General features: G+C 44.3%; 2 protein-coding genes across 5 annotated transcripts in view; one reads left to right on the top strand and one right to left on the bottom strand.

The window, feature by feature from the left end:
* Window positions 1-53,202: 53,202 nt before the first annotated feature.
* On the top strand, window positions 53,203-129,555 carry LOC146871132 (uncharacterized). 4 transcript variants are annotated; one of them, XR_014980575.1, is made up of 6 exons: window positions 53,203-53,291; window positions 56,527-56,643; window positions 110,474-116,724; window positions 117,115-117,700; window positions 121,760-121,900; window positions 128,896-129,555. XR_014980575.1 is itself a non-coding variant. In XM_085650296.1 (5 exons), exons 4-5 carry the CDS (start codon window positions 121,418-121,420, stop codon window positions 128,914-128,916), a joined length of 504 nt encoding a protein of 167 aa, XP_085506422.1. In that variant the 5' UTR covers window positions 53,203-53,291; window positions 56,527-56,643; window positions 110,432-116,724; window positions 117,115-121,417; the 3' UTR covers window positions 128,917-129,555. The 4 variants fall into 3 exon arrangements, 1 of the variants encoding a protein (XP_085506422.1); XR_014980553.1 differs by having other exon boundaries at window positions 110,432-116,724; window positions 117,115-121,900; XR_014980559.1 differs by having other exon boundaries at window positions 117,115-121,900.
* A 7,962-nt stretch (window positions 129,556-137,517) lies between these two features.
* LOC146871131 (carbonic anhydrase 4-like) overlaps window positions 137,518-144,179 on the bottom strand; it is a 122,976-nt gene continuing 116,314 nt past the window's right edge. The window contains exons 4-6 of the mRNA XM_085646165.1: window positions 142,881-143,029; window positions 137,961-138,031; window positions 137,518-137,879 (exon numbers count right to left, since the gene is read on the bottom strand). Coding sequence (XP_085502291.1) covers window positions 137,843-137,879; window positions 137,961-138,031; window positions 142,881-143,029 — 257 coding nt within the window. The 3' untranslated portion in view covers window positions 137,518-137,842. The remainder of the gene's footprint in view (window positions 137,880-137,960; window positions 138,032-142,880; window positions 143,030-144,179) is intronic.

Here is a 144,179-nt window from a genome sequence, read left to right as displayed (position 1 = left end):
AAATCACCCCCAATATGCAGGTCTTGTGGAGAAATATAATGGAACGCTTAAGTTGAAACTAGCCAAAATACAGGAGAGCACAGGTCTGAAGTGGCCGGATGCGTTACCATTAGCCCTTTTGTCCACAAGAATGACCACACATACGAGGACTGGACTATCTCCTTATGAGGTAATGTTCGGGCGCCCTGCCAATATATCGGGAGTCCCTAGGCCAAAACGATTTAGTGAGATAGAGTATCCGATGATGATAGATTACCTGTATAAGTTAAATAAAAATCTTCGTTCTATTCATCAGCAGATCGGAGAGTCACTGCGACCACTTCCAGAGAGTCCCGGAAATAAGTTGCAGCCCGGCGACTGGGTCCTGATCTGAAATTTTATGAGGAAAAAGGCTCTGGAGCCCCGTTGGCACAAACCAAGGCAAGACCTCCTTGTAACGAGGACTGCGTTGAAGGTGGATGGGAGAAAAATTTGGATACATGCCCACCATACCAAGAGAATACCGCTGCCACTCCCTTTTGATCGATGGGTCCAAGAAGAAATCGGAGGTCATAACTGTGAGCATGTGGCGAGGTTCATCCCTTTTTCAGATGCTCAGCTAACTTGGATGGAGACAGAAAAAGAGAACGAAGATGTGTTATCGGAAGCTATCCCTCCTGAATTAAGGGCAGCACAAGAGTCCTCTGACACTGAACAATGAGTGTTGGAGTCTGGGAGTTCTGTTGAGCCTGATCCTCCGTTGCTTTTTTCTGATCAGTGACTGGGTCTGCAAGATATGATCTACGTCCATGACAAAAGAAGAGCACCAGAGGGAAATAGAGAGTTATGGATTTGAGTTTATGGTAAGAGCACAATATCTGTAGTGATTGTCACAAAAGAGAGGCACTGGACCACTGCTTTGAACATTTAGACTTTCGAGTGAGCTGAGGGTGTTTGCCCGAAGGGCACCCCAACCGACACAAAGAAGGATTGGATTACTGAGTAGGCCTGGACTGTGAGGTCCCACGCGAAGGAAGTTATCTGTTACAGTATGATGGACAATAGAAGCCTATCAAAGAGGCCTAGAACGGACTTTGGTGTAGTTGCTCATTGAGTGAAAAAGGTCGCAAGTGACTCCATCATTATTGTGGAAAGTAGGTGTTCGATATATTCCCGTTTGGGCGAGTTGTCGTGCAAGAGGAGCAGCCTCTGGTGGCCCCGCCCTTAGGTCAAAATGATTCAGGATGGCCTTGTTGGACAACTAAAACCAAAGTTGTGATGTTATTCTGCATTTTTGTTGTTATGATTATATTGTTTGGTGTGATATTTTATTTAGATGCATGTTCTGATAGGGACTACTCCTGATCCGCCTGAGCATTCGTTTGTTTCCAGAGCTCCACATAAAGAAAGACATAGGCAGACGTATTTTGGAAATGCTTTTCTCCAGATGCTCCATGAAGTACACCAAACGACTAATGCGACAAAGTGTTGGATCTGTGGTTTACTTCCTTTTATGACTCATAAGAATGATCTCCTAATATCCTTGCCTCTGTCCTATCTAGGGATTTGTGAAGCATGGTTTCAGCTCCTTACTGTAGTGTATACCCACTCACATGCAGATACTGCCCAACGGACTAAAGAAGATTATGAAGCAGTGTTGGAATACATAGTGATGCACCAGGGATACACTCCAGGAAAAGGAGTGAAGACAGGTACTTTGCATCCAGATGCCTGTATGAATGTTTATGAGCAAAGTGCAAACATTTCCTGGGTAAAAGAAGAGATGATAGAGTTCCAAGGGTTTAATTTAACAGAGTATGTTAGATCCTTTCATGAGAGAAATAGTCCAGATAGTGAGGTCCTACCCATTCCAATAATCGATTCACCAGCCTCATTTTGTGTAGAAGGGTTTGGGACTGTTCCTGGGGGGAAGAGTCATTGTAATTATATGTTTACATTGACCACGACAAGTAGTCCACCCTTGCTTACACTCCCAAATGTATATTTTGTCTGTGGGACACATGCTCATGTATGGCTCCCTAGGGGGTGGGCAGGACGCTGCTATGTTTCTTTCCTTTTACTCCCAGTTTACTTAGCCCCCTCCAATTATCATAAGGATCATAAGTTGCAGCAAAAGGGTACCTCATTGTCGTAAGTAAAGAGGATTATCAACGCTGAAGATGTTGATCAGACAGATACCACGATGCAACAATTTGCTGATGCTATGAAGGGACTGTTGCCTCTATTTGGACCTATGTATAATAGTAGACAAATTCGCCATCTTGCTAGAGTAGTGGAAGCTGTCATTAACACTACTGCTGGTATATTCACAAATATTACAGCTGAGCTTCAGGCGACCAGGCTCATTGCTCTTCAAAACCGGATTGTCCTTGACGTCATTCTTGCAGACAGGGGTGGAGCCTGTCGTGTGATCGGTAGCAGCTGCTGTGTTTACATACCAGACCACGCCCCTACCGTTTATTCAGCTATTCAGAAACTCCATAGGTTAGCCTCTGAAATACATGAAGATAACGGTACAGGGTCTTTGACACAGTGGTTCTGGGGCCTGATGTCTGCATGGGGATGGAAGATTCTAATGAGTTTAGTAGTAGTTGCAGGGATCATCTTCACTTGTTGCCTTTGTGTGAATTGGCTTGCATCCTGTTGCACTTATTGCATGGCTAAACTCACCCCCTCTGTTCCAATAAGTGAGTCCAAAGCCAGGGATGTAATTATCATCCTGAAAGAACTTCAAGAACTGATGGATATCGATGAAGGCATTTTCGAGGACTAAAGATTCGAATTCAACGAAATCTCGCCTTAGTTCTGTGCAGTTGTATGACCCTAGGTTTCCCCTTCCACTACGTATGGTCCAGACCCTGCCTGACAGCAACTATACTTCTATATTTTGCTTATAATGTCAAAAGGAGAGTCTGTAGGTTTCAAAATAATCATAGGGCTATGCCCCTTATGTTACGTTATTTAGATTAGCCTTGTATAGCTAAATATAGCAGTGGTAGTCATCCATATTGACAACCCACTGAGCTATAATAATAAATATGATGTTTTACAGAACACGTTAGTCTTGGGTGGGTGGCAGCAATTTTGTATGCTGGCCGCCATCTTATATTATGGTCATGTATAAGCATGCGGTGAGCTCTAAACTGCAAACGAGGTAGGCCCAGACAGCTGCGCCATGACACTTGTTGTTCACTTGATAAGTATACGCCCAGTTTTGTTTCTTTTATTCAATAAAGGGGCGCTGCCTGGCTTATGAATAGGCCTTTCCGTGTCCGTAAGTAATATTCTATTTGCAGCACCTCTCCTACATTGAGAGGAGCAGGGATGCAGCTGGCTGACCTTCGCTAATAGATACCGTGTCCCCGTCTAGGGCAGGTGATGTACGCCCCTCTGCCTCCCTAAAGTACGCATCCCTAAAACCTGTAACTTTCCATGCTCTAGAGGTTTATGATGTGTTTAATGTATTATACTGTGCTGCGCTTCATTATTGAGTAAGTCCATTAGCAAGCATTGCATGCTGCATGTTGTATTTGGGCTCCTCTGCAGAGTATAGATAATGAACTGCTTGTTTGCATTCTCTACTGGCTGACCGACTCTTCATTGATATAGGTAAGGAACAGAGGTGGTTTAGTAACCCGAGTGACTCTAAACGGGTTTCTTCCTTCACCTCAAGAACAATTTTTTGGGGTGGGGATTTCAACTGTATTCTAGAAGGGGGTGGAAGATACGGGGCCAGGGCTGGGGAAGGATGCATGGATGATGCTGCAAAACTACTGATGGAGACGGTGGGTCAGGCTTCCATGACAGAAGTCATTGGGTCCATGGGGGCGAACGCCAGGAGCTTCACCTGAAGTCGCCCTGATGGCTCCTAGCGCTCCAGGACAGACTTCATCTTTACCTCTCAATCAGTGAAGATCAGGCAACATTCAATGGTGAGAGTGCATTTCCCTGACCACAGAGCTATCCACTTCCAAGGGGAACTGACGTGCAAGTTCCTGACAGGTCCAAGCACGTGAAAACTGAATAGCTCTCTGCTGGAGAAAGAGGGGGTGAAGGAGGAGCTGAAGGAAACATACATCCAGTGCCAAGCCATGAAAGACACTTTCCAGTCCACAGGGTAATGGTGGGAATGGGTCAAAGGCAGGATCCAGGATTTTTTCAACAATGTGGGCAGGTAGGTTGTAAGAGGGAGAAAGAGGGTGTTCAGTAGACTACAGCAAGAGCTGCAAGAACTGCAGGGCCTCCAACTCCGGGGATGGGACGTCATGAACCCTCTGGAAGAAGTCAATGAAGAACTGAGCGAGCGCTTTCATGATGAATCCAGGAGGATCATTTTCTATTCCAATGTGGAGAACCTGGAGAAGGGGGAAAAATGCAACTACTTCTTCATTAGGAAAATCCACTCTGCGCTCACCCCTCTGGTTCAACTGTGAAATAAGGATGGAACCTTCTGTGACACAAGGGAGGACATTAGGAAGGTTGATACAGACGTCTATGGAGACCTCTACTCAGAGGAGAGGTCATAGGGAGATCAAGCTGAACATTTTCTGTCTGGTATCCCAAGAACTGTTTCCCCAATAGTGAGAGAATCCCTTAATGCCCCCTTCACTTTGGAGGAGATGCACTAGCAGTTAAATCCTTTCAAGTCAGGAAAGACACCAGGTAGTGACGGTCTCCCAGTCGAATTCTATGCCTCACTGTGGGACCTAGTGGGGCCAGACCTCCTGCAGCTATATGAGGAGATGGAGAGGGAGGAACTCATGCCCCACACTCCAAGGTAAGGAATGATTTTGCTCTTGTATAAACAGAAGGGGATTAGATGTGATCTCATTAACTGGCGCCCCATCTCTCTCCTGAATGTAGACTACAAGAGCCTGGCAAAGACACTGGTAGATAGACTGAAGGGCGCCATGTGAGAGTTAGTTCACCAAGGGCGCAAGGGCACAGATAGCCTGGCACTGATCAGGTACACGATCCAGTACATCACGGACCGCAAGATCTGGGCTGCCCTGGTCTGTCTAGATCAGGAGAAGGGAATTGACTGCGTCTCCTATAAGTTCATGGAGAGGGTACTGCATGGTTTTGGTCTGGGGGCGAGATTCTGCGGCTACGTTAAAATAACGTATAACGACATCTTCAGTTCAGTCATTGTAAATCGTTCTAAAACAGACCCCTTTCCTATCAGGTCTGGGGTAAGACAAGGCTGTCTGCTCTCGCCACCTCTGTTTGTTTTGGTTACAGAGCTACTCGCTGAGTACATCAGAAAGAACCCGAACATTAGAGGGATCCTGACACCCTGCGATGCGAAGAAAAAGTTAAAGTGTGCGCTGTACATGAATGACGTCACCCTTTTCTGTGCGAATGGGAAATCGGTCCACTCCATCCTGGAGGCGTGCTAGGACTTTGGCAAGGCATAAGGGACGAGAATCAACTGGACAAGTTGCAGGCGAAACTCTTCAGAGATCTGTGACTGGGGGTGAGTGTCTGAAAAGTTTCAGCGTTCCGTCCATCATCTCCTTTTGTTTGCTCTGTTCGCCTGAAGTTGGCAGGGTATACCCAGACGTTGGTCCCTTGCTCACTTTGCCACTGGATTCAAGCTAGTACGGCTAATGAAGGGTGTTACCCAAAAACCGGTCCCAGGATGCTTGTTTCTGGTTCAGGGAAGACCTGACTTGGCAGTTCAGGCTGGACTGTTCCCATGAGGCACAGGGTCAAGACTGATTTGCATATAGTTGGGTCTGAACTGAGGTGGCGAAGTGAGCTAAAGAATGATGGATTCAACCAAGTTCTGTGACTGGGGGTGAGTGTCTGAAAAGTTTCAGTGTTCCGTCCAGCATCTCCTTGTGTTTGCTTTGTTCGCCCTAAGTTGGCAGGGTATGCCATTGCTGGAGCAGAGTTTTCTATTGAAAATTTATTGAGATTTAAACTCCAGTTTATGTTTATATGTCATAATTAAAATTACAGATAATTAATTATTAAATACTAATTTTGTTGAAGTTTCTGATTAACCAACTTTACTGATGAAAGAGTTACACGCGGGAATGCATTTATGTTGCTTTATTAATACGTGAACTAAGTTGGTGAGCGAATTAATTAAATATGTGTGGCTAAAGTGCTGTTTGTAATGTGTTTGCGCTTTAAAATAACGTGCTTTTAATGCTTCTTTATGTTGCAGATGGCTAGGTAATTACATACACATAAGGGTGTTAGTGGGAATTAACACTGTATAATCATTACGATGTGGTAACGCTGTTTTGTGTTTCTTTTAATTAAGATGGTCCGTTTTGGCCTAGACAAAGATGGCCGATATTTACAGCCTGCATTTGAGTAGATGAAATACGAGGAGAGGCCTCGCTGAATATGGTTGGAAATCACTTGACCTCGGCCTCTGACTGTATTAAAAGTTTCCGTGAGGACAGCAGCTCTGGGCTTGCCGCCAGCTGCCCTTGGAGAAGAATAGAGCCACAATGAACTCTGATAAACTTGCAGTGGCTTCACTATGATTCCGAGGAAGAGCATTCATGAATGTAACTTTTTTTAGTTTGAGCTTCCTTCTTCCGTGTTTTTATTTTTGAGATTTTCGAGAGCGGAGGTTTTCTAAATGTTGCAAGTCAACATCCTTTCCTGCTAGCTCTGCTCAATGGCTCAACGGACGTTTAGAGTTTGTTTGTTACTTTCAATATGTTAGTTTTCCTATAAATATTGTTAGGCTAGAGAGGGTCTAAGGCCACTTCTTCTTGAACCTATGCTCGAGAGGATCGACGCGGATTGAGAGGACGGCGACTCGGGAGACTTTACTGAGAGACCTGTCCTGACCTATTTACGACATTTAGCTAGAATAGGTAACTATGAGAAAAATGATTTTGCTATTGATTGACTTTCATTTGAACTAATTTAGATAAATAACCTTTTTGTTTGAATCACAGTGTCGGGTGGTCATTTCTTTGTCATTTATTGAGTTTCAAATGTATTCCTAATGTTTAAAAATCATGACTCAAGACAGATCTATTAGGTCGCATTGACCTCGGATTAGATGCAGATTGTTTAGGATTTCTCTCGTATATTCAGTGTGGATAGAGTAATAGAATGAATGTCAGTGTGATGGGCCCTAGCGTATGATGAATGTATGTGCGTATGACTGTGGAATTACTCTGTCCGTGGAAGTAGGGAGAATTTATATGCTCTGATCTGCAGCAGTTTCCTGGTAGCAGTATGATGGTTAGATTATTGTCTTGATCTGATAGATTGCTTGTACATAGGCTTTTGGATTCATTGATTTATTGATTGATGTTGATATTTGTATTAACACTATATGTTGAAGTCGTCGTATTGAGTTATATGTAGTGTGTACGGCTTCTGGAACGTAGGGAGCTGGTGACGGTTCCGTAGTAGGGCAGAGGGAAGTGAGTGCTGCTCTCGGGAAAGACGGGATTGTTGGCCCTGTACGTATGCGGGGGAAAACGTGTGACAATTGAAGTTGCGCGTCACATTGTCTGGGTTCGGAATCAGTGACATCATCGTGTGTTACTATTAGAGACATATTTACAGTATAAAAGGAGTGCGTATGGTAGCGAAGGTTATCTGTGAAACTCTGGTCTTAAGTCCCAGGGATCCGTAAGGTTTGCCGTTAAAGCTTACTGCTGGAGAAGTAATAGGTATTTTCTGAGCTTGTTTGAAGGACTGGGCAGAGGTAAGCGCTGCTTGGTTAACGTGTGTTATAATTCTGTAGTGGGACAGATTATTCGCTGTTCTCGGGAAAGGCAGGATTCTGTGTGGATGTACTACATTTTCTGGTGTGAAAGTGTGTGAATGTATGAGCATTTGGTTGATTGTGAGACTCTTTGGAGCATTCCAGGAGGAAACAGTTAATGGATGCATGATAGAAGGGCAGAGTATAGGGATGTGCTACTGTGTCAATAAAAGTAATAATTCCGTAGTAGAGCAGAGGTAAGCGCTGTTCTAGAGAGAAGCGGGATTCTTGTGAGAAAGACTTTTCTTTACTGTACTGTGGTTAGCGAAGCAGACAATGGAGATGTTTATATGTTGTAACTAATAGATTTTGTAGAATCTGAAACGAAGTCTACTGAGAAGGTTTTGTAAAGGAGGGGTAGACGAGTGACAGGAGACAGGAGCAGAAGCGACTGCAGCGACTACTGACGTCAGAGACAGACCGCGCTGTGATTGGACAGTGGATTAGAACAGTGCTCACGCTGGGATTGGTGCGTTGGTGTGAGCCGCGCAGGGATTGGAAGGAGTACAGGGTGACGTAGACGCTCCAGGATTGGTGCGTTAGTGTGAGTCGCGCTGTTATTGGATAAAGATCGTACAGTTGCGGAAGGGACTAGAAAATAGTGGTAAACGCTAAAATGTATTACCAAACGGAGGAAAAGAAGAAAAAATCCTTGTTCGGTAAAATTAAAAGATGGTTCGACAAGGATAAAAACATAATAACTAGAGAAGGTGAATTGCTACCTCCGACAAGAACTCCTGCATCCTTCATGGTTGCGAAATATGGGTATCATACCTGTATATGGTTGGACAATTGGGCTAAGTACACTAAGGATGATGGTGTTTTAGCGTTCCCGGAACATGGTTCATTTAATCTGGCCGTGTTGAGAAATTTAAGGGAAAAGATGATGTGTCTAGAGCCTAGACCAAGGCCGACACAGTTTGAGGCGTTGGTGGAATGGGAAGATGAGGTGCATGAGCGAGAAAAGCAGAGGAGTGGAGGTAATTATAGGTATATTTTCGGGAGAAAATATGATCGTGAAACTCATCATGATCGAATGAGGAGATGGCGAGATGCTAGTATGTCAGAGGGATTATATCCTATGAGAACTGTTAAAGAGAAGGAAGGGAGGAAGGTTACGGAAAAGGTGCCTGATACAGAAGTGAGAAGGTATGGGGCTAATGAATATGAGGATGAGGTCTTGGATGACATGATTTATAAGAGACCACCTCCAAATAGACCAGAACCAGAAGAGAGAACACCAGTTGCTACTCCCATAAGAGATACTTTACGAATTGTTAAAACTGAGATTGTGACACCTGATTTGAAAAGTGGTAGCTCTTTCACGGAAAGGGAGAGAGAGAGAGAGCGAGAGAGAGAGACTCAGATCGGGGATGAGAAAACAAGAGAATTAGCCAGAACGACATCTGAGCTGACAGAGAAAATTAGAGAGCTGACGAAAAATCTAGAAGCTGTTACAGTGCCTGTAACCAAAGGTCCGGTTGTGCCTATTTTTGATAAACAAAGAATGGGTGAAAATGGTTCGACAGTTCCCTATGTAGGAAATGGTTTGGTTGGTTCTTGTTCTTTGGAGGAATCAGGAATGAGGACGGGAGAAAATAATTTGAGACAGCTGAGACATGACACATGTAGTGGAGGATCAGATGTACAGCCTAATTCAGGATTGAGTACTGGTTGTTTAGGAGGATCAATTTTGGAACCACAGAGGATGGCAGAACAAGTGGGTGCAGTGAAAAGGTCTACAGAAATAACAGCTGAGGATTTGAATGATTGGTTGAAAGTTCTTCAAAAGAAGGATAAAGGTTCACAGGCAATTGATGTAGCCAGGTTGCGCATAGAATTGAAGGAGCTTATTGCAGGAACAATTCCTACGGAAATGTTAAAAAATCATCATGATGGACAGTTGTTATTCATGTGCAAGAGTATCACCTGGAGGGCTAAGAGTACACATGACAGGTTAAAAGGAATAGCGAGTGAACTAGGAGTTGACATAGATAAGGTGAAAGCTTTGCAGAAGCCTTACAGAGTGGATTTCTCTGATAAGGATATTGAGAATCTAAATGATGTTGGAAGAACAGGGCAGATTAAGGAAATGATTGCCTTATTGCGAAAATGGGGTGATGTGGAAAAATGGAAGGATAGATGGTACAAGAAAAGGGAAGATTCAGTGGACAGGACTTATTCAGCTTTTCCAATGAGAGAAAAAGAAAAAACAGTGGATGCTTATCCTATGAGAGAGATTCCTGGAGGAGGATATGTACATGTCCCATGGACTAGACAGGATATTTTGTCATTTACGAATGATTTCCCTCGACTGAGAGAAAAGCCCGTTGAGTGGTATAGGCAGGTAGACAGGTTTGTGAAATTGTCAAAAGTGCTGTGGATTGATCTGAATAGTCTGTTTGATATAATTGTTCCAGCAGACTTGTGGGCAGAGTGTAAAATAGTTGTAGATTGGCCTGCTAAGGAGTACCCAAGAGATCCGAAAACAGGAGCTCCAGACCCGGAGGTCATGATGAAATATGAACAGGTTATTGTGTTCCTGAAAAATAAGGTACCCCCGAAAGAGACAGACTGGGTTAAGATAGATCGAACACATCAGGAAGCGAAAGAATCAGTTCATGCTTTTTATGAAAGGCTGATACTGGCTTTTAAACAGTTCAGTGGAGATGAACACCTGGGTGATAAGGATTTGAGTCATTTTGTATACAGGTTTGTATATGGCTTGAGACCTGAAATAAGTGAAAGGATTCGAGAGCACACAGTTGATTGGCAAAGTAAAAAGATTGATGAAATCTTGAGACATGCAAAGTACTTCAGTGATGAGATTGAGGCAAAACAAAGAAAGCTGAAAGAAAAAGCAATGTGGGCACAGGTGAAAGTTGCAGAGAGACAAGAAGCACAGCTGGTGGAACAGGCAAATAATCCAGGAAATAGGCCTAGATACGGTACAGGAAAAGGAAAGGGAAATCTAGAAGAAGCCAAGAAGAAGTTCCCATGTCACAACTGTGGACAATTGGGGCATTGGAGATCCGAGTGTACCAATCCACCATTAGTGAGTAATGAGAATAAATCATTGAATCAACAGGTGCAGAACGAGGGGTGTAATCATCAGCAGCAACAGCAGAAGGTTGTCAGACAGCAGAGTCAAGAGCCAAAACCGCCTTGCCGCAGAATAGAGGGTCCCAGAAATATAACCAGGACTCAGGATTCTACAATGATGAGCAGGTAAACAAACCGAGACGTTCAAACCCGGTACAACAGTACTGGTTAAAGAATGAGGGGAGTGAGTCTGAAGGGGACTATTGACGGTGCCGAAGAGAGGAGGAACAGTGCATACTTGGTGCAACTCTAGAAATAGACCAGGCAGGACCATTTGTAGATGGGAAAATAAATGGGGAGAGTGTTACTTTTTTGGTAGACACAGGAGCGACGAGATCAACTGTCAGGTCAGCAGATATAAGAAATCTTCCTCTCTCGGACGAAGCAATCCAAGTGGTTGGTGTAGCTAATACACAGATTAAAACTCATCTTACCGAACCAGTAAGGGTAAGAATAGGGAAACTTTCAGGCATGCACAGATTTGTAGTCTGTGACACTAGTCCAGTGAACTTGTTAGGTAGGGACTTATTGTGTAAGATGAACTGCACAATTTTCTGTACTCCGGATGGAATAGCTTTTGAGACACCAGATGAGGATGTTCTATACAGGATGACTCTAGATAATAGAGAGAGTGAGATTGTTGGAACATATGCTGTGTTTAATCCAGATGATTTGCCTCAAGAGTTAAGACACACAGTAAAAGCAGCAGTTTGGGATTTTACTGGAGAAGATGTGGGATTGATGAATAATGTGGATCCAGTGAAAATTTCAGTGAAAGAGGGAATCGTTTATCCTAATATCCCACAGTACAGATTGACACCAGAGATAATTGAGGGAATAACCCCTATAATTGACAAGATGATTCAACAGGGTGTTTTGAGGGAGTTACTGAGTAGCCCGTGTAATTCACCGATAATGGGGCTAAAGAAACCCAATGGGAAGTTCAGGATTGTACAAGATTTGAGAAAAGTTAACAAAATTGTGGTGGCATGTTGTCCCATTGTGCCAAATCCGTCAGTGATTTTGTATCAGATTCCTCATGATGCTGAATGGTACATGGTAATTGATTTGTGTCATGCTTTCTTTTCAATTCCATTGCATCATGACAGCCAGCCGATTTTTGCATTTCGGTTTGGACAGCGTATTTTGGCATGGTGTCGTATCCCACAGGGGTATACAGAGAGTCCTTCAATATTCAATCAGTTGTTGAAGAAATCATTAGAGAGTTTGATCATGCCTGAAAGCTCAGTACTAGTGCAGTATATCGATGACCTACTTGTGGCATCGAAGACACGTGAAGCTTGTGAAGTAGATACCATAGCTTTACTGAATCATCTGGCAGATGGAGGGTTAAAGGTATCTCCAGCCAAATTGCAATTTTGCAAGAAAGAGGTGCATTATCTTGGACACAATATTGAAAAAGGTCTGAGAAAGGTGACCGATGACAGGATCAAAATTATCAGAGGAATGAGGGCCCCAATGACTCAGAGAGAAGTGAGGATGTTTCTGGGGATGGTGGGTTATTGTCGTCAGTGGATAAGTAATTTCTCCCTGATAGCAAAGCCACTGATTAAATTGACTAAAAGTGAGGTGAGAGACCCATTGGAACTGAATGCAGAACAAATGGCAGCATTTGAAGAATTGAAGAGCAGAATGTGTGAAGCTCCTGCTTTGGGAATGCCAGACTATGAGAAGGAGTTTGAGTTGTACTGTAGTGAGAGAAATGGATGTGCACTTTGAGTGTTAATTCAGAAACATGGACGACTGAGGAGGCCAATTGCGTACTTCTCATCAACACTTGACCCCGTAGCTGTGGGTTTGCCAGGTTGCCTGAAAGCAGTAGCTGCTACATGCAGAAGCTTGGAACAGAGTGAGGGTATAATAATGGGATATCCTGTGAGGGTATTCGTACCTCATGATGTGGCAATTCTTTTGACAAGAAGCAGAACTCAATATATGTCACATAGTCGACTGACTAAATATGAGAAAATCATTCTGGGAGCATCAAATGTGACCCTTGAGAGATGTGTGAATGTGAATCCAGCAACATTGTTACCGGATGCTGAAAATGTGAATGTGGGAGATGATGTTGATCATGATTGTTTGGATGTGCTTGATTACTGCACAAAACCCAGACCAGACATAAGAGATCTGCCACTACCTGAGAGTGATCATGTGCTGTTTGTGGATGGATCATGTCTGAGAACTGATGATGGTGTGCTGAGTGCAGCATATGCAGTGTGTAAGGTTTCAGAAGTTATGAAAGCTTCGCCTTTGAAGGGAGTTAGATCTGCTCAAGTAGCTGAATTGGTGGCATTGACGAAAGCTTGTAAGATTGGGAAGAATTTGAGAGTGACTGTAATGACTGATAGTCAGTATGGATTTGGAGTAGTTCATGATTTTGGCCAACTTTGGGTGCAGAGAGGTTTCTTGACGTCGAGCGGAACTCCCATAAAGAATGCTGAAGTGATTGGAAAGTTGCTTGAGGCGATACAGCTGCCTAAAGAACTAGCAGTTGTAAAATGTGCTGCTCATGGACAAGGAGATGATTTTGTTACTCTTGGTAATCGATTTGCTAATGACATAGCACAGTATTGTGCAAAGAACAATCATTCGATTAACAGGGGACGAGAAAGGGAAATGTCTTTTTGTTCTGTGATGTTTACTAATGTCCTGGAAACATGGGATGAAGTGAAACAGTTGCAGGATGAAGCAGGAGATGAGGAAATGAGAGATTGGATCAAGGCAGGTTGTGCCCCTAGAGAGACAGATCATGTTTGGATCTATAGAGATGGAAGACCAGTCATGCCTAACTCGATGCTATCAACAATGGCAAGAATGTATCATGGCCAGGGACATCTGGGGAGGGACGCTATGATTAGGTCCTTTAAACAAACCTGGTACAATGCAAAGTTCAGGCTGATTGCAGAGAGCATCTGTCAAAGATGTTTGATTTGTCAGCAGTTCAATACTGGAAAGAAGACAGTGGTGAGCCTAGGAACAATAGGCAGAGAAGGAGGTCCTTTTACCAGAATGCAAATAGATTTCATTGAAATGCCCCAAGTGAATAGATTGAGGTATGTTCTAGTGGTAGTCTGTTTGTTTTCAAGGTGGGTGGAGGCCTCTCCGACCAGGAGAAATGATGGTATAACAGTGGCAAAGTTACTGTTAAGAGAGTTGATTCCTAGGTACGGGTTCCCAGTGACAATTGAGTCAGACAGAGGTGGACACTTCTACAATGAGCTCATGGGTTTAATTTGTGAAGCATTGAGCATACAGCAGAAGCTACATTGTGCATACAGACCAGAGGCTTCTGGTGTTGTTGAACAGATGAATGGCACAATCAAAAACAGAATTGGTAAGATGTGTTTAGCCACTGGAATGAAATGGCCTGATGTCTTGCCTCTAGTGCTAATGACTATTAGGTCTACTCCAGATAGAACCACAGGGTTGAGTCCACATGAAATATTGATGGGACGTGCGATGAGACATGCTTTTGTTCCTGTCAACAAGTTGATGACAATAACTGATGACATGATTTTGGATTACTGTAAAGGCCTGGCTGACGCAGTTCATTCTGTGTTTCACCAGGTTGGAGGAGACGCCACCACACTTGAAAAGAAGCAAGCCCATGATCTGAGTCCAGGGGACTGGGTGAGGATAAAAGTGCACAGAAGAAGAAATTGCTTGGTTCCAAGGTGGGGAAGGCCAAGACAAGTTATTTTGACTACGACAACTGCAGTAAAGTGTGCTGGTGTGAAAAACTGGGTTCATGCAAGTCATACTCTGAGAGTTCCTAATCCAAAGGATGGGACTGGTAAAGAGTATTTTGAAGAGTCAGATTCCAGTGATGATGCGGAGACTGAACAAGTGAGAAGAAAAAAGAATCCTGAAAGGGGGGAAGGAGAAAGAGAGTCAGGTGATTCTTTTTTCTTTCCGAGAGAGACTTCAAGGGAAACATTGAGAGCCTCGGAGGAGAGATCGGATTCTGTAAGAGTGCCTGAAGTTCCAACAACGAGTGGTGAAGAAAGAGGAGAAAGGAGTAATTCCACAGAGACTACACCTGAGTCAGATGAAGAGATTGAAAATCCACTTGAGATTACTCCTGAAGAGGTAGGGTCAGAAGAAGATAGAGAGGGACAGATTGCGGAAGACCCCCGAGGAGGTGTAGGGAACATTCCTGATAAGCAAGGTGAAGGGATAAGTAGACAGCAAGAAGGTTGCGTGTCGGAGACCCGAGGAGGGACGGAAATAGGGAAATCTCAACCGGTGGAGGAAAAGTCTGTGGAGCAAAAGAAAATTGTTCATGGACCAGAGGCAAATGAAACAGAATCAGATGAAAGTGAGAATGAGAAATCAGAGGGTCGAGTTCTGAGAAAGAGAACTTGGATCGGAGAAAGAAATAATAAAGAAGTGAGACCAAAAAGGAGTGTAAGAGGAGATCTTTGGCCTAATAGGATAAAGAGGCTAAGGTACAGACTGACACGAGCAAATTCATCGAAAGCTGAACAGGTGAACGAGGTGTCCAGTCAGAATCAAGCAAAGGGTGAAAAACAAAAGGAAACAAAAGAACCAGAGGAGATCAAGAGAATTAGAAAACCTAACCAGAAGTATAGGTCACCGGAATGGACGTACGTGGCACTGTCTGAAGAAGAAGAGGCAGAAGGTCAAGGAAATCCAGAGGGGACCTTACGTGAAGTGGTTGAGGAGGAGAAAACTGTTGGAATCCTGAAAGTTATCTTGACTGACATTGGAGAAGAGTCAGATGCTCAGGATATTGAAGATCTGATACAATTTGATGTTGCTGAAGAAGAAGTGAAAAGTGATGTAAATCCAAATTGAGTAAACTGAAGGAGTCACTTGGAAAGAGTGAAAAGAAGAAAATCTGAAATTAGCTGTTTGAAATAATCTAGAGTTCTAGAAATTCAGTAGTGGAGTAGTAGAGGCTAAGTCAAAAGACACTGCCAGAGTAATAAGATGGCTAACACAGAAAATAATCAAAGTAGATGTGCCTTCTTGAAAAGATGGTGTAGAATGTGCTGCTGCTGTACAGGATTATTAATGCTACTATGGGGTGTACTTGCTTTACTGGTTACTTTTAGAGTTACAATAGATACTTTTGGAATACATACTGAGAATGTGACTAACATAGAGAAGAGTTCACAGAGAGTAGTTCCAACTAGAATTAGTAACATTTACATACATAAAGATAGGTCAATTAATGATTTTTCTAGCAATGTTTTTTCAAAGTTGTCGTACGAATACGTAAAGACAATGGAAGTTAGGGATTGCTACGTTTGTATGCAATTGCCTGCATCCGTTTCAGAAGGAGTTACTTATCATCATTTACCAGCTACGTATGGGATTTCATGTAGTGTGTTAAGTAGTGTTTTTTATTTGTTAGGGAAGATAGATTATGAGATGTCTAACAAAGATAACATTTTTGGGCAATTGCCTATGAATAAGAAGCTGAATCCAGCTAAAGAAGCTAACATTTTTGGTGAGATTTTTATTGAAACAGAAGAATTAACTTTAGATTACATTTTTAGAAACAATTTAACTTGTAGTTTGAAAGAAGAAGAAAAGGCTTTCCTAGACATGGTAGAGAAAAGGAGAGTGAGCATGCATGAAAAGGCAGGGAAATTTAAAGTGAGTGAGACAATATGGGATATTGAGATGGGAAAGGAGTTGAGGAATGGGGCCAGTCCAACTTTGGCTTTAGATGCACCACAGAAGGGTAAACTATGCATTACCAGAAGGAAATCCCTATATGATAGTTATTTTGTTGGGACTAGTGAGTGCCATGATACATACTTTATTGCAACAGGATGGGGATTCAAGGGAGGAGAAGATCCAGTTTTCCCGGGAGTGTATTATATTTGTACAGGTTGCCTGACCATTGGTATGGCACGTGTTATGTTGGCCTGGTCTTTCCAAAGATTTTCCATATAGATAAAATAGAAGATGCAGAACAAATTAATCTACTAACACGTTTTAAGAGAGAATCTTGGTCAGAAATTGTAGGTGATATTTTTGGAGCTTTAATTCCAGCAGTGGGAATTTCATTAAATGCATATGGAATTCGGAAACTGTCAACAGTGGTAGATCGCTTATCGACAAATACCGCTGGAGGGTTTCTTTTGGTAAATACGGAGATGATTGCCGTACGCGCCATGTCTATGCAAAATCGACTTGCCCTTGATATTCTATTGGCCAAAGAGGGTGGAGTTTGTGGAATGCTGAAGGTTCAACATTGTTGCACTTACATTCCTGACGAAAGCAGAGATCTAAAGATCTATATCAAAAATATTACTGATTTGCATGAAGAATTAGTACCACTGGAAGCTGAAAGTATTTGGACTAAAATAGCTAATAAGATAGTTGCTGTTAAGAGTTTTATTGCTAAGATAGGTAGTACCATTATTGGTAAGATATTATTTCCTTTGACATGAGTGATTGTTGTTTTATTGAAATTAAGATTGGGGTGTTTGTGTTGTAAAAACAGGGGAGGGAAAAAGAAAATAATAAGACAGAATACTGAAAAGAAACAAAAGAGGTCAAAGAGAGACCCACAAGAAATAGAATTAGAAGAATTGAGGGAGAGTGTTTACTTGGAATCGAAGAGGGATGATGAAAGAGAGTCTGGTGTGTAGTGTCATAAAAAGACATTTCAATTTCTCCCAAGAAATGGGGACTAAATTGTTTTTTTTGGTTTGGTTTTTGTGGTGATAATATATCACCAAAGGGGGGATTGCTGGAGCAGAGTTTTCTATTGAAAATTTATTGAGATTTAAACTCCAGTTTATGTTTATATGTCATAATTAAAATTACAGATAATTAATTATTAAATACTAATTTTGTTGAAGTTTCTGATTAACCAACTTTACTAATGAAAGAGTTACACGCGGGAATGCATTTATGTTGCTTTATTAATACGTGAACTAAGTTGGTGAGCGAATTAATTAAATATGTGTGGCTAAAGTGCTGTTTGTAATGTGTTTGCGCTTTAAAATAACGTGCTTTTAATGCTTCTTTATGTTGCAGATGGCTAGGTAATTACATACACATAAGGGTGTTAGTGGGAATTAACACTGTATAATCATTACGATGTGGTAACGCTGTTTTGTGTTTCTTTTAATTAAGATGGTCCGTTTTGGCCTAGACAAAGATGGCCGATATTTACAGCCTGCATTTGAGTAGATGAAATACGACGAGAGGCCTCGCTGAATATGGTTGGAAATCACTTGACCTCGGCCTCTGACTGTATTAAAAGTTTCCGTGAGGACAGCAGCTCTGGGCTTGCCGCCAGCTGCCCTTGGAGAAGAATAGAGCCACAATGAACTCTGATAAACTTGCGGTGGCTTCACTATGATTCCGAGGAAGAGCATTCATGAATGTAACACTTTTTAGTTTGAGTTTCCTTCTTCCGTGTTTTTATTTTTGAGATTTTCGAGAGCGGAGGTTTTCTAAATGTTGCAAGTCAACATCCTTTCCTGCTAGCTCTGCTCAATGGCTCAACCGACGTTTAGAGTTTGTTTGTTACTTTCAATATGTTAGTTTTCCTATAAATATTGTTAGACTAGAGAGGGTCTAAGGCCGCTTCTTCTTGAACCTATGCTCGAGAGGATCAACGCGGATTGAGAGGACGGCGACTCGGGAGACTTTACTGAGAGACCTGTCCTGACCTATTTACGACATTTAGCTAGAATAGGTAACTATGAGAAAAATGATTTTGCTATTGATTGACTTTCATTTGAACTAATTTAGATAAATAACCTTTTTGTTTGAATCACAGTGTTGGGTGGTCATTTCTTTGTCATTTATTGAGTTTCAAATGTATTCCTAATGTTTAAAAATCATGACTCAAGACAGATCTATTAGGTCGCATTGACCTCGGTTTAGATGCAGATTGTTTAGGATTTCTCTCGTATATTCAGTGTGGATAGAGTAATAGAATGAATGTCAGTGTGATGGGCCCTAGCGTATGATGAGTGTATGTGCGTATGACTGTGGAATTACTCTGTCCGTGGAAGTAGGGAGAATTTATATGCTCTGATCTGCAGCACCTAGACGTTGGTCCCTTGCTCACTTTGCCACTGGATTCAAGCTAGCCTGGCTGATGAAGGGTGTTACCCAGAATCCGGTCCCAGGATGCTTGTTTCCAGGTCAGGGAAGACCAGGCTTGGCAGTTCAGACTGGACTGTTCTCATGAGGCACAGGGTCAAGACTGATTTGCATATAGTTGGTCTGAACTGAGGTGGTGAAGTGAGCTAAAGAATGAGGATGGATTCAACCCAGATCTGTGAATGGGTGTGAGTGTCTGAAAAGTTTCAGCACTCAGTCCATCATCTCATTGTGTTTTCAGGCCCACTAGTAGCATTTGATTTACAGGCCCTGCACACTCAGTGCACTTTCTAGGGGCTTACCAGTAATTCAAATATGCCAATCATGGAAACACCAATCCATAAAATCCAATTTACAACACGAGCACTTAGACTTTAACAATGAACAGTAGTGAGAAAGTGCACAGAGACACTAAACCAGCAAAAACTGGGAGGTCAGAAAGCAAAAAAACAGAGGAAACACGCCAAAAGATGCCAGGTCAAACACTGCTGATCTGAGCTCTGTTGATCCTTGGGTGATGGCAATTAACTGGATCAAGAAATTGTGGAAGATCTGTGTAAAGTACGGTGAGTCGATGAGCAGGTAGGATAGATTAATTTATTGGTAAAATCATTGGAAAGAGGCGTAGCACGACCAAATACAAGGAAGTACAAGCTTAACTGTCGACCCTGGAACATGGAACATCAAACGTACAACGCAGGTACAGTGTTCCATGTTCCAGGCAGGGAAGACAAAGGAAAGGGAGGATAACAAGGGAAAAGGAGGGGAGAATGTATCACATCTCACCTCTAACACAAAGCAAAAGAAACCTAATGATCAAGATAAATATCTACCAGGTGACTTTTTGGGATGAACATTATTTTTGACTCTGGACGCTATAGATTGTGTAGACTGAGAAGTATCACAGGAAACATTATCAGAATTGTGTAAGAAAGATGAATCAGCATTGTGTAAAGTTTTGCATTTTGCAACCCATCTCACATTCCATACTCTACCATCCTGGGTAATGACACTGTTCCTACAAACGTTCATAATCTTAATAGGATGGTAGAACTTGGAGTAGCCTTTTACCAAAAAATCTGGTTTCTTGATCCTGACCCATTCTCCTACCTCAAAGTCGTGAACTTTGACCTTCATTTTGGAATGACATTTTCATTTTGTTTTGTTTATTTTCCACGCGTTTGGCAATAAGGTTAACAACAAGAGTGTCATTGTTCATATTAATCTTCTTTATCCACCATGGACAAATGTCAGAAGAAGGTTCCCTGCCTTTCAACAGTCTAAAAGGACTTACACCTGTTACGGAATGTGGAGTGATGTGATACATCCACAACTTTCTTCTTACTACATCCATCCAGGGCTCAGAAGACACACTAGCTGATTGAATGCCATCCTTAAGAACACGATTAAAACGTTCTACCTGACCATTTTCTCTTGGTTCGAAAAAAATCTTTCATTTCGTGTGACGTGAGCTGAATGCCATTATCTGTTACAATCACTTCTGGGGACCCCTCACGAGCAAAAACTTCCTTGAAAAAGGTAATAATCACTTGAGATGAAGCATTTGCTACAAACTTAACTTCTGGCCACTTAGAGTGGTAATCCACTATGACCAAAGCAAAACGAGCATTCAAAGGCAATTGTTTGAAAGGACCTGATACATCAAAAGCCACCTTTTGCCAAGGGTAAATAGGCCATGACACAGGATTGACAGGAGCAGAAGAAACTTGGAGCATTTTATCACTGCTAATACAAGCCCAGGCAACCAAAAGTTAGCCCTAATAAGCCGTTTCATGGACGACATGCCTAAGTGTCCTTGGTGGGAAAGAGACAAAATCTTATTTTGCATAGTGACAGGACGAATTACCTTACCTCCTTTGAAAAGTAAACCTCCAATTTCTTCAATCTCAGAAGATATACGACAAAAAGGAGCAATTTCAGCAGAAGCAACTCTTTCCTTGGGACATCCTTTTTTTATATACTCAAAAATCTGCTGACACAAAACATCATTATTCATCTCCATTGTCCACTCACGTTCAGACAGGTTCATAAACTCATGAGAAACAAAATCCTTTATAGTGGCAATAATATCCACATCCTGTTCAACAGTGGAGACACATTCGTCTGAACATGGTAACCTTGAAAGAAAATCAGCAGTGATATTGCTCCTTCCCGGGACATATACAACTTCAAAGTCATATTCCTGTAAGCGAGATGTGAGGCGGCTATACGGGCAGTAGAGTTCCAGCCGCCCCGGGGGGATAATATTCCAACAAGGGGCTTATGATCAGTTCTAAGTGTGAATCTGCTTCCCCAGACATAGTTACGAAAATGTTCGATAGCCCAGATACATGCTAATAGTTCCCTTTCAATTACGGCATATCTCCTTTCAGTTACAGAAAGAGTCCTTGAAGCAAAAGCCATGCACCACTCATCTCTCCCAGAACATTGGCTAAGGACTCCACCAAGTCCATAAAGGCTGGCATCCACTGTAATGATACATTTCTTATTAAGACAAAAGTACATAAGAGTAGGTGCATTAATAATCTCTTTTTTGATTTGCCTGAATGCTATTTCTTGTTCCTCTGACCAAATAAACTCAGATGATTTTCTAGTTAATTCTCTGAGAGGCGCCATTTTAGTAGCAAAGTTATGTATAAATTTGCTATTATACTCGCATAAACCTGCAAAGGAAAGAAGTTTCTCTTTATTGTCAGGGGCCGGTGCGGTTATGATGGCATCCACTAACGCTTTTTATGGAACTACACCCTCACCAGAAAGAGTATGGCCTAAGTATTCTACAGATTTGCAAAAGAATTTACATTTAGCAGCTTTAAGCGTTAGTCCACTTTCACTCAATCTAGAACATACTTCTTTTAGGTGATGAGAATGTTCATTCTCATTTTTAGAAAAGATGAGAATGTCATCCTGTAAACACTTAACAAACATGCTCACGTCTTTAAAAATGTGATACATCGCTCTCTGAAATACAGATGCGGCCGAGGCTAGGCCAAAAGGCATCCTTGTAAATTGAAAAAGCCCATGAGGTGTGATAAAGGCAGTGTAATGTTTGGAATCATTAGTGAGCTCAATTTGATGATAGGCTGACCGAAGGTCAAGAGTAGAAAAGACACAAGCACCATCTAACATGCATATCATTTCATTGATATTGGGAAGAGAATGACAATCACTAACTAAGTTAGCATTTAACGCCCTCAAATCAACACATAGCCGAATACTTTTATCAGGTTTATGGGCCAAAACAATGGGAGAAACCCATTCAGATGATTCGATTTCTTCAATAATATCATCTTCGATCATGGTGTCCAATATGTCCTTTAACTCTGCTCTAATACTGATGGGGACTCCTCTTAACTTTTGTTTTACAAGAACAGAATTTGCTTTGACCTTGATCCTGTGGCCAAAACCCTTGAGTTTACCTAACTCGTCAGAGAACACCTGTGGAAATAAATCAGTGACCTCTGTCCTAGGTGGTGATAATGCAAGTACAGAAACAGGTTCTTTACTTCTGGGATTTAAGACAATGCCTAACTTAGCTTGGTCACGCCAACCTAAAACATTGACACCTTTGAGTGCTATATATAGTTTGATGATAGCTGAATTGCCTTTAAATTTGATAGGTACTACTTTGAATCCCATAAAATCAATCTTGGAAACATCAAAATTGAATGCAACAATATCTGGTTCACAGAGAAAATTAAAATCGACCAGTTCTCCCAGGCATTCTGAGCAATAATCTTGTGTAATTATAGTCCAAGGGGATCCTGAATCTGCCATAAGTTCCAACTCTTTTTCCATGATATATACGATGCACTTGGGAGAACAGATCTTGTCAGATTCAGATATATCAAAGGTATCTTGAATTGAAACTACAATGCCAGACTCTTTATCACCACGAGAATGATTATCTGCAGAAAGATCATGTGAAACACAAGAAACTTTTCCTTTACCTACATTGGAGGAGGAAGATGAAAGTTTTTTATAATCTGAATTAGACTTAGGCACATTCTTACACATCTTAGAAAAATGCCCCGTATGTCCACATGTGTTACATTCTCTACCAATAGCAGGACATTGAGGAAAAGAAGCTATATGATCAGGGTTACCACATCTATAACAATAAAACTGTTTCGATTTATTATTTATATTGTAATTGGAGTTATCTTTCGATGCACTAGGGTTAACAGCACTAACTTCACTAGATGTAATAGGTTTAGTTTCTTTGTAAAGAGATTTAATCAATTTCTCCGATTGCTCTAAAGCTTTGGCTGTACTAATGGCCAACTCCAAGTTGGGATCACCCAAAATCCACAATTGTTCTTGAACTTTTTTACTTTTGACGTGGACAATTAACTGGTCTCTGATCATTTTGTCTGTAATCAAACCAAAATTGGAATGTAGAGACAATGCACGAAGAGCAGTGAGAAATTCATCAAAACTTTCATTTTCATCTTGAGCTCCAGTGTAAAATGTAAATCTATTAAGTGCTACGATAGTATTTGGTTTAAATCTACCCTCTATGTGCAAAACGGCCTCATCATATACATTGTAATCACCACCAGACCTGACAGGAGGAATAGTCCTGTATACTAATTGCCCTTCTGAAACTAGAGAGTGGAGAAAAATTGTTTTTTTTATTTCAGCTGATATTCGCTCTCCATTTATAGCTTTAAGGAAAGTGAAAAACTCTTCTTTCCATCTTGTCCAAGGGATAGGTGGTTCTCCTTTCGATTGTAAAAATTTAGAGGGTGGATCCGATGATCTGATAAAATGTTGATCCCAGGAAATATCAACATAAAACAAAATATACCGAGCAATTAATCTGGAAAGTTACAATTGTATAATACTAAAAGTCCAGGTGTGCCCGTCACCGAATAAAACAGGCTTATCTATTTTGTAAAATTAAATCTGGTACGTATACAGTAAAATGTAAATATAGCTCATCAAAAGTAAATGTCACTACACATTCAAGTTATGCGTGCACATCATAGTGTGCGATTGTTGAGACTAGCATGATGTATAATTAACAAGTTTACACCAAAGCAAATAATCAGGTGTGCACATCACCGTGTGCAACTATGGTCGATAAATAGACTATTGTGTCACAAAACATTCAAGACAGATGTGCACATCATCGTGTGCAATTGTTGAAATTAGCATGAAGTGTACTAAACCAAAGTAATCAGTCAGGTGTGCATATCACCGTGTGCAATAATGGTAGTGAAATAGACTTTTCTGGTTTGAGAAATACATAAGATAAATTCAAAAGTGTTACATCAAAAAATAAGTTTACCGCTGCATGGGGTAAAGCTGAATTTGTTGCCGCTGCCGCTGAGTTCCGTGTAAATTAAAAAATGAAAGTAGCGGTAAAACTGAATTTGTTGCCGCTGAGTACTGTGTAGATGATAGAGGCTTCCAATCTTCACTAAAATGGCCGCCGGCGTGATGACGCATGGCGTAGCCAATGCAAGGAAGATACGTAGGAGGAGCGATGAAGTGCGTCTGAGGAAACCACTGTGCTGACGAATGGAGAGCGTCACAGCCGGTATCCTAGCAATGCCAAAGGGAAGATGATGACGTCTCTAGAAGTGTCGATTGTGTCTAAAAACTCCCGAAATTGATCAAATTCAGTGGAAATCGCAGGAAAACAAGAGGAAGATCGGGGTTTTCCCAGGGTGACACAGCGAGCAAAGCGGTGAAGCGCAAAGCAATCAGCGGCTCCCACTCACGTAGAGGTCGGGTCCGGAAACCTTCACAGCACCTGTGCCTCAACAGAAACGTGGCAGGTGGAGTCTTCGGCCATTCGTCGCCAATTGTAAAGTACGGTGAGTCGATGAGCAGGTAGGATAGATTAATTTATTGGTAAAAACATCGGAAAGAGGCACAGCACGACCAAATGCAAGGAAGTACAAGCTTAACTGTCGACCCTGGAACATGGAACATCACACGTACAACGCAGGTAGTGTTCCACGTTCCAGGCAGGGAAGACAAAGGAAAGGGAGGATAACAAGGGAAAAGGAGGGGAGAATGTAACAATCTGCTATACACAGATTAAAAAGTAAGAGGGCTAGCACACATCCTTGTTTGAAGCCCCGTGATGTTGGGATTTTCCTGGACAAATGACAGCCATCCCCTTGCTTGATTCAGATCCAGTTGTTGGTATGCCACTGAATTATAGGGTCTAAAAGGTTTGAGGGGATTCCCCACTTTTTTAGTTTGACCCAGAGCGCCCCTCTCGGTACACAGTAAAATGCCACCTTGAAGTCCACAAAGCAGCAGTGTAGCAGTGAGTACGAGGAATTTGCCCTGTCCATAAGAATTGATGAAGCTAGTAGGTTAGTTAGTGTACCAGACCTTGCTGTGAAACCTGGTTTATTTTTTGGGGAAAACTCATTCAGCTCCAATCACTTTTCAAGTCCTCCAAGAGAAGGTTGGCATAATACTTCGCCTCGTTGTCGAGTAGTGAGATCAGCCTGTAGTTACTGAGGTCTGATCGAGAGCCCCCTTTGTGGATGGGATTGATTATTGTCCCGCGCCACAAATCTGGTATAGTTGAGCTCTGCAAGCAATAATCACAGCTTGGTTAACCATCTAACCCAAAACAGTGTTTAAAAGCGTCTGTGGTTAGCCATTGGGCCCTGTAGCCCCATCTGTTCTTGGCTTAGATATTACCCAATCCAAATTGCTTGACAAAAGATGTATACCTGAAGCAGAAGAGGGCTGAACCTAAGACAGATGCTCAGTGTAATTTTCAGATTGACTTACTATACTACAAATGGAAGAGCAGGCTTTACCTTCACTTGCTAGGAAATGTCTCATTAGAAACGTGGCCCATTCTGACTGTGGGGTTCGCACTGCCCAAACCACGTCTTCCATTCATTTGTTTGTTCACCAGGGCCCAGAAGATTTTAGAGTTGGGCTGCCTACTCGCGCATGGGAGAATGCACTAAAACCTTTGAAATCTATTTTGTTTTTCTACATATATTGCCTGTCAGTAGCTTTTCTGGGCTGATTTGAATAAGGTAATTAACTCTGTGGCCCCTGGTTGCTTTCAAGCTTCTCAGGACCTTGTTGTGTGCTTTCTTTAGGGCCTGTGTTCGTGTCAAAACGACACTTGATTTTAGGCGAACGTGTCGATGGGCTGGCCATTGAAATTTAGTGAGCAATTGAGTACAAAGAGTCGACCATGCCACTATCGGAGATCTGGAACCTGACTTGGGTTGGACAGTAAACTGTTACGCACTCTTCAATGACAGTGCTACTAAAAGAGTGACTCAACTTTAGGCGTTGTAGATTTCAGAGTAAACTCCACGGCTCTTCACCCTTGCAGGTACGTGGTATGCCAGATTGGGGACAATGGTGATTATCAGAAGATAATCACTTTCTTTACAAGGAACAATGCAGCAGCTTTCAATGAATGGGAACATTTCTGTACTGTAGATGGTCTATTCTAAGTAAGAGCACGTTTTACCATCAGTTGTTGTCCAGGTTGGAGGTATGTCTGGTGGAAACCTGCCGTTCACACTGTGTAACCAACACTGTTCCTGGAGTATTTGTTTCAGTTTCCAGTAATGCACTAAATTGTTCTCCAAAAAGAAATGTCACAAATAGCAACTGTTCTTAATAGAGGCACTCTTTTATGGTTGAAAACATTGCTGAAGGAGAATAACTGTATTCACTAGCAAAGCCAAGGCAGCATAAATTATTTTGTATTGTATTTAACCTTTGACTGCTGCTGTACTTATGCAATCAACCATCAGGTTGACAGCGAATGCCCTTAAGGCATTAAAACCTATTATTCTGAAGCTACCTCAAACAAAGAAGAAAATAAAGAAGAAATAACTGTGCATGCCAGTCTATGGGCCAGTTCAATATTTTTGCTACCCAAGGAAAGAAATTGAGTTGTCCAAAATGCCTGTATTTATGCAAAGTTACCAAGAGGCCCCATGCTATGGTTAGAACTGCGGCCTTACAGAGACGCGCGAGCGCCCGATTCAAAATGGCGGCCCCCCGGTCTTCACATCGGCCCGTAAACGATGATTTTCATCATATTTCGGCCGGATTTTTCACTAAAGTGTGCTGGTGGCATTTTCTTCAGGTCTCTACTTATTGGTGAGGAGCTTTTCCGGTCTCCCTGCTAGCTGGAAGGGGTTTTTCTTGTCTCCTGGTTTCTCACTGACTTCTACAAGCAAGCACAGCCCAGAATTCCTGTCAGGTGGGCGGAGTAACATTCTAGGAAAGGGCGAGGCTTCGGCCTGGTCACTCCCACAGGCAGTTATAGTTGCTACACCTCTCTTTTTAAAGGAATTGCTTTATTGTTCATTCTCCACTACATATTTGTTTGTTATTTGGCTGCTTATATTTATTTTAAGTTTTATGGAGACCAAAAATATGCAGGCTCAGCATAATAAAGGGAAACAAAATATTTCTCCTCCTAAAGGTGGTGGAGTCAGCTGAACTTTCCTTATCTTTGTTATTTGATGAGATTCAGGCATTTCGCGCTTCTACTGATACAATTGCGACAGAAATTAAGAACTTACGAAAATATATGGCTAGTATGTCAATGAAAATATCTGACAATACGATAAAAATCCAAGACAATAAAGGTAAAATTGATTCTTTCTCACCGCTTGTGACAAAGATATCTCCTATGTCTAACCTTTTTTCTTGACTTGGAAAATCGCAATAGACAATGTAACCTGCGTATTTTTAATTTACCTGAAGATGTAGAAGGTAATGATTGCAAGGTGTATTTGGAGAACCTACTGTCTGGTCGTTTGTGCATTGAATTCCCTGAGAAATTTGAGATTGATAAAGCGCACAGGATTCCTTCTCATCTTAATCCACATCGTACTAAACCGTGACAAATGATTTTTAAAGTCTTACGCCATCACCATTTGGTTTTGATAAGGAAGGCAGCACGGGAAATTCCCTCATTAATGGTAAATGGCAATAAAATCTTCATTTCCCAGAATTTTGCTAAAGAAACTGTTAAGGTTCGCAAAGAATTCACTGACATTCGCCCATTGTTATGAAGTCTTGGATTCAAATATGTTCTTTTTGATCCTTTAACAGTTTGGAAGGACGGCTTTTCAAAATCCTTTCAGTGACCTGAGGACCTACTTTTTGGATCAACATTCCCAGCTTTCTATGGACACACATGAGCCTGCCACTTGATTTTTTAATGTATTAGTTTTCTGGCTAACCTAATTGTTTATTTCCTTAAAGGGCTCCAATGGTTCAGTCATGATTGCAAAGCGTATGTGCGTTTCAAGATTGTTATATATGTTATGTGTTGTCATTTTTTAATGTTTTGTTCGTATCTCTCCTTTTTCTCCCTACTATTTTTTTCTAGAGCTACTTTTTTTCTTCATATGCCTCAAACTTTATTCCTTTTTCTTCTTTCTATTTTTCCTACCTCACTATGGCTAACATTAATAATTTTAAGCTTGTTTAATTGAATGTTAAGGGTCTAAGACATCCTGTAAAACTTATTAAAATTCTAGATAATTTAGGTAGTCATAAAGTAGATATCTGTTTCATTCAAGAGACGCATATTGATGATACAGTGTTAGCTTGTATGAAGAAAAAGTGGGTTGACTCTATTATTTCTTTTCCCGCGAGAGACAAGAAAAATGGTGTTGCTATCCTTTTTGCAAAAAGATTACATTGTCAAATATTAAGTAAATCCACAGAATCAGAAGGAAGATATATTATAGCAAAAGTAAAAAAATTCAGGATACTCATGTTTTTAATTAATGTATATGGTCTAACAGTTGATGACCCTAATTTTTGGTCTATTCTTAATCATGAAGTTCTCAAGCTGGGTAATGTTCCCCTTATAATTGGAGGAGATTTCAATCTGATACATGACCCTTTGCTAGACAGATTATCTCATACTAAATTTCGTCCACCTAGAGCATTTTTTACTTTAAATCAACCAAGTTGGGGGATATTTGCGATAACATTACCCTACTGAAAACGTGTTCACTTTTTTCTCAAACCATCATAATTCTTATTCAAGATTGGATTATCTGTTAGTTTCTCGAAAATTAATTAATTCAGTTGTTACTCCTAATATCGGTAATATAGACATCTCTGATCATGCATTGGTTTCTATGATATTGCATCTTGACTCAAATTTTAAATCTCAATCTAGATTGCGTATGAACACTAACGTAATTCTGAATGAATATAATAAACCAAAAATCCTAAATGCACTTCAAGATTACTTTCAACTCAATCCAGAAGGCTCTACATCCATGGTGAATCGATGGGTTGCTTTTAAAGCTTATAGTAGAGGAACTTCCATTTCACTTATGGCACATGAAAATAAAACCTTTAATTCCTAAACTAAAGATTTAGACAGACAAATTGCAAAATGTTAAAGACTTTTTATTACTTCTAATGATCCTCAATTCAAAATAAAATTTAAAAAATTGCGTTATGAATTTAACTCATTTTTAAGTAGGAGAGCTGGTATATTCCATTCTCTAATTCTAAAGCCAAATTTTGTTTTAATGCCACTAGATCTGGTAGACTTTTAGCCAACTATTTACGTATTGAAAAAGAAAATACCTTAATAAATTCAATTCACTATCCAAATGGAAAAATTGCATTGTCACAAAAAGATATTGTTAATTAATTTCTAAATTATTACTCTAATCTATATAATAAGCCTCAATTCGATGATTCTTCCCTGATTGATTGTTTTTATTGGCCTGTGGATTACCTAAAGTTCCACAATTGACCAAGGAAAAATTAGATTTCCTATCACTCAAGAAGAAATACAATCAGCTATTAAATCTCTTAAACAAAATAAATCTCCAGGTCCAGATGGAATTTCAGCAGAATTTTATAAAGAATTTTATTTGCAACTTATTCCTCATTTGTTTAAACTATTTTCCTGTTTTAGTACTTCTGGGTCAACTTCTGGATCCTTTACTGAAGCTTTAATTGTTGTTTTACCAAAACCTAACAAAGAGCCGACACTTGTATCGAATTATCGCCCTATTTCTTTAATGAATCAAGATTGTAAACTGTATGCTAAAATTCTTGCAACCCGACTGACTTAGGTATTAAACTCTCTTATCCATCATGACCAATCTGGTTTAATGAAAAACAGATATTCTGTTAATACCACAAGAGTTTTGTTGCATGCTATTGAACAAGCGTCTACTTTGTTCTCACAGTCAGGAGTTCTTGGATTGGATGCTGAAAAAGCTTTTGATAAAGTTAATTGGCAATTTTTATTTCACACTTTAGCTGCATTTAATTTTGGCGATATGTTTATTCGTATAATATCTGCTCTTTACTCTAACCCTACTGCTCGCTTATTTATTAATGGTCAAATTTCAAATCGAGGTGTGGTAACTTTATTTGACTTAAAATATAATCATAAAAGCAGGACATACATACCATACACATACAGAATAAGTAATTAAAATGACCAAAGTGATATAAAAATGTGAGTTTTAAAGTAGCAGCAAAATATTTCTAAAAAGATTGATAATGTAACAAAAAAGTAGCTGTTACTGTCAGAGTCTGTGAATAAAGTAGACCGAGAATTACAAAGAGACCCAGAGAGTGTGAACATTTCATTAAAACAGCTGTCAAATGTTGATATCGATGAAGAATCATCGGGTTCACATACCCTAGACCAGGGTAAGGCTTTGTGGGTCTACAGTTTTGTTTTAGTCACCTTTAGCACTCTTTAAAATTACTACCGGGCCTACAATTTGCTGGTTAAATTTACAATATACATAGTGAATAAAAATTGTAAAACGTATGTTTAAGGCTGGGTTCAAAGCCGCAATGATTGCCTGCCTACAGGACCGAACTCCCAGTCTATTTCATTCTGGTCTCAATTTTAATCTGCGCTGAGTCAAAAGTGCAGGGCAGAGGCATACAACATGCTCCATAGATTCCACCGGGGCCCCACAGCCCCTGCACTGTTGGTTGTCTGATGTGCAACGCCAAATAGGTAAATGTTTCAGCAGGTGCCATTTCCCCAGTCTAAGCGCCATAAATCGCAATTTTAGATACAAAGGATATGTGCAGGGCAGATATGATGACGGTGAAGCCAACTGATAAGAATTAATTACTGCCCATGCATGCTTGCATTTGGCAAGAAAAGCTTTGTCGGTGGTATGGGACAACATGCGAATGTGCTTCTTGATGCTAGTTTTAAAGGCTGTTTGACTGGGATTTAGGTTCCAAAGGTCGCTTGCTGAAAATTGTTGTACACATTCATTGAAGAACTTACTGTAGGTCCCACTTTGATTATTAAAGCTAATGTCCAACCACAACATTGACTCAAGGGACCCAGCTTCAGCCTGCCTTAGCTTATGGCACAGATGTAAATAGGCACCTAAGCTGGAGATTTCATAGTTTAAAAGGACCAGTTCTAATCTAATCTGTGCGGCGGAGGCAGATTTTGGCATGTGAAAAACACTTTTATAGATCTTGGTCACATGTTGATTTAATGTTGTGCTAATGTTTCCCTTGAAAATGTCAATACCGTATGACAGCGTGGGGACAACTTTGGCTTTCATGACTTCCATCATTGGGGTTAGACTCGGACCCATCCGTTTTTTTAAAAGTTTTTAGAAATTCAGTCGAAGGGCTATGGCTTTCATTGAAATGTCGATTTGGTGTTTGGCGAGGGTGCCCCTGGAGTCAAAGTTAACCCCCAGGTATTTATAGGATTTTCCTACAACAAGACCAGAATTGTTGTACGTCCAGCCACCACCTCTGTAATGTTTTCTGTCGAATATAACTACTTGAGTTTTCTTTAAGTTAACCTCTAGGCTGTTCATAATGGTATAACTATATAGTTTATTTAACAATCGTTGCAGCCCTACTCAGGTAAGACTGAAGAGAACAAGGTCATCGGCATACAGAAGGTTACTTAACTGCACACCACCAATCTTAGGGCAGTGGGTATTTATCTTGTCCAGTTCGGCTGAGAGGTCGGCAATAAACAAGTTAAAGAGCAATGGGGCTAGTACACACCCCTGTTTCACACCTCGTGTTGTTGAAATTTTTAGAGACAGATGTGTGCCAGTATCAAGCTTAACTTGTATCCAGGTGTTAGTATGTAATTGAACAATGGCCTCCAGTAGTTTGACCGGGATTCCCCATTTCGTTAACTTTGCCCAGAGTGCTACCCTAGGGACCCGATCAAAAGCAGCTTTAAAATCAACAAAACAATAAAAGACCACCTTAGATGAAATAAGCGATTTATCAATAACTATTGATAATGCCAGTAAGTTGGACGTTGTGCCCGAGTTTGCAGTAAAGCCCGTTTGGTTTTTTGGAATCAGACCTTTCTGGTCAGCCCAGGAGCTCAGTTCTTCAAGTAGGATACTCGCAAAGTGCTTTGCCTCGTTGTCCAGTAAGGCTATCAACCTATAGTTGTTTGGGGACGAGTGGGCGCCGGACTTGTATATTGGGTGAATTACTGCACCTCGCCATGAGTCCGGTATGGTTGAACAACTCAACACGGATCTAAAGAGGGTTGCTAATTGTTGTGTCCAATAGGGAACATTTGCTTTAATCTCTCTACAATATTGGTAAACATTTGCTTTAAACAAGGCCTGTGGCAAACCATTTGGACCTGGCGCTCTGTCTGGTCTCGCTTTTGATAGTATTTTGGCCAGCCTTGCTTGAGTAATAGAGATCGTCTCGCATTGGGGCTGCGTCAACTCTTGGGAGCTATCCTGGCGCTCCAAAGACCCGTCTTTAATCAATGTGGAGGTGTTTGTTGCTAGAGAGTCTGCACCTCCATTGGCCTTAAAATGATCAGTCAAGAATGTGACCCATTCTGCCTCAGCAATGTTTGCACTCCCCTGTCTAGTTGTTCCATTAATTTGTCTATTCAGTAGTGCCCAAACTTTTCTTGAGTTGCTGTTTTTACTTTCCCAAAGAAGTTTGCACCAAAATTGATCAAGTGAAGTTGTTTTTCTTTTTGGTATGCCTGAATTTCAAATCAATATTTTCTTTTTAGAGGTACTAGACGAGGTTGTCCATTGTCACCACTATTATTGTTTCTTGTTATTGAACCATTACTTAATTCCATTAGAAAAAGTAATGCTATTGCTGGTATTAATATTAAAGAGTTCACCATTAAAACATTTACATATGCAGATAATGTACTTTTATTTATTAGCAATCCTGAATCCTCAATTCCTCCTTTGTTAGATATTATCTCATTATCTTCCTTAATTTCTGGTTATAAATTAAATACCAATAAAACTGAGTTGTTCCCTTAAATCCTCATTGTACCCCAGGTATGCTACCTATAAATGAAATAATCTGGCAAAGAATTAGAATCAAATGCCTTGGTATTTTGTTCTTTCCTTCTATATAAAATACAATTATATTAAATTGTGAGTCTATTATGAACTATTTTAATGATAAATTAGCTAAATGGTCTCCACTTCACCTTTCCTGGTGGGGGGAAAATGTACTCAATAAAAATGACTATTGCACCTAATTTTTTTTACTTTTTTACTATGATTCCTAAGCAGTTTCCTATGAAATTTTATAAAACTATTGATCGTCATCTTTCTAAGTTTCTTTGGAATAACAAATCACCTCACATTAGCTATAAAAAACTAAAAATGACAAAATGTAATGGAGGATTCGGTTTGCCAGATTTTTTCAACTATCATAAAGCTCTTATCTTAAAACAGAGCTCTCTTTAGTTTAATCACTCTCAACTTAATAGTCCTCCAACATGGCTTCTTATAGAAACAAATTTAGTATCTCCATATCCATTGTCTACTTTACTAACCATGTCCAATAATGCAACATTATTTAATAAATCTACTATTTTGAAGTCCACAAAGTTAATATGAAATGACTTTGACTCACTTTTTTAGTCATCTATTTTAAATTCTTTAGAGAAATCCTTATGATACAATCCACGATCAAATTTTGGCATTCATGGATTAACGCAGGTTTTTTTTACCTAAAAGATGTTTACCATGATGTTACTTTTATATCGTTTGATGTACTACAGGCAAAATTTCACTTCCCTTTTTCAGATTTCCTTAAATATGAACTTTTATGTAATTCTATACTAGACCCCTTTCCCAATGAAATTCCTACAATTATAAAATCAGATTTAACAATTTATATTCAATCGGTTTCCTCTTTCTCTCATGCTGTTTCATTAATATATAAGAAATTCAACACATTTCAAGGTAATAATATTGATATGATTTCAACTTTTTGGAATGATGAACTTTCAATATCTTTTTCATTTGATACGTGGAAAAAAATATGGTTGAACAATATTGTATCAAACAAATTCTTATATTTTGCTTAAATGTATATGGACCCCATTAAAGTTATTTAAAGCTAAACTCCTTCCCAATTCGATTTGTTGGCATTGTAACTTCTATAATGGCTCGTTAAAACATATGCTTTTTGAATGTACATTTATCTTAAAGTTTTGGAATGAAGTTTGGAGTGTTATACAAAAAATACTTAATATTTCTGATGAACTTTCATTTGCTCTAATGATTTGTAAATCTCTTGCTCTTTCTGAACAGTTATCTGAATTAGATTGTAAACTTTTTAACTTTCAGATGTCAGCAGCTCTAAAGTCTATCACTGCCTGTTGGAAAGATGTCTCCTTATTATCCTTTCATGCTTGGTGGTCTTGGATTATTTTTACTAGAAGAGGTGCCAATTTATCTTTGTCTGGTATTAATCACAATTGTGGCTCTTATCATTCTTTTTGGAAACCGATTGATCGTTATTTATCGTCTTAATTATACTTCTTTCCTATATTTTATCTTATATTGTATTTCGCTTATGTTCAGCATACAGTAGCTCTAATTGAAATTCTTTGTATGACAATTACTAATTGTTTCTTCCTCCCCCTTTTATGTTATGTTTTACTACATTCATGTAACATTGTACCACTTTGTATTTAATTAATTGTTATTTAATGATAAGTCTTTTTAGGGGTACTCTATACCATGCTCTTTTTTGTATTGTCATTGTTTATTAATATTACAAAATTTAATAAAATATTTTGAACAGAACTACGGCCTCACTCTTCCTGTCTCTGTTTTGTGCTGCTTACCTACCTCACCTTCTTCCTCCACACCACCTCTCTTTCTTGTCCTCACCTTTTAACCTTCCACTCCATTTCATCCCTGCCCCTGTCATCTTTGCAGGTGCTGTTATTTCTCTAGTCCATGTACTGCATTTCTTCTGAGGTAATTGAGGCTTGCACAAAGGCCTTGGTCAGTGGGTGAAGGTCATACTTCATGAGCATTTGACATTGTTTCCTTAGACATGACAGTGAAAACTATTACATTTGGCTATATTATTAAAGAAATTGTGCTGCGAAATAGACCAATTTACCCTATCTTTTAAAAACCTTTTCTCAAGGGCAGAACACCTCCCAAACCCCTCCAGGATAATCGTCCTTAGGCAAAGTCATATTTTTTTTATTTTATGCCTCACCACTTTCAAACTTCACAAGCTGCCACTGCTGCTGAGTAGTACTGGCCTCCTCCTAATGGCAAGGTAAGCAACTGTTGCTCTTCTGTCATTCTCTTCTTTCCTTGAGACATATGGCACCTCAAAACATCTGCCAGTGATCACAGAAACCAGTACTAGAAGCAGTGGCAAAATGACAGCAGCTACCACACTGCCAAGCAGTATTAGCCTTCTCCTCACAATTGGCAAACACTTACTCTTGAGTCAGTGTCTTCTCACCCTGAGATGTATGGTACTTGAATATATCTGCCAGTGATCTATCGCAGAAAACAGTACCGTGTGCAAGGTCATAAAGATAGCATCTACCATGCTGCCAAGCAGTACTGGACTTGTCTTGAAGACCAGGCACGGAACAGTTGCTCTCCAGCAAGTCTCTTCTCACACTGAGGAATATGCTGCCCCAGATATCTGCCAGTGATCACAGACGTCAGTAGCCTATGCAGACAAAGAAGAGAGCAGCTATGATGCTGCCAAGCATTATCAGAAAAGCACCAACATGCTGTCCATTTAGTGTCTTCCTGTCATAGTGGGCGCGCAGCTTCATCACACCAGCTAGTCATGCAAAGAGATATGAAAACTGTAATACAAAGCACTATTAGCCAGCTTGATTTCCTACAGCCAAGTTCCTGCTGTCCATCTTATTGTCCTCTAATCCACTCTGCCAAGCATCAGTGAACCAACTATTCTTTGTAACTGCCTATTCAGAGGTCTGTACATCTTATATGTGGTACTGTCAGCCCATTCTTTACTTTATACTAGTTATGCATCACCTTACCCTCAAGTCAGTCTCTTCATAGGAGAATTCCCCAATCACCACAAGAACCATCTGCTACTGGATGGAATTCTTGATGGGGACCAGGGAAACTTTTGGCCTCTTTATATCTTTTCAGCCATGCAGCTGTTTTACCACCCACTCAGTGCCGTCTTTTTTTTTAAAGGAACCCAAGCAGCAGCAGCATCATAATATATGACATGCCTGTCAGCCTCTTGATTTCCTGCCATCAAAGTACTACTTGATACCCACTAGACTCTTCTTATCAGTAGAGCAGTATCAGAATACCAGCCAAAATCTTCATCAATGTAAGTACCATCTGCCCAACTTACCTCTATCTAAACGTGCTAATGCAGAATAAACATATTATTGATTAACACAAGTACTTTACCAGTGATGTGCACTATTGTCTGTAGAAGAAGTTAATGATAGTAAATCTGGAAAAGTTCAAAGGCTCCACAACTGTGGAAATATGTATACCATGTATACAATGTCCAAGAAAGGAATTCTTGCTAGTCGAACTTGATCTACAATAAATAGTACTGGTATCTACATTCCAAGACTGAGTGGTACTCTTAGGATCTAAAACAAATGACAAAGCGAACTTGTTTTGAAAATTTTCGGTCCATCAACCATCCCATTTTATAAGTTTTTTGATATTGATAGTAGCTGATTTTAACTTTGCAAATATATTTCCGATTGTTGTATACTATTTGAAAGGTTCTTAACTGATGCTGCATTATCCTAATCGTGTATCTGAAGATACTATCCGAAACAATGTATGCAGCAGAATTTTCAATTGGATTTTACAAAAATATGTTTGAATACAAAGGACTTCTTTTGTATCTGTAGATGTTTTTCAGTCTCCCTCTGTGACATAAGTAACCAAAAGTCATATTCATGACTATGGACACCCACCCCACCCTTTCATTTGTTTTATTGTATTGCGATACTTCCACGGTACCATCACATGTGGCACTCCAATATACAATGGGTGTGAAGAACTGGGTTGTTGGTTGGAGGGGTGAACTTTTCTCATGCAACAGCCACAATCCTTGTCAGGCTGAACCACAAAAGTCACTAAATTAACCTGTGCTTAACCATCTGGTTGTTTGGACAAACGGAAACAGGCTTAACTTAGAGGCAAGGAGCGAAGACAGAATTGCAGATCGTCATCGATGTAGCAGAAACAGCAGGGCGGACATCGCTATAGTACGAAGATAATGTTGGGTGTCGTTGCTGGAGCTTTGCCAGTCACTGTGGACTGTCATCGCTGTACCGCAAAGGAGAGATCCCCTGTTGCTGGCGGTTGCTGTAGTACAAAGAGTTGGGTCCACCAGAGCATCGTCTTGCCTGGTGTCGTGGGTGGCAAGATCTTGCCACAAATGGGCCTGTTCATGGTCACAAAGAGGCCCAAAAAAGGATTCTCCTACTTCTTCAGAGGCGTGCACTTTGATGCCACCCAAAGGTCAAGGACCTAGGGAGGCACCTCTTGGGGATCAGGGACTCACTCTAGCAGAGCCCAACAGGGTTCCAGAAGGTCGAGTTGCAGGGCCAGGCAGGTCTAGTGCAGCAGGTCAGCTGGCCTCTGGAGCTTGTTGTGTCCCTGTAGCTCAGAACAGGAGTCAGCCACCTGACCCTTGGAGTCACTCTGCCTGGGATGAAGAGAGCAGGTCCAGTCTTCCTTCTCAGAGAGCAGAGCAGGACTCAAGCGGCATAGCAGGCTTCTGGCAGCAGGGTGGTCCTTCTTCTGTAGTATCCACAGGTCCTGGAGTATACTGATGAGTGGGTTTGAGGATCCTTTTTTATATTGGGTGCCAGCTTTGAAGTGGAATAAACATCTGGGGTTTTCCCTGGTTCTGGAATTTCCTGCCTCTCTGCCCAGGATCCACTGGGTCTGGGGACACAAAAGGCTAATGTGAAGCTCTTTGTGTGTGCGCTGAGGCAGCTCTTCAAAATGTAAGTGGTTATGTGCACAGCCTCCTCCCCCCATCTTGTAAACTCCTACTCTTCATTTGTGTTACTGTCTGGGAGGAATACATAAAGGCCATCTACCAACGACACCTAGTCATGTGACCCAGAAAGCAGGCTGCAGACACCAAATGGTTATGGCAAGAAAATGCCATTTTCAGAATTTTGACTTAAAATCAGACTTTGCCATTAAAGTGGATTTTAAATTACACGTGATTAGACACCAAACATGACATTTGCATCTGTTCCCAAACAAAGGACATCACTTATTAAATGTAATAAGGTAACCTAATGTTAGCTTACTGCAGAGGTAGGCCTCTCTCATGCCACTCACCTGATTCTTGTACGCAGAGACAATGCTGGACCTCCTATCTCTTCTAGGGTGGCTTCTGATCAGGGAAATGTAATGGTGAGTCAAACGCTTCCCCAGAAAGGAAGCGGGGTTGGGATAAAAAATACCAAACAGAGAGACTTGCATACCTTTGAGCTCAGCCATCTTTTTTTGGAGTCAAACACACATACCTTCTCAGTCCCAGAGAGCATCGCAGTGATATGTGCGTAATGTAGTACGCGGTGAGATGTATTGCAAATACAAGTAAAGAGGTTATTCAACAAATGAGTAGCCATGAAATATTCCCTTCCCCTTTGATATGTGTATAAACAGTCACTTACATAATAATGCATAAACTTCAAATAATCAACTGATACTTTTGGAGTTGCAGCCCTCCCGGCAGAAGCTATATCGTGTTTTCACATCACACACTAAGGTACACCTTGTTTGTTCCACACTAGGCACAAGGTGTGCAAGAGTGTGCTATTGGATTCACAGACTACAGCATAATAAAGGATTGCACATACGAATGTCACTAGGTATTAATACCAAGGCCTCAGTATGCACATTAAATAACACACACAATGTCTCAATGTTCAATAGATGTCCTGTTTTTTTATTTTCATCATCATAAAAACAAGGCTTTGATTGACATGTTTTCCTTTAGTGCACTAACCTTAAGAATGGTACCTAACCCTGTTTTCTCCTTTGAGATGTGGCGTTGCAGGGATGGTGTTCGCTGCATCATTGGATTTGCAGGAAAGAAGATGTCTCCAGCATCAGAGATTTGCAGAAAGGCCATGCGGCATTGCAGTGATGGAGTTTGCTGCATTGCTGGATTTGCAGGAGAGAAGAAGTCTGCAGCATTGGCTATTCGAAGGAGAGTCGGATTGCAGAAGAAGCTCGGGCGGGTCATGGAAACGCTCAGGTGAGTTGGATCACTGAAGAGGATCCTTACTCTTCAACCTGTGGGTAAGCCAAGCTTTACCTTGTGGTTTGAGTGTGGTATAAATACCGTTCCCAAATGCTGATGAGTCAGCCCAAATATCCTCAAAGTCCTGTGCCTATGATTCAGCTGTTGAATGAAGTTGTATCTACCAGAGAGTGCCACAATCCACAGATTCAAGTTATGTTATCTCTGATCAACTATTGTGAGCACCTAATCTCGGTATGTCTTACGACAATATATCAAATATCACGGACAGTAGAGCCAACACTTTTGCTTTCTCTACAGACGAAGCACAATGCATATATTCTTTGATCCAAGAAACGGATATAACCAGCAATAAAACAGGATCAACTCAAATTAATATCAAACAATTACTTTACATCACGAAAAGAGGAAGTAAACCAGCAGCTACATGCCAGTACACTTATTAAGTACCACAAAGCACAGCGTATTCCTAGAGGTCTAGGAATTGCTTTAAAATCGACTCTATGCAAAAACAACGCAAAATTTACTGAACGATGGTACCCCATCCTAAATACATTTTCTCTTGACTTAATATTACTGATAGTAGAGGAGCTATCTAAATTACTTGAAGAATTTAATAAGGAGATAAGTCAACTAAAAAGTTGAGAAGAATGGGATGGTGTACTAGTGGATATTAATAATCAATTGGATCAATACATGAAGGAAATCAATGAGAGAAAATGTGCAAGTTCAAACGTGATACTATTGATTATAAAATAGGAGAAGTGTATAATTGGGCCGAAATAAATGCTAGACGACGACAACAGAAATCATTCACTGCGAGATCTACTGATGGTGATGGTGAAAGTAGTACCTCGACTGAATCGGTTGACAAGGCCTTAAATAGAACAAATCTTCAAAAACCATCAACTTCAACAGAACAAAACCAATCTACCATAAGTGAGCCTTTTTTAAAGAGAGGTCACGACAGCAGCATTGAACCAGGAGAGGCCGCAAGAACAAAAACAAAAGATCAACCGATTGCGAAATCCCCGAGGAGTCTCTAACCAGCAATTGATCTCCTTTCAAACCAAAACTTTACAAAAAAGGTATTTCATTTGTTCCCACTTACCACTTGAACGAATTTGAAACACGAATCAGTTTTTACAAATTCATGAGAAATTTGCATCTTAGACTTTTTTTATAATATTGTTGAACCACGCCCTGACAAGGAAGACACGTCACTCATGAGTTTGAGAAAAAAGAGTGCCTTTCTAGCTCCAACGAGCCATAAAATTTTGGACTCGTTTGAAATCGTTGTTCTCAAAGATATCCATGACATTTAAAAAACCTACACCTAAGGTTGCAAACTTAACACAAAAAGAACGACGTGCAATTACACAGGTTGCCAATAATCCATCTATTATCTGTTGTAAAGCTGACAAAGGAGGAGCGTTAGTTATTTTAAATGCGGACTTCTATTTTAAGAGCGTGGTTGAACATATGCAGGACACCTCTCCGTATATGAAACTTGGCTTAAACCCGACTGATGAATTTCTAAAGGTCCTGGTAACAATCTTAGACAAGGCAGTTAACACAGGAACTATAATCTCATTAAAGATTTTCCATACGTTCCATATATATCCATGTTGCCGAAGATCATAAAAATTTAGAAAAACCACAATTCTATGTACCATTGATGTATGTTCATTGTACACCTCCATTCCGCATGATAAAGGTCTACAAGCAGTGGAATAATTTTTGAGGAATGACAAAATGAATGAAGATTTGAAAATGTACCTGTTAGAAATGTTGCACTTTACCCTCTACCATAGTTATTTCACATGGAACGGAGAGTACTACTTACAACTGTCTCGAACATCAATGGGAAATTGCGCAGCTCCATGCTCCGCAAATTTGTTTATGATAAAAATTCGAAATCAATCATATCTTTCATAACAATAAATGGTCTCAAAATGTAATCACCTTTTGGAAATACATCGATAATATATTTCTTAAATGGAAAGGCCAAGAATTTCAACTTGTTACTGCCATTCAAGACTTAAACACCATCGATGAATGTATTAGCTTCACAAACACCATAAGCAATGAACATTTAACATTCTTGGATGTATCTATCACCATACAAGGAAAGAAATTGATTATGGATGTTTTTACCTAAATCACCAATTGAAATAATTTGTTACATTACCAGAGTTGTCTTCAAAAAAGTCTTAAACAGTATCTATCATACTCACAACTATTAAGAATCAAAAGAATGTATCCAATGAAGAAAATTACAATATTAACTGCCATAATATTGCAGAGAAATTCAAACAAAGAGGATATCCTGGAAACATTGTTGAAAAAGCTATGGATCGAGCCTTAATGAAAGATAGGAACTAATTGTTACCCGTTCAAAAACCAGCAAAGAAATCGGAAAGAATGGCATTTGTTTCTAAATTCTCTACCAGAAGTTATTCCATCAGAAAAATGGTATTAAAACATTGGCCCATGTTACAAAACGAGGTTGACTTCAGAGGAATTTTCCAACATCCTCCACTGTTTGCCTACCAAAGGTCAAAATATCTCAAGGAATGTTTACGAGAACCTACTACAATCATGCCATCTATTCATAAGGGAAATATACCTTGTCTAAATTGTGGACATTGTAATGACATCATTAAAGGAAACATCTATGAGGAAAAAGAGGCCCCCCTACAAGTAATTAGAGTTCATAGAGAAGGGGGGAAAAGGAAAGAGAATCAAATAGGAAACCTCTATGTAGACCTATATTTCTTTAGACAAGACCTATTCAGGTTCTATCCTGCCAATGCATGATCTGTATTTATGAAATCATAAAAAAGATACAGAAAAAATGTACTTATTTTAAACTCATTTGTAGTTTTTATTATGACAAAATATTTTTTCTTTTTGTGTATTTTTTAACTTTAAAATTATATTTCTAATAACACATTTCTCATTAGTATGTTATTTGAATCAATTAGAAGAACAATGTTTTTGTGTACAAATGAATGACATCTACAAATTATACAGAAAGAGAAACATCAAAAACATATAATCCAAAATGAATGGACATTTAGTTGTGATGACCCCACAACTACAAAAACAAAAAAATATACATCATACACACTACTTCATGCATTCATCAATCATCCTCATAATCATAAAAAGAACATGAGATTCATTCCTGTGGGGGGTCCCAACACTGAGATTTGAAGAAAAGACAGAAAGAAACTGTTTCTGATGACACTCTGTCTTCAAGGACCGCTCCTTACGGATAGAAGCTTGATAAACGGTCTACACGCGTTTCGGTGAAAAGCCACCTTCCTCAGGACCAAGTATAGAAGGAGAAGAATCTCAGTACCCAATATAAAAAGGGCTGGGGGTCATCTGTAAAAATTCAAATGCATATATTTAAAATAAAGACAAGGCAGGAAGTAATTAGTTTGCAAAAAGTTTTGTGACTTCAAATTATAAAAGTGGATCCCGTGTTCACACGACTGCAGGTTGTCTACACCTTCACCTTAGCTAATCCAAGTTAGCTGCCTATAAGATCAATTATGTTTCCTCTTAGGGAGGTCTGGCTAAAGATTATTACGTGTGCAGGGCTATCTTTATAGTGCTGGCAGGCCGTAATGCGGTAAACCCGTAGCCAGAAGGAATTTAAATTAGGACCAAAACTATAAAAGAGGCAAAAGGGATATTTTTACTATTTGATCCAATACACGGCAATGACACTAGTGCTCACATAGAGATCTCTATAGGATAGCAGGATTTTAGCAGAAAAATCAGCCGCAAAGGACTACAAGGGGTTTGGCCTACATAAACGGAGTGTTGTACACTAGCACAAATGCGTAAAAACATCTAAGCAAGTGTTATGTAGGAATGGAATAGAGATCTCTATGTGAGCACTAGTGTCATTGCCGTGTATTGAATTAAATAGTACAAATATCCCTTTTGCCTCTTTTATAGTTTTGGTCCTAATTTAAATTCCTTCTGGCTACGGGTTTACCGCATTACGGCCTGCCAGCACTATAAAGATAGCCCTGCACACATAATAATCTTTAGCCAGACCTCGCTAAGAGGAAACCCCTCAATGAGAGACTCTCCTTGTATGGTCTCTGCTTTATAAATATATCAATCGTGGCTCCAGTTTCTGCCTCCTTTGTTAGACAATAATAAGTGGATATCACTAACATGTAAGCTAATATCACTATTTCCTTTTTTTATCCCTCTATTCCAGATAGGAGGTTATCTGAGGATACACACAAAATTAAGAGACTCATTACTCTTGGGCAGCCACCTTGATGTAGACACACTTTGTCCCCCACTTATATGTGCCTGTGGGATTGGATTTAGTATATGAGTACATGCCACGTCAATAGGGTAAGGAAATCATCTTGCTTTGCCCATTTAACCTGACAGTGACTAGAATAAGTTGTTTCTTATCGTATGTCTATTCTTTCCATCTTCAGTGACGTATCTAGTTTTTGGCCAACCTCAAATCTGTTGCCCTGGACTTACCTGCAGAAAAGACTAATTACATATACAATCTATATAGTTTGTTCGCTAATCAAAGGTAGAATGTTTCTTATTATTAGCATTTTAGAAATTATCCACTTTGGGGACCTATTATATCTGGTTCACTTATGATCTACTTTCAGATCTTTTTGCATAATTGATCTTATAGGCAGCTAACTTGGATTAGCTAAGGTGAAGGTGTGGGTCTTTCTTTCTACACCTTTCTTTACTTCCTTGAATTATCACTCTTAGTTGCACTATTAGACAACCTACAGTCGTGTGAACACGGGATCCACTTTTATAATTTGAAGTCACAAAACTTTTTGCAAACTAATTACTTCCTGCCTTGTCTTTATTTTAAATATATGCATTTGAATTTTTACAGATGAACCCCAGCCCTTTTTATATTGGGTTCTGAGATTCTTCTCCTTCTAGAGAAAAGGAGGCACCCCCCTAAGAAGCAAATAACTACAGGTCAGGGAACAGGGGGGAAGAAACAACAACAAATACATGATATCCCTCTAGACCTCTATTTCTTTATCATATGGCTTATAAAAAGCTCAAACCTGGGGCACAGAAAAACATGTAACTTCAAACAGAGCCATTTCTTTCTTTTTTCCACATTTTTATTTTGTTTGTATCATTTTTAAGTCATTCATTTTATATGTTTCCTTGTTTTTGGCAATTTATATCATTTGTGACATTTATCAATGATTACATATAACTTCATAACCAATCCATACAATTTTTTTGTAAATACAAATATTTTTCCTAAAAAAATATAGAATATCTGCAACAGTATTACTCAAGGGAAAAAATGTTTTTCCTTTCCTTAGCAATAAAATACAACAAAGAAATAATCACAACCGTTAGAAAAACAGGAATAAACAAACTCACCATCCCCCAAATTCACACACACCTCTTCTCATACCTCATGCACAACTCTTGCACTCAATACAAACATACCATCAGCCCCATACCCAGACTACATACACAGCTGAAACCATCGGGGTGAGAAACTCAACCCTCAGATGCTATACTGTGTGTTGGGGCGTCACACACCACCTCGGTCAACGCACGTTTAGATGGCCTATATTCCTTTTCTTGCCATCTTTTTCAGGACCTGCTATTTTGTAATTTTATAACGGGCAGGATGAAGGGGGGAATACAAAAGTTTTTTTGCTCTGCTCTTATACTTAATATATTTTGAATATTGTTGCACCTGTAGTCCTAAGACGCATTGACACCATCCGGTAGTAAATGCAGTTTGTCCACTCTCAATGTTACTGCAGAAAAACTCTTACTCCTTTATTGTGATAGTCCATAATCTGGATAGCATCCAATAAGCGGTTTGTAGCATTCATATACGATGTTTGTTTCCAATATAGTGGGTCCACTTTGTCAAATCAATGTGGTTGTTCCAACTCTAGTAGTAGAGATGTAGCTGAACTGCATATATTTTCCTTTTAATACATTTGATAGACACAGACAACCATAAAGATGTCCCATATATTCTTCTTAATTGATTTGGCGCTGTCAGTCAGTCAACATCTTCGCTTCTCTCCATGACGTCAAAACGCTGCCTATACAGCTCCTTCTATACTTGGTCCTGAGGAAGGTGGCTTTCCACCAAAACGCACGTAGACCATTTATCAAGCTTCTATCCCTGAGGAGCGGTCCTTGAAGACAGAGTGTCATCAGAAACAGTTTCTTTCTGTCTTTTCTTCAAATCTCAGTGTTGGGACCCCCACAGGATTGAATCTCATGTTGTTTTTATGATTATGAGGATGATTGATGAATGCATGAAGTAGTGTGTATGATGTATATTTTTTTGTTTTTGTAGTTGTGGGGTCATCACAACTAAATGTCCATTCATTTTGAATTATATGTTTTTGATGTTTCTCTTTCTGTATAATTTGTAGATGTCATTCATTTGTACACAAAAACATTGTTCTTCTAATTGATTCAAATAACATACTAATGAGAAATGTGATATTAGAAACATAATTTTAAAGTTAAAAAATACACAAAAATAAAAAATATTTTGTCATAATAAAAACTACAAATGAGTTTAAAATAAGTACATTTTTTCTGTATATTTTTTATGATTTCATAAATACAGATCATGCATTGGCAGGATAGAACCTGAATAGGTCTTGTATAAAGAAATATAGGTCTAGATAGAGGTTTCCTATTTGATCATTAAAGGAAACACCTTTATGCACCCAACCCAAGGTACACCCATTAAAATCTACACGACAGCTACATGCAACACCAAAAATGTTGTGTATATGCGAAAATGCCCATGTGGCTTGATCTATGTGGGAAAAACGGAACGAAAGGTTGAAGTACGAATGACAGAACACAAAAACAACATTCGTAACCACTATAAAAAATCACCAGTTGCAGTTCATTTTTCAAAACATAAACATAATGTCAGTAAACTACGATTTATGATTCTTGAAACAGTGCCAATTTATGAAGGAAGAAACAACAAAAAATGATTGCTTCAATGCAAGGCATTTTGGATTAATGAACTTGACTCATATCACCCTAAAGGGTTAAATGAAAAACTGGAATTAACTGTTACCTTTAACATGTATCTTCTGTGTATTGCTTCCTGACATACTATACTGTTTTCTTTAAGAAATATGACTTACGAAGGAGGGCAAGATGGCGGCCGGTGCCTCGGTCGAGTGAGTCGGACCTGTACTCCCCGCGGTGATCCCCCCCATTGACAGGGCCACGAAGATGCCGTCAGCACAGAAGTCTTGATTGCAAGACGTGATACCGCAACCAGCAACCTGTAGCCTGTGACAGAAGAGAGAGGAGGTGTCTGTTTGTAGCTGGGTTTCCCTCCGGTGATGAGTATACTTACGGCGGCGTCCGCAGTGAACTGGGCGCGTGGAGGAGGTTGGCGTTTCTGTCCTCTGTACCGGGGAAGCTGGCGCTCGCTCCTTGCTCTGGCCTTGACAGTCGGTGGGCCCCCTCAGGCTACTGCAGGAATGCCGCCGAAGGTAGCTTCCAAGGTTCTAAATAAGAATCCAAAACCCCGAGGCGGAAAGCAAGCAGTGGATTCTTCAGCCGGTGGTCAGATGAAGGTAACGGCGGTGGCGGGCATCGGGTTAAACGATGGCTTGGGCTCAGGTTCTCCGTCCCGCTTTAAGACCCCTTCGGGTAAATCTTCTTCTGCTATTCCGCCTGCCTCCAGACAAACAGCTCCTTTGTTCAATAAACGAGCAACCAAAGATACGATACAGCCTGTGACTAGATCGGCTGACGGTGGGATACAACAGACTTTGGACGCAGCTCTTCGTGTCATTCCGGAGGGAGATAACTTGGCGGACAAGATGGGAGCAACATCGGTGAGCCTTAGTAATCAGTGTAATCACTCAGCGATAGGAAACGCTCCAGTTGTGGATGTTGAGTTTTCAAATGTGTTGGATGGCTCAACAGGATGCATGCTGGGAGTTGAAGTTCTTTCTTCTAAACCCAAGGATTTATTAAAAACAGTGGCAGCTCAAGATGGTCCAGGTATTGAGCAGGTTGGGTCTAACCCCGATAGTGACCTAGTTGATAACTTTTTCTCTTTATCAGATGGGTCTTCCTCATCGGATGATGATGTGACCAGCAAGGATTGGGCGGAGTACGAGCAGGGAGAAATAGATGATTGTATATCAGGCGGATATATGAATTTGGCCCCCGGTGGTACCGTTCGGAAAAATAATAACAAGATTTTTAGTGGAGAGGGGAAGGGCCTAGGGACCACTCTACTGGATAACATTCCTAATGCTGCTTCAGGGGAAAACTTGGCTTGGGATTATTCATTCTCCACCGCAAAGCTACCGACTTTAGACCATGACGGTTCTGGGAATCCTCCTATGCTCAACTCATCCGACTCTCCCGAACCTATCACGCTGGAAATGATTTACGAGACGATGATCTCACATAGAGCAGAGACTAGGCTTGAGAATGCCAGAACACAGAGCGCCTGTCGCAAATTACAAAACGCCATCAGACGTATAAACAAATCAAGCACTGAGATAGGTATTAGAGTTAACGAAACCGAAAACCGTATCTCAGCCCTGGAGGATGAACTATCAACGCAGAAAGATATGGTGTCTACACTAAAAAAGCAAAAAGATGATGTTACATGGAAACTATCCGATCTTGAAAATCAAATGCGACGGAACAATTTACGCGTTTTGGGTATTCCGGAGGGGACAGAGCGAGATGATCCGAGACAATTTATTATTCAATTATTTACAGAGGCCTTTCCTGAGCTTTCCCAGTGGGACTGGGGGATAGAGATTCAGAGAGCCCACCGATTCCCCATCCACAGAAAACAACAAGCTACACACTCAGGATCGGAATCTGTATATCCTCGTGCTATCTTGATCTCAGTCAATAATTTCTTAGCAAGAGAAGCTGTCTATGATCTGGCGCGCCCTAACCGTAAGAGATTGGCTAAAGGGATTCATTTTTTTGTAAGACCAGACTTTGCGCATGAAACTGTGTCCCGCAGATGGCACCTTCGCCAACTAATACCTATGTTTCAAGCGAAAGGTGCACAGGTGTTCTTAATGAACCCCGCAAAGTTAAAGGTTGTGGTTCAGGGCCGAAACAGTTTCTTTTTCTCAGAAGTATCGGCCAAGGAATATTTGCAACAGCTGGCGCCTGTGAGCGGAGCGGAAGATACTAATGTGGCTTAGAGGTGGCAATTGTGTCTTAGTTATGCTTTTTTTTTTTTTTTTTTTTGGGTCTGGGATACCGCGGGTGAGTCGTTCCGCTCCCCATCACCAGGACCTTGGTCCTATTGCCTCACTATTGGGAGGGTGGGGTGGGTGGGGGGCGTGCAGAGGGTGGGGTGGTGGGGGTTGGTTGGGTGTGGTGGGGGAGGGGAGGTACAAAAAGAAAAAATATGTTCCACAATTGTTTGATTTTTTTTCTGTGCTATTTTTTTCTGTGTGATGTACTTATGAGTGGGTTTCGAAATTTTGAATTTAATGGCTAATTTGAATTTAAAAATTGTAACTTACAATGTTTGCGGCCTCAATAATTTTGAGAAACGAAGGAAGATGCAAATGGAACTAAATCTAATTAACCCTGATATTGTTTGTATTCAGGAAACACATATTTCGTGGTCGGTACGCCAGAAGTTAGATGATTTGGGATATGTTACTCTGGTAGCCTCTAAACAATTAGATACAAAGCGGGGGGTGGCCATACTGGCCCGCCCCTCGTTAGTTAAAACTGAGAGGTTTTTGGCAGATATACACGGCCGATGGGCTATTCTTGATTGTTTAGTCAAAGATATACGGTTTACTCTTTGTAATATATACGGATCTAACCTTGATGAGGCTAATGTTTTTGATTTTTTAAATGGTGAGCTTGCTTCATGGCCCGCACCTGTTGTGTGTTGTGGAGATCTTAATATCCATTTGGATAGTGATTGTGATTGGACAAGCCCTACTTCCTGGATATATAGGGGTCGTAAACCTAAGGTTTTTCAGGCTTTAAAGAACCTGATGGCTGATCATGGTCTGGTCGATGGGTGGAATTTTTTATACCCACAGACACCTGGCTATACTTTTTTTTCTTCACCACACACCAAATTATTTCGGTTGGATTATTTCATTATTCCTGTTGCCTGGGCTGCCTGTAGCCAAATTCAAATTCATCCTAGGCTTCTATCCGACCATGCTCCTGTTGCTATCTCTTTTTCTAACGTGGCTATTTCAAGACAGAGCAAGACTTTCACCTTTGATAGGAAATTACTACATGATATCTTATTTGTGAAGCATATGAAAAAGTGGATCCCGGACTTTTTCCATCTTAACCGTGGTTCAGCTGAACCCGCGGTAGTCTGGGATTCCTTTAAGGCATGTTTTAGAGGTGAGGTCCTTAGTTATGCCCTACATGCACAAAGACTACGCAAACAAAATTTGATGCAGCTATTTAATCATTTACGGAATGCTGAATTGGATCTTATAGCTCAATTACAGGTAGATGACGATCCTAAGGATAGCCTAGATAGATTAGCTTGCTGTAAGGCTAAGATCAATCTTGTATGGGCCCAGGAGATTTCGCTTAAATATCACCTCTATAGGAAACAGTTATATGAGTTTGGGGAATCTGCAGGGAGATGTTTAGCTCAAAGGATTCGGGCAAAAAAACAAATATCTAAAATAGATTCTATTTACAATGATCAACAGGTATTAGTCTATGAACCCCTGGCCATCATGAAAGTATTTCATCAATTTTACACTGATTTGTATAGCCAATCGGATGATGGTAACCTTCCACCCGATTTGGGACTACCTGTATTAAATTGGGATAGGCTTGATTCTGTGGCGGCAGCAAGATTGGATCTGCCTTTTACCGCTAAAGAAATTGAAGGTGCATTATTTAAACTTTCTTCGGGTAAGGCAGCCGGGCCAGACTCTCTTCCATCAGAGATTTATAAGACCTTTTATCAAGAGCTTCGTGAGGATTTATTGATCACTTTCCAAGCAGCTAGATTGGGATCTCCCCCCCAGTCATGGGATGCTGCCCATGTAGTTATATTTCCAAAGAAGGGGAAACCTCCTGATCAACCAGGGTCATACCGCCCAATATCGCTGGTTAATTGTGACGGTAAATTGTATGCTAAATTATTGGCAAACCGTATGGCTCCGCTAGTTGCGGGCTTGGTATCGCCACAGCAACATGGTTTTGTGCCAGGGCGGGGGACGGTCGATCACATTAACCGGGTCATAGCACTTCTCGACGCCGCGCAGGTTGACTCCAGATTTCTGGGTCTCGTCCTGCTCGACGCCGAGAAGGCTTTTGACCGCGTGTCATGGAGTTTCTTATGGGAGGTTATGGTACGCTCAGGGTTTAACCCAGGCTTTCTTCGGGCTCTTCAAATTTTTTATCGGTCCCCTACCGCAAGGATATGTGCTATGGGTCTTAAATCGGAAGAGGTTCAGATCCATAGAGGGACTCGGCAAGGCTGCCCCTGTTCCCCTATTCTTTTTGCTTTTTATATTAATCCCTTCATTAGAATGCTCGATCTTAATTCACAAATTCCCCCCTATATTGCTCACGGCACGAAGTATAGTGTTCTCGCTTACGCGGATGATATAGCTGTCATCACGTCTGATTTAAATACTGCTATACCTACTATAGAGCAATTAGCGGAGTGTTTTGGCAGATATTCTGGATATAAACTTAACAAAGCTAAGACCCAATGCTTATGTACGGACCAAACGGTAGCTTCTGATAGTAGGATCGTGGAAGAAGTGGTTTACTTGGGCATTAAAATCAGGCCTAAGTTGGAGGATCTTATCAATGTTAATTGGATTGATATACTAGATAAAACCAAACATGCACTGGAGTCATGGCAGAGTCTCCATTTAACTCTGGTTGGTAGAGCTAATTTACTTAAAATGATCATACTTCCCAGAGTACTCTATTTTTTTCGTGCTGTTCCCCTTTTGATACCTGGATGTCAGATTCGCCAATTACAATCGGTCTGTGAAAAATACCTCTGGGCCCCAGGAAAAATTCGTAGAGCTTCTCGCTTTATGACACTGCCACCTGCTCGTGGGGGGTGGGGTGTTCCGGATTTTGCTCTTTATCAGATCTCATGTTTACTTCTAAGGATGCGTATCCTCCTGACCGGAGAGGAATTGTCTAATGTGGCAGAAACACCGTCAATTTATCAAATTACGCTGGGCTCAATTGCAAAAAAATGTTTGATCTCTAATATTGATGGTAGCTACTATAAGCGTACCCGGTTTAAAACTATTATTTCGGCTTACAATGTGTGGAGATCTGTTCGTAAAATGTGTAACATACCCAAATTTCTGATATATACTCCCCTTAGGGCACCTTATCTACTACCGTCTATTTTTGGCGATTCAGTCGCACGAGGCTGGTGCTCTAAGGGGATTACATGTCTAGGTGATTTTGTTTCTGACGAGGGTGCTCTTCTTTCTTTTGATACATTAAGACAGCAATTTGATTTATCCAATACTCAATTCTTTAAATATTTACAGATACGCGATTTTCTTTCTAAACACACCACGTCCCTGTCTTCAATCCGTATCATAGATGTTATTAGATTGCAAGCACCTATCGGAATTATTTATAAGGAGCTTATAGCACATCGTAAAGATGATATCCACATAACTAACGTGAAATGGTCAGCTCGGCTTCTATCCACATCTATTAATATACAAGAATCTATAAAAATGGCCCATATGGTGTTGTACTCTGCGTCATTGAAGGCTCAGTTATATAAAACTATTTTTAATTTATACCGCACTCCTGCGGTGATGATGAAATGGGGTAGCTCTTCTCTATACTCTAACTCCGGCGAATGTTTTCGCTGTAAAGCTAGTAAAGCTGACATAGTACATGTGTTTTATACTTGTCCCTCTTTAACACCTTTTTTTAATCAAATTTCCAGATTTTTGGGGTATGTGCTTGGTAAATCGGTATCACTGTCATCGAATTTAATCTTATTGGGTATTGGGGAGGAAGCTACCCAAGGACACCCCCTGTATGAGTTTCGTTTTTTTCTTTTCATTATAGCCGCTATGATACGCTTATCAATAGCAACAGCATGGTTACAACCACAACCCCCGAGCTTTGATAGATGGCGCTCTAAATTACTTAATATGTATAACCTGGAAACTAGTCTGTATATGTTGAAAAAACCACGTAAGAGACGATTTGGTCTTATTATTTGGCGCCCGCTAAAAGATTATTTTGATTTGTAAATAACGGTGTTTGGCTCCGCTATATATCATAACCATGTGTAACTATTTCTTTTCGGTTTTCATGATTGTCTGTTAATTGTTAATGTATGATTTTTGTGGAACAATTAAAAAAAAAAAAAAAAAAAAAAAAAAAGAAATATGACTTACTATGATTTACTTCATTGTATTTTCTCCACCTGGTTTAAACCATGACAACATAAGGTATTGTACTAAACTAGGTATTAAAAGTTCAAACATGTCGCAGAGCAAATGAGTAGCGATTTCCTCGCATTGTTTCCTTTTGTTGTTGACGTTTCAAGATGGCGGGTACAGGCATCCACATTAGCTTTGAACTTCCGTTTTAGTCCTATTTTCTTTTTCACTCTTTTCACTTCCTGTTTCACCCTTTCAACACACCGTAAATACGGTTGGGAAATTGATTCACTCACATGCCACTGCGGGACTTACAGATTGAGCAGGATCAGAAAGGAATGGTAAGAGACCACATGGTTGTTCCCAATCACTCTCTTTTATTATGCACACGGTGCGCGTTTTCGAACTCTGGGTTCAATGACTTTCACTTCCATTCACGCATGCTAAACGGTTTTGCACTCTCAATGAATAATGGATGACGAGTCCCTGGTTGGTTGATGGCGCTCACCTAATTCCAGTGTGTAATAGATCCGAATATTAAGGGTGCTCAAAGGAAGAAGGGTCATCCACCCTTCCCCATTGGTAATCCCTAGAGGTTTTGCACTCTGTTTTTGGACCTCGTTGCGTTGATTTTCTCACTGGAACCTAAACCTTGGATTCTCTTTTTTGATTAAAAATCGCTTTTATCACGCATGTTAAACGCTTCACTTTTGCACTTTGAATGTGCACCTTGCCGTGTTGATGGTCACACAGGACCCTTTTTTACCTTGGTTTCCTTTTTAACTATAAACATCTTCTTTTTCCTATTTCTCTTGCTTTTCAACATCAACAATATTTTTTACCACAAGATATTTTGTTCAAGCATGGATAATACTATGGTGTACGGCCTTTTTTCTGTCCGTTTTCTATTTCCTTACTTATTTTGCCAAACTTCCAACTTTGAATATTTTGAATACATGCTTTTTTATTTACTCATAGGAAGATTTCCCCTGACGAAGGGCTGTGTCCCGAAATGCATTGGGATTGAGTTGATTTACAAAAAACATGGTGTATGCTTTAAAAATAACGTGTGATCATTGAACATGAAAAATGGTGATATAAACATTATGAGAGAATAAAACACTTTATACAAGTTTTTTACATTTTACGGTGTGCCTAGTGGGGACGCTGTTCTAATTTTAGACAGCGCATCTTTTTACGTCAGCTCAAATATCAGCATAGTCATAATGAGTCAGCCTGAGGGCCCTGGGGGATGTTACTGGGTGCATTTTGATGTTTGATGACCTAGGGCCCTGGAGGATAATTACCATGTCAAGAACGTTGTCAAGCAATGGCAATGAGTCCCATGAACAGCCAGGGAGGCATTTAGATGTGCACCTTATCCCGCAAGCCTCCCACAAAAAGGTACAGGCGGAGTGAGAGGTCATGACAGCCTCACAGTAGTGAAAAGCAAATGCATGAGTTTTTTACTACAAGGGCATGTAAAACTTAAAAGTACATGTCTATCTTTTTAAATACAATGCACCCTGCCCTATGGCCTGTTTAGAGGTGACTCATATGTAAAAAGAATTTTAGGCTTGGCAAAAGGTGCATTTTGCCAAGTTCAGTTGGCAGTTTAAAATTAGACACAGCCTCCAATGGCACGCCTGAAACATATTTAAAAGGGCTACTTAAGTGGATGGCACAATAATTGTAGCAGGCCCATTAGTGACATTTACTTTACGAGGCCTGGGTGCATGATATACCACTTTACCAATTTATTATAAGTAAATCCGCTTGTTGGGCGTGGCTTGGCGTCCGACGGAGATGGCGGCGCTCGGATGAGGCTCTCCGGCGGTCTACGGAGTAATCACGCTTTTCGAGTGAGCTAACTCGAAATGACAGCGGATTCGTGCGGATGAAGACCTGGTGATCGTTTGGACATTCATGAAACCTGCAGTTTTTGCCAGCAAGTATGTGGTTTAATCCCCTTTGTGGCCGCGTCCTCTCGCGGCCGCCATTTTGTTTATTACCGCGATTCGCGGTTTTGCTGACACTTCATCAGAACATTTCGTAATTTTTCTAAGTGCCCCCAGCCTGCTCTTAAAGCGTTCAGTATAATATTTTCTTTGTGCTGAAATTTTCTTGGGTTTTGCTTTCAGTGCACCTTGCAAACCCCTTTATTTGAGCCACTTGTGCACTTCATCTTCGTTGCCTTAAAGCACGTTGTTGAGTAACTGTGTTACCTTCTCACTGATATTTTTTTTACTCTCAAGGGGAGTGTTCGTGGCAGAGACTGGGTGCTCTCGCATTGTGTCGTACAGGTCTCACCTAGTGCGCACTTACTGTGCCTTGGTGGTGGGAACCTTCGGTCAGCATTTTATGGGCAGAACAAAAGGGACCCGTAGTTTTACATCCAAGCCACATATTTTTATAAAGAACTCAAAGCTCTTCACGGAATTTTCCAAGCTAGACCTCCCTTTAATGACTGCATCTCACTGTTCAACTGCCACTATGGATCCCTCTTCCGGTGCTACCGGTAAATCCCAAACTAAGCGCCTTAAAAAAGATCCTCCCTCGCCGCCCAAGTCGACTTCACCTGTATCAATGGAGCTTTTACTCGAGGAGATTAGGGCCCTCAGACCTTTTATGGAAGAGACTAATACCAAACTGCAAATCTTAACGGATAATTGGTCCCAACTGGATGCAAGAATTTCTACTATTGAAGAGTCTGTTTCCTCTCTACAAGAGTCCTGCTCAGTTGTTTCTCATCTACACTCTCAGGTCTCCGTGTTGCAGAAACAGGTTGAGGATCTTGAAAATCGCAACAGGCCGAATAACCTGCGTATTTATGACCTGGGAGAGGGAATTGAGGGGCCGGACCCGATCGCCTTTTTTAAATCTTTTTTGCCCAAAGTTCTTCACTTATCAGAAGGGACGCAGCTCAATATTCAACGGGCACTCAGGTTGGGTCGTGACCCATCCCCAGCTAGCACCTCGCAGAAACCAAGAGGTGTCATTATCTACTTTTTGGAATATACAGATCTGATGAAAGTGATTTCTGCAGTCAGAGCTTCTCCGAGGATTACGTGGTCAGGCTCGTCCTTATTTTTCACACAAGACTACGCTAAAGCTACAGCTAATAAACGCAAGGCATTCCTCAGTATGAGAGCTGATCTTCGCTCCTTAGGGGCAAGGTTCGGCCTTTTCCATCCTTGCCTCTTCAAAGTTACGTATAACAATAGAACAACGACATACGAAGATCCAATTAGTCTACAAAGCTTTATTAACTCTTGCAAAACAGTCGCCATGGACTCTTCCGGTCCTTCCTCCTCATGGACCGCGTGAATGGTTCCTTTTTTCTTCCACAGGTTCCTCAGAATTTTTTAAGTTTCTCATTTTATTTAAAAAGTGTGTAGGAATGTTTCTCCGGTAGAAGTTGATTATCTTGATGCTGCTTTTACGAAGTTATATTTTTCATGACTGGTTCTTTATCATTATTGTTGGTTTTTCTGTTTTCGCTCGATCCTTTTGTATGTCTCATTCATGTGTCTCAATGTTGGTTCTATAGGATTATCTTTTATGCTGTCTCTGCAGATGTTCATCGTTGTAATGTGATTTCTCCCCGACTTTCCACTTGGCCGACATCAGACGTGCTGCCTACTCCCCGTGGTTCCACTCCTCCCCCGCATATTCCTGATTCTTCTTTTGTAGGTATGTCTTCTTTTTGTCCTTCATTAGCTATTTTCTCTTTTGTGTTTTTTGTTCTTCTTTAAATGCTAGTAGGTTTTCGTCAGTAGGTGTTTCTCGTTTACTCATTTCACCCTATCTGAGCTTTTCGATTATTCTTTCTGTCATAACTTTTTCTTCATTTCCCTATTACCTATCCATTTGGCTTCCACTTCTTCTTGTCATGACCTCTGACCAACCTTTACTGTTCTGGCTAGTTGATTCATCTTCTCACTCTAACTGAGTCACTGCACAATTCGTTTCCTCTTTGCTCTATCTTCTTTTTATCCTACAATGTTCTTGTTTTGAATTGGACTTTTGCTTTATGGTTGCATTATGTTTTGTCTTTGAATATTTATGCCTTTGAAATTGATTACATGGAACGTTAAGGGCTTTAATTCTCCCATCAAACGGCAAAGAATTTTGACGCACTTAGCCAAGCTGGATGCGGATATTGTTTTTTTACAGGAAACTCACCTCTCTGACGTTGAATCATTAAAGTTGAAAAGAGGTTGGGTAGGGGAAGTTTTCTTTTCTCCAGGTAATGGTAAACGGAACGGAGTGATGATTCTCTGTCGTAAGTCCCTCCCGTTTTTACTATTGTCTCAAGATTCGGATGTACATGGAAGATGGTTGAATGTTAAATTGTCCTTGAAGGGAGTTCCTGTGTCTCTTTTTAACGTTTACGCCCCTACGTGTGGCGAACCCTCCTTTTGGTCCACGCTGGCTAGACAGATTGCTCTCTACATGTAGGAACAATTTCATTTTAGCTGGCGACTGTAACCAGATCTTTGACCCGTTTATAGACAGGAAATCTAGAGTTTTCTACATTCCTAATAAATCCCAGAAATCATTTTTAAGAACCATATCCCAGTACAAGCTTTTGGACGCTTGGCGTCTCTGTAATCCGGTTACCAGAGAGTATACTTTTTATTCCCCATCACACCAAACTCAATCAAGAATTGATTACGTTTTTGTTTCCCATTCCATCTCGCAAACCCTCACACATGCGAAGATTGGCCCTATTTTATTATCAGACCATGCCCATGTTTCAATTGGTCTCGAGATTTTACCTAAGGCCACGGGCCCCAAAAGGTTGCGTTTCAATAATGCCCTCCTTTTGAATCCAAAATTCACTGCCTCTTTTACCACCTTCTTTGAGGAGTTTTTTGTGTTGAATCAAATCCCTTCCATGCCCCTCTCAACTGTATGGGACACTTTTAAAGCCTCAGCGAGGGGTTTTATTAATGACTTTGTTGCTAAGAGGCGGAAAATCTCCCGTAAACTCACTAAGGACCTTCTACAGGACATAAAAAAATTGGAGCACTCTTTTTACACCTCACACTCGAAGCAGTCTCTCACAGCTCTCATCAATGCCAAATTGCAATTTAACAAGAAATCAACAGAGGACGCTTCACTATATTTGTTAAAATCCAGCGCCAAATTTTATGGGGGTAAAAACAAAGCGGGAAAAATATTGGCTAATTATTTAAAAGTTAAACATAATAAACTTACCATTGAATCTATTTATGATGACTGCTCGGACCTAAAGTTCAAAGATGCTGATATTTTGCACGAATTTTCTCGGTTTTATAAGTCTCTCTACACCTCGGAGTCACAGCCCTCTGATCATTCCTTATCCCATTTTTTCTCGAATCTCCAAAGATCTCCTCGCGCTTTGCCGGATCTGGCCCTCCTGGAGTCAGATTTGACACAGCAAGAACTGTCAAATGCCCTTCAGCAACTTAAAAAAGATAAGGCACCAGGACCTGACGGGTTCACAGTAGAATTTTATCAGCACTTCTCCAAACTCATATTGCCCAAATTACATTCTCTAATAAATCTATTTAGTAAATTAGGTAGTTCCTCAGGGTCTTTCTCAGAAGCACACATCTGTCTCATACCCAAAGAAGGTAAAGATCATAGGTATTGTAAATCTATAGACCCATTTCCCTGGTAAATATCGATTATAAAATTTTCTCTAAAGCTTTAGCCATACGACTTGATTCTTACTTGCCTGATTTATTAGGGAAGGAACAATCTGGTTTTGTCAAGGGTAGGTTTATAACTGATAACACAAGACTCCTTTTTAATGTTCTTTCTAAATCTTCACACTTTAAACACTTTCTCGCGGCAATCGCACTCGATGCTGAGAAAGCATTTGACAGGGTTGAGTGGACCTATTTGTTCTATACTCTCAGATCGTTTGGTTTTGGGTCTAAATTTATATCTTTGATTTCTCTTCTATACTCAAATCCACGTGCGGCTATCTGCGCCAATGGCTTGATTTCCTCGTTCTTCGACTTGAGTAGAGGAGTGCGTCAAGGTTGCCCTCTTTCTCCTTTCCTCTTTAATTTAGCTTTGGAGCCATTTCTCTCTAAACTACGTCAAAATCCGAATTTACACGGTTTTCAAACAAAAAATTCTCACATTAAGTTAGCTGCTTATGCGGATGACATCTTACTTTTTATGTCTAATCCTAATGACTCTATTCCTGCCTTTCTGGCGGAGGTACAAGCTTACTCTGAAATATCTGGCTATAAGTTAAACAATGATAAATGTGAGATCCTTCCCCTGACCAAGTACACTTTTAAGGTGGATTTTAATGCCTCAAATTTCACATGGAGCCCCTCCCATATTAAATACCTTGGCTTGCATGTTACCTCTTCAATATCGGACACGGTGACGCTATGCATGAATAGGTGTATACAGAAAATTGCTGATCTGGCGGCTAAATGGCATCCTCTTTACCTATCGTGGTGGGGTCGCCTGGATACTATAAAGATGATGTTATCACCTATTGTACTATACACCATCTCTAACATTCCAGTTCCCATTCCTGCTAAATTTTTTAAGAGGATCAATTCCACCCTTTCCTCATTTTTCTGGAACTCGAAGAGATCTCGAATGTCTATGTCCAAACTAGTACGTCCTAAAACTGAAGGTGGAGTTAATTTTCCCGATTTTCAGGTCTACCAAAAAGCTTTTCTCCTACGTCAAGCTTCTCTCTGGCTGCTTGACCCCTCGGAGAATGACCCCTTATGGATCACAATTGAACGGCTTTTTTTATCTCCTTTCTCTTTCTCTGAGTACCTGTCTTTTTCACGTAAACCGCAGGTTGTGTCCACTCCTATACTGAAGTTGACTTCTAAACTTTTGGCTTCTACGCTTCCTCCTTCCCCCAACACTTTGGACCATTTCTTGAATTCAACAATCTGGCACAACAAGGATTTGGTTATCCGCAATAAACCATTTTATTGGAAGGCCTGGCGACGGAAAGGTTTAATATGGATAAAGCAGTTATTTTCACACTCAAACTTTTTATCTTTTTCCTCACTTAGACAAGTATTCAATTTACCTGCTTCATTTACACATAAATATAATCTACTTAAGTTGGCTGTGATGGATAAATATGTTCGATTATCTGCTACATCCAATGCTCCTACTCCCCAGACCCCTTTTTCACAACTTTTTACCCTGCTTAAAACTAAACCCACAGCCTCCATTATATACAAAACATTACCAGGAAAAGATAATATCAGGCAGAAATCTAAAACAGAAGAAGCATGGGAGTGTGATTTTCAACTCTCGTGGCCAGTAGCTTTATGGAACAACTTATGGATTAAACTGCACAAATCCTCCAGGGCAGCTAGTATAACACAAACGTTGTTTTTTGTGTATAATCGACTTTTGCTTACTCCGAGAGTTTTGCACAGCAGGTTTCCGACTACTTCGGATGTTTGCTGGACATGCTCTTCTCCAAATGCTGACTTATTGCATATGTTATTTTTATGTCCATTAGTAGATAGTTTTTGGAAACAAGTTTGGACCCAAATTAATCTAATTTTTGGTATGAAATTCTCATTCTCCATTACCCATGTTTTCTTAGGGAGTCTTGCACCTTGCTGGGGAAATGTTACAGTTAATGTTAAAATTATTGATTTGTTACTAGCGACTGCCTTTCAGCAAATCACTGTGAACTGGAAGGATTTTGCAAAAATTTCTTATAAGGCATGGTGGTATGCTGTTTGCCACAACCACAGGTTGAAACACATTTAGAAATGTAAAAAAGCCATACATCTGTTAGCAATACAAACAAATTTTACGACAACACCTGTTACTTGCATGTATGCACATTATTTAATGTCTAGTTTCTCAGTCCAACAAAAGGATCAGTAATTCAACACAGCGCCAAAAGCATCACAATATCAACATTTTCAAAAGTATCTTGGTGTAAGGTACGTGATAAGTGCAGGATTTTAGGGATTAGTGCAGGGCGTAGTGAGGGAGGGAGGTTGTGAAAGATTTAGGAACATCCACAATTCAATTGAAGAACCTGACCTGCCAGTTAAATGGCCACAAAACTTAAATTAGATAACACAGACTAAGACAGCAGTTGTACATTCACTGACAATCTCCTGTGTTGATTGAGGAAATGAAAAAGTCGACGTTTCGACCCCTGTTAGAGCCAGCAAATTGGTTTGCTTGGGGTTGGGGTCTTCATCAGGACCGGGGGAAGGGCTTACACCTGGGGGCAAAAGGTCAAAAATAAAGAACCGTGAGGTGTGTCTATGGAGGACCATTACAGTTAAGAGAGAACAAATGTGAAAAATAATTACCAGCATCAGCAGCAAATGTCACGCTGGAAAAATTGGGAAGGGGCCAGTCAGTGCTCCTAGGAGGAAGGAAAAGAGACGAGGAATACTAAAACCATACTTAAAAATCGGGTGTCAGTAAAACCTAAGTGACCAGAAATACTCACCCAAGGTGTAGTATTCCAATGCTCGAAAAATGAGACAAGGGAAGGCTGAATGTATCAGCATAAACACTCATCCAATGGTGTTAGAAGCTGGAAAGAAAGGGGGGGATGGCGTTAATGATCTCCCACACTCCAAACCCGTTGTGAAACAAAGCGCATATAAGGTTACTAACCCTGAATATATTGCGCGGGAAACATGCGAAGCAAAATTAAGTATCAGCGCATTCATGGTACGTCTGCAAACTATGGCGGGGCGTACAGAAGTGTAGGGAATCCCAAATACAATGAAAAAGTGGCAAGACTCACTCGTAACATAGCATTGGGGAAAGGACCACTGAGTACTTGGGCTGCAACATACCTCGAGGGCCGCGCCGTGGAAACTGACAGCTAACCCTGGGTGTCGTCACAGGACTAAACAAATACGGGCCAATCGCGCGCACAACCAATAGGTCGCGCCTTGATTGGTAGGCTTGGGGGTGTGTCAGGTCACGTGTTCATGTGCGAACCCGGCCAAGGGTCTGGAAGTTTAACGAGAGACGGAGAGAAGCGAAACCACCGCAGCTGCAAGCGATAACATACCTCGAGGGCCGCGTAAGTCGGTCTGACAGCTAGCCCTGAGCCGCGTCACCCGATCAAATATATATCGATCAGACGCGTCCTGATTGGTGGAGGATAAAGGGTGTGTAATGATAGCTAAGCTGATGTCAGCTCGTCTAAAGCAGGGACCATTTGCTGGTTCTTGATTCATGATCACAGTATTAAAAAGCAATACATTAATATGGTTACATCAGTAGATGATACGGAAAACAACCACAACATTTGACATGACATATATATCCTTGGTTAACGCTCAAATAGCATACGAAATAGCACAGGTGATTGGTAACACTCAACGGCACCACAGCAGAGGTGTATTCATATAAACACTGCAAATACCCAATGTGATGGGGTTCACCAAGACTTATACTAGACAATTGCAATTGCAGGGGTGTGTCCCATGCTGGATTAGATGTTTAACCATTGTTTATTAATGATATTTGGGTAAAAGTTGCGTCAAGTTCATTCAGGCCACATGTGACAGAGTCAAAACGGTCCATCCACTTACACTCCCTGATGTTTAGGATTGAAACGAGGTCACCACCCCTAACACCCAGTGTTATGGCTTCAATTACCAGCCATCTAAGCGATTCAGGGGAATGGTTGCATGTTTTGAAATGGTCAACCATGGGTGCACCAGGTGTGTTACATCTAATCCTGCTGCAGTGTTGCAATATCCTGCATTTCACTTTCTGGGTGGTCTGGCCTATATAGATCTTGTTACATGGGCAGACTATCACATAGATAACATTCTTAGTATTGCAATTGGTGAGCGTCTTTAAATCCACCGTGCAGTTGTTATGTTGGAACGTCTTTGTTTCAAGAGTCAAATTGCAGGCTTTGCACTGTCCACATTTCACATGACCCGTGGGGGCCGGAAGATGCCAAAGCGATTCAATTGTTGGTCTAGGTTGTGTTTCCAAAAGTGATTTCACCACATGATCGCGGACATTTTTGCCTTTTTTGAAGGCATGCATTGGGGGTTCAGTGAGCTGAAGTTCTGCTGCCACCGCACAAGGCTGCACGGCCATTTTCTAACCAAGTACTTACAATCGAATGTCATACCGGTTGGGCTACAGGTTAAAAACGAACCAGCAATCTTTGTAGACCAACCAAAGTTCAAGGAGGGATTCAGCTTCGTGGCCAACAACTGTTCGCGCCACTGGATGGTCCTTGGAGTGGAGACTGCCCTTGAACAGGTGGAAGTGTTGATGAAGGAGATTGCTGATTTAAAGCGGGACATTTCTACAGACAATGCTCTAACCAATGCTAAGGAGGCTCTTGAACGCCTTGAGAAAACCATCAAGGAGTTTGATGTGAATACACAAACCAAGAAATTGGATAAACTATCTAAAGACGTCCGTTTTTATGATAAAAAAGTGACCTACCCATACCTACAGGAAGACTATTATAAACAAGACCAACAAGGCCGTTTCTTCAACAGAGGGAGAGGGGGTTATCGAGGCTCCCGTAGATTCACGAATTTCTCGGAGTCGTCTGGCTCCACAGGCAGTGAGGGAGAACAAGCAGGGAGCTACACAGGGTACCAACCTCAGGATACTACCTACTACCCACCCTCTGGACCGGCTTTTTTAGAAGACCGACAATGGCGTCCACCCAGGGGAAGGAATACGAATTGGAACTGGAACAGGGGACGCGGACGCGGACGCGGCCGCCTGCAACAAATCCAGGGCTGGGACAGAGCTCAACAACAGGGCATGAACACTGCCCAGAAGCAGGTACACTTCCCTCAGGAACAACATGGGGAAATTCAAACGAGACGTCGAGTCTATCGTTGGTAGGCACATCCAAAGACCCCATTATGAACCTGTCGGATCATATACTTACCGCAGATGAACATCGGATTCTCAGTAAAGGTCTATCATATGTCCCTACAACCTATCCCAATAAATTTAACCTGCAGACTGAGCTGTACCGGTTTTTTCGAAAGATACGGTTACGCTATTTCTTTCGTCAGGCCCCTGTGAGTACAACCACATCGTGTACTGGACTACGCACTCCATCGACATTTACACCTACCTCTCAGATGGTTTCACATCGGATTTTAACCTACGAGAGTACTGTACTAAAGGAGGCGCTTGGAGTATGCTCCACTAGAAAGTATGTCAAACATAATGTCACCTCAGCTGAACGGAAGGCCTTGGGCGATTTGAGGAATAACCGTTCTATTGTCATCAAACCCGCTGACAAGGGAGGAGCCATCGTACTACAGAACGTGGATAACTATAAAGAAGAACTTTACTCCCAATTGAATGATGGCATTAGCTATACCAGACTCAACATAAATCCCACGAAAAAGATCAGCACCATGATCCTTCGAATAACCCAAGAAGGCCTTGCCCAAGGCTTCCTCTCAAACCTGGAGTTTCAGTTTCTGAATCAACCCCAGCCGCGTCTTCCGACAATCTATACCTTACCTAAGGTACATAAAAATTTGGAAAGACCGCCCGGCCGCCCCATAGTCTCGGGGTGTGGCTCAATCCTCGAGCCCCTGTGTAAATACATCGATTTCTTCTTGAAGCCCTTGGCAGAGAAAACAGATTCTTACCTGCGGGACACGATGCAAGTTATTAATCTGATTGATGGGATGCCCTTCGATCCAACCACCCAGATTCTAGTGACAATGGACATTGTGTCTTTATACACAAGTATCCCTCAACAACATGCTCTGGAGGTGATTTTGAAATGTTTAGAGACAAGAAGTCAACCAGTGCAAGTCCCCTCTGATTTTATCATCAAATTGCTCAACATAGCAATGACGCAGAATTTCTTCTTCTTCCAAAATGACTTCTTCATGCAAACGAAAGGCGTGGCGATGGGTGCCAGCTTTGCCCCAGATCTGGCCATTTTGTATATGGACAACTTCGAACAGACTTTTGTCAGTAATATCACCAACCCATTCAGGCAAAGAGTCAAATATTGGAAACGATATATCGACGATGTCCTGATGATTTGGACGGGCAACGACCAGGATCTTGATGAGTTCTTTCTTTGGTTGAATGATAGATCGGCAGACATTCGGTTTACCATGACCAAGGACAAGTCCAGTATCGATTTCCTTGATATCACTATCAAGGTTATGGACGACTGTCTGTACACAACCCTGTTCCGAAAAACTACGGAAAGAAACACCCTATTGAGGTATGGAAGTCACCACCCGAGAGGACTACGTGATAACCTCCCCTTCGGACAGTTTCTGAGGATCAGGAGGAACTGTTCCAGAAAAGACGATTTTTTCACGGAATCCGATGACCTCATCCTCAGACTGATTGAACGCGGCTACCCTCGGAGGCTTGTCAAGAGGGCCCGCAAGAGAGCCTGGTACAATCATAGAGACCTCCTCCTTACCCCCAAAGCACGGATGGATGATCCCAACAGACTTATATGTGTTACGACCTTTAACACCAGGAGTAATGATATCCGCAAAATTGTCAACAAACATTGGCACCTGGTGGCAGCAGAACTTCAGCTCACTGAACCCCCAATGCATGCCTTCAAAAAAGGCAAAAATGTCCGCGATCATGTGGTGAAATCACTTTTGGAAACACAACCTAGACCAACAATTGAATCGCTTTGGCATCTTCCGGCCCCCACGGGTCATGTGAAATGTGGACAGTGCAAAGCCTGCAATTTGACTCTTGAAACAAAGACGTTCCAACATAACAACTGCACGGTGGATTTAAAGACGCTCACCAATTGCAATACTAAGAATGTTATCTATGTGATAGTCTGCCCATGTAACAAGATCTATATAGGCCAGACCACCCAGAAAGTGAAATGCAGGATATTGCAACACTGCAGCAGGATTAGATGTAACACACCTGGTGCACCCATGGTTGACCATTTCAAAACATGCAACCATTCCCCTGAATCGCTTAGATGGCTGGTAATTGAAGCCATAACACTGGGTGTTAGGGGTGGTGACCTCGTTTCAATCCTAAACATCAGGGAGTGTAAGTGGATGGACCGTTTTGACTCTGTCACATGTGGCCTGAATGAACTTGACGCAACTTTTACCCAAATATCATTAATAAACAATGGTTAAACATCTAATCCAGCATGGGACACACCCCTGCAATTGCAATTGTCTAGTATAAGTCTTGGTGAACCCCATCACATTGGGTATTTGCAGTGTTTATATGAATACACCTCTGCTGTGGTGCCGTTGAGTGTTACCAATCACCTGTGCTATTTCGTATGCTATTTGAGCGTTAACCAAGGATATATATGTCATGTCAAATGTTGTGGTTGTTTTCCGTATCATCTACTGATGTAACCATATTAATGTATTGCTTTTTAATACTGTGATCATGAATCAAGAACCAGCAAATGGTCCCTGCTTTAGACGAGCTGACATCAGCTTAGCTATCATTACACACCCTTTATCCTCCACCAATCAGGACGCGTCTGATCGATATATATTTGATCGGGTGACGCGGCTCAGGGCTAGCTGTCAGACCGACTTACGCGGCCCTCGAGGTATGTTATCGCTTGCAGCTGCGGTGGTTTCGCTTCTCTCCGTCTCTCGTTAAACTTCCAGACCCTTGGCCGGGTTCGCACATGAACACGTGACCTGACACACCCCCAAGCCTACCAATCAAGGCGCGACCTATTGGTTGTGCGCGCGATTGGCCCGTATTTGTTTAGTCCTGTGACGACACCCAGGGTTAGCTGTCAGTTTCCACGGCGCGGCCCTCGAGGTATGTTGCAGCCCAAGTACTCAGTGGTCCTTTCCCCCAATGCTATGTTACGAGTGAGTCTTGCCACTTTTTCATTGTATTTGGGATTCCCTACACTTCTGTACGCCCCGCCATAGTTTGCAGACGTACCATGAATGCGCTGATACTTAATTTTGCTTCGCATGTTTCCCGCGCAATATATTCAGGGTTAGTAACCTTATATGCGCTTTGTTTCACAACGGGTTTGGAGTGTGGGAGATCATTAACGCCATCCCCCCCTTTCTTTCCAGCTTCTAACACCATTGGATGAGTGTTTATGCTGATACATTCAGCCTTCCCTTGTCTCATTTTTCGAGCATTGGAATACTACACCTTGGGTGAGTATTTCTGGTCACTTAGGTTTTACTGACACCCGATTTTTAAGTATGGTTTTAGTATTCCTCGTCTCTTTTCCTTCCTCCTAGGAGCACTGACTGGCCCCTTCCCAATTTTTCCAGCGTGACATTTGCTGCTGATGCTGGTAATTATTTTTCACATTTGTTCTCTCTTAACTGTAATGGTCCTCCATAGACACACCTCACGGTTCTTTATTTTTGACCTTTTGCCCCCAGGTGTAAGCCCTTCCCCCGGTCCTGATGAAGACCCCAACCCCAAGCAAACCAATTTGCTGGCTCTAACAGGGGTCGAAACGTCGACTTTTTCATTTCCTCAATCAACACAGGAGATTGTCAGTGAATGTACAACTGCTGTCTTAGTCTGTGTTATCTAATTTAAGTTTTGTGGCCATTTAACTGGCAGGTCAGGTTCTTCAATTGAATTGTGGATGTTCCTAAATCTTTCACAACCTCCCTCCCTCACTACGCCCTGCACTAATCCCTAAAATCCTGCACTTATCACGTACCTTACACCAAGATACTTTTGAAAATGTTGATATTGTGATGCTTTTGGCGCTGTGTTGAATTACTGATCCTTTTGTTGGACTGAGAAACTAGACATTAAATAATGTGCATACATGCAAGTAACAGGTGTTGTCGTAAAATTTGTTTGTATTGCTAACAGATGTATGGCTTTTTTACATTTCTAAATGTGTTTCCACTGTGACAGTTTTTTGTGTACCTAGTTATACCCGAGTCCAGTGGTCTACCGGGTTACCCCATTAATATATAACAACCACAGGTTGGACACTTCCTTTGTATGTCCTATACAGGCGGCAGCGAAGCGGTTGGATCTCTGGTCCCCTGTTACACTTTACCTTGATGCATGTGCCAAACGATGTTCCCAGTTAAAACCATCTCAGCAGGAAGTCCTGAAACCTCCTTGATTTCCCTGTGCGTTCCCAGATTATTTATAATTCTAGTACTTCTATGATTGATTGTTTATGTATTATTTGTTTATTTCTTATCCACAAGTCCGATTTGGTTTTGTGTAGTGCAACCTATTGTACTGTACTGACATGAATTTATGGTTATGACTTTTGTGTTGACACCTTTATTCTTCTTAATAAAATTTTTCTTTTGAACTTAAAAAATAAGTAAATCCGCTTGTTGCAGGGATCCTGCTCATGCACAGAACTATGCGCAGGAAACCAGGACCTCAATGAATTGTGGTGTACCAAAAACTCACCTCAGTACCCAGAACCCCAATCCGACTAGCATCAGTGTCCCATTCGTTATCCGTATTCTCTCGGAGGTCCCAATGTATAGACAACCCAGAACAAGCGACTTAGTGTATTCTCAGGAATGGTGGGAATCAGAAATACCTGTTCGTTATTATTCTCATATCAGTCCACAACAAGAGTAATCAGAGACACGGTAAAGTTTAAAATGTTTATTTTATAAACTACGTGTCCTAAGATGCAGTACTTTGGCTAACATAAGCAGACAAATGATTAAAATTAAAACCATCAGCATTGTTACAATACCATAGAAAATGAAGGGAGAAATCATATTGCAAATGACCGTGGAATACAACCACCCTCCCTTCACTAGTGAGCTAGTATTATTATACTAATAGAAGGTCTCTAGGCTTGAATGGGGAACCCCATACCGTAAATATCAGCTTAGGTGAATCACATCACAGGATCAGCTTTGCTCTGCGTCTGGAAAAGTTCTTCTCCAGAATGTGTGTGTAGTGCATGCAAGCTGCAATATTAAAGGCTCTCGACTTTCAGGTATTTGCAGCTGTGTGCGTGTTATGGCTAGAGCGTGGGCCGATCAATCCTGAACTCAAAAACATACATTGTTTGGTGGCTCAGACTGTTTCTGCACCCAATGTTCAGACCAAGGTCGCAGTGTACGTCTAGAGATGTGAACAACAGACAGTTCCCATGTGAAGAAAAGGCAAGCAAGCAGTTTTCAAATAATAACATGTCTCTGCAGTGTTGTGTGCAAAAGCAGCAAAAGTGGCAAGATGGCGTTTCTAACATCTAACGCGCTTATGCTAACATAACAATGTATGTATCTAAAACGCTGCCTCCACTACACGCTATACCAATCAGGGTTTTACCATGTTTTAGCCAGTATGCACAAGCACTTTGTGCACTTTACCACTGCTAACCAGTGCCAGAGTCCTTTGGCCAACGGTGCAAGCTTTACTTTTTAAAGCTTTCATGATTGCGCTGGACCACACAGGAGCCTTGGGATCTCACGAAAGGCTCGCTGGGTTCCATCAAAGTACCTCAGGATTAATTGTATGAAAAACAAATTGGCCCAAGGAGCACCCCTTCCCCAAGGGCACCTCTACCGTGCATCCTTATATGTCCTTGTTCTTACAAAACACAAGAATAAGAAAGGCAGCCTAAATATTTCTCTTCATGCTGCGGTCAGCCAATTAGATTAAATAGGACCAAAGAGACAGAGGAGAAAAATGTCCTCTCAGCCAATAAGAGTGCTTAGTTTTTTTGCTGTCCTGTGGGGTTACTGCTGTTCTCCCACGGGACCAACTGACCACATATCTCTATATTTTGAAGCTCAATTTCTTTACAAGAGCTGAGCAGATTTAAATCAAATCACAAAAAGCATGTTTTCCGAGTAAAGACACATGTTTCTGCCAAATTTTTGCAGCTTTTTAAAATTGCTTCACAAAATTCCTATAGGAAATTGCATGGGAAAACACATTTTGGGACCGCTCTTTTTCTTGGTCCCTGCTTGACAGATCACCCCAAAACTTTCCAAGAAGGAGCTCAGGCGGATGAACTTTGTTTTTGGAATGTTTTGTGAAGATTTGTCAAACAGTGTCAAAGTTATCAGCAAAGCAATTACCCTCTTACTATGGAAACTCTGACCAAACTATATCTATACAGTGATAATCTTTTCGACTTTATTGACAAAACATGACTCTGGCCACTCCGATCAAAGATAAGTCAGAGAACAAGTGGAAGGGCATCTAGATTTGTGAAGCACTATCTATGAGATCATAAAATTGAAGACTTCCATTGTAGGATTGCACTGACTAAGCACAACATAATATATGCATCTCTTTAGTTTCAGTGTGTGTGGCTACAGGAAACAATATATCATAGCCCCTATTGTATTTATTGTAATTGCATTTATATAGTGCATACTACCCGTAACAAGGCATTGACGCACTTTATGCGGGCCACACACTGCTATGGAACCCAAGGTTAGTCGAGTGGTTATTGGCCACTGGGAGTAGTCTTGAGCTCCTTATGTTTGTTCTGCGTACTCAGCTTGAAAGGGACATGGCATGGGCAGTATGGTACTGTGCAGCATTTACCCAATGTTGCTGGGCACAGTGCTGTCATGAGCCAGAGCTCTGCTTTACAAGTCTCCTAGATCATGATGTTAATTCGTAAATACTAATCTCATTGCAGAATCATATCTCCCTTGGTCAGTATGCATGGGTGGACAGGTCATTCTTTCTGTCCAGTTAATGCCATACCTGGCTGCAATGAAGACCTTTAGGCTGGTCCCCAGCTGGTTTAGTGCTACTTCACTTTAGGTGGTCAAATTCATTATTATAGCTTTATTTGAGCACAGCGTGCAGGGCTGCACAAAGGACGTCTCATTCAGGTCATGTGAGACAGTGTGCATCTGCAGTCCCCCATCTTAATAGCACAGCGACACAGTGCAAATTTATGGGATTATTTACTTCCATGAGATACAGTCTCTGGACAGATGCAGTCATATTCCAAACTGGGACATTATGGAAAATGGAACCTGACTAGTGAGAAAAGAAATGTACTGGAAAGGTTTTGTGCACGTATGTCTATCTTATCACTGCCTTGCGACTTGCAGAACATTTTTGCTTTTTCAACACTCGAACTGTTGAGGAAAAAGGTTAGAATGACTTAGAATGGGGGAAGGATCTCATATTCTGACAAACGTCATAGGCCATGGCGGCATAGAGAAGAATCTGGGGCCAGATGTGTGAAGCTTTATTTCAGCTCACAAACGGCCGGTTCGCAGAATCGGACCATTTGCGACCTGATAAAAGCATTTCGAAATGTACAAAGCCCCATTTGCGATTCAGTAAGCTATTACCGAATCTCAAACTGGGTTTGCGAGTCACTATTTGGAAAGGGTGTGCCAAGGGCGTCCCTTCCTAAGGGAAACATCCATTACTACGCAGTCATTACAACGCCCTTCCTTTACAACACAACTGTTAAAACACAACTTCCTTTACATCACATGCCATTACAATGCATGTCACTACAACGCATGCCACTGCAACGCATTAAAAGATAAGTAATGGAGATTTTTTTTAGATTAAGGGTGGGTATGGGTTTTGGAGTACATAGGAATAGTAATTGTTTCCCTTACACTATCCAACACTTACCCTACTGTTGCCCTAAAAGTATTATGCATTGTAATGGCATGCGCTGTAATCAGTCGCAGCTCCTCGAGGGAGCGCTGCGGGCGATGGGGCGGGGGAGGGGAGGGGCAGGGTGGGGGTAGTAAGCTCCGGCATACGGCCGACCGGAGTTGAGTACATAAATAAATAAATAAAACAAATTACATTGTGTGCGCTGCAACGCCATTTGCGTTGCAGCGTGCAGAATGTAATTTGTTTTATTTATTTATTTATGTACTTAACTCCGGTCGGCCGTATGCAGGAGTTGCCCCTCCCCCACCCCACCCCACTGCCCCTCAGCACTCCCTCGAGGAGCCGCGACTGGCTGTCATGGTATGCGTTGTAATGGATTGCGCTGTAATGGTAGTTTTTAAAAATGTGTTGTAATGGCATGCGTTGTAAAATCATGCAATGTAATGGTAGTTGCGATGTAAAGACCGCGTTGTAAAAGCATGTGTTGTAATAGCATGCTTTGTAACATCATATATTCCTTCCTAATAGCGAGTCACACTGGTATGTAGGAGTATTTTGTGACCTGGAATGTGGTCACAAAACATTCACAGGCAACTCATTTGCAAACAGTATGGGGACCCCAGGGGGGCCCTTTTCCTTTGTGAATGGGAGCATAACATTTTTTAAGAGCAGGCAGTGGTCCCCTGGACTATTGCCTGCTTTTAAAAAAATCAAAAGGAAACTTTTCATTTATCTTTTTGCATACCGTTTTTAAGTCTTGCGCCTAGCGTTGCACTGCAGAGCCGTGCTCGCGCAGCGCGATACATTTAGTAGGTGAAAAACGGGGAATCTAAGCTGACCTAGGAATCGCACACGCTCATGCGTGTGCGTTTCTTTTTGAGCTACCCCATTGGCCTTCGCGTGCGTCTTATTCTAAAAGACTGAACGCAATTGGCCCGAGGCGGGCGCATTGCTCCGCCCATGGCCTATTGGTGTCTATTACGCGTTTGGTGCGCGTAATAGACACCAATAGGCCATGGCTCGGAGTGGTGCGTGCACGCGCACCACTCGCGGGCTTGTCCTCTTTCCACGCATGTCTGAGTAAGTAAATTGTGTTAAAAGTTATGAACAAAACCCCTACCATTTGGCGAGCTCAGACTATAGTTTGACAGTGCAACAGAAAAGTTGGTTTGTTTAATGATAGTTTCTGTTGTGTCTGTGTGGACAGCGCCTGAGGAGTTAAAACGGGAGAGCTGGCTCAACTCTGTATTCAGGCATGGGTGCTGTGTCTATCTGGCACAGCGCCACCTATCGTTGAGATGCTGCAGGCGGCCTTATGACGTCATGGAAGGTTCTGAACTAGGGCTCTGGGGACGCACTTGGGTCACGTGATGTGTCCGCCCCCTCCCCCACGGGACCTAAGCTGAGACCGGCCGCTGCAGCAAGGACCGGACCTCAGCTGTCAGATCCGCTGTGGCAGGGGACGTGCAGCCAGCAGAGTGCATTCATATCCCTGGAAAGTACCGGACTCAGGAGACGCAGGTTCCGGCCCAGGAGAGACAGGACCCGGGCTGACAAGGGACACCTTTTCCCGGTGACCGAAGTCAGACATCCCAGTTCCTTTGGTACACTGGTGGAGGGCAGCGGAACGCGGTCATGAAGATGCACTCCCCCTGGGCTCGCTTTTACTCCAACAGCTGCTGCCTGTGCTGCCATGTCTGCACCGGCACCATCATCCTCGGAGTTTGGTACCTGGTGCGGAATGCGAGGAGCTTTGCATTAGTGCTTTAGTTTACTCCACCGCCAAACACCTGCCATAATGTTGCCTTCTATTATTACACGAATGAGTCACCTACTGCAATAACGCACAAAACTGTTACACTGATGCCTCCACCCTTTACACTACTGCCCCAGCCTTTATTGCCATTTGTTGAAACTTGTTGCGTAAATACCTAGTACAGTTAACTAATGCAGCAACCTATTGTGTTGCAGTATTTATATAGTGCTTACTTACAATCCTAATGTGAGGCGCTGCAGTGCTGATCCACACGGCTGCACCGTGTAGGGTTTGTGGTGGTGGAATGTGTGTTGTCTTTGTTTTGAGCTTATATCAGATATGTTTTCGGGTCGTGTGTGAGTGATCAGAGGTGCATATGTTGTTTTAGGGCGCTGCGTTCAGTGGTGTGAGCAATGACAGGTGTGTGAGCGCGAGATTCGCCGTGGTGACGTGCTATCATCTGTGATTGACTTCGCACGTTCCATTATTATTAGTTTTCAACTGTGTCAAGTAATGAATGGTCTGACAGCATAGCTAGTCGGACCCTGCAGGAGTGGACAGTCTTAGAGTCCATGGGTGAAGCATAAGCATGTTGCTGCTAGCAAACCGTCTGCAGAGCACCACTTGTAATGATTTTCAGCATTTAAGGCATTTCAATAATCTTGTATTTAGAATTATAAATCGATATTTATTTGATTTGTAAGAAAGCTAAGCCTTTACATTAATTTATGTTCTTTGTTGTGGATAAATAGAATTATAATTTACCACTCAAAGGATAGTGACTGTTATTTTTTCACTAATATAGAGTGAGGTATATGAATGTACAGACTTCTCTCCAGAGACAGCGACCGTATATAAGAAAAAGCTAGTTAAATGTAACTCCAGTTGACCCCTGTTGGTATCCTCACAGATTCAGATGCTTTTTAATTAACTCCAGTAACTGAAAATCGCTCACAAAATAAATGATAGCCCTTCCGCCCCTTTGAACGTCAACCCATATTTCAACCAATAAGGTGAGTGGATTGTGTGTAAGCTGTTCACCAGATTTCACCTTTAGATTCTTGAGCACATGTAGGCAATGTTGTCAAACATGTCGTACATCTGCGGGACTAGAGTGGCTTGCATGTGGATCAATGAAAAGTACTAGTGCAGGAGAACTGTACGTTAAAGAAAGCTTATATTTTCCCTTCCATTTTGTCTTCAATATTTTACATTTTACTCTTATGTCGTATGAGGTGGATTCAACCAAATAATCTTTCTCAATAGGGGATTTATGAACTAGAAGTTCACTGAAAGAAATGGGGCTATGCAGAGAACCACATTCCCGCTCCTCAGCACATCCTGGGCATGACAAGCACTCCAGCACATCTCTCATTTTCAACAGGCACACAGCTTGTAGCTAGCTTGGGGAAAAAGTAGCAAGCAGCACACGACTAGAAGGGGTTTGCCTTCTGAATGTATAAACATGTCCAGATTCAAAGTAGTACTTCACACTAACCGATTAGGCTGCTTCTAAGCACTCGAACTTTAAGCAGATAAAGGAAAAGGGGCATAGCCTATATCCAGCTGACCAGACAATGAACCACCACACCTACTGCTCTTGAGGGACTGTGAACCACCAACTAAAGAACACTAAGCCTCCTGAGAAGTCACACCTGCGGCTCATCAGTCCCCTGATAGACTAGCACACTGAAGTGGCCAGAAAGCAATATCGATCGAGGCGCTCTACAACTACTAGGCATTGTTATTTACAATGCCAATAGCTTTTTTTTTGGTAGGCAAGGGAGAAGGAGATTAAGATGTGCTCTCCCTTGTGTGCTTCCTCCCCACTTCCCTCCGTGATCTGCTCATCCATGTGTGCTTCCTCCCCACTTCCCTCCGTTATGTGCTCACCCTTGTTTGCTTCCTCCGCACTTCCCTCCATGATGTGCTCACCCTGTGTGCTTCCTCCCAACTTCCCTCTGTGATGTGCTCTCCCTGTGTGCTTCCTCCCCACTTCCCTCAGTCATGTGCTCACACTTATGTGCTTCCTCCCCACTTCCCTCCGTGATGTGCTCACCCTGTGTGCTTCCTCCCCACTTCCCTCCGTGATGTGCTCACCCATGTGTGCTTCCTCCCCACTTCTCTCTGTGATGTGCTCACCCTTGTGTGCTTCCTCCCACTTCTCTCCGTGATGTGCTCACCCTTGTGTGCTTCCTCCCCACTTCACTCCGTGATGTGCTCACCCATGTGTGCTTCCTTCCACTTCACTCCATGATGTGCTCACCCTGTGTACTTCCTCCCCACTTCCCTCCGTGATGTGTTCACCCTGTGTGCTTCCTCCCCACTTCCCTCTGTGATGTGCTCACCCATGTGTGCGTACTGCCCACTTCCCTCCGTGATGTGCTCACCCATGTGTACTTCCTCCCCAATTCTCTCAGTGATGTGCTCACCCTTGTGTGCTATCTCCCAATTCTCTCAGTGATGTGCGCACCCTTGTGTGCTTCCTCCCAATTCCCTCTGTGATGTGCTCACCCATGTGTGCTTCCTCCCACTTCCCTCCGTGATGTGCTCACCCTTGTGTGCTTCCTCCCCACTTCACTCCGTGATGTGCTCACCCATGTGTGCTTCCTCCCACTTCACTCCATAATGTGCTCACCGCGTGCTTACTCCCCACTTCCCTCCATGATGTGCTCACCCATGTGTGCTTCCTCCCCAATTCCCTCTGTGATGTGCTCACCCTTGTGTGCTTCCTCCCAATTCCCTCCGTGATGTGCTCCCCCATGTGTGCTTCCTCCCCAATGTCACTCCTCGCCATTCATCCTGCACCTCCAAGTCCAACCCTCCTCTCTAGCATCTCCTCTCCTGTACCAGGGCACAGTTTTACACCTCACATCCTCTCCTCTCTTCCCGTTAGCTTCATTTCCCACAACAAGCATTGAAAATGCAAGAGGCCTTGCCTTTTATTAAGCTAAAGCCATTTGCTTTGCTATATAATACCATTAGCAAAGCAAATGGCTTTAACTTAATCAAAGGCGAGGCCTATTGCATTTTCAATGCTTGTTATTTATTGCGTCTTATTTGTAAATAATTAAAGAGCCTTTTCCTTGTTCTTTCTGGGATGTACAGCTGGGTCCCAGGAGGACTGGATTTATGCCAGGTTTTCAGACTGTCCTCGTTAAATATATATTTCATAATATGAATCTATCCTGTGTTTACCCTTACACCATGGCGTGGATCTGCATGCATGTTGGACCATTCTATTACAGTGAATTCTCTTTTGAGAGCTCGTGCAGGATTTAGTGCTTCTGTTTCTAGCTCCACCCACCTTGTCCTTCCGCGCCGTGTGACCTTGCTGCCACTGCTATCAGAGGTGAACCGTAGACGCTTAGGAACCTGATTTCTCATGATACATGGATCTTGCCTGCGGCCCTAACCCCCCCCCCCCCCCTCTCAAAGTAATCAAGATGCAAGGATTACTGTAAAGGCTGTGATTAAAGATCCGTCGCCCTGCTCGATAGCCCAGGTTAATGACGAGCCGCCGGGCTAATGGCTGCAGAGCCGCGCCATCCCTGGTACAGAGCCCGAAGAGTCCCCTCAGCTCCCTTTATCTGCCCCCACCTGCTAACGGCTCGAGGGTCGACCTGGAAGCGGGTTCGAGTCTTGGCAGGGACTCTCAACATCCTGTGATTCTGGGCAAACCACATAATCTCCCCGCGCCTAACAAAATGAATGTGCTCCTGTTCATGTAATGCGCTCTGATACCTTCGGCTCGAGTTCGTGCTATATAAAATGAAAGAAAATATAAAGAAGAGTCATGCTTAGTTTTCTTCTGGGGTGTTTTCATTGGCGGTGGGTGCTGTCTAATAGGAAGTCCTGTTTTCTCAGAAACTATTCTGGAGCCGGGTGTTTACTCTGACCGCTTGTGTGCCTAGCACTACAGTGCCTGTCTAAAATAACTGGTGAATTTATAACTGATGAACTTCAAAAAGAGTGTCCCATTACAAGGATTTATTGCACGAGACCCTGCCGGGCTGGAAGGAAATATAAACACATGGTAATGAAAATATGTGTGAGACCGTCCAAGTAAAAGGCAGCTTTTTGTCACCACTGTTGTTGTAAAACACCTAAAGTGTGGCAGTAAGGGGTGTGCTGTACAGTCTGTCTGTGGGAATGTGTGATGCGTGTTATGTCTCTGATCGGATGCATGCTACACAAGTTATACCTATTGGCCTGTTTGCTATGTACTCAGGATTGTCTCTCTATTTCACGCATAGCCATGTGATGCAGAAAGTGCCTGTGTGTGTATTCAAATATATACCTGCCAAATGTTTGTGCCACCCTTGCTAGCCCTGGCCATCAAGTGTGGCACCTGTGGGTGAGACCTCACTGACGCTTGTGCCACATATACTAGATATGCCTGTCACCTGCGACACATTCATTAGGCTGTTAGTGACAGTGCCATATTCACTAGACCGTACTGTTTTTTCACACTAACTATACAAGCCTGTTGACTCTGCCTGCCCCCCACTGCGATTATGCCTATGTTTCTAATCTGCCTAACTTCAGTGCCTCATTATTTAGCCCTGACTGCCCCTGTCGCACTTGCCATGATTGTTAGGCCAGCAGGCTGGCTCTGTCACACCTGCTAGGCCTGCCTATCTACACTGAGACACTTTCTTACCCTAGCTCCTGGCTCGCTACTTCACCTGGGCCTGTCTGCTGGCAGTGCCACACTCCTAGGCTTGTCTGCAAGCTGTTTCATGCTTGTTAGGTCTACACACAGTCCCCCCCCATCACTGCTTCTGCTTGTTAGCGGGGCTCCATTGAGTGCGCCCTGCTGTGGCGGGCAGGTTCTCTAGGCCTACCTGCTGGATGCAGTGGCGCACCTAGAGCCAGATTTCGGGGGGGTTAAGAAAAAATTTCGGGAGGGGGGCTGAATCTTTAAGCTATAGGCAGAGTGGAGCTGCAGGGGCTCTTAGTAGGGTTGAAACAACAGCAAAGCCTCATTAACATGCAAATGGTCTTTTAAAGACCTGTGAAGTGCTCGGGTGCGGCTGTGCGTGTGCCCGGGAAGCTGTCTCATCCCGGGCTGCCACACACGACGGGGGAGGAAGGGGGGGGGGGCTGAAGCCCTGTGAGTCCAATGGATGCTGCACGCCTGGCTGGATGTGCTGCCTGCATGCATGTCTGCTGGCCGTACCATACTTGGCAGACATCTTTGTATATGTCTCTGTAGCTAGGCTGGCAGTTGGGGTGAGCAATCGCTTGGTAGGTTCTACTGCTACCTTGGCACGATTCTTGCGTGCTCATTCTCCGTGTGGCACCCAGGAGGCCTGTAAAGCCCACATGCCAAGCTCCATATGCTATCTGGCCCTTTCACAGGCATTAGGCCTGCCTGCTCTTGGTACCTTTTCCTGTAGGCCAGGCTTCAAGCTGCTCCGCTCTCATGGGGTCTGTCTTCCCACTGTGCTACACTCACTAGGTGTGCCCCTCTTAAGTGTGCCATGCTCACTGTTCCTCACCTTGGCACATTCAATATACCTGCCAGTGGAGGAGCCCTGCTCTCTAGGTCTGTCTGCTTTGCTACTCTCGCAGGTTCTGCTTTTCTACCGGTCAACATTTATTGGCCCTATGAGATACTCGTGCCATGCTTGCTCGGCCTTTCTTCTGTGCCTGCTCGCTGCTGTGCCACTTCCACCACTCAGCCAGTCTGGTGTGCTCCACTCGCGAGATTTGCGGACTGGGTCCCTCTCCATAGGATCCGCTCCACTCAACACGTATGCACAGACGTCACCCAAAGATTACACTAACACATTCGTTATGGGTGAAGAACTGCTGCAGATTTATTTCATACAACATAAGTATGATGATAGAGTGGGTTATCTTACGGGCGATCCAGGGCAAGCAGCTGCTCCACCCGCCTTGCGAGCCAGCACGCACGGTGGGTCGATGCCCGGCGGTGCGGCACATTTTTCTCAGATCCTCCTTTGGATCACGTGATCTGTCTAATACTCCCGCCCCTTTTAACGGGGGCGGAGCGTGTTATGGCACACCCCCGGTTGGTCAGGCCCCCCAACCGCCCGAAGGACTAACAGGGCGCCGTCACGGTCTTCCCAGAACCTCCTTCGGCTCCCGGACCTTGGCTCGGGCACCCTTACTGTGCCGAACAGGGGTACCCTTACTGTACCGACTGTCGCAGAGGTACCCTTACTGTACCCTTCTGCCTCCAGATCGCCCTGTAACTCCGCCTGCAACACAAGAAAAAACATTATAACATTCCAGTTGCACGCTGCCTACGCCACGCAGGGTAAGCGGAAAGGGTGGGATCACGCGCGGCCAGGAGTGCACGCAGAAAGCAGACGGCGATCTACCGGGGCGGGAGGCTATATAGGGCCTGGCCCCGCCCGGCCCAGCGGCCCGCCTCCCCCAGCAATGCCCATTGGGGCCTCCCCTCCCAAGGCGCGGCCTCTAGAGAGAGGTGGAACGGGGGGGGGGGGAAGGCTCCGACGGGTGGCCACTAGAGGGCTGCCTTGCTGATGTCCCCCTGCGTGGGTCGCGGGCAGCAGCATAGTGACCACACCGTCATCCGCTCCACTCAACACGTATGCACAGACGTCACCCAAAGATTACACTGACACATTCGTTATGGGTGAAGAACTGCTGCAGGTTTATTTCATACAACATAAGTATGACAATAGAGTGGGTTATCTTACGGGCGATCCAGGGCAAGCAGCCCCTCGCTGCTCCGCACGCCTTGCGAGCCAGCACGCACGGTGGGTCGATGCCCGGCGGTGCGGCACATTCTTCTCAGATCCTCCTTTGGATCACGTGATCTGTCTAATACTCCCGCCCCTTTTAACGGGGGCAGAGCGTGTTATGGCACACCCCCGGTTGGTCAGGCCCCCCAACCACCCGAAGGACTAACGGGGCGCCGTCGCGGTCTTCCCAGAACCTCCTTCGGCTCCCGGACCTTGGCTCGGGCACCCTTACTGTGCCGAACAGGGGTACCCTTACTGTACCGACTGTCGCAGAGGTACCCTTACTGTACCCTTCTGCCTCCAGATCGCCCTGTAACTCCGCCACAGCTCTGGGGAGGCTCCCGTCGCTGCCAGAGCCCCCCCTTCCTCCCTTCGCTGTTCTTGATGCCCTGCCCCTGCGAGCTGGCTTTAGTGGGCTAAATTATGGATCACAATCTTTAACCTGTAAAACAGCACTAATTTGCAACTTTACTCAGAAACCCAGAGCAGGCTAACAAAGGAGATTTCACAAGAGCGAATTGAAGCAAGGGTGTCTTTTGGCCCCACTGCTGTTCAACTTATACGTGAATGATGTTCTTAACTTCCTTTGAGATGCCACTGCAGATCTTCCCAACGTAATTGTGTGAAGATCCAAAACCTACATTGTAGAGCCAGAGCTGAACCATAGCTCTGGCTCTACAGCTTCTTCAAACCATCTATACCCTTCATTCCTTGAACATACTTGTATAAACAATGGAAGAATCTGTACTCTGCAGGTAAAGGTGGGTGTATTTTCGGAAAACAGAGTTTCAATCCTAGCACGAAGAAGGATTCATTTTCCACTTTGTCTAAAAAAGCCAATATGACTGACTGACTGACAGCTGAGGATTTGCTTCTGAAGGATACATATCTTTCAGCTCGAGGCCGAAATTTGTGAACGTTTCAAAATCCCTAGCTACAAGGAAAGACTGAGCGAGGAGAGCAACACCTAAATCTGCTTCTCATGTTGGAAAATATGGCATGGGTAACAAGGCATTGATGAAATTGGCGTTTATGGACATGAAATCCTAGTGTGATTTTCCAATTGGGCCAAATTGGGGTCCTTTCTGGCTTGGAAGTGTGTTTCCAACAGCTACAGCACAAGAAAGTAAGATGAAGGTAACGAGTGAGTTAACTGCCTTACCTACGTTTATAAACACAAGCTGACATCACGGGTATCTAATGACGGGATGGGCACTTAAAAGCTGTGAACATCAGACAGTATGGGGGCAACAGCCTCTGAACTCTCACCCAGCACACGGAAAACATATGCTCACTGTCCCTGGCTGCTTCATGTCACCGTCTCTGAATGGTTAATGCCACACCCTTAGCTAGTGACAGCATTATTAGCAAATGTTTCGTTGAGACAATCTCGCCTCCCTACAGCATGCTAATACAAATCAATGAAAATCGATAAAACAGCTAACTCTGCCGTATTTACCATTTCGGCCATTAACTCCCTACTTTTGCTTCCTTTCACATTGTAATATTATCCTATTGTGTACTTCAAATGACCAATATCTCAGCAACATCTCCTTGTTTTTGCCTTTCCACTGCCAATAATGACCTAGCATTCTGGGGATCTATCCTAACTAACCAGATAATACAGGTTTTATTGAATATTCTTTCAACTTGAGTTACATTAAATAAGATGATGGAGTCTTATTCTGGCTTTGTTGTTCAATAGTTCATATAAACTCAAAAAGATAAATATTATTGCAATATTTCGGTACATTCCTACATTTTAATTTACTTAAATTAACGTTTATTTCCTGGAGACGGCATGAAATTTGAACTAATATTTATAGAAATCAAATCAGTTTCAAATTACATTGGCTCAGCACCTCCTTCCCTAATTCAAAACCTAATGCTAACCACAACAATTTTGAACCTATGTGCAAATGCTAGATTGATTTTGTAAAACGAGGTAACCTTATCTCGACTTTAACCATAACTATTAGTCCAAAATATTGTTAAACTTGTTGACTTCTATTTAATTAATTTCAAATCTCTCAGTTTATGCATAAACACATTATGTTCTGCTCCTAAAAGAATACGAAATCCAAACCAACATTTGTTATGTTATACTAAATTTGTAGGGCACACATACCAGATTGGTTTCCTGGCGCCACTCTGAAACCTGTTAGAGTGGTATGTTACTCATCTACCTGTCTAACTAGCCATGTTTTAGGAGTTTGCGGGAAGTCATGAGGTCTGTGCAGGACCTAATCTCTGGAGGTAGGGGGTTCCAATATCTGGGACCTAGTGTGATAAACCTTGTTCCCCCAAAGTGTTTCCATTTAGAGGATCCCTGGGGAACACCACATGTAGTTTTAAACTTGGGGGTCGTGACGTGGCCAAGGTGAACATTTCACGTCACCACATCCATATCGTAGAATGGATAAAAGAGAGCAGTATTGACTTTTTTTTTTATTTTTTTTTATTGCAAAACAAAATTACTTTCGATATTTTCACCATAACCACTTGATGTGCCATTGGCTTGACTATTTGGCAATGTCCTTTTAGAAGGAGTACCGCTCTCAGATATCATTCACCCAACACAGGGCATCTATGAGCGACACCAAATATTTACAGCTCCTTGTGCTTACTAAAATGGACCCGCTCCTTAGTTTCCAGCACACAATGCACTTTAATGTCATCTGGCCCTGGTGCCTATCAAACAACTGTGACAGCCGCTGTCACCTTCATACAATAAATAAACGAACTTCAAAAGGTCGCAGAAGAGGCAAGCCAGGCTAAGTCTCGGTAGACCATGTCACTCTGGGCTTTCCCTTGCCTCCCTGTGGAACAGGGAGAATAACCTTAAAGATGTTAAGTATGACACACAACCCCAGGCCTTCCGCATGTCTCAAAACAGCTCAGGCTGCTGACTTTCCTGTATAGACTAAGCTGCCACTATGACTGTGAGTTGAAAGAAACATTACACCAGCTGTTTTCGAATGCAAAGATGAAAGACAGCAGCATCTCTTGACTCAAGCGTGGAACTCACAATAATAACATTGGTAGATCAATTTCCGTGTTACACCTCTCTACAAGCTGACCATTGCATTATGGTTGAGACTGGGTTTTAGGATGAACCTTTGACATATTCGTACTCCTGCTACCAAGATAACATATATATATATACCCTCCCTTATCCTGTTGCACCACTTGGAACACATAACTTCGTCACTTCGTACCTACAGGCATGGAACTACTGCCAAAGAGATTCCCCCCCTAGTACCGGATAACCCTAATAACTGCTGGATTTTGGGACAAAGATACCAGAGAACCTATGTAAAGGGCCTCCCAGTGCGTGTGAACCCATGTCATTGCGATTAGTAACTGTTGCTCTGTGTGAGCTAAAAACATGCGACTTTATTCATTTAATCATTTAATCAGCAAAGCATGCTGGAGATGAAGGAATATGTGGCCGGCCCAAGGATATACAAAATGAGCCACGGCATTGCATGGTTCCAGAGACGTGGCTGAGTGAAGCGGCCTCACGACTTTTGTGACCGTGCAGTGCAGGTACGACTGCCCTCAAAATTTAATTTAACTGACAACCAAAGATGAAGCCCTACATGTGTACATATGAAAAGCTGATGTATTGCCAGTGGCGCAGGAGTCTCCTGTAGGTATTAGACTGGTTGCTGCGTTTTTGCATAAAGGGGATTGCCCATAAAAGTCTCCAAAAATTATCATCATCATGACTTGAAGTTGTATAAAAACCACAAGCCCTCAAACGACACTGCATAAGGACATAAGAAATGTGGGTTTTTATTCCTATTAAGTGCGTGCCTATGCACGATGATGCCGGGCCGATACCGGAGGCAATTGGCACTGGTGCACCCCAATGCAAGCTTGCCTGTATCACAAGAAAACCTTCCCCAACTTGGACATACACACAACCGCCTCTAGAGTCCTGCAATATCAGTTATTCCGAATCTGGCTAACGAAAACCACCATTGGCCAAAAGCTAAAACTAGTAAAAACTAGACCCATTGTGCTTCCCAATGCTTGTCATGCCTAAATTGCAACAGCAGAGGTTAGAAATCGGCCGCCAGGCACTGTATAATTATGCGAGAGCCCCCACCACATTGTCTGAATATTCCTGGCCGCCCCACAAGGAAGGATTGCACAGGAGATGCACATTGGAAATGCTCTAGGACGAAGGAATGCTGTCTGCCTGCAGCCCTAGCTAGCCATATGTTTCTCAAAACGCTTACCATAAACCGTAATGAGTACAGACTCATCATAGATCACCCTGGCCCCCCAAACCTTTCCCAGGGAGAGAAATGAACTCATTTGCGCAGGGCAAGAAATACCAAAAGTTAATACTGACCAAGTTTCCATAACCACACTCTCAGATGCATTGAATTAGTTATATAGCGCCACTCCTACCAATGTAGGGTGTCCGAGAACTTTGCATCTCACACAAAAATCCGCCGAGCCAATCAATCATATGCATGTGAATCAGTGTATAGGAAATGGTACCTGAGCCATAGGACTCAAAGTGTAGGAGACTCATGTCATCCCTACTGGCAGGCAGTATAGTTTAAGGCTGCTTGGCGTGGAGAAGCACAAGCTCAGTCGATTTCTAGCCAAATTAACCCTCTTTGCAACATTAATCAATGTTCTATCAATGTTCTAATAATGTATGCTTAGCGGTGTGTATGCAGCTCTAGGATGAGCGTTCGTAGCTCACTGTTGACTATTAGGGCTTTAAGATATACATTGCAAGTAACAAAAGGATGCCTCTTTTGAACACAGTAACCCGCTGACCTATTTCCATCATACGCACTCTGAAATCTACTTGGCACACGTTCTTTGCAGCGGGCATATTAACCCTCTGCACTAACTACACCGAAGTCAAAACCTCGACTATTCAAATTCCTGATCTCTCACCAGGAAGATAACGAATCACCCGAGTTATCCTGACATTTATGTGGGGCCTGGAATTGCCGCGGAAAGAAACGCAGCATCCGGTGCTTCAAAGCATAATAAGCTTCCAAACCCGGCAGGAGGAGACGGCAGGGAACCGCGTCAGAGGACAAGATAGCGGGTCGGGAGAGATGGACGGGGGGGGAGGAGGCTCCGACGGGTGGCCACTAGAGAGCTGCCCTGCTGATGTCCCCCTGCGTGGGACGCGGGCAGCGGCATTCTTTCAGGCTTAGCATTGGAAAACAGTGCTGCAGTGCCACCTGGTGGCCTACATTGCTTGAGGCGCCAATGCTGTGCTCGACCCTAGGGTAGAAGAACGGCTCGAGAGTCGAATAAACTACTGAAGGACGAATAAGGAGAAAAGTGGAGAATCCACCAGCTTGAGGTATTTTCCCCACAATTAATTGCCCTCGAACCGACCCCAAACTGTTGACGAGTCAGGGAATGATATAACTTGCACTTGCAGGGACAGTTTTACCCGCCCCACTCGGCTTCCCCTCCCCAACATTTAAAGTACTTCTACCTGCCCCCGACCTGATGGCCCCCAGCCTGCCCTAAACACAACTGAGGCCCAGGCAACACGCCTAAGTGGGGCATTTTCAGGTACTACCCTATGCTCCCGTGTAGGTCTGCCGTGTCCCCAAATACTCAGTAAGCGTGGCACCCCCTTGTGTAGTAAGCATGCTCACACAAGAGCTGTCCTGGCACCGAATGTGGCTGTACTGACACAAATCGACACAACCCGACTGTTCCCCCGCGTCCGACAGACCCCAGGGTTGAACCTCGGTACACCCCTCCCAGCTGGTCCGGGGGAACCGCTCCCGTCTTTGGAGCTTCGGGAACCGGGTTCGAACCTCGGAGACGGGTTGGCGTCCTGGGATTGCAATACCGGTTGATTATGTCTGGGGTGCTTCCTCATTGCTCCTGCGGCCGGCCACTGGGCCGTGCACCCGGCGCCCCCCCCTTTCCCCCCAGCGGGGGGCTGCCTGTTTTCCCGCGGATCACGGGCGCGTGGCTCCGTGGCGTGTCCGGTTTTGGTCGCGTACCTCCCCCCCCCCCCCCCCCCCTTCTCCCCATAGTGGTTACGATGCGGTGTGGGCGGGAGGGCTGCACTGCCCATTGTAGGTTCATGGAGGCGGTCAGGTCGGCAAACGTGCGATTTAGCGCGGACACCCCACCTCACCTGGTGCTCACAGCTGGTCCGGGGGAACCGCGCCCGGCACGATTTTCGAACTTGCGGTCGCACCAGCCAGGGAATAGCGCTTGGCCTGCTATGCCTGATGTAGCTCAGTCGGCAGAGCATTAGAATATCAGGCAAGTCTCTGTTTGGCTGGCCAGTCTTTTTGTGTTGGTTCATAGGAAGTATCGGACCGGGCACGGGTGTGTGATTATGGATGACGTAGCCCTCTTTCCGATGGGCTGCGTGCTCAGGGGCGGGGTGGCCTGCGGGCGGGTTGCAGTCTTGGTGGTGATGAATCCGGTTCCGAGGTCGCGTCCGCATTCAGGGTTGCAGAGCCAGCGCGACCCGGGGCATACAAGCAGGAAGGGCAGCAGCTCACATGGCAGAGCGATTGCTTAGCATGCAGCGTGGCTGGGTATGGTATTATTGGTACTGCTTGGTCTGGGATGCGTAGTGGTATTACGGTCGGAGCTCATGGAGCGCTCCAGTACCTCCGGGTTGATTTTACTACGGGTCGATTTCGCGCTAATACAGGTGCAAGCTGTCACTACTGGCTGCCATAATGCGGATGCATGATACATGGGTATGCGGGGTTCACAGGTTTTCACACGTGCCCATATTTACGCGCAATACATCATACCCAGAGGCAGGCTCCGCGCATCTAGGTTGGTTTGGCCTCGCGACTTTTGGGGGCCGGCAGGTTTGACGCGGCGGCCTTTCAGCGCCAAAGGCTGTAATGCAGCGCTATGTTGGGTGCATTAGTCGGGCCCAATTGCTGGTGGGCGGAGGCAGGAGTGGGGGTCAGGGCCTAGGAAAAGCCTGCTGGTGGGGACCACATCCCCCTGCGTGTCGTGAGCTACCAGCAGGCAATAACCGGATGGAGGCTCAGAAGACTCGCTATTCCCCCCCATTGGGAGATTAAGGGGGGAGAGGGGGGCAATCCGACACCAAACACTTTATTGTGTGTGAAAAAGGCCGCTTTATTGAAACAGGTGCATATCACAATTTTAACTCCTTGGCCACTGCCTTACAAAACTAACGCCTCGCTATACAATAACCTCCTGACCCCTTGTGTTTTCCCCCCACCCCTACGATCCCCCCATCATTTCCCCCATCCCCCAAAAATACAACATAACATTCCTAACCAACATATAACCCAATCCTACACCATGTAGCCTTTCCCAACTCCCAAACCCCCCTGACCGTAACCCCTACCTGCCTTTAATGCAACTGTAACTATCAAACCTCTAATCTAAACTTATCCAACCTGTCTACCCTTTACCTGTCCCTGGACCCACATTACCAAACCTCTAACAACAAACTCTAGCCAATCCCGGCCAACTGTCAACCACCCCGCTTGCACCTGCTCCAAGCGACAATACAACCAAACGCCCCTATGTACCTGTTCCAACAAATGCTGCCCCAAACCCGCAAAAATGCAACCCCAACACCCCCAGAACCCGGACCCCTAAACCCCACAACCCATAGGGCGGGAGGGTGGGAAAAACTTTTAAACTAGCGCACCCAGCCACCAGGTCACCAAGTCTAAAATGGTGGCTGGGATATCGCGCGTTTTACTTATATACCTCTTGGGCTACTGCCCCTGGATTTGGGCTACATTTGGGCTATCCCTCAAATGTAGCCTAATTTACTACAAAATGGCCGTTCGGCCACGCCCCCCTCTCCCCCCTCCCAACCTGCCCGGGCGGCAGACCTCGCGGTGCTCGGCTGCCCCCCAGGCTCCCATTGGGAGATTAAGGGGGGAGAGGGGGGCAATCCGACACCAAACACTTTATTGTGTGTGAAAAAGGCCGCTTTATTGAAACAGGTGCATATCACAATTTTAACTCCTTGGCCACTGCCTTACAAAACTAACGCCTCGCTATACAATAACCTCCTGACCCCTTGTGTTTTCCCCCCACCCCTACGATCCCCCCATCATTTCCCCCATCCCCCAAAAATACAACATAACATTCCTAACCAACATATAACCCAATCCTACACCATGTAGCCTTTCCCAACTCCCAAACTCCCCTGACCGTAACCCCTACCTGCCTTTAATGCAACTGTAACTATCAAACCTCTAATCTAAACTTATCCAACCTGTCTACCCTTTACCTGTCCCTGGACCCACATTACCAAACCTCTAACAACAAACTCTAGCCAATCCCGGCCAACTGTCAACCACCCCGCCACCCAGGAAAAGGGGGGAAGTGTCGGCGACTGCGCCTCTTCCTCCCCTTTTTCTGCCCCCCCACGCACCGCGACCCCGCAGGACCTAACGCCTATAAACTCCCAACAGACGCGCCAACACTTCTCTCAACTCCAAAAGATACAGATCCATTCCCATCCTGGACAAGTGCACCCCGTCATCCCTGAACATCTCCCGTGCATCGTAACGAATGTCCCCGTGTGCCACGCGGTCAATCCCCAAATGCCGACAAAACCTCACCATCTCAGTATTAAGTTTTCGCCGCGCCTTATCTACCGCACCTGGGTTCACCGCCCCCCTCCAACTCCTCCGGGGGACGAACTCCGTCCACACAATCGAACAACCCGCCCATCGCTCTTTGATCAACGCCAGATCCTTCTTCATCGCCCGCATTAGTGCCAAACCAGTCTCCCTTACCATGTCGTTCTCCCCCAAATGAAGAACCAATACATCTGGGCACCGACCTGCCCTTAAGATCCCATTCAACACCGGCACCAGTTCCTTCCAACGCATCCCCCCCCTACCCCTCCACCCCACAGAGAACACATCTTTATTAAAACCCAACTGTTCCCCAAAATAACTCTCCTGCGCCTGCAATTGGGCCCTCCTCACGAACGAGTGCCCCACAATCCAGATAGACATTTCTCGGGCCAGGGGTCCCATAACCGAACCTGAAAAGAAAAACAAGAATGAAAACCTATCCACAACCTCTGAAAAAGCTCCACTGTCCTGTGTAAAGTCCCTCTTTTGCCTATTTTATAGTGGCGCCCCACCCCCCGGCTCGCTGCGCACATAACGCTGGTAGCAATTTGAAGACCATCTTCCCAACTTCATGATTTCGTCCCTGTCCCAGCCCCTCGCATGCGCCTCCGACGCTGCCCCGATGCGAAACGAGTGCGTGCCAAAACCCTTTTCCTCGACCCCCAGAGTCCTAAGTGCTTTCCTCAGTACTGCCAGCAATTGTGAAGCTTTAACGCCTCGCCCCTGCTGATGGGAGAAGACCAGTCCCCCCAGACCCCCAGCGCACGCCCTCCACCGCATACCCCAGCGGAACGGACACACCCCCGGGGATCGCCCTTTCCTCAACGTAACCCACTTCCCCCGACTCTTCTGGTCTGTCTTTGCCTTTCGCAGCCAAATGCTCACTACCCGATCCCCAAATGATACCTCCTCCCAGGTCAAACCCCGGTCCCCTTTCGACCCCAGCAGCTCCGATACCCGAAACGCCCCAAAAAACATCCAAGACATGAGTGTGGCGAACAGCAAGGCCTCCCCACCGTCCCAGCACACCGCTGGAAGAACCCCCATCACCCTACCTAAGAGTTCCCATGACAGAGGCCTCCGCACCCTGGCCACTCTCCCACATTCCCGCGCCCAGCCTTCCAAAATCCGCGCCCCCAGCTCCCCCGCAGATGGCGCATAACCCCACAACAGTTTACCGATGAACGCAACCCCCGCCAACTTGCCCACTATAGTCACCCTTGTCAAACCCTTCTCCACCAAATCCAGAATAAATTGGACCACGTCCTCCCGTCTCTCCGCCTCAGAAGCCCGCCATCTCGCCCCTGAGTGAACAAACTCCTCCCATGCCGCCCTGTATGCTAGTTTCGTTGACCGCGCCAATGAACCTAGAACCAGTTGTAGCATCCGGTATTGCCTACTTCCCAGAGTTGGTTCGGCATCCTGGTCGGGTTCACGTCCGCGTCCTTGGCGAGCCCACGGAATCTCCCCCACTGTGAACGAGACAAGGCATCCGCAATGTCATTGTCCACTCCTGGCACATGCACCGCGCGAAACGCAATATCATGCCTCAAACACCCCAGCACAAAAACCCGCAACAGCTTCAGCACCTGCGCATTCCGCGCCGACTGCCTGTTCACCACCTGTACCACTGCCATGTTGTCGATCCTGAACGTGACTTTTTTGTGGGCCAGCAAAACCCCCCACAGTGTGACTGCCACCACTAAGGGAAAGAATTCCAAAAACACGATGCTCCTGCCTCCCGCTAACCAGTCCTCGGGCCAGGGCTCCGCACACCATCTCCCCTGCCAATACAGACCAAATCCCTTGCTCCCCGCTGCATCCGAGAAAATCTGTACGTCCCATACCATGTCCACTTCCCTCATCAAAGGCACCCCATTGAACTGGTGCAGGAAAAACTGCCACATGCGCAAGTCCTCTCTCACCCCTGCTGACAACCTCACATGATGGTGCGGAGGCCTCTGCCCCTCCAGTGCGCGCCCCAGTCGTCTGCAGAAAGTCCGCCCTACTCTGACCACCCTACAAGCAAAATTGAGATGTCCCAGCAACACCTGTATGTCCCTGACCGTCACCTTCTGTCGTGCCAACACCTCGGTCAGCAAACTCAACATGTTCCGTTTCTTTTCCTCCGGGAGGCGCGCCTCCATGCGTACCGAATCCAATTCAATACCAAGGAATGCCAGTGCCGTACTGGGGCCCTGCGTTTTTTCCGGGGCCAGCGGCACGCCCATGTCCCCCATGATCTCATGGAAGCTGTCCAGACCCTGCTGGCAGTCCGCGGAGTCTGAGGTGCCGACAAAGAAGAAGTCATCCAAGTAATGTATGACACCTTGGTGACCCGTTCGTTCCGTAAACAACCATTGTAGGAACGTGCTGAAGCATTCAAAAAGTGCGCAGGACATGGAGCAGCCCATCGGCAATGCCTTGTCCACATACCAGTGACCGCCGAATTGTATGCCTAACAGATCCCAGTCATCTGGATGCACTGGCAGCAACCGGAAAGCTGACTTGATGTCGCACTTTGCCATCTGTGCCGCTGCGCCCGCGGACACCACCAGTGCCATGGCCACGTCAACCGATGAATAGGACACAGTGGCCGCGCTGTCTGCAATAAAATCATTGACCGACCCACCTTCTGGCCATGACAAATGCTGAATGAGGCGAAACTGGCCCACCTCCTTTTTAGGTACCACACCAATGGGCGACACAATCAGATTGGGCAAAGGCCACTCGCAAAATGGTCCCGCCATGCGGCCCTCCTGTACCTCCTTGTCTAGTTTTGCCTGTACCACTTGTGGATGCTCCCTCGCTGATCGCAAATTATCTGCCCATCTCCGAACCCTCGGCCCCTCGTACCCCAATCTGAACCCCTCCTGAAACCCCAATCTCAGTGTTTCCGCCGCCGCCCTGTCCGGATAGGCCCCCAGCGCCCCCACCAGCTGCTCTACCCTAACCGGAGTACGAGCCCTTTGCCCCAGCCCCCCTCGCCCCCCTCCCTCCTCCTCCCTGCTGTGACTGCTGCTGAGCTCCAGCCTTAGGGGCTCCCGACTGCCAATGCTGCCCGCTCTGACCCGGACCTTGCGTCCCCCAACACTTGACCAGCGGATGGCGCTTGCCGCAGCTCGAGCATTCGTGCCGAAACTTACAATATTCTCTCGTGCATAGGCCTTTGTTAAAGTCCCAGCAAGCCCCTTTGTCTCCTGTCGTCCCTCTGCCGGCTCCCCCCACCCCCCCGCGGGTGGGACCCCCTCGAAAGGGCTGGTACACCAGCGGCAGCCCGCTGGCCGTAAATAGTCTTCCCCGACCCCGCCAGGCCCATGGTATGCTGCCAGAGATCCGTATCCAACTCTCCCCATTTTGCCTCCGCATCCCATGCCATGCGCGCCCGGAATTCCTCATCATACTGAGCCCAGGCATATCCGCCCCCTGTAATCTGTGCCTTCCTAATTACGTCCATGTATTTAAACATGGCCACTGACCTCTCCGGAAACTTCTCGCAATACACGCTGGCATATATCAGAAAAGCCGCTGTCCAATTTTCTATTGTCAGCGGCACCTTAGGCCTTTTCGCGAGCTCGAATTCCTCCTCCTTAGAACCCTCCTTCGCCCTGACCTCTCTGTGCAGGAGTTTAAGTATCTCCACATACTCCCCTTTCCAGATCCGTTCCTTCGTTGCCAACATCAAGTGCGCCCCCAAGGGCTTGGTCACTCCCATATATGGTAACCGTTTTACCTTCAATTCCTTACTTTCCAGTTTTGTCTCCTCTGCCTTTGCGTCCCCTGTCCCCTTCTCGCTTGTCCCCTCCTTCTTGGTCTGCCCGCTGTCACCCTGCCCTACTCCGTCCGTGCCCACAGCCACATCAACCACATACGTACCTTTGCGCAATCTTTCCCCAACCCCCCCTCCACCCCCGCCCCCCCCACACCTCTCGACACCATCCTTGGCCGCCCGAGCAAATGTGCATTACCTGGCGCCAATGTCTCCGTCCGTCGCTCCTCCCGACGTCCAGTCCTGGGGGCCGAGCTGCTTTCCCACCTCTATGTCCGACCCGTGGGCTGCGCCTGGCGTCGTGACACCTGTAAGAAACTAGCCACAACATTACTCGGCCCCCCGTCCCTACCGTCCCCCACCTCACGCAACTCTCCCTCCTCCATACTCTCTTCCTCATAGTCCAACTCCTCCTGTCCTGCACCCCCAGCGCTCCCCGCTGGACATGCCACCTGCTGCTTGGGAAAACAAACAATATTCCTATCGGTGTTCCTCCGTCTCTGCCCCCCGGGGCGCTGTAACCCCGTGGGTGTTGGGGCCGGCGAGCCCGTCTCGGGCCTACTTGTGCCAGCCGCGTCGGGATCCCTCGCAGGTACTGGGCACGCCGCCCGAGGCTCCACCCTCCCTTCTCCTTGGCGTCGCCAGGCCGCTCCCAGCCCTGCCAAGTCCGGTACCCCGCGCTGATCCCGCTGTCGCTCCTCCACCTGCAAGGGAAAGGCATGGTCTGGTGTGCTGGGCCTACCTACTTTCCTCCTGCCATCCCATCCCCGCTTGCCGGACCCCGACGCCTCCGCGACCCACGCCTTACCCACCGCGCTCATGTCCGCCACTTCATCGCCCTCCCCATCGCCGTCGTCCCCATCGCTCCACTCCCCCTGTCTGCTCCACCCTGCACCTAGGCCGCTCGGACCCCCCCCGTCCGTGCCACCCCCAACACTCCTCTCCCCCCACCCTTCCGTCTCCCCCGCTCCCAGGCCCCCGCCCCCTGCCCCCGACGCCCCCTCCAACCCCTCCGCCCATGACTCAAAAATATCCAGGCCGCCCCAGTCCCTTTCGCTGCCCTCCGACTCGAATAACACTGGGGATGCACCCCCTGCTAACTCCCCCCCCCACGGCCCCCTCTGCCTGCCCCCACCCGTCGCCACCGCGCCCCGCCAAACCCCCGTCCCCTGCTCTCCTTTCCCAAGCCCTCGCTGCGCCCCCCCCCCCGCCCCTCCCCGGCTCCACCTCATCTCCCTCGTGGCCTGCCGCGAACGCCACCCCAATAAAGGCCGCGCTCCCCTCCTTTACCTGGCTCCCCACCTTCTGACTGGCCTGCCTGTCAAAGCCCGCCCTGCCCAGGCCCGCGCCGCCTGCCCCCCCCGCCTCTCTCCCCTCCCCCGCTCCGTCACCTGCACCCACGGGGCCGCGCGCCTCTGCGCTGTGCCGGCCCCAGATATCCCCACCAACAGTGCTCTCCCCCCGGGCCCTTCCCCAATCCCCTCCCCCTCCTCGACGTCGGATCTCTCTTCCCGCCCCCGCGCGCTCCGCGCGCCTCCCCTCTGTCCTGCCCGGCCCTCCTCAGAGCGTCCCCGCGCTCCCGCCGTCACCGTAGCAACGGCCGCTCCCCTGCTCGAGGAGCGGCCCGCGTACGACCTGGGCCTTGCCTGACACCCGTCCGGAGCCTTCCCCCGCCGCGCCGCTCGACCCCGCCCCCTCCCCGCCTCCAGCCCCTTCGCGCCCCCCTCCGCTACCCCCGCAGACCCGGAGGCGGCGCTCCTGACATCCGCGCCGCCTCGGTCACTCACCGCTCCTCTCCACGGACTCCCGGGTGGCGAACAAGCCGCGACGGCGGCCGCCACCCCCGCGGACGCGCGCCTCGCCGGGCGCCTCGTCCAATTAGCGTCTTGGACCAGCAGGTCCATTCTCCCCGCCTCGCTCAACAAGCGAATCGCTTCCAAAACACGAAAGTCCCCTACCGACATGACTCCAGGTACGTTCACTTGCTCTACCTCTACACCACAAACCGCCAAAAAACTTTTAAACTAGCGCACCCAGCCACCAGGTCACCAAGTCTAAAATGGTGGCTGGGATATCGCGCGTTTTACTTATATACCTCTTGGGCTACTGCCCCTGGATTTGGGCTACATTTGGGCTATCCCTCAAATGTAGCCCAATTTACTACAAAATGGCCGTTCGGCCACGCCCCCCTCTCCCCCCTCCCAACCTGCCCGGGCGGCAGACCTCGCGGTGCTCGGCTGCCCCCCAGGCTCCCATCGCGATACCACGCGGGCCAGAGCCCCCGCGACCAGCATCAGCGGCGATCCTGGGGCCCGGGATGGACCGGCGCCTACAAATTGCTCTGGGCCCGCCATTACTAAATGCCCACTCCCCGGTCACAGCGCCGGCCACGACCAGGGAAGGGGTACCGCAACCCTTGTCCCCCGGGAGCTGCCCCCCCCCATGGCGGATGCAACCACGGCGGTGGCCGGGCACAGGAGCCCAACCTCGAGGAAGAGGGGGGGGACAGCACTCACCGCAAAAGCAGGATTCCAGGGGACACGTCCAAACGGCGTCGGGGTAGTGGGAAAAATCACGCGCGGCCAGGAGTGCACGCAGGAAGCAGAGGGCGATCTACGGGGGCGGGAGGCTATATAGGGCCTGGCCCCGCCCTGCCCAGCGGCCCGCCTCCCCCAGCAATGCCCGTTGGGGCCTCCCCTCCCCAAGGCGCGGCCTCTAGAGAGAGGTGGAACAGGAGGGGGGGGAGGCTCCGACGGGTGGCCACTAGAGGGCTGCCCTGCTGATGTCCCCCTGCGTGGGACGCGGGCAGCGGCATTCTTTCCAGGCCTGTTTACTGTGGCGCTTTATCTGACCCACAATGGCAGGGCCTGCCTGCAGGCTCCACCCCATTCACTGCGCTTCGCAGCTCCCTGCGCCACACTCGCTACCCCCCACTTCGCTCGTGCCATGCCTTTGCCGTTTCCACACCATGTCTCCTGGCAGAGAGACTGGAATCCAGGGTTTGTGCCAGGCTTTTGTGGCACTACCGGGGTCTGGCAGGCACAGCGGAGGAAGAGAATAGGGCTCTTGTTCTCGGAGGTGCCTCTGCAGCGCTGGTGGGTTTTGGGAAGCAGGTGTGCTCTTGTGCTCGCCAGCCTGTCTTCCTTTAATTATCAGACACAGATTACAATGGGCTGTTGTTGTCTGCAGAAGTACTGGTGCAACTCACGTGCGACATCCTGGCCAATTCCATGCGTCCAGGGGGTGGCAGCGCGTACAATATAGAGAGCCTCGGGCTATCGTGCCTGGCAGGTCGTTCTGTGCTGTGCCTGCTGGACCGCAGGGAAGGGGCAGGGTGTTCGCCGCACTTGGCACAGGCTGCTCTATTCAGGTTTCCACATACCAGAGCAGCTGTGAATGTATGAAAGAGGGCACTGCTGGGGAGCCAGTGCTACATGGAAGTAACATACCTAGGCAGGGCACGCCTAACTCAATGGGCAGTCCCAGATGCCCTAGGCACATCAGTCGTCTGGGATGAGTGGCATTGCACGCGATCTCTGGGCAGTTCTGCTGTGTGGGATAGCGGGCACTCTTCCCCCTCTTGGAATAAGCGAAAGTGGCATCCCATCCTGTACCCCCGCAGTTGTGGGCGCCCTAGGATCAGCAGGCCCCTGTAATGCAGGGGGGGGCTCTCCTCTCTCCCCAGCGGTTGAGGGAGCCCTGAACTAATTTTACCGATGGAGTGAGGCAGAGAAGGGTATGTTGTTCCCTTCCTGACGAGGTGTGGACACCCTCGGCTCCTCGGACCCTTTTAGTAAAATGGAGGAGCCCTGCCCCTCAGGCCCCACAAGAAGTTGGGGCGCTCTGAGCAGCTCAGACCTTTGATGTGAGAGGGCTGTGGCGTAGCGCACCCTCTACTTGGCCGGTATGGACGCCACCATCTTCTCATGCCTGGGGAAGGAGTGGAGGGCTGTGGCGTTGCGCACCCTCTCCTTGCTGGTATGGACGCCTCCATCTTCTCACGCCTGTGGAGGGGGCACTGGGATCTCTACCCCCAGCTGATGTGGACGTCCTTGGCTCCTTTGACCCCTGCACTGATTAGGAGAGAGACATTTTGCTCGCTTGCTCCGCCAGATGTGCATGCCCTCGAGTTTTGAGACCCCTAAAGTGGGCTGTGCACCCCTGTACAGTCACCGGTGCCCCGGCCTCCGTGGGCCACTGTAATAAAGGGGAAGTGGCCACTGTGCACCCTCCCTCTCTCTCTGGCAGGTTGGATGTCTTCGTTGTCCTGGGGTCCACAGACCCTTGGTGTAAAGAAATGGGTCTTGGCGCCTCCCCATCCCTCCTCCGCCCACCAGCACACAATAGCGACTCACATGGGGGCCCCAGGGAGGGCTGCGTTGTCCGTCGCGGTTTAGTTGGGGCAGGGTGCTCGCCATGCCGGGTAGTCCGTGGTTCGCCGCAGCGTACCTAGGAATTGGGATACAGAGTGCGAAGAAGCAGGGGTGAAGATCCACCGCCGGAAAGACAAAGAACTTCCGCCCAGAGAATTCACATAGGTCGGAGGACCTTTCGCGAGAAAAGAGACGCGCAATCCGGGGATGTTTACGAAAGCGGTCTTAGCAGCAGCTAAAATAAGACAACTTCTAATGCAGAACTTTGAATTGTGACATGGGAAGGACAACGCCACATACAGAAGAATAACTTTTTAGCTACAATAAAACAAGGCTTGTGTGTGCGACGCTGTCCTTCGCAATTTACACTTTTCTCTTTTACAGCCGTCTCAGTTGCACTAGCTCACCTGACTGGTTTCTTTTCTTTATGGGGCCATGTGTTTGGCCCCACAAAGATAAAAAAACCTTTTACGGCAGCAGTAAGTCGGGGCAGCCAGTCCAACTGGGACGGCTCTAAAAGAGTAAAGTGTACGTCACTAGATGCTCTTTTCCAATGGCTGGCCACCGTTTAGCATAAACGGTGATGCCAGCCAATGGAAAAGAGGGGTGGGGCTTAAAGCCCACTAGAGAAATCTCCTCAAATCATTAAATCTCGCCAGCGAGAATGCGCTTCTTACGCCAGGCGAGACCTAAAAAGGATTTGCTTCAAGTAGATAAAAGGCATTGTCATTTAGAATGCCAATTCCTCAAACTCTAGTAAATGCCAGACCTATTGCATTACAAATGCTTGTATAGATTCAGTCTTGAATTATGAAAAGAAAGCCGCAATCCAAAGACAACTGCGGAACGTGAAAATTAAGTCTACACCCAGGCAGTACTGCGAGGTAAGGGGGTGCATTGTGGGCCAAGTTGATGTCCTGCAAATATCCTCCAAAGGGAAGTATACATATACTGCAGCCATCACTGTAATTCCTCCGGTGGAGTGAGTTCCCCCTTTTCTTCATACGAGTCATGCAGCTTTTCATGACACATCATAAAGGCTGCCCTTATCCTGCAAGCCAACTCTTCTTTAGATAAGACCTAATATTTCGATATATTGAGCAAACCAAGGAGCATTTTCTCTGATTTAGAAAATTCCCATATCTTTTCAAAATAATTTTGTGGCCTTTTTTGGTCTTGGAGTGGAGAGCCCTCTCTGACATTTAAGAAAAAAACATAGACAAAACAACTTGCTGATCGAGATTATTTTCGGAGCTACCGGCACTGAATTCAGTTCAAAAGAGAGCTGGTTTAGTCACACGCATATATGAGCAAATCAGCCCCCCTATAAATCCTTTGCAAAAAGACTGCCTTAGTGTTTGGTACCTGAAGATAGTCACTAGTTGCGCCCAAATTGAGGAATGTTTAAGTACTCACTGGGCAGGATGCAGGAATTGAGGTGAGCTCACTAATAAAACGTCACGTAATGTTGCTCATACACAAAATGTCTATTTTAACCAGTTAGTCAATTATGCTCTTCCTGATTTTAGGATTGTCATGCAAGACTTTAATATTTAGAGCATCGAACTCAAGTTTTCAGGAGATAGGTTGTCAGCTGAAATTTGCAGTAAGAAACTGTGCTATCTGGTCAGTGGTTGTCGGTCACTTTTGAAGGTTATTACGGTATCCTCTGATAGGCTCTTGGGATCTTTAAAGCACTCTTTCCTAGCTGGAGCAACCAGAACGACCATGGTGGGTCCCTGTGTTATTTTCCTGAAAAAATGAGGAATCAGGGCAACTGACAGAATGCTGTATCCACATATTCCTTATTAAGGATTCAAAAAGGCTTCCCCTTGACAGATGCCCACCACCTACTGGTGAACAGTTGGGATTCAGAGAACAGAAGAGTGTGACTATGCTGAAAGTAGAATAGCTCAATGATGGGACACTAGACCGGTTGTCAGAAATGCATCTTCAACTCGTGGCATTCTGTTTTCTCCCTAATGAGTTTGTCCACCATGGTGTTTTACAGACTTTGAACGTGCTCTGCTGAGCAATCTTTATCATCGACTGCCCACTAGCAAAGTTGCTTGGGATCTTGTGAACGTAGATGAGATCTGGTTCCTGCTTGTTTCATTCTGCTAAACAAGCGATTCATGTTTGTCTCTTGTGACCATAATATTTGCCATTTTGATTTGTGGAAAAACAACACTCCTATCCAACGTTACCACCCTGAGTTCCAGTATGCTGATGTGAAGGATTTAATATTATGCTTTTCTGAAGAGGAGTAATACACCCTTAGAGCAAGGTATCTGGTTTAAAGCAGAATTTACATTTTTTTGGTGAATTAGTCGACTTTAGAAACGAGGTTAGTTGATTTTCCACCAATGTAGCTCTGGCTTCACTCGTTAAGTTACTTGAACTTTGCATTTCCAAATCCATGTCGCCAATGAGAATGGACTTACTCCTGTTAAATACTCATACAAAAGTGACAATTACGGATCAATAGGATACAGGATGACGCACATCCCTGAAGGGCCTTTCATTGTCTTGCAAAACAAAGCCGTTCTAACTGTAAAGTCAGAGCCGGGGAAACAAGTTTGTGACAGGTCACCATGCCACTGAGGTTGGTGTACTTACTGCAAGATAAGAGCTAGTGCATTTTGCCATTTCCAGGGGTTACCTTTTACTTGCTCAGACAGCAGCAGGTTGGTTAAGTATATTCATGTTTCTAGTATACCAGTGTTTAGAAAATATGCTAAATATTCTTTGCATGTGGTACTAAGCAGTGCCGCTCAAGCCACTGAGTTACTCTCCAGATTGGAGAGGGGTGAGCCTGGATGATGGAGGGCCACAGTGCTGATGAACTTCCAGCTGTCTGGCTTGAGCCAGGGCACCTGAATGTACAGTGGAGCACAGATTCCGTGCCTCACAACCAATGAATAATGTTGAGAGAGCAGTGGTTCATTAGGGCCAATTGGTCTCAATAACGTTTTTATTAGGAAAGAAAAACACAACAAATCCTATACATTTTCATTTGGGACCCGAATGTACATAATCAATCTAAGGCAAGTATGAAGCAGGACAACCTATAATATTCTAATGCAATTAATTTATTCATTGCAAAATATCACCTAATTTTTTATCTGTCTTTTTTTGTATGCATAATTATCAAGATCCAGTAGTCACTGAAAAATGGGGGGAAAGAAGTGCTGCCGGTGCAGCCATAATTTTTTTTAGAAGCCGGGCAGGAGCTCCAATTGTTCTGGTTGAGTCAGCACCGGGTGATGACTCAACCAGAACAACTGGTGCGAATGCCCAGCTTCTAAAAAAATCGTCAATCGTATGATCTCCACTGAAATAACCAGAGGAAATAATACAGTCATTAACAAACTGGGATCCATTCCGGCTTTTGAACTAAGACATATGAGTAAAGCCCATCACGCTATTCAAAAACCCTCTGGAGGGGTACCATGAAATTGAGCTAACTAAATCGAGTCCCACTCGACTGAAACTCTGCTTTACAGCTCCACCGGCGATCCTCCATTAGTTGGTGTTCACACACCTGTCCTGATGATGATGTCAACTGAATGAGACTGAAACGCTGTCAACCTTAGAACTACCTAACTCCTTATTTTATTATAGAAAATTACCCAAAGGAGTTTAGTGTCTTGTTGTTTAAAAGGCATGGATGTTTTAATGTTTTTCACTCACTAGAGCACTTTTTCTTCGCTTTTCTGTGAGCACTGGATCGTGATAATTATACATACAAAAAAGGACAGACAAAAAAATGAGATGATATTTTGCAATGAATAAATTAATTGCCTTATATTATTGGATGTCCTGCTTCATACTTGCCTTTGATTGACTATGTTCATTTGGGTCCCAAATGAAAATGTATAGGCCTTATTGTGTTTCTTTTTCCTAAAAGAAACGTCTCAAGACCAATTGGTCCTAATGAACCACTGTTCTCTCAACATTAACTATTACCCCAGGTGCTTGAAAATTGTGGGGTTCCGTTGTTTTGAAAATACATCACAACCAATGAAGGCTGGATTCCAGGCCCATTTTGCTGTATTTAGCACCACAGGTAAACTTTCACTGCATGTTCCTGGCCAGAGGTGGCTCGTCTTAGGTTCTAGCTCTCCACCATGGCTAGCTCAGGCAGCCTGCCACTCAAACGATATGTGGCAGGAGGTGCAACAATTTGCTGAAACGTGGCCTTCACTCATATGTGTGCTACACTGCCCACTGGGCACTGTAGCACCAATAAAGGTACAGATTCCGTTTCCAAACAGAGAAAAGAGATAAGGGGGGCAGAGAGCCAGAAACAAAGGTAGAGAGAGTAAGAGACCATCACAGGGCAGTGGAGAAAGCAAGACTGAGAAAGCGTGCACTTGTGCAAGCTGTGCAGCTACTGCATATACTGTCAAATTACCCTCTGCCATACATGATCGATCCAGTCAGTCTTCTCTCTACAGCAAATCACACTTACCATTCAAAGAGTTTTCCTTTGTTTGTTATATGCATGGGCTTGTGAGACACAACCAAAGTGTCAGGAAGCCGCCATACATGGCATTGGGCCACTTAGCAGCAATGTCTCCAAGGTCCTAAGTGGAAGCAAAAGCCTCTGGGATAGATGAGTGTCTGGGCCAAATCGCTACCACATATTTCTTTCTCGTGTCATCCTGAGACGAGCAGATCATGCAGTGAGACTGTGAGACTGTGAGGGATGCTTACACTCAAAGAAGGAATGATGCACGAAAAGGTGGAGTGTTGCACTCAAAGCTTAACAGAGAAGTATGCCGAAATAAGCAGAAACGCAGGCTACTACAAACTGGCACTACACACAGAAAAATTAGCAGGAGGGTCCTAGGGAACATTTTTTAGACCTGCACAGGATTACATCCCCAATATTATGCATCAAACTACTACAAACTGGCAGCATCAGCAGGCAGTGGTTCAAGTGTGGCTGGCTATGTAATATTGACAGTAGCAGATGGAGATCCTGGTGGGAATGGCACTGCTATTCGGGTCAGTGAAGGTCTGACAGGGTCAGCAGTGCTCCAGTGCTAATTATGGGCCAAAGAGCCTTAGCAGGCTATGCCAACATGGGGAAACAGTGTTTACAAAGCTGCTGTTACCACGCAGGTAGGTAACAACGAGGTCATTACAGCGACCGCGTTGTTACCACGCGTGGCTTTACATCGCAAGTCGTTTCTACAACTTGCGCCAGGTGGCGTGCAACACCAACACATTCCTTGCTGTTGCGCTAACTGGAGTAGGAATAGTAATTTATACTATTCCTAAATCCAGCGTGCCATCTAGCACAAGTCATAGAAACGACTTGCGATGCAAAGCCACGCGTGGTAACAACGCGGTCATTGTAACGACCGCGTTGTAACCTACCGCGTGGTAATAGCACGCGTAGAAACGTCATACATTCGACAGTCTTCCCAAGTAATGCTCTGAAAATGATGCCCAGTGATCATAATGAGAAACTGATACCCCAGCAGGAGTTGCTGTACGGAGGGGAAACAGCGTTTGCAAAGCTGCTGTTACCACGCAGGTAGGTAACAACGCGGTCGTTACGACCGTGTTGTTACAACGCGTGGCTTTACATCGCAAGTCGTTTCTACGACTTGCGCTAGGTGGCATGCAACACCAGGGAATTTGTTGGATTTTAAATCCAACACATTTCCTGTTGTTGCGCTAACTGGAGTAGGAATAGTAATTTGTACTATTCCTAAGTCCAGCGTGCCATCTAGCGCAAGTCGTAGAAACGACTTGCGATGTAAAGCCACGCGTGGTAACAACGCGGTCGTTGTAACGACCACGTTGTAACCTACCGCGTGGTAATAGCACCCGTAGAAACATCATACATTCATACGGTGTGCCTCAGGATTTGTGGTCAAGGGATGATGACAGTCTACTGAAGGTGACACTGCAGTGTAGTACCAGTGTGTGAACTGTGGGGATTCAAGTTCCTCAACAAAAGACTCTACTGGGAATTGTCAGGTCTGCTATCTAAGAAGATCTTAATGTCTCAGTGAGGATGCTGCAGGGAATGGGGTAGTGTTCTCTAGCTATCTACGAGCCTATGCAGAAAGAACAGCATGGAGTTGTGTAGACCTGACTGTTGGCCGGAAGGAGCTGACTAACACTGCAGTAGGTAATAATGTGTTAGCTGTGAAAATTGAAAGGATCAGCATGAGAATATTCTGGAAACTGCAGCATTATGTGATTCAGGGAATGGTGCAGGAGTGCTGAAGTTTAGGGGCCTGTAATGGGTGTGGGAATCTTACGGCACATGTTAAAGGCAGTGGAGCATATATGGGGAACTGGAGGTGCATAGTCAATAGCCCCAAGGTGCTGCACTAAGGAGTATGTGGCATATAGCACTTATTTGTCTTACAATTAAAAACTGTTGATGGGACAAGAGATGGTGCGATTGTGTTGACTATGAGCACCAAGGTTTAGGGTGAGCTCTTTGCAATTGTGTTTCATGTTGCAATGGAAATGAAGGATAACAATATTGATTGATGTGATGTAGATCATTGATAAAGTCCATTGGAACTTGTAACGTTGACATGCCCTGGCACAATGGCTCCAGGTAGTTCTCATCATAATGAGGGTCAACATGAGGATGGCCGTACTTCCATTGAGGATGCTCCCCGACCAAAAAGGGTGGCACGTGTGGTAATCCTTTAGGAATTCCTGATTAAATGGTTCAGCCATGCACCAACAAAGTAATCACCCTCATGTTTCACATTTGGCATTTCACTCCAAGTTTCACCTGGCTCATAACACCAGTAAAAGTACCCTCATCTTGAAAGCTATACTCTGTCTACAGAATGTTGACATCATGAATTTGTTTAAGGCAAGAAGGTCAGAGCAATACCCTGATCTGAGATTAAAGTAATTGCAGCCTTCTTTTTCATAGAAACCTTCGCTGTTAATTTCATGCAATCAGTTTCTTAAATATATGACTTTGCGGGTAGTGGGAACGTAGCTTACTGTGCGGTCATCGACAGTGAGTCCTCAGCAGATTCATCGACAAACCTGCTGTCAAATGTATCATCGACGACAATATAATCATCATCAAAGAGGGGAAGGTAGATGAAATCATGGTTGGCATAGTCAGCGGTGTTGTCATTGATGGTTGGGGGGGCCAAAGAGCTTCATTTTGGCCTGCTTACCTTCGTCCAAATAAAGTGTCGGACGTTTTTTAGACTAGGTGGAGTAAGGGGTTTATAATTGATAAAGGAGGCTCATCAACCTTGGTTTTCTTTTGGAGCAATCTTGAAGCAAACAAGCAATCTTCTTTGTCATTTAAGGTCTTTACTGAGAACTGTCTACAAATCTTGCAGTGTTTAGCATTTTGTTAAGGATATAGGCAGTAGAGGCATTCCTGGTGGGGACCTTTCCGATATAATTAATTTTTTCCGTAGGAGCTATAGGCTCTAAAGAGGGATTTTTGGGAAATTCCTCCAGGAAGCAGATATGTCAATAATTCTTGTCAGACCAAAACTAAAGAGAACAAACTCCTAAGATAAAGTGCTAGAAGAGATAGAAAACCAGGGAAAATTGACAAATTAAATTTCTTGAAGAGCAAAGAATGGGTCTGAATGTACTCCCTTTCAAATAACATGCAGTAGAAAAACTGAAGTATAGTAACCTCTGGAGTGAGTAGTGTTCAGAGTACTGTTATTTTACTGGCGGTGGTTTTGGTCTTTCTCTAAGGTGGTGACAGAGATTATGGCCTCTGCAGGTCTTCCGTATAGAACACTGCTGTGTGAAGGTTACTGTTGGACTTTCAGCTCGAGGATGGGCAATGATTCAAGCATGTGAATCTATGAAAGATCCAATGCTAAGGAAATGTAATAAGTTATACTTGAAAATCCTCAACGCAATGTACCAAGTAAGTAGAAATGCACATGTGAAAACTTGTGATAAAGGTATTCATAGTTTATTACTCAATATTATAGTAACTTGAAGTAAAAACTCTCGACATTGAACATAGATCTGCTAAGTGACATGTTTGAATGTTCAGCTCCGCTGTTCTTTCAGAAACACAGGGCTATCAAAAAATCACTAAATCGCCCAAAAGACCAAGCCTCCTCATTTTCTTTTATGCCTTTGTAATCTTTGTAATCAAATCTTTGCTGGGCCTGTAATTGTTTCTCACCCATGCTGGTTAAATGTACAGTAACTGCACGAAAACATACTTTACAATCAGTTCGAAAAAAAAGAGCCACACACTACAGCATCAATAAAATAAAAGACAAAACGTACATTAAAAATTGAGTCTGTGACATAGGATCAGCTTGCCCATGCCTTACGTGCCCAATAACAGAATGCCAAGGGGCAAAAAAGAGTGACCCTCTAAGGAGTCCAGTAAACCTTCTGAGGACCAATCACCTAAGATCGCAAAACAAAAGCAGCAGGTGCAGTACAAGTAAGAACCATGAACCGAAAGCTACAAATAACATTTTAATTCCCTCCTAGCACCTCATATATTTAAAAATCCTACATATTTACTATTTTGTCATCGCTGAAAGCTCCAAAGCGAAAAACCTGGCACCGACTACTGAGATCTAAATGCACATTGTTTACCTCTTCCACTAACAGTCGGAGGTTGGATTTCACCGGCACATCGATCAGGTTCTGGCCATAAATCTTCTTCCTGCAGAAAAATAAATCCAAAGTATTGAAAAGGTTGCACTGATGGAGACGTGTCCCTGGCTGGTAAAAAGGGACAGGGCCATGCACTACCACACTCTGAAAACTACAGAAGCTGAAAGCTAGCTGATTGTCAAACGAAGAAGCTGCGCATGTATTTGCATTTTATTTGTAGTATCGAAAAACAATGTACCAAATCTCTGCAGATGCAGCAACGTAGCGGCTAAAGAGGTGACAACAGTATATACAGACATGGAAAGGTGTGGCAGATACAACATATTTATTGTATGAGATGTAGGATTTGTATACTTTTTTCACATCCCTGGACTTTCCCACAAGCACAGAAGCCGAGAAGCAGCAATATCATAAATGAAGATACCCGGTTTTCCTAAATGGTGAGTTCCAGCAATTCACATGATTTTTGTCTTCCAAGCTTCTTCTACTTTGACCCTAGAAGAGTGTTTGACAACGTTTTGAAGGGACATGTTGCATCATGGCCTGGCCATCACAATTCCAGGAGGCTGCCCAGGAAGAGCGCTCCCAGGCGCCCCCGGGTATACTGAAACTGCCTCCCCTCAGACCGTGCACTCTCATCCTCCTCTGCATACCTAGATCCACCAGGGCCAACTGTTAGGAAATTTGGAATGCTTCACCCACATAACTGCAGGAACACCATCACCGGCAGCCTCAGCAGAACGATCCCTGCATGTTCAAAACAAGCATGCGCCATTGCTACCCATGTGTTTTATCTTCTGTGTCACCTTTTAATAACTTTTCAAGCTACAAATGCTAAAACGGTTGGAATAGTCCGTTCTATTTTAATCTGTTGTTCTGATGAGCAATAATGACCGGCGCCACCCGCACCTTGCGGCGTGGCACTCTTAGAGGCATCTCTGGCGGGAGCCAGTCTGCTTTCTCTTTTCTGTAGGCGGATGGAAGTGAGGGGGCCCGGGCCCTGCTGACCCTGCTGACGTCATGCAACTATAAAAGCAGCGGGAGAGGTCAGGAAAACCTGCCAGAAAGCAGCAACAAAACTGGCTGCATTATACCCACTCCTGAAGACCAAGTCGATGCTCATGCAGAGCAAGGTGCGAGCAATCACCGTAATAATTCGACAAACTATGACGTACGCTTCACCAGTTTGGAGTGGCTGCCGCCCGCAGCATCGGAAAGACCTACAGAGACTAAAGAGCAGGGCCTTACGTATGGCAGCAGGTGCTCCTATCTTCACAAGAACAGCAGACCTCCACAGAGACCTAGGCGTTGAATTGTTGGACGACCATCTCCGCAAACTCAACAGGACATTCTACAAAGGATTGGATCAAAAAGAAAACCCACTGATCAGGAAACTTGCAGACATTTCTACAAACCCATTTGACCGCTACCTGAGGCCCATCGAAGCGCTAACCTTGTGAAACTGAAACAGCAACACAGCATCCAAAAACTCATCGCTGCCAGAGGGCAAATCGCCCCTGCAGGCACCCAAAACTCATCACTGTCAGAAGGCAACCGCCGCGGCAGCCATCAAAAGCTCATCACCGTCAGAAGACATTTGACAGACGAAAACAAGACTGCGATAAAACTTGCTGACACTTCTGCAAACCAAATTGACCGCAACCCATGGCCTATCACAGCACTGACCTTGTGATCTAACCTCAACAGTGACAAAGCGTCACACATCAATAAGACAACCTAAACAGCGACTAAAAAACTCAAAATGAATGTGGAGTAATGAGGCTACCGCCTCGGTATCCTAAAACTCTCCACTGTCAGAAGGCATCTGACAGACGAAAACAAGACACTGACCGCAGGAAAACCCTCTTTGTCCCTTCCAGCAGCTCCCGAAGTGGCAGACCAGCGGCAAATTTCCAGAGATTCGGTGTTCCGGTGTCTACGTGTGCAAACGCGGATTAGTGATCTGGCCGCAGTTTTTGGGGGTTAGCGAGGGGGCCTCATAGCGTAGTCAGATTTTGATGGATTTAGGAAGGGGAGGGAAGACTCGGTTCTCTCCCATGTTACAATGGGGGGCGCCGCGCCTCGGGCGCGGTTGGCGCCATTTAGAAACCATGAATGAAAGTATAGGTATCGATACTCGGTGCGTCAGCCGAGCGTTTTGCAAAACCATACAAGATTTAATAATATAAAGTACTCATTTTTACAAAGTGTGTTTGGCTATTAATTCTGTTATTGACAACATTTACACTTTTAGTCCTATAGAGAAGGGTATGAACATTACAGAGGCTGGAATCTATTGTTCTAGACAAAATATCACGAAAGAAGGCACAAAGGGTGTACAGACTTTCAAATGTGTCAGCCAATTCTTTCCGAAGCTGGGTAATGTTTTACGTTCCTGTGGCGTGCGATCACCTGTGATTTACCCACTAGGGGCACCAAAAGACCGATAGCACTGTGGTGCAAACGTTTTGCAATCTGGAAGTAGCAGTGTGCTATTAGAAGACGAGATTGCCCATGCGTGTTCTCAAATGCATTATTAAGGAAAAGTAGCACAAATAACTCGCAAATACGGTTTTCAACATAGGAAAGGAAGCGCCTTGGTTTAATTTTACAGGAGGATATAGTAGGGGTCGCTCTCTTCTTAAAGTGGGTAGACATATGCAAGTTACTGATGCATTCATTTTGAAGGCTGAAGCAGTGGTGAGCAGGTATTTTATATTTGATAACAATATTTAGCAGTACATATAGGCAACACTTGTGAGAGGGGCTCTTTAAACTCTGGTGCCATTATGGACGCTTTAGAGGCCTCGGATGAAAAAGACATTCTGGATAACACTAAACGTGTCCGTTAGCTAGGCAATTCGAATTTTCCATAAAATGTGAACAGGAAATATTCTATTGAAAACCCCCAGAGCCCATGGTGAGTGAGTGATAAAGACGTTGGACCACCAACAGCACGTTCTGATCCGGAACCACGAAACTTGCTCTTGGCGTTACCGAGCAGGGAGCGCTATTAAAATAGCAATGACACAACCACATGCCACTGAGACAGGCGTTTTTAGGTCTCGGCTAGCGAAGGCTGCGCTTGCGCAGTCTCGCTCGCGAGATATAATGACTTGGAGAAGAGGGGCTTGAACCCGCCCCTCTTCTCTCCTCTTCACCATTGGCTGGCCTCTTAAATGCTGGCCAGCCATTGGAGAAGAGGCTTGTCTCGCAAAACAAGCCCCGTCCTTTTCGGATTCGGGGCGTGTTTTTTTGTTACTTTTCGCTGGGCGTGTTTTTCTCTCCTCCAGCCAATGGAAAAGAAAAACACGCCCCCGAATCCGAAACCGCCGCTGCCTTTCTCCGAGGCATTTCTGCTTCGCCTCGGAGAAAGGCGGTGGTGTTCTGTACCTATGCATGCACTCCGACCATCTCTGGAGTGACTTGTATTTTAGGCTGGCTCTTCTCCGTTTGAGGCATGCTTCCTCCCCCACCTGTTGAGAACAGTCTTAGGCGGCACCACTTGCACTATCCGGGCAAGGGGCGAAGAGATGCGCTCGGAAACCGCGTCCATGTCGCATTTATAATCACAAATGAACACTTAACGCTGGGTATAAAGGTACCTTACAATGTACTCTAATCTATTTGGTTACCGTCCTCGATGCTCCACTTGATCCTTGGCGACATTGTGGGAACATTATACATCCTCTTTATATTAGAGGAAGCTTTAGATATATTTACTTTCACTCCAGCACCGCTAGATGCACAGTACTCTCAATAAAGTTCAATTGACGCTCCTAAGATGGCCGTCCTCCACCGCATTTTAGCGTTTCACGTAACAACGCTATGACGATTTGCATTAATATGGAACACCAAGTAGGCATAACCACAAGAGCCAGAGCAGGGTTAGGATGTCCGCTAGTTGCGCGCCACCCTTTTGTAAGTAGCGTCCTTATTCGTCTAAAATTGAACAGTTTATGAAGAGGCCGGTAAGATTGTATGACTTGTGCTTATGTTTAGATGTGTGCGGCTGCCCGCCTTTTGTTGATTTTATTTTTACAGAATCGAGCAACGAAGTGCTCATTTGGCAGACCCGTTAGCATCGGACCTCATTACCAGGGGGGAGTCAGGTTTGTGTGATGTCAGCCTTGAGTGTCATGCGATGTGTATCACACTACTACTGCGATGTCTTTCACGTTATGTGAAGTGTACCACCCTGACTAAGCTACTAGTATGACACTAATCTATCTATATTTCTACATCGAGTAAGTTTTTTCTCTGTATTGCTCGGTGGTCCCGGGATGATGCATTTTTCAACATTTGTTCACTGCTAGCAGCGGGGCTTCCAGAAGCGGACGTTTTCCATGTTTCGGTTTCTTTTTAAGGTCTGGGCTGCTTTTAATTATCTGGCCTGTCTTCCCTGCTCTCACGTTTTGAAAGACGTGTAAGGAAATAACACTAGAACGTTTTTCTTTGCAACATTCTTGAGAGAGGGGCTGTACCTCGTGAAGCACTGAGAGCCACCGAGTGCTGTTTGAATTTTAAGCTCGGACTGAAAGGGGTAAAAGGGCGGAAGTGGGTCAGAAGTAGCGATCAGTGCTCGCATTTGAGAGTGATTAAGCTATTGACATTGTAAATAACAATGCCGTTTCTTTAAATGTTTTAAACACAAAAACATAAACAAAAATGTCATGAGCAATGCCAATAGCTTTAACTTTAACAATGGCGAGACCATTGCATTGTAAATGCTTGTTATTTTCAGGAGGAAAGCCGTTCCTTCACACATGGCCTGTTAGGCGGGGGAACGAAGCACAGGGGGTTTAGGGCGGTATCTGTAGTGTCGCGAAACCTTCACGGGGGCGAGGGAATTTCCGTTCCGTTTTCTCTGTAGCAAATTAGGAGCATCAATTGCTCCGCCTCTCTTGTGAGTAACAGGGGCTCTTTTGTCCGGTAGACTTTGACCATATTCAGAGGAAAGTGTCACTTATGTCGGGAGATTAACAGCAGCCAGTTAATGTTTTTGCACTTTCTGTGGCTCCAAACGGTGGTGTTGATTTCAAGTTTTCGTCCTTATCTAACAGACTAACGGCGATTTTCTCTTTTCCGGTCTATGTTTGCTGGAGGCTGATGGTCGGAAGCGGGGTGATGGAGCGAGGGCCGGATCCCCCTCAAGCAATCGGATGTTCGCAGCACGGGTCCTTAGGTTGGCTGCACCGACTTGGAGCTCAGAACAGATGGTCCTGTGGTAACTCACAGGGGCTCCGGAAGCTTTGGAAAGGATATGGTACAAATGGCCCACGAGGCTGAGGGTGGAAGTGAGGACCCCGTGCCAAGTCCTGGCGTCGACTCCACACCAAGCGGTTAGTATGTGACATGCAAGCGGGCAGTGGTTTTGCCTAAATTCTATGAATGGGGGTTCAATAATTCTGGGACCGGGTCAGTTTCTTTACCTACAGATGCTAGAAAAATCACACAGACGAAAGCAAGAGGGCATGTGGTAATGGAAAGGTAGGGCGGTTAAATCATGATAACTGTGGTATGACAGGGGCGGGTAGAACTGTCGCTGTGGTTAGGCAGTCTGCTTGCACTGTCTGGTAGGTTTCTGGGCCATGAAGAAGGGGCATTGCAGGCTTCGAAGGGGGTGCAAACACCATTGGCAGAACCCACTAGTTGTTGTCCTCCAAGGGCAGTGTTCTACTTCTCAGGGGCTTGTCAGTGTAAATGTAATATGAGCCCCCATCCCCATTTTAGCCTGGGTTGGCAGGGATACCCGGTTGCACATGCGACCGGATAGGGAACCGTGCAATACCGCAATGGCAGAAATGATCAAGTGCCTCTCGCACATGCTTATGTTATAGGGTCGGTCCATCGCTCTTTGGTCATGCTGAGCAATACGGGGAGCCGGGGTTACCGTTGTCCTCACCGTAGGGGGAAGCACAGGCGTAGGGTATTCCATCTGCTGCATTGAATGACTCAGCAGTGATCAGTAGCTTGGGTGGCATATCGGCAATCCAAACTGCGTAATTTATGAGTTAGGCCTGTCACCTAGAAGATTTACAGCGTGTTTGTGGTATAGCCCCCAAACTCAACACCGATGCTGCAAGTGGGAAATGTATAGTGGGGGGTTGAACCGAATCCCGGTGCGTATATGTATAGGCCCACAGGGGCTGGATTCCAGTCGGTGGGGTTGTACCATCCTCCACAATTTTTGAGACAGTCTGGCTTTACTCTGGTCTACGGGGTGCAGCTCATTGGCATGGAGCTAAACGAATTAAATAGACAAATGCATATGGTGATTCGAAGCTTCCGCCTTCGGGATCGTGGGGGTAGGATCCAGGCCTCCGGGTCTACAATTTAGCGCGGGAGGAAGTAGCATAGGGAGGCCGCCGTAAAAAATGGGTTGATCTGCTGGGGATGCCACCACATGCTGCACATATTTACATTCACACCAATAAACCTGGGTTGGCACAACTGGGTCACCATTATACTTGCAAGAAAGGCACCCCCCTCTTTCGTTAGCAAAGGGGTATGACTAGATGGCGGGGTGCCAACTGGGAAGTTGGTGGGCCAGGGTAAAGTATAGCAGGAAGAGCAGTCATTCTGTGGTTCCCGGCAAATCCCATGGAAGATACATGTGCTAACCCCACTTGTGCCTAAGGGTGAATGTTTCCGTCAGTTATGCGACCACTGTCCACGCAAAGCCCATGGAAACTGTCAGGCCGGGTTCACGCTATGTAACACGGCAAACTAAGTGGGTTAGGGGGTGGACGGGTCCCAGCACGTCCTTCTCTGAGAGCTGGCGTGTTCATCATCCTGAACATAAGGCTTTATATAATGTTCTCTCTTTGGGAGGGCGGCAGCACCAGAGGACGTAGATTCAGGTAGGCCTAGTGGCACTACATGCTTGACGATGCCCCTAAGTTCCTAACAAGACGTGGTAGCTTCTGTTCACGGAGCAGAACTCATGTCGAGTTACATATGGTAATCAGTGAGGAGGATCCTTGGGGTGGGTATGTAACGTCCTCCCACATATGTATAATCATGGCTGACAAAGTGCAAGTTCAAAAGGCAAAGTAATGATACTAATTCAAAATCGATGGTCATCTGTTAAGTACAGTGGGAAAATTATAGAAACAGTAATAGGGTTATACATAAGGCAATGGAAGCATGGGAAGCTGCCTTATGTGGGATACTCGCACAATTTAGTATTGTGTCTGGCAGGAGGTACAAACACAGCTGGTCTCCTTGAATCACAGACAGAGAAGGATATCAGGGTCAACAATCTCAGCGGTGAACCTTTGCAGCATTATTAGATATTTTAAAAATCTGGGGGATTAGGTTCTTAATTTCATCAGTGTAGCATGAAAGGCTCATATTGGGGTCCGGGGGGCCAAACAATCTTCTCCTAAAGCAAAAGGGGTGTTTTTGCAGAGGCCGCCCCCGCAGGGGGGTCGAGGGCCGGCGCCATAATGGCCGCCAGAGCCCGACAAGGAACGGAACTGGTTCTCACCAGCGGGAAGCGCCGCAGGGCGGAATGCCCTGAGGCCCCTGCCCTCTCCCTTCCAAGAACAATAGGAAGGGGAGATATAAGACGACGCTCCCCCCTGTGGCAGCCCACTTGCATATCATGGGAGCTGGGGGAGCGGCGCCAACGACTTTCGAATACTTTGGAAGATTTCAACTCGGCCTTGGGATCGTGGGAGTAGCTGCAGTATCCACCATCATGACCCAGGCGATGAAGGATCCAAACCAGCAGGAGAGAACAGGGAACCCAGCCGCCACAGGAGGTGCCAGGTGTCGGAGGACGACATGCCCGAAGTGTCCCCACCCCTGCCGGGGCACAGAAGGTCGGGACGGAATGGACCGAAGCCGAGACACGCGGGCACAACCCCCAGCTCCCCAGGCAGTATGACGAGGCTTGCAGCGCCGGAAGCAATGGCAGGGTAAGGGCTCGAGGAGCGAGGAGTGGCGGCGTCTCTGCCGGTCACCATGGCAATGTTATAATAAGTTGTCCTGCCCTGCCTTTTTTATAGCGCGATGGCGATGTGCGAGCTATGTAAGAGTAGGCAAATGTGGCGTTACTATAGGATGGTGGCTCAGCGAGCGGAGGGCTGTTCTGTGCTCCACAAATGCCGCCACCGCAGCGGGTGCCCCTTCCTCACTTTAAGGTAGCCTAGAAATAGAACAAACGATGCATTGCAGCTTTACCAATCCCCCCCCTTACCCACCGCTGGCAGGGATGAGTGCCAAAGACGTGCGGGTAGGCGCATCCCGACTGCATAGCAGGAGTAGGGCTGGAGGGGAATCAAAGCGAGGAGAGGGTGCGACCCGCCAGCGGCGCTGCCGCTGCTAAGATGGCAGAATTCGAGCCCCAAGGTCGCGTCCTCACCTGGTGATCCTCGGCAAATCACTTACTCTACCCGTGCCGGAATATGTAACGTAAATACGGTGCTATGTAACGCGCGCCGATACCTTCCGGTCGAGTCACGCTATACAAATAGCCACAAAAAAAAACGCAGAAGAGTTTCTATCTCCGGTTTTCGCTGACGGCTTGGGCCGCTTTGTGGCAAAAGGAAAGGCATGCCCTCCAAAGCGCTAGATATGCGCCCAGAGTCTAGTGTATAGCGGTGAATGAGTGCGCTCGGATGGTTGCTAATGCAATTAGCGGAGCACATCTGTTGTGTTGCTCGGTGATCGTGCCTGTGTCTTCACTTCAACATCCTTCCCCCCCCCCATCAAGTGCATTCCGGGCGCCGGGACACAGGCATGGCGGGCCTGGCATCAAGGTTGCTGAAGGGGGTAGGTGCAGCGCATCCCAGCGGGAGTAGGGTCGGGGGACGACCAACACATCTAATACCCTTACAATAAAAAAAAAAAAAAAATACAATTATGCTCCCGCCCGATACATGTTCCTAATTTGTCATAAGTAATAGAGCCATCTGTGATGTACCATCGTATTAAGTACCGAGTAGCGATCGCATATCAAGGTTAATTCTTTACATTTAAAACGAAAACAAGCGCAAGGTTGCAAGCTTAAAAACACACGCGCAAGTTTCTGCTTTGAAACGGGGGACCCAGGTTCGAGTCCCAGCGCCGGATGCACATCCGGTCTTAGAAGAAAGACAGTGAGGCCCGGTCGATTAAAAAAAAAAAAAAAGGGATAGCTAAAGTTTTGTCGCAGTACCTTGAACTCGGAAGCTATAGATGCAGTCCTTGTTCGACGTGAAGGCCGCGCGCTGAAGTGTGGGGCGCGAGTCCCTGGTTCAAGGAGATGTGGTCCGCCGGCTGCGCTGCCGACTTTGGGACATGAAACCAGGTTTCGAGGCTCGAGGTCGCGTCCACATCCTGAGATTCTGGGCAAATCTCCCCGAGCCTGAATGTATAATGTAGGTGCGGCGCTCCAATACCTTCGGGTCGAGCTCGTGCTATATATAACAGATGCAAGAAAAGAGAAAAAAAAAGATGGGCGGGCAGCGCGCGGCCACCTCCGTGTCTTGAGAGCCGCGCTGCCTGCGGGTAGAGGCTGGAGTGTACATCCCTGGGAGTTGGTGCCCCGGTAGGAACGCGCGTAGTGGGCTACTGTGAAGAGGCAGTGTCCACAGCCCAGGTGCGAGTGCTCTGGAAATGGGTTCTATAGCGGGATTGCGTCATTTGGGTGAGTGTGCTATCATTGGTGACCAGGCTGCCCGAAACTTTTCCTACGTGTATGTTGATTGACGGCTCGAGAGGCCAACTTGGAAGCGGGTGAACCAGGTTATAGCCTGGCGAGCTGCTGTAACAATCGTCGATTCTTGCCAAATCACATCTCCCTGTGCAAAAAAAAAAAAAAAAAAGTGGCTTTCTGTAATGCAACCGCTAAATCGTCCAGGTACCGTCACGGCGAGTTCACGCTATATAAATCGGCAAAAAAAAACTGCAGGGACTGTGTGCTGCTGAGCAGAGCTTCGGGCTGCAGCAGTCTTTCGTTCAGCCTTTAGGGTAGCGGCATTGTCGATGATCATCCTCTAATGCTGGGCAAATCACATTAGCTTCCCGGGCCTAACAAAGAATGCCCCCAGCATATACACCTACATTTAAAAAAAAAAAAAAGGAAATCCATTCTTCTCAATGGAGATCGGACAGGCCCTGGCTGCACGCATGCTGCTCAGTTCAGGGGACACCAAGTGCTGACTTGGCTTAGGGGCACCTGTTTGTTTTTAGTTTAGGGCGTGATAAAAAGCCCTGCAGCCATTCACTTCCTCGATCAATTTTCAGGAAGAATTAAATTGTCTAGAAAAACTCCGTGGCTAGAAGACTCCGGTGATTTACGTGCTCCTGGGGAGATCGGAGCCCCGTCTAGATTGTTTTTCTGACTCGGGGAAGTGTGTTTTGAGTCACGGCATGCAGCACCTTGGGTTAGCATGCCTGCTGCAAAGACCACAGAACTATGAATTACCGGATGGTTTTGCGGACATGAGCAAGCAGCATACATGCTCTTCACATTTGATCCAATCTTGTTGACTGGGTATTAATGAAGACAGCCAAGTACGACGTTACGGTGGAGTACACGGAATTACCAAATTGTCATCCAATTGGTATTCGTGCCCCACATTTCTGGCAAGTGTCCGGGTAATTAAAAAAAACTAAAAAAAAAAAAAACATTCAAAGCAGGAGTAATACAGGCCTGCCGAGGTAACATTAGGTCCTGTGTTTACCGCAAAGTATTGTGTCCCCTTGGGAGAGATTGGCTAGTCCAAACATGGAAAGCAGTAATACACCGGTGTATTGCGGCATAGCCTCGCAAGTTTAGTCGCAGTACTTTGGCGCAGAACACAAAGGCGGTGCCGCGAAAACAGATTAGTGCGGGTCACATTACACTCCAGGTGTAACAGCGCGGTGGTCTATACCCAGAGGACCAGCTGAATAGTAAGTACATTACACGGGGGTGAGCGGTGACCTAGCGGTACACCAGAAGTCAGCTGAGTAAGAGTAAAGATTACAAAACTCCTCTTGGAGATTCCACTGAGGTCCCCCGACCCATCCAGTAGTTACCGTAAACCGACCCATCCAGTAGTTACTGTAAACCGAAGTAGCGGAGCCTGGGAGAGGTTGAGGTCGTGGTGTAGAGGTGCTTACCAGAAGAGCCTGCCGGGAGCAGGGGTGAAGTAGAGGATGGGATGTGAGCAATGTATATTGTATCATGCCACCACAAACTGTAGCTGACTGTCTCCCAAATTTTGTTTTCATGAATGGCCCATGGTGAGAGGAGACAGCGCTGTAAGACTTCGAACATGAAGCAAGCGCCCCGCCTCAAAAATGGCGAAGAAGGAGCAGAGCACCATGGCGTTTGGATTGAAGATTGCCATCAGAGCCTACCGGACGTCAGCCACGAGAGGTATGACCCATGGCGGGCGGAGACAGTGATGGAGCAGGGTTTTTTTCTTTTAAACCAATTACCTGTTTCATTTTCGTATGTTTTATTAAAAGTACTACTGATTAATTAGTAATTACTAAAGATTTGTCGAGTCTTGTCTAAGCAACCTTATTAACAGAAGAATCTGTCTATTGCATGGCTAAAATAATAAGTGAACTAAGTTGGTGAGCAAACTGACAGAATAGATGTTGCTTATGTGAAGTGTTTTACGCTTATAATTAATATGCATTAATGGCTTTTGATGTCGCAAATGGCTAGATAAATACATACACATAAGGGTATTAGCAGGGGAATAACACTGTATAATCATTTCCATGCAGTAATTATGTTTTGTGTTTCCTTTTACTTAAGTTGACCATTGTGGCCTGCTAGAATATGGCTACCACCCGCAGCCTGCATTTGAGTCGATGAATATTGAAAGGAGGCTTTGCGCTGACTGCGACCTTGTCCTCAAATTGAACTGAAATGCCATGAACATGATGACAAATCTGGGAGAGGTGCCAGATGCCCCTGAACGTGAAGATTTGTTGCGAACCCAAAATCCGACCTGATGAACTTATAATGGTCCCAAGGATGAGATACATTTTATCCTAAAGAGACATCCGTAGAAGTAACGAATTAGTCATGGACTCCTAATTTCTATTCATTATTTGTGACTATCAATACGTGAGAAAATCTATTGTTGTATCCCAATGTACCAAGACGACATAATTTCCGCCATTCGACTGTTTTTGTAAGATATGATTGCAACATTTGGAATGTAAATTTGGTATAAATATTAGTAGACTAGAGAGGTCTAGCGCCACTTCTTCCCGAACCAATGATCAGAGGTCCCGATGCTGACGGAGAGGACGGTGACTCTACATGACGGCTAGAAACTTTAACTATTTTGCTGAGGACCAGTTCTGACTTAGAAAACGACTTTTAGCCAGAATAGGTAAATATGAGAGAAATGAACTTGCATTTAATTGGCTTTTCTTACAATTTTAGATCAACAATATTCTGTTTGAATTACTGTGTCGGGTGGTTATTTTATTGTCATGTTTATTGAATATTTAGTGTAATATGATGTTTCACCAAATCTATAGCAACTAGTTGATGCCATTGACCTCAAGGTATATGCAGATTGGTTAGGTATGGAAAAGTGTTTCCCCTTATACATGGCACGGATTGAGTGGTAGGATGAATGTTGGTGTTATGGGCCCCACCAGCGTGTGATGTGTGTGTGCGCGTGTGACTATGAAATCACTCTGTTTGTGGAAGTAGAGGGGATTCGGAAGCTCCGATCTGCACCAGTTTCTTGGTAGCAGAATGATGGTTAACTATTGTCTTGATCTGGTGAATTTGCATGTATATAAGCTCATTGATTATTGATTGATATCGATATTTGTACTAACACTGTATGTTGAAGTCGTATTGAGTTTTATGTAGTGTGTATGGCTTCTGGGATGTAGGAAGTCGGTGACAGTTCCGTAGTAAGGGCAGAGGGAAGCGCTGCTCTCGGAAGAGGCGGGATTGTTGGCCCTGTATGAAGACAGGGGAAAACGTGTGACAATTGAAGTTGCGCGTCGCATTGTCTGGGTTCAATGAGGTAGCATCGCCGTGTGTTGCCATTAGAAACGTATTTTCTGTGTGAGAGAAGTGTATGTGATAGTGAAGGTTACCTGTGAAGTTCTGGTCTTAGGTATCAGGGATCCTTATGGCATTCTGATAACGCTTATCACTAGAAAGGTAATAGGTATTCTCTGAGCTCGTTAGAAGGACAGAGCAGAGGTAAGCGCTGCTTTGTTAACGTGTGATATAATTCTGTAGTAGGACAGACTGTTCGCTGTTCTCGGGAAAGACAGAATTCTGTGTGAATGTACTACATTTTCTGGTGTGAAAGTGCGTGAATGAGAAGGTATTCTGGTTAATTGTGAAACTCTTAGGAGCATTCTGGAGAAAACAGTTAATTGGTGCTTGTTAGAAGGGTAGAGTAGAGGGATGTGCTACTTTATCAACGGAAGTAACGATTCCGTAGTAGGGCAGAGGTAAGCGCTGCTCTCGGGAAAGGCGGAATTCTCGTGGGAAACGTCTTTTGCTGTTCTGTGGCTAGCGAAGCAGACAATGGAGATGTTTGTATGTTGTAACTAACAGACTCGTAGAAGTTGAAACAAAGTCTACCGAGTAGTTTTGTAAAGGAGGGGTAGACGAGAGAGACAGGAGACAGGAGCAGAAGCTGCTGCAGCGACTGCTGACGTCAGGAAGACCGCGCTGTGATTGGACAGTGGGTTAGAACGGTGGAAGCATGGTGATTTGTGTGCTAGTGTACGCCGGGCAAGGATTGGGAGACATACCGGGTGACGTAGACACTCCAGGATTGGTGCGTTGGTGTGAGTCGCGCTGGGATTCGTGGACTGAGTCAGTGACGTAGACGCTCCAGGATTGGTGCGTTAGTGTGAGTCGCGCTGCAATTGGACAGGAGATCGTACAGTTGTAGTAAAGACAAAAGGGTTGTGGAAAATAAGAAAATGTATTACCACGCTGAGGAAAAGAAAAAGAAATCCTTGTTTAGTAAGGTTAAGACCTGGTTTGACAAGGATAAGGATATTGTGACTAGGGAAGGACAGTTACTTCCTCCGATAAGAACCCCCGCATGCTTCATGGTTGCGAAATATGGGTATCATACCTGTATTTGGTTAGACAACTGGGTAAAGTATATTAAAGAGGATGGAGTTTTAGCTTTCCCAGAGCATGGCTCATTTAATCTGGCCATAATGAGAAACTTACGGGAGAGGATGATGAGTCTAGAGCCTCGGCCTAGGCCAACACAGTTTGAGGCATTGACTGAATGGGAAGATGAAGTGCATGAGCGAGAAAAGCAGAGGAGTGGAGGAAATTATGGGTATATGTTCGGGCGAAAGTATGATCGCGAAACTCATCATGACCGGATGAGAAGATGGCGAGATGCCAGTATGACTGAGGGATTATAGCCTGGAAGAACTGCAGAGGAGACAGAAGGGAAAAAGTGTACAGGAAAAGAACAAAATGTAGAGACAAGGAGGTATGGGGCGAATGAGTCTGATGATGATGTCTTAGATGACATGTTCTACAAAAGACCACCCCCGTATAGACGAGAACCAGAGGTAGGAACATCAGTTACCCCAATGAGAGACACCCTGCGGATTATAAAGACAGAAGTCATGACCCCTGAGTTGAAAAGCAGTAATTCTCTTGCAGAGAGAGAGAGAGAGAGAGAGAAAGGGAGAATGAAATTGAGGATGAAAAGACCAGAGAACTAGCAAGGACCACATTTGAATTGACAGAGAAAATCAGAGAACTGACTAAAAATCTTGAAGCAGTTACGGTGCCTGTAACAATAGGTCCGGTTATGCCTGTTTTCGAAAAGCAGAGGGTTGGTGAAGGTGGTTTGACAGTTCCATATGTAGGCAACAGATTGATTGTTCCTCCAGAGGAGGCTGAAATGAGAACGGGAGAAAATCAGTGGAGATCAGGAGAAAATCAGTGGAGACATACCATATGTGGAGGAGAGTTGAATGTGCAGACTAACTCGGGTTTGAATTCCGGTTGTGTGGAAGGGAACAGAATGATTGGAGGATCGATCTTAGAACCACAAAGAGTGACAGAACTAGGGGGTGCAGAAAAATCCGCAGGGATAACTGCGGAAGATTTGAATGATTGGCTGAAAGCTTTGCAGAGGAAAGAAAAGGAATCCCAGGGAATTGATGTAGCTAGAATACGTATGGAAATGGAGGAGCTGATTGTAGGAATAATCCCTACAGAAACGCTGAAAAATTATCAGGAGGGGGAAATCCTATTTCTGTGTAAAAGTATCACATGGAGAGCAAAGAACATACATGACAGGTTGAAAGGAATAGCCAGTGAAATGGGAATCGACATGGAGAAGGTAAAAGCTTTACAAAAGCCTTACAGAGTGGATTTTACTGATAAGGAAATTGAGAATCTGAATAATGCAGGCCGAACAAGGCAGATTAAGGAGATGATTGCTTTGCTGAGAAAATGGGGAGATGTGGAGAGATGGAAAGATAGATGGTATAGAAAACGAGAGGATGCAGCAGACAGAACTTCCTCAACATTCCCTATGAAAGAAAAGGAGAAAGCAGTGACAGCTTATCCCATGAGGGAGATTCCAGGAGGAGGGTACGTACATGTCCCATGGACCAGACAAGATATTTTGTCATTTACAAATGATTTCCCTCGACTAAGAGAGAAGCCCGTCGAGTGGTATAGACAGGTTGACAGATTTGTGAAGTTGTCAAAAGTGCTGTGGATCGACCTGAATAGTCTGTTTGATATAATTGTACCAGCAGACTTGTGGGCAGAATGTAAAATAGTCATAGACTGGCCCACTAAAGAATACCCAAGAGATCCAAAGACAGGAGCTCCAGACCCGGAGGTCATGAAAAAGTATGAGCAGGTTATGGCTTTCCTGAAAAATAAGATACCCCCCAAGGAAACAGACTGGGTTAAAATAGATCGAACACATCAAGAGATGAAAGAATCAGTCCATGCTTACTATGAAAGACTAATACTGGCTTTCAAACAGTTCAGTGGAGAGGAACATTTGGGTGACAAGGATCTGAGCCATTTTGTATATAGATTTGTCTATGGCTTGTGACCTGAAATCAGTGAAATGATAAGGCAGCATACCGTAGACTGGCAGAGCCAAAAGATTGATGAGATCCTGAGACATGCAAAATACTTCAGTGATGAAATTGAGGCAAAGCAAAGGAAACTGAAAGAAAAGGCAATGTGGGCACAGGTGAAAGTTGCAGAAAGACAGGAGGCTCAGTTGGCTGAACAAGCAAATAACCCAGGAAATAAACCCAGATTTGGCCCAGGAAAAGGGAAAGGCAATATTGAGGAGGCAAAGAAAAGGTTTCCCTGCCACAACTGTGGAAAATTAGGGCACTGGAAATCCGAGTGTAAGAATCCACTGTCTACTAATGATGACAATCCATCATTGAATTCACAGGTGCAGAGTGAGGGGTGTGGTCAGCATCAGCAACAGCAGAAGGCTGTTAAGCAGCAGAATCAGGTGCCAAAACCACCCTTGCCACAAAGAAGAGGATCCCAGAAGTACAGCCAGGATTCGGGGTTCTACGATGAAGAACAGGTAAACAAGCCAAAACGCGCAAGCGCTGTGTCACAATATTGGCTAAGGAATGAGGGAAGTGATTCTGAGGGAGACTTCTGACGGTGCCGAAGAGAGGAGGAAGAGTGCGTACTTGGCGCAACTCTAGAAATAGACCAGACAGGACCTTTTGTAGATAGGAAAATTAATGGTGAAAGTGTTACTTTTCTTGTTGACACTGAAGCTACCAGATCAACTGTCAGGTCAGCTGATATAAAGAATCTTCCTCTCTCGGATGAAGCAATCCAAGTAGTTGGTGTGTCCAACACACAGATCAAAACACATCTTACTGAACCAGTAAGGGTTAGAATAGGGATATTTTCAGACATGCACCGATTTGTGGTGTGTGACACTAGTCCTGTGAACCTGCTAGGTAGGGACCTACTGTGCAAGATGAATTGCACTATTTTCTGTACTCCAGATGGAATAACCTTTGAGACACCAGATGAGGATGTTCTATACAGAATGACCCTGGATAACAGGGAATGTGAGGCTATGGGGACATATGCTGTGTTTAATCCAGATGCATTACCCCCAGAATTAAAACAGGCAGTAAAAGCAGCAGTTTGGGATTTTACTGGAGAAGATGTGGGCCTGATGAGAAATGTAGATCCAATCAAAATTACTGTAAAAGAAGGAGTGGTTTACCCAAACATTCCACAATACAGACTGACACCTGAAATAATTGAAGGAATAACACCCATAATTGAGAAAATTATCCAACAGGGGGTGTTAAGAGAAATATTGAGCAGCCCATGTAATTCACCAATAATGGGACTGAAGAAACCCAATGGAAAGTTCAGAATAGTACAGGATTTGAGAAAAATTAACAAGATTGTTGTGTCATGTTGTCCAATTGTGCCAAATCCATCAGTGATTTTGTATCAGATTCCCCATGATGCAGAATGGTACACAGTAATTGATTTGTGCCATGCTTTCTTTTCAATCCCATTGCATCACGACAGCCAGCCAATTTTTGCATTTAGATTTGGAGAGCGAATTTTGGCATGGTGCCGAATTCCACAGGGGTATACAGATATTTAATCAATTGCTAAAGAAATCTCTGGAGAGTTTAACAATGCCTGAAAATTCGGTTTTGGTCCAATACATTGATGACCTGCTTGTGGCATCAAAAACACGTGAAGCCTGTGAAGTAGACACAATTGCTTTACTGAATCACTTGGCAGATGGAGGATTAAAAGTATCTCCAGCCAAATTGCAATTCTGCAAAAGAGAAGTCCAGTATCTGGGACATAATATTGAGAAAGGCTTGAGGAAAGTGACCATTGACAGGATTAAAATCATCAGAGGGATGAGAGCCCCAATGACACAAAGAGAAGTGAGAATGTTCCTAGGAATGGTTGGTTATTGTCGTCAGTGGATAAGTAACTTTTCCCTGATTGCCAAGCCACTGATTAAATTGACCAAAAGTGAGGTGAAAGACCCATTGGAATTAAACCCAGAAGAAATGGCAGCATTCAAAGAATTAAAGAACAGGTTATGTGAAGCTCCTGCCCTAGGAATGCCAGATTACGAAAAAGTATTTGAACTGTACTGTAGTGAGAGAAATGGATGTGCACTTTCAGTGTTAATACAGAAACATGGGCGTCTGAGGAGGCCAATTGCATACTTTTCATCAACACTTGACCCAGTAGCTGTGGGTTTACCAGGTTGCCTGAAAGCAGTAGCTGCTACATGCAGAAGTCTGGAACAAAGTGAGGGAATTATAATGGGATATCCTGTACGGGTATTCGTACCTCATGATGTGGCAATCCTTTTAACAAGGAGCCGGACACAGTTCATGTCTCATAGTCGGCTGACTAAATATGAGAAAGTCATTCTTGGTGCAACAAATGTGAGCCTTGAGAGATGTGTGAATGTAAATCCAGCAACACTGTTGCCTGATGCTGAAAGTGTGGGAGTAAGAGATGAAGTTGATCATGATTGCCTGGATGTGCTTGATTACTGTACAAAACCAAGACCAGACATAAGAGATCTGCCACTGCCTGAGAGTGATCATGTGTTGTTTGTGGATGGATCTTGTTTGAGAACGGATGAAGGAACACTGAGTGCCGCATATGCTGTGTGTACAGTTTCAGGAGTTGTGGAAGCATCACCTTTGAAAGGAGTTAAATCCGCTCAGGTGGCAGAATTGGTGGCACTAACAAAGGCTTGCAAGATTGGAAGAAATGTGGGAGTGACTGTAATGACTGACAGCCAGTATGGCTTCGGAGTTGTCCATGATTTTGGCCAGTTATGGCTACAAAGAGGTTTCCTGACCTCAGGTGGAACTCCCATAAAGAATGCTGAAGTGGTTGGAAAATTGCTTGAGGCGATACAGCTGCCTAAAGAACTAGCAGTAGTAAAATGTGCTGCGCATGGTCAAGGTGATGATTTCGTCACCGTTGGGAACAAATTTGCCAATGACATAGCACAGTATTGTGCAAGGAATAATCATTCCATTAATCGGAGTAAAGAAAGAGAAATGTCTTCTTGTTCCTTAATGTTTACTAATGTGGTGGGAAAATGGGAGGAAGTGAAGCAGTTGCAGGATGAAGCAGGAGATGAGGAAATAAAAGATTGGGTGAAAGCAGGTTGTGCACCAAGGGAAAAAGACCACGTGTGGGTCTATAGGGATGGAAGACCAGTCATGCCCAATAGCATGTTGTCAACAATGGCACGGATGTATCATGCCCAGGGACACCTGGGGAGGGATGCTATGATAAGGGCCTTTAAGCAGACCTGGTACAATACAAAATTCAGGCTGATAGCAGAGAGTCTATGTCAGAGATGCTTGATATGTCAGCAATTCAATCCTGGAAAGAGAACAGTGGTGAGCCTAGGTACAATAGGCAGGGAGGGAGGACCCTTCACAAGAATGCAGATAGATTTCATCGAAATGCCCCAAGTCAACAGATTGAGGTATGTCCTGGTGGTGGTCTGTTTGTTCTCCAGGTGGGTGGAGGCATATCCAACAAGAAGAAATGATGGAATAACAGTGGCCAAGCTACTGTTAAGAGAATTCATCCCAAGGTATGGGTTCCCAGTGACCATTGAATCAGACAGAGGAGGACATTTTTATAATGAAATCATGGGTTTGATCTGTGAAGCATTGAGTGTACAGCAGAAGCTACATTGTGCTTACCAACCAGAGGCTTCTGGTGTGGTTGAACAAATGAATGGTACCATCAAAAACAGAATTGGCAAAATGTGCCTGGCCACAGGAATGAAATGGCCTGATGTCTTGCCTCTAGTCCTGATGACAATTAGGTCTACTCCAGACAGAACAACAGGTTTGAGTCCACATGAAATTATCATGGGACGTGCTATGAGACATGCGTTTGTGCCAGTCAACAAGCTGATGACTATAACTGATGACATGATTTTGGATTACTGTAAGGGCCTGGCTGACGCAGTTCATTCTGTGTTTCACCAGGTTGGAGAAGACGCCACCACCCTTGAAAAGAAACCAGCCCATGATCTGAGCCCAGGGGACTGGGTAAGAATAAAAGTCCACAGAAGAAGGAATTGCCTGGTTCCAAGGTGGGGAAGGCCAAGACAAGTCATTCTGACCACTACAACTGCTGTGAAGTGTGCTGGAGTGAAAAATTGGATACATGCAAGTCACACTCTGAGAGTTCCAAACCCAAGTGACGGCACTGGAAAAGAATACTTTGAAGAATCAGATTCCAGTGATGATGCAGACAGTGAGGCAGTAAAAAGGAAAAAGAATCCTGAAAGGGGGGAAAGTGAGTCAAGAGAAGCTTTTGTCCCACCAGAAGAAATTCTGAAAAGAACATTGCAAACTTCAGAGACAAGTCCAGATTCTGAAGAAGTGCCTGAAATTCCAACTAACAGTGACGAACACAAAAAGAAAGAAAGAAAAGAACATTCCAACAGAGGTGTCACCTGAGTCAAATGAGATAATTGGACAAGTTCCACCTGAGATAATTCTTGAAGAAGAAGGGACAGAAAAATAAAGAGAGGGACAGATTGCGGAAAAACCCCGAGGAGGTGTAGGGAACATTGACAACAAGCTAGGTGAAGGGACAAGTAGACAGCAAGAAGATTGCGTGTCGGAGACCCGAGGAGGGACAGAAGTAGGGAAATCTCAATTGGTGGAAAAAGAGACTGTTGGAGAAAAAGAAGTTGTTGGAGAAGAGAAAACTGTTGATGAACAAGAGGCAACTGAGACAGAATCTGATGAAAGTGAAAATGAGATACATGGAGGACGAGTTCTGAGAAAGAGAACTTGGATTGGACAGAGAAACAATAAAGAGGGAAAACAAAAGAGAAATGCTAAAGGAGATCTTTGGCCCAACAAGATAAAGAGACTGAGATATCGACTGACACGAGTTAACTCCTCGAAAGCTGAACAGGTGAACGAATTGTCAAGTCAAAACCAAACGAAAGAAGAAGAAACAAAAATATCTGAAGGAACTAAAAGAATCAGAAAACCAAACCAGAAGTATAAGTCACCAGAATGGACGTATGTGGCACTGCCTGAACAAGGTGAAGAGGCAGACAGTCAAGGAAGTCCAGAGGAGGCTTTACTGAAAGTGGTTGAGGAAGAAGAAGCAGTGGGAATCCTGAGAGTTATCTTGTCCGACATAGGAGAAGAGACGGATGTTCAGGACCTAATACAGTTTGATGATGATGAAGAAACAGTGAAAAGTGATGAAAATCCAAATTGAATAAATCCAAAAGAAATCATTTGGAGAAGAAAGAAGAAAAGAAGTAAAAATTATAACTAATAGATTGTAATAATCTGGTGGGTACTTGCTGCCCTAAAAAGTTCGGTAGTGGAGTAGAAGAGGCTAAGTCAAAAGACACGGTCAAATTAATAAGATGGCTAACACTGAGAATAATCAAAGTAGATGTACGTTCATGAAAAGATGGTGCAAGATGTGCTGCTGCTGTACAGGATTATTAATGCTGCTTTGGAGCGTGCTTGCTCTACTGATCTCTTTTAGAGTAACTATAGACACTTTAGAAGGACATACTGAGAACAGGACTAACATAGGGAAGAGTTCACAGAAGATAGTTCCAACTAGAACTAGCAATGTATATATACATAAAGATAGGTCTATTAATGATTTTTCTAGCAATGTGTTTTCCAAATTATTGTACGAATATGTAAAGACAATGGATGTAAGGGATTGCTACGTCTGTATGCAATTACCTGCTTCTGTTTCGGAGGGAGTGACTTATCATCACCTTCCGGCTACGTATGGAATTTCATGTAGTGTGTTGATTAGTATATTTTATCAATTAGGGAAATTAGATTATAACATGTCTAATATAGATAATATTCTTGGGCAACTGCCTATGAATAAAGAACTGAATCCTGCTAAAGAAGCTAACACTTTAGGTGAGATTTTTTTAGAAACTAGATAATTAACATTAGAATATGTTTTTAGAAACAATTTAACCTGCAGTTTGAAAGAAGAAGAGAAAACTGTTCTAGACATGGTTGAGAGAAGAAGGTTGAACATGCACAAGAAAGCAGAAGGACATAAAATGAGTGAAACAATGTGGGATATTGAGAAAGAAAAAGAGTTGAAAAATGGAGCCAGTCCAACTATGGCTATAGATGCACCGCAGAAAGGCAAATTATGCATTACCAGGAAGAGATCCCAGTATGATTATTATTTCATAGGGACTAGTGAGTGCCATGATACATACTTTATTGCAACCGGATGGGGATTTAGAGGAGGAGAAGATCCAGTTTTTCCGGGAGTGTATTATATTTGTGGGAACAAGGCTTATTACAGGTTGCCTGACCATTGGTTTGGCACATGTTATGTGGGCCTGGTCTTTCCAAAGATTTTTCACATGGATAGAGTAGAAAATGCTGAACATACTAATCCATTAACACGCTATAGAAGAGAAACATGGACAGAAATTGTAGGAGATATTTTTGGAGCTTTAATTCCAGCAGTGGGAATTTCATTGAATGCATATGGCATTCGGAAGCTGTCAACAGTGGTGGATCGCTTGTCAACAAGCACCGCTGGAGGCTTTCTTTTGGTAAATACTGAAATGGCTGCTTTACGCGCTATGGCGATGCAAAATCGACTTGCCCTTGACATTTTATTGGCAAAAGAGGGTGGAGTCTGTGGAATGCTGAAAGTTCAACATTGTTGCACTTACATTCCTGACGAAAGCAAAGATCTAAAGGTCTATATCAAAAATATTACTGATTTGCATGAAGAATTAGTACCACTGGAAGCTGAAAGTATCTGGACTAAAATGGCTAATAAGATGATTGCTATTAAGAATTTTGTAGCTAAAATAGGTAGTACCATTTTTGGTCAAATATTGTTTCCATTAACGTGTGTAATTGTTGCATTAATAATTCTTAGATTAGGGTGTATGTGTTGTAGATACAGAAGAAATAAAAAGAAAATAATACGAGAAAATGTTAAAAAGAGACAAAAGAAACCAGAAAGAGATCCACAAGAAATAGAATTAGAAGAGTTAAGAGAAAGCATGTATATAGAAACTAAAAGAGAATATGAAAAGGAAACAAGGGTTTGAAATGAACAAGAAGACATTTTGAATTTCTTCAAAAGGGGAAATTAAATAGATTTTTGGGTTTTGATTTTTGTGGTGATAAGATATCACCAAAGGGGGGGATGGATGGAGCATGTTTTATTAAAAATAGTACTGATTAATTAGTAATTACTAAAGATTTGTCGAGTCTTGTCTAACCAACCTTATTAACAGAAGAATCACACGTGGGAATGTTATTGCATGGCTAAAATAATAAGTGAACTAAGTTGGTGAGCAAACTGACAGAATAGATGTTGCTTATGTGATGTTATTGTGTTTTACGCTTATAATTAATATGCATTAATGGCTTTTGATGTCGCAATGGCTAGATAAATACATACACATAAGGGAATTAGAAGGGGAATAACACTGTATAATAATTTCCATGCAGTAATTATGTTTTGTGTTTCCTTTTACTTAAGTTGACCATTGTGGCCTGCTAGAAAATGGCTACCACCCGCAGCCTGCATTTGAGTAGATGAATATTGAAAGGAGGCTTTGCGCTGACTGTGACCTTGTCCTCAAATTGAACTGAAAAGCCATGAACATGATGACAAATCTGGGAGAGGTGCCAGATGCCCCTGAACGTGAAGATTTGTTGCGAACCCAAAATCCGACCTGATGGACTTATAATGGTCCCAAGGATGAGATACATTTTATCCTAAAGAGACATCCGTAGAAGTAACAAATTAGTCATGGACTCATAATTTCTATTCATTATTTGTGACTATCAATACGTGAGAAAATCTATCGTCGTATCCCAATGTACCAAGACGACATAATTTCCGCCATTCGACTGTTTTTGTAAGATATGATTGCAACATTTGGAATGTAAATTTGGTATAAATATTAGTAGACTAGAGAGGTCTAGCGCCACTTCTTCCCGAACCAATGATCAGAGGTCCTGATGCTGATGGAGAGGATGGTGACTCTACATGACGGCTAGAAACTTTAACTATTTTGCTGAGGACCAGTTCTGACTTAGAAAACGACTTTTAGCCAGAATAGGTAAATATGAGAGAAATGAACTTGCCTTTAATTGGCTTTTCTTACAATTTTAGATAAACAAAATTCTGTTTGAATTACTGTGTCGGGTGGTTATTTTATTGTCATGTGTATTGAATATTTAGTGTAATATGATGTTTCACCAAATCTATAGCAACTAGTTGATGCCATTGACCTCAAGGTATATGCAGATTGGTTAGGTATAGAAAAGTGTTTCCCCTTATACATGGCCCGGATTGAGTGGTAGGATGAATGTTGGTGTTATGGGCCCCACCAGCGTGTGATGTGTGTGTGCACGTGTGACTGTGAAATCACTCTGTCCGTGGAAGTAGAGGGGATTCGGAAGCTCCGATCTGCACCAACAGCACTGTAAGACATCGAAGAAGGATGCAAGTGTGCCAGGGCACTAAGGGCAAAGACGGAGCAGAGCGCATCATTGCGTTGTGGGAAGTTTGCCGTTGGAGCTGACCAGATGTGGGGGGAGCCGCAGGAAGACGTAAGCCTCCCTGGCGGCGTGGCGGAAACGACAAGTGTAATGGTATTGTATGAGAGCACACCAACAGGGCGGTGTGTAAAAGGAGGGCCACTCACCTTGGGATGCCGCACGGCAGGGTGAGTGCGCCTGACGAAATCGGGGTAGCAAACGGAGACGGCGCTCGCAGCCCAGCCCCCGCCAGAAGGTGGGGCACAAAAGAGACTAACAAGGTAGCGAGTTGGGGCCTAACTCCACGGAAAAGGCTACACCCCACACGCAAAGGGGCGTGGTAAACAACAAAGAACAATCTATGAGCTGTCGGGGTGATTTACGACCCTAGGAGTTGCAAATGAGCAAAAAGACAAACCAGTGATTTATGGCCAGCCGATGATTTATGGCTGATGATTTATGATGCTCATGCAGAATGGGTTATGACAGCCGAATGATGACAGATTGTGACAGAATGATTTATGGCCTACCGATGATTTATGACCCGTGATTTATGACCCATGATTTATGATGCTCAGGCAAAATGATTTATGACAACGAAATTATGATATCTTGTGACAGAATGATTTATGACGTACCAATGATTTATGACCCATGATTTAGGGCTGCTGATTTATGGGGATCAGGCAGAGTGATTTATGGCAACAAAGTAAGGGCCAATTGTGGCAGAATGATTTATGACGCACAATGATTTATGGCCCATGATTTATGATGTCCGGCTGACAATGCGTGACATCACATTTGTAATAATGTGTGATAACGATTTATGACCCCGGCCTCCAAGGGGGTGTCAGGGGGAGTTGTACAAGTGTGATTATGTAATAAGTAATAAAAACTGCGGCCAACAATTACCACCACACACGACGATTGTTGGCTGTTTTTAGTAATGCAGATGCACAGATTTGGTACGGTTCCTGGAATGGGCGCAGTGCAGCCGTTATTGCAGAGGCCGCCCCCGCAGGGGGCTCGAGGGCCGGCGCCATAATGGCCGCCAGAGCCCGACAAGGAAAGGAACTGCTTCTCACCAGCGGGAAGCGCCACAGGGCGGAATGCCCTGAGGCCCCCGCCCTTCCAAGAACAATAGGAAGGGGAGATATAAGACAACGCTCCCCCCTGTGGCAGCCCACTTGCATATCATGGGACCTGGGGGAGCGGCGCCAACGACTTTCGAATCCCACCCACCCACACCTAGGGAGCAGCAGCGTCGCAGTGCTGACGAAAACCAAAGGAACTATGGGTACAAGGGTTGGATATGGAGACACACCGATGGGCGGTGTGTGTGAATAGGGCCACTCACTTTGGGATGCCACACGGCAGGGTGAGTTGGCCAACAACTGGGACATGTAACGGAGACAGCGCTCGCAGCCCAGCCCCTGCCAGGCGGCAGGACACAAAACAGTCTTAACAAGGTAGCGAGTTGAGGCCTAACTCCAGGTGGGAACTGCCCCCGCACAACAAGAGCGCACAGAGATTGCAAACCTAACGGCGGAAACGACAAGTGTATTGGTATTGTATGGGAGCACACCAACAGGGCGGTGTGTAGAAGGAGGGCCACTCACCTTGGGATGCCGCACGGCAGGGTGAGTGTGCCTGACGAAATCGGGGTAGCAAACGGAGACGGTGCTCGCAGCCCAGCCCCCACCAGAAGGTGGGGCACAAAAGAGACTAACAAGGTAGCGAGTTGGGGCCTAACTCCAGGGAAAAGGCTACCCCCCACACGCAAAGGGGCGTGGTAAACAACAAAGAACAATCTATGAGCTGTCAGGGTGATTTACGACCCTAGGAGTTGCAAATGAGCAAAAAGACAAACCAGTGATTTATGGCCAGCCGATGATTTATGGCTGATGATTTATGATGCTCATGTAGAAAGGGTTATGACAGCCAGATGATGACAGATTGTGACAGAATGATTTATGGCCTACCGATGATTTATGACCCGTGATTTATGACCCATGATTTATGATGCTCAGGCAAAATGATTTATGACAACGAAATTATGATGGCTTGTGACAGAATGATTTATGATGTACCAATGATTTATGACCCATGATTTAGGGCTGCTGATTTATGGGGATCAGGCAGAGTGATTTATGGCAACAAAGTAAGGGCCAATTGTGGCAGAATGATTTATGACGCACAATGATTTATGGCCCATGATTTATGATGTCCGGCTGACAATGTGTGACATCACATTTGTAATAATGTGTGATAACGATTTATGACCCCGGCCTCCAAGGGGGTGTCAGGGGGAGTTGTACAAGTGTGATTATGTAATAAGTAATAAAAACTGCGGCCAACAATTACCACCACACACGACGATTGTTGGCTGTTTTTAGTAATGCAGATGCACAGATATGGTACGGTTCCTGGAATGGGCGCAGTGCGGCCGTTATTAAACTCTATTTCCTGTTGGGCAATTATGGCACTGTATCTGGCACAGTAAGTGGGGTTTCCGTTCACAATGGAAGATAAAGGCCTCCAGAAGATGGCAGCACATAAGCAGTAATTTTATGGGTGATTAAGGTTCTACATCCCTGGAAGGGGCAGTGCAGGCTGTGATCACACATCTCGGGGAGCGTCTCGACCTGAGGCGATATACCTGGTCTTCACCAACCAGACGGTTACTTTTCGGTTGTATCCCAAGTAAACTGGTCCTGCCACTCGTCCTTTAGTGCTCTCTGAATGGGCAAACAGTTTATAAACGGCACGGTGCTCCGCGGAAATCAGCGGGTGCATTGGAAGGCATATGTGGCAAGTGATATACATGGCAGCACTGGGTGCGGCACCACAAGATGAAATACCACCCTTACATGGCGGTAGATTGCCTCCTTTTAATGGATAGGGTTCAGGTCAGTGTGTCACAGACTATAGAGGCAAACACAACAATTGATGGACAGAATGCAGAACAATGTCATACATTCACCCCAGTACAGAGATCTGGGCCTAAATCCATCGTTTTTTTGCTCACCATGCCTTTCCAGTTTGAACCCAGCCAAATGCAAATCAGTCTTGACCCTGTGCCTCATGGGAACAGTCCAGCCCGAACTGCCAAGCCAGATCCTCCCTGGACTGGAAACAAGCATCCTAGGACCGGTTTCTGGCATTTCAGCCGTCTTCAGCCAGGCTTGCTTGATTTCCAGTGACATGGAGAGCACAGGACCCACATCTGGGCATACCCTTCCCACTCGGGGTGACAAATGCAAACACAACAATTGATGGACAGAATGCAGAACAATGTCATACATTCACCCCAGTACAGAGATCTGGGCCTAAATCCATCGTTTTTTTGCTCACCATGCCTTTCCAGTTTGAACCCAGCCAAATGCAAATCAGTCTTGACCCTGTGCCTCATGGGAACAGTCCAGCCCGAACTGCCAGGCCAGGTCCTCCCTGGACTGGAAACAAGCATCCTAGGACCGGTTTCGGGGTTTCACCCCTCTTCAGCCAGGATGTCAACTGCTTGTATGTGTACGAGTGTGCAGCACATGTTTGGCAATAGGATTCTGGGTGTGGTATGAGTCTGAATACTAGGATCAGTGGGATTCATTTTGCATGGTCCCTGGTTCAGCTTGGCACATGGAGGCGGGATACAATTTTCCCAGACAGTGGAGATGTACTGACTGCATTCCTGTGACTAGCGGGCAGAGATCTAGATACTAAAAGTAAGACAGGATAAAGAGGACGTTGCCCTTACAAGTTCCAAGAAAATACTGTTAGCAAAGGACTGCCGTTTATTTCATGCTCAGCTCTGCCATTTAGAATATGGTGGTGGGGAGGGCGAGCACTACAGATTCTGTTCAATGTTAAGAGGTTTCAATGGAAGGCCTACTCTTTTGTCTGATTACTGCTTCGGGAACCTTAATAGTGCAATAGGGGTGTTCCTTCATAATTGATACCAAATGATGGCAAGGTAAATAAATGTAACCCATCTTTCTTAGACAGTAAAAGTTGTTGAAAATGAATGGTAGAATCTATCAGCTTTGAACAGTGGTATTATCCAAACCGCTAGAGTTGTGTGATATTGCATTACCAGTGTCTTCTGCATTATTAAGGATTTTGTTTAGTTGCCACATAATCCATGAGCTACTACACAAGTTACAGATTTCAACAAAAAAACGTGTTTCTTTCTTAAACGAATCAAAAGCTATGAAAAAAGAGGTACCCGTGGGGCCGCACAGAGACAGACATTCTGCAAAGGTTAACTGATCACCTTTTAGTCGCTGAAAGTTCTAGTCCAGTGTTAAACCAGTACTAATGAGGTGAATGTTTACCCAGGTCATATTAATGTGTGTGAAGATGACAAAATAGTGACATAACACTACCACCTCAAGTGCAGCACTGTATTGCACAATTTGCCTTCCTTAACATAACTAAGCAAACCGCACCACATAATTTGGTCGTCTGTTTCCTCATTATTCCAGTGGCTTCAGACATATCGAACCAAGCATGTGAAAGAGTTCTCTGAAAATCAAGGGGCAAGGATTCTTGCAGTTCACGAGGTAATCAGGAGCAGTATCTGTAGAAGGTAATTTCCAAATGGTGCCCCAGGGCGATCAGTACTGTACGCTCCCATTAGGCACATACAACCTCCAGGGGTTGCTAAATCAAACAGTCAAGGTATACTCTGTTAAATGGAAGGGGTTTGAAAATAAAACACGGCATGACAGACAACTCACAAACTCAGGGTTCATTTATTACAATTACTTCGAAGAAGAATGGGACTGTATTCGCAAGCTGTTGAAGTATGGTGGCTACATACCACAGACAATCAGTGGCTGTTAAAGTACTTGCAGTTTAGATTGGACTTCAATGGTGAGCCCTGGGTAAATGTAACCCCATGGGGAAGCTTTAAGGCGTTCCTTTAACCCTTCAACATTGTCAGATCTTACAACAGCTTGTTTAATTGTAATCAGTAAATAGGGCATGTGTGATAGAAATCAAGAAATGAATTATTGAATTGAATAGGATCAATGTGGGCCCTTTCCTAGTTTTCTGCGGCTGTTTGCAAGGCTGTGCAACTCAGTGGGTTATTTAACAGATTTCTAGATTCCAAAAGGGCATTAAAGAAGAGAGAAAAGAGTAACATTTGTCAGTGTTTCGTATCCTAACTTACAACTGTGAACTTGAAATAAAATCATGCCATATTTGAACACAAGATGCTTCTTCTGATTTGCAAGTCACTTTAGATTCAAATTTTGCCAATGCACACTGAAGGATAAGTCAACAGATCGCCCACAAATAGATTTAATCATTGAAAATGTTTTGGCGAGCTTGCAATTCTAAGGGTCTGTATTCTTTAAAGTAACTTTGGCCCTGAGGTGCCACTGCCGTCCTCATATTTAGACTCAGACATTATCCTGATGATCATCGGTGTCTGTCTGTTGCCCACGCATCTAAGGCGGTCGCTGCAGATTCTAAGACCTACAAAGCCAATGGGTGTTTTATACCTTAAAGAATTTCCAAGATTGTGTACTGCACAGGTTTTGCAATCCACCCCTGACTCAGACTTAATATAACTCAATTTTCAGACATAGTACTACATCTTTCTGTTGTGCGATTCGTACCTACCCCCAAACCAGTGGCGTAACGTAAGCCCCAGTAGCGCTGGGGGGCCGGGTTCCAGTGGGCCCCCTCAGCAAACGTTCTAGGTGGTGGGCCTGGAAGGGGGGGGAGGGGGCACGTGCACATTGCAGGGGGCCCACTCACATTTTGTCACGCCACTCCCCAACCCGCTAATGTCTCTGACCCAGGCTTAATTTCAGTCAAGGGTGTTGAAGCTTTAAAGTACTTACTTGGCACTGCGCTCTTGCTGGTTGAGCCCGGCCCGGCACTGATGGAGATCAGCACAAGTCCATCCTTCGTCCAACACACTGTGAAGAGACAGAGCAGGGTAACAGAGTCCATTTCATTCAAAGCCCTGATGTGTATGGGATGCTCATGCCTCCTTGTGTTATTAATGTATGCTAATGCACAAGATTCACTGTTATTCTATGAGACTGTTGCAGCAAGCAGCTGTGCTAGAACTTCTATTACAGCTAGCACTGAATCGCAAAGAATGCTTTAATTAGGGCATACAAATCAATATATTATGATAATATTGAGGTACAGGACTAACTTTGTTGTGAGTTAACGTGTATTTGGCATTTTAATTCCTTTCAACCTGGGTAGAATTCTTGCTGCACATCAGTCACTGCAATGTTGTATTTCATTTGCAATATACAATTCAGTTTCTATCTGTGCCCAACTTACTGTGTTCACTTCCATTCCAATTATGGGTATGTGCTAGAGAATTTATGCTGAATCTTTGTAATCGGAAAAAACAGAGGGAGAGCGAGGAATGGAGGGTACGTCCTTATCACCAGATAAATAATCAAACAACAAAAGGGACGGACCCAACAGGGGAATCTAAAACACTGCAACACAGTGCCGACAGAAGTGGGAAAGAAAAACCATTAGGTTTTAAAAAGAACCCCACCATCCAACCTAGTTGGTGGCATGCTTTATCATTGGGTTCCCACCTGGGCTGCCGCCCAGGTGGGAACCCAATGATAAAGCATGCCACCAACTAGGTTGGATGGTGGGGTTCTTTTTAAAACCTAATGGTTTTTCTTTCCCACTTCTGTCGGCACTGTGTTGCAGTGTTTTGGACTCATCTTTGTAATCGCCATAGTAACGTAAGCTGTGAAAGATAAAGTGAAGCATTGACATACATTATTGAGAATGAATTAGTTCAATTACGTTTCTAACCCATTCCACAGATATAATCAGGTTTAGAAAACTTGGTCCCACAACAGCTTACAACCCATCAGACTAAGATTCGGCTAAAAACGCAGGCAGCCTAGACCAAGCTTCAGTATGATCACCAATTGCCAAGGTTTATCCATCAAAGAAACAAAGAGTTGCTCACAAGGAACTATTTATACACATAAGTATATTCAGTTTTAGAATGAATCCTTCAAAGAAAGGCGAAATAATACCACACACACATAGTGCAATGAATGTAGACTTGATCACACATCAATTAGAAAGTGAACAACACAGACATACATATAACAAGCATTTGCAATGCAATAGGTCTCGCATTGTTGAAAGTTAGATCAATTGGTGTTGCTAATCTACTTAAGAAATAGACGCTGTATATTCAGAAGCATTGCTTGTGCACGGTGAGCTAAAATAAGAGTTGATCTGCCCTTCCTTTACTGTGTTGCCCCTGTTTCCTGCTGTGCCAGACTTTTATTTTGCTATACGACTACAACCGGCAACAGTGGGCTTGTGCCAGGTGTGTAATGCGCAAGCACCTACCAAGGGGACTGGTGTTTGATACTGGCCAGCGTGAGTATATACAAAAACCCAAACCACCCAAACAGCAAACAGGTAAGACAGCATTGTGGGTTAATGCTCCTGCTGCTGAGACTTATGAGAGGGTTCTGTCGGGTTACTGATTACTTCTGCTGGTGCATCAAGTATCGCATATATCAATTTTGTTATCATAAACGTATCTCAAACGCCTAGGCGCGGGAAACATTCTTACAAACAATAAGGCACATGACTCAAATTGCTGTCTAAGTTTTATCGAAATAATATCATTCCTATACTTTATACATAAATCATCATGGCTGTCAACACAAGTGAAATATTTACAAGTAAGTAGTGACAAAGTGACATTGGTGCTCAGTGCTCAGTGGGGTGCAATATATACATGGGGGTGGAAATTATGTACATGTGGGTAATGGGCCAGATAACGTGGGGGAAATGCAATGATTCTGCCGACTGATGATTATTCTTTCTTTGAGCAGAGCCTTGGATGAGCTGAGCCTAGTGTGGTCGTCGATGTTTCAACCCTATATATGCTCCTTTCGGTAGTCAAGAACGGGTCTTCATCAGGACGGAACTGGGTGGGGCGGGGTTTGGGAAAACCTATAATTAAGAAAGGCGCTGTTAGGTGTGTTACATCTGGCAGAGATACGAAATGGGAACGCATGTGGTGATGGCACTCACCCTAAAGGAACCAGAGTGAATCCTGGAACGAGCCCTGATGGCGGAATCAATTGGGACCAGGCGGTGATGATCTACAAAGTAGAAAGGCATGTGAAATATACCTGTAGGGTGTGCAAACATCACATCAAACCACCCAGGGGGTGGTACAGCGTCCCTTCCGAAGAAGGGAAATTAAAAGCAAATCTCAAGCGTGACCAAATGGCTGTTAGACGCGTGCCCACTCTAACCCGACAAGTGGGAGCGCGTGGCAGAGTCGTGTTAAGGTCAAAGGGCAACCTATGCGTGTAATAACTTGTCAGAGTGCGGGTGGAATTTCGAGACCACGCCTCTGTGCTGCCGCCACTAAACTAGAGTCGCTACAGCACTAACGTTACTAAATGCCTAATGTGGGACTGGGTGCAGCACATAACGTCTGATAATATCCACATCCCCACAGCCCACTCGCACGGGTTAGCTAATTACTCACTCTGAGACCATTTCATGCACAGCGCCTTATTCCCACATTAGGCAGACGTTATGTGCTGCACCCAGTCCCACATTAGGCATTTAGTAACGTTATGTGCTGTAGCGACTCTAGTTTGGTGGCGGCAGCACATGTGCGTGTGTAAGAGTACTGGTGTGAAAAATGTGACAGTGGGCAGAGGGGTGCTGGTGTGTGTGTGTGCATAAAAGGATGCGCCTAGGTGTATAGGTTGTCAGTTGAGGTTTACTGTGTGTGTGTGTAGTGTTTCTTTTATGTCTGGGGCATGTGTGTAAGTGTGCTCGTATGTGTGGAAGGCTGTTTGCGTGCATATGTACATGGGCTAGGGTTGTGTGTACATATTAGAAATTCGTGTTTTAGGAGACTACGTTTGTTTATGTGGGATTGCTCGGGGTGTAATAAGGTGCTTCTGTGTTTGTGTGTGTAGTGTGTTTGTGAAGACTGATAGGGGTTTGTGTGGTGAAATAAATACATTAAAAGAAGAGGCCATATTGGGAGGGATAGCTTGCAGTTGAAGTGGGCAGCTCTCCTTCCAAAAAGAGCTACAACGAAAATACTTTCAAATAAACTATTATTTTTGATCTAAACTAAATCGGCGGTATGAACTCAAAAGCTGGATTCAACTTGCAGATATTACATGCTGCGCAACTCGAGACAAACCATGCAGGAGCAAAAGAAAACAAGCGGTAAGGGAAGGGGGAAGTGCACGGAACAGAACAGGTGCCCTCCGAAGGCCTCTGACTACAACTAAGAGATTCAACGAAAATACTTTCAAATAAACTATTATTTTTAATCTAAACTAAATTGGTGGTAGAGGCATTTGAATTCAAAACTGGGATTCAACTTGCAGATCTTACATGCGGCGCAAGGCGAAACAAACCATGCAGGAACAAAAGAAAACAAGCGAGAGGGGGAAGTGCACGCAACGCAACAGGCACCCTCAGAATGCCTCTGACTACAACGGGCGGTACTAAGGAGGGACTGCTAAGCCTATTGACCAATGAAAGTCACCATTTACAAAGGACAGTGACAGGAGCCATTTAAAAAGATGGGTGGAAAGTGGGCGGAGGTTCATGCCCATATCCTGAATACAGCATGTTTCGAACAGACAGCGCACACGCTGCCTAGGCGAGACCTAAAAACAAAGACTGCCAGTCTGCTTCACAGAGATAGAGCACCTGCTTCCAATTCTGGGTTTTTCGTTCACAACTAATTGTCATGAGTTGTGTTAGTCAAGTTGGTTCAATTCTCAAAACACACTGACAAGTTAAATGAAAACACAGTGCTACATACATCAGGCTGCATTAAGACGAGTGTTCGCGTTTCCCCAAGAAAAATGTGGAATTTCATGTGAAATTTGTCCTTCTTTGCATGAAACTCTGCATGAATTGGAATTTACTGGGCATTGTTCTCCGCAGTAGATGTCATCAGATTTGACATCTTGAAATCTTCCAGGGGAAAAATATTGGAGTGCGGTAACTTTGGTGTCCACAGAGAGGAGGGGACATTGCCAATTACCTCAATAACTTGTTTTATGTTTTCTTGCATTGTCACGTGAGATCGTTACACAGTAAAATACCAGCTATCATTTTGCCCGGATCAGTGGTACTCATTTTTATTGAACCCTAGAGGTTGCGCCTCTAAGTGGACCGTGCAAAATTCGAACATCGGACCTCCAGGTAATGACACACTAGTCTCTGCAGTGATCAAAACATCATTCATCTGAAAGTCAGCGTCTCCATTTTATACACTGTGGCATAGGTGGGGGGAAATGCTTTGGTAGCAGGAAAAAACAAGCAATTCCCTGCTTTATCTTTTCACGTATTTAAATTGCTGTAGCAGCTAAGAAAGAAGTATTTCTTATTAAGAATTTACACATATTTAAAAGCATTAGATTGTTTAAAAAAAATCTGTCGGGCCCTGTTTCCTGGGTATCCTGTTCCCTTCCGCTTGAATTCAAGCACTCCCAGATTTATCCCAGAGACAGCCTTAGGCCACAGTGTGCAGATGCCAAGACAGAAAGCATAGAAGAATGGGAAACTATTTGATGGGGTTGCCTGCACTCTTCCTGCAGTAATTTCTTGAGGCTCGGCCCTGTCCCTTTCAACACTTCGCCCCATGTGGTTAGGCTATTAAATGGCAGGTAGCTTTTTAGGCGGCAATAGAGGCCTAAGTATTCCACAGAGAGACCCAGAGAAGAAACTGCTTTAGATCTCTGCATGGCTGGGGGTGGTGCAGAGTGGAATTGTCCTTTTTCTAAGTCAAAACAACACCTGTAACCTCTGAGAGGGTCCCTGCCTTGGTATAACACATACCCTCCGAGTAGACCTGCTCTTAAAGTCACCAGAACGTGTGGCCCTAAAATAATTGTATGTGTGTACTCCTCTGGGATCTGCTTCCATCCGAGCAAATCTCCGAAAACATTGTGAACGTTCGAAAGTACATGAAATGGGATTACGTCACCTGTATCTCTGACGCACCGGTCTGTTAGCCAATGGGGAGATTCTCTCTCAGGCCCTTCCTGACGTGAGTGGCCTATCGCTGTATGTGTTACTCGTACTAGCACGAATCTAGCCAAAAGGCAGTGGAAACTGTACAGCATCAAAGGCAAGATAGTCAAGAAGTGAATACACAGGTAGCTAAGGGGTTAGTGGTTTCAAAGAGTGAAAAGTGGACTATTACTGCATTGTGATGTAGTTTTCCTTAAAGAGATGCTCCTTCTGCTCTTTTCTAAATTCAAGCATTATTGGGGCATGTCCTGATGGACATAGGGATGATTTTGTTCCAGATTTCAGATGCAGTGATGGAGAAGTCGAGGACCTTTTTAGTGTTGACCCTGCGAGACACTATTGTTAACAAAAAGGGCTTGGAGCCCTCCTGTTACTTACCATTTTCTGGCTTTCATGGTACTCTTCTTTACAGCCTGGTAATCCATCAACACAGGCCTAACATAATTTCCATTTCTTTCTGTGGAGCAGGGACCAAGCACTGATATATTCAACTTAATCAGTGCCTGTCCGTTGCTACCGATGTGATTGAGGTACAATTTTGTTCTTTTTAACTTTTAGTGTCCTGCAAACAGAAGGTGTGTGACTGGCAAAAATATGCCCAGCACGACAAACAAAACTGCAAAGATTTATTTTCATTGTTAACTTTCTTTTATTTTGCCAAGTCTTCTTTTCTCACTTTGCACTTATGTTTTCTTTTGTTTTCGCTTGTGGGTGCTGTGCTCAAAAGATTACAATTATCTTGTTCTATATATTGCAAAGAGGCAGTGTTTCTTTCTTATGTGTAATTTTCAAAATTAGGCAGTGCAGTACACACCAATCCATCCCACTCCGATCCAATCTGTCCCACGCCAATCCACCCCACCTCACCCTGCACCAATCCACTCAATCCAATCCACACCACTCAATCCAATCCACCCCAGATAAATCCAGTCCACCTAACTCACCCCAATCCACTCAAATCCACCACATCACACTTCAATCATCCCAACCCACCCCACTCCAATCTGCTCCACTCCAGTGCAAAACAGTTTACCCCACTCAAAAACAATCTGCTCCACTCCAATCCAAAACAAGTTATACGTGGAAAAAGACCAATATCATCCCTCTACTAAAAAAACCTACAGCTGATAGTACAGTTCTTCCCAATTTCAGACATTTCTCTTCCACTTGCAGATTCACAAATCTTAGACTCCATTGTCAACCAACAACTTTTCAGAGTTCGTCGAAACGCATAATCTCTTTCACCCTTTTCAATCTGGGTTCCATGCACGTTATAGCATGGCGACAGCTCCGCTTGAAATGACAGATTCCATGAAGTTGACACTGGATAAAGGTTAGAACACTGACTCAATTTTATTGGATCTATTGGCAGCGTTGAAAGTGACGTTCCTCTGGCAATAGGGGCTTGTAAATATTCCCCTAATTCTTTAACAAATTAAGCACTGCCAGTGAACCACTAAAGCGGTGGGCTACCAGGAATTCATAAGTTCGGCGGACCAGTAAACGCTCAATCAAATATAGTGCTGATGTTAAGATTTCAGAAGAATATCAAGCATAAATGCTGATTTGGGTTTCTGACCTCAGGTGTAAGTCATTAAACCCAGGATCATAGACAGCAACCTGCCAAATTAGTATTCAATAAACAAGTAGTTCTGCATCCCCCTGCCACTGGAGAATTTGTGACGCAGCCTACTAGCACATAGGTAGCAGCACAAAATTAGACAGGTCACAAACTTTGGCGCGTAACTTGCGACCACTATTTGCAACCTGTTTCTTTGTACACGATGCCCCTGGTGTATTGTCTGCTGGACCCTTATTAGTTTATTGCTGACTCTTTCATTCCCTGCACCTTATATTCCATGCCTTGGCCTGTGCAATAGATGTATTCACTTATTCCTCATGAGTCACCTCATCTTTCCTTCCACTCACCTCCATGGGGAACTGCTTTCCATTCACTCTGTGCTCTGAGCCAGGATTTGAGCTTCCATTCCCCCAGTGAAATTGCAGGGCTACAGCTGAATATTGTTCAGAGAGGCCGCCTCCAGTGATGCTGACTCCCTGGTCCAGCTCCACTTCCACTGCAAGATTAAAATAATGATCTGAGGGACTAGGAGATATACATACACCCCAGCAACGCCATAATTAACAGCATGCACGTGGCATTGTTCCTGACTATCTGGAGGCCTGTGGCTACTGGTTAGTGAGAGATGTGGCTACCGAGAGTAAATATTCAGCTCCATCGTATCTGAAAGTGTGGGTCAGAGAGAGATGTCTCTCCTACTGGTGTGGTCTAGATTTTACTCCTAAGAGTTTTCCATTTATATGTACTATAGTCTAGAAGCACTTTCTCACATCTGCCCCATGTTGGATAGGGTGGACTTTCTCAGCTGTGGGGCCCTGGCACACATTAAGAGCCAGATGTATGATCCTTCCATTTTGCGAGTCGCAAATCGCATCTTTTTGCGACTCGCAAATTGGAATTTGCAACAGTGTCTCAGACACTGTTTGCGATTCCTAATGGGGTCGCAAATTGCCTGCCTAATTAATATTCATGAGGCAGGTGCAATTTTCGACCCTAGTGGGAATGGATAGCACTCACAGGGATGGTGGCCTGCTGGGGTCAGCAGACCACCATGTCTGTAACTACTTTTTAAATAAAGCAGTTTTTTTTTTTTAAATGCAGCCTGTTTTTCTTGAAAGGAAAACGGGATGTATTTAAAAAAGAAAAATGAAACATTACTGTTTCACTTTTTTTAAGAGTAGGCAGTGGTCTGTGGGACCACTGCCTGCTCTTAAAAAATGTTTTCACTGCCAGTCACAAAGGGAAAGGGGTCCCCTGGGGACCTCTTCCTGTTTGCAAGTGGCTTACCGCCATTTGAAATGAGTGGTAAACTGCAAGTGTTTTGTGGCCGCAAAATACTCTTACATTGAAGTGCGACTTGCTATTAGGAAGGGACGCCCTTGGCACTCCCCTTCCTAATAGCAAGTCGCAAGCCCTATCTTGTAAGTCGGTAATAGGTTACCGACTTGCAAAATAGGGTTTGTAAAGAGGGTAGACCTATGTTGCGGTCGCAAGCAGGCAGATTACCCGTTTGCGACTGCAAAAAAAAGCTCCAAGTCTTTCTACTTGTGTGTTCCTGGTTGGACTGCATGTCTTCTCTCAATTTTGGGACCCAATTGCACACTGAGGAATTTTTCACCTGTGTGTTCTAGCTTGGACAGCTAGAA

Source organism: Triturus cristatus, chromosome 1_1 (genome assembly GCF_964204655.1).
Source record: "Triturus cristatus chromosome 1_1, aTriCri1.1, whole genome shotgun sequence".
Classification (NCBI taxonomy): domain Eukaryota; kingdom Metazoa; phylum Chordata; class Amphibia; order Caudata; family Salamandridae; genus Triturus; species Triturus cristatus.
Note: the sequence above shows the minus strand (reverse complement) of the source record. Positions and strands in the feature narration are given on the sequence as shown.

Coding starts and splice junctions, on each gene's coding strand:
- LOC146871132 (XM_085650296.1), top strand. CDS start 121,418: ATGATAAGGCAGCATACCGTAGACTGGCAGAGCCAAAAGATTGATGAG. Junction 121,901..128,895: donor GGTTCTACGATGAAGAACAG/GTAAACAAGCCA, acceptor CTTTTACTTAAG/TTGACCATTGTGGCCTGCTA.